General features: G+C 38.3%; 8 protein-coding genes across 19 annotated transcripts in view; 2 read left to right on the top strand and 6 right to left on the bottom strand.

Moving 5' to 3' along the window:
- Positions 1-1,059: 1,059 nt before the first annotated feature.
- On the bottom strand, positions 1,060-11,654 carry pank1a (pantothenate kinase 1a). 2 transcript variants are annotated; one of them, XM_079632984.1, is made up of 7 exons: positions 10,963-11,654; positions 6,785-7,137; positions 5,558-5,811; positions 4,017-4,193; positions 3,086-3,209; positions 2,328-2,453; positions 1,060-1,700 (listed from the first exon to the last, which is right to left on the bottom strand). In XM_079632984.1, the coding sequence occupies exons 1-7, from the start codon at positions 11,183-11,185 to the stop codon at positions 1,641-1,643; spliced, it is 1,317 nt and encodes a 438-aa protein (XP_079489110.1). In that variant the 5' UTR covers positions 11,186-11,654; the 3' UTR covers positions 1,060-1,640. The 2 variants fall into 2 exon arrangements, with proteins under 2 accessions (XP_079489110.1, XP_079489111.1); XM_079632985.1 differs by lacking the exon at positions 10,963-11,654 and adding an exon at positions 9,618-9,830 and having other exon boundaries at positions 1,502-1,700.
- Positions 11,655-12,964: 1,310 nt separating this feature from the next.
- Positions 12,965-17,805, bottom strand: LOC307009322 (C-signal). Its single transcript, XM_079633006.1, has 3 exons — positions 17,429-17,805; positions 17,143-17,320; positions 12,965-13,405 (listed from the first exon to the last, which is right to left on the bottom strand). Exons 1-3 carry the CDS (start codon positions 17,750-17,752, stop codon positions 13,119-13,121), a joined length of 789 nt encoding a protein of 262 aa, XP_079489132.1. The 5' UTR covers positions 17,753-17,805; the 3' UTR covers positions 12,965-13,118.
- Positions 17,806-19,457: 1,652 nt separating this feature from the next.
- On the top strand, positions 19,458-22,670 carry htr7a (5-hydroxytryptamine (serotonin) receptor 7a; the record flags this gene model as incomplete). Its single annotated transcript, XM_079633773.1, has 2 exons — positions 19,458-20,065; positions 20,446-22,670. The coding sequence occupies 2 exons, from the start codon at positions 19,458-19,460 to the stop codon at positions 21,275-21,277; spliced, it is 1,440 nt and encodes a 479-aa protein (XP_079489899.1). The 3' UTR covers positions 21,278-22,670.
- A 10,434-nt stretch (positions 22,671-33,104) lies between these two features.
- Positions 33,105-57,240, bottom strand: kif20ba (kinesin family member 20Ba). Of its 2 annotated transcripts, XM_079632053.1 has the most exons (35): positions 57,134-57,240; positions 56,677-56,790; positions 56,506-56,595; positions 56,285-56,404; positions 55,954-56,092; positions 54,714-54,898; positions 54,580-54,625; positions 54,263-54,475; positions 53,346-53,457; positions 53,182-53,253; positions 52,946-53,092; positions 52,715-52,871; positions 50,933-51,193; positions 50,617-50,756; positions 50,382-50,511; positions 50,065-50,272; positions 49,579-49,628; positions 49,276-49,395; positions 48,349-48,496; positions 46,629-47,586; positions 45,193-45,331; positions 44,939-45,061; positions 44,782-44,842; positions 44,527-44,652; positions 43,835-43,953; positions 43,581-43,736; positions 43,317-43,493; positions 42,166-42,300; positions 41,548-41,637; positions 39,546-39,758; positions 38,516-38,572; positions 35,943-36,017; positions 35,534-35,636; positions 35,295-35,422; positions 33,211-34,491 (listed from the first exon to the last, which is right to left on the bottom strand). In XM_079632053.1, exons 2-35 carry the CDS (start codon positions 56,782-56,784, stop codon positions 34,414-34,416), a joined length of 5,184 nt encoding a protein of 1,727 aa, XP_079488179.1. In that variant the 5' UTR covers positions 56,785-56,790; positions 57,134-57,240; the 3' UTR covers positions 33,211-34,413. The 2 variants fall into 2 exon arrangements, with proteins under 2 accessions (XP_079488180.1, XP_079488179.1); XM_079632054.1 differs by lacking the exon at positions 38,516-38,572 and having other exon boundaries at positions 33,105-34,491.
- A 537-nt stretch (positions 57,241-57,777) lies between these two features.
- ankrd1a (ankyrin repeat domain 1a (cardiac muscle)) lies at positions 57,778-63,890 on the bottom strand. 3 transcript variants are annotated; one of them, XM_079632234.1, is made up of 10 exons: positions 63,559-63,884; positions 63,237-63,455; positions 61,513-61,692; positions 61,293-61,418; positions 61,082-61,189; positions 60,278-60,376; positions 60,072-60,170; positions 59,766-59,864; positions 58,772-58,870; positions 57,778-58,475 (listed from the first exon to the last, which is right to left on the bottom strand). In XM_079632234.1, the coding sequence occupies exons 2-10, from the start codon at positions 63,261-63,263 to the stop codon at positions 58,362-58,364; spliced, it is 951 nt and encodes a 316-aa protein (XP_079488360.1). In that variant the 5' UTR covers positions 63,264-63,455; positions 63,559-63,884; the 3' UTR covers positions 57,778-58,361. The 3 variants fall into 3 exon arrangements, with proteins under 3 accessions (XP_079488360.1, XP_079488361.1, XP_079488359.1); XM_079632235.1 differs by having other exon boundaries at positions 57,787-58,475; positions 63,538-63,890; XM_079632233.1 differs by having other exon boundaries at positions 57,787-58,475; positions 63,237-63,886.
- An 18,268-nt stretch (positions 63,891-82,158) lies between these two features.
- pcgf5a (polycomb group ring finger 5a) lies at positions 82,159-92,287 on the top strand. Of its 7 annotated transcripts, none has more exons than XM_079632241.1 (9): positions 82,164-82,352; positions 84,818-85,075; positions 86,310-86,406; positions 86,505-86,560; positions 86,723-86,782; positions 86,900-87,045; positions 87,147-87,245; positions 87,564-87,653; positions 89,018-92,287. In XM_079632241.1, the coding sequence occupies exons 2-9, from the start codon at positions 84,964-84,966 to the stop codon at positions 89,063-89,065; spliced, it is 708 nt and encodes a 235-aa protein (XP_079488367.1). In that variant the 5' UTR covers positions 82,164-82,352; positions 84,818-84,963; the 3' UTR covers positions 89,066-92,287. The 7 variants fall into 7 exon arrangements, with proteins under 7 accessions (XP_079488366.1, XP_079488367.1, XP_079488365.1 ...); XM_079632239.1 differs by having other exon boundaries at positions 86,505-86,635; XM_079632238.1 differs by having other exon boundaries at positions 86,505-86,653.
- Positions 92,288-112,064: 19,777 nt separating this feature from the next.
- Positions 112,065-117,112, bottom strand: ppp1r3ca (protein phosphatase 1, regulatory subunit 3Ca). 2 transcript variants are annotated; one of them, XM_079632679.1, is made up of 3 exons: positions 117,018-117,112; positions 116,255-116,569; positions 112,065-114,229 (listed from the first exon to the last, which is right to left on the bottom strand). In XM_079632679.1, exons 2-3 carry the CDS (start codon positions 116,266-116,268, stop codon positions 113,284-113,286), a joined length of 960 nt encoding a protein of 319 aa, XP_079488805.1. In that variant the 5' UTR covers positions 116,269-116,569; positions 117,018-117,112; the 3' UTR covers positions 112,065-113,283. The 2 variants fall into 2 exon arrangements, with proteins under 2 accessions (XP_079488805.1, XP_079488806.1); XM_079632680.1 differs by having other exon boundaries at positions 116,877-117,111.
- Positions 117,113-121,189: 4,077 nt separating this feature from the next.
- Positions 121,190-121,896, bottom strand: part of fgfbp3 (fibroblast growth factor binding protein 3) — a 4,248-nt gene continuing 3,541 nt past the window's right edge. Inside the window, exon 2 of the mRNA XM_079632897.1 lies at positions 121,190-121,896. This exon is cut by the window's right edge and continues 638 nt beyond it. Within this exon, the coding sequence (XP_079489023.1) occupies positions 121,759-121,896 (138 nt within the window). The 3' untranslated portion in view covers positions 121,190-121,758.

Below are 121,896 nucleotides of genomic sequence, written 5' to 3'. Positions count from 1 at the left end.
TAACAGCATTACTGCCAACAGTGGCAAACAGGACATGAACAGCTAGTTTCTCAGAGACACATGGCTCCATCAACCAAGCAGCTTTCAGCAAAACAAACAAGCAAACAGAGCATCCAAATCTAGAATGAAAATAATTTAATGCCAAATATACAAGGCCAACCAAAGCAATAATTCAATATTATAAAGCAATACATTTTTAACTAGGCAATTATAACCCCAAAAAACTCACATAAAAAGTGGGGGGAAACCCCCCCACCTAGATAGGTATTTTCTGAAAAATAAAATATTGCAGTTGACATGAGGTCCCAGAAATCTAATTCAGATTTTTCTTAGAAACCAGTAAAAAGAAAAGCCACAAGTTAAAAGAAGAGAGCGATCACATAGAAGGCACGAGAGACAGCAAGGAGGACTGAAGAACAGAATATAACTAGTAAGAGAGTAGTGTTTTTATTTTTGATTACATATTGAATTTCATCTTAACATTATAATGCTATGTGACTTTTGGGAGAAGAAATGATGTGCATGGCCTGGTAAATCAGGAATGCTTGTATTGGCAGGCTGTCTGGTTTGACTCCTCCCCTTTCAGTTTGGCACTACAATGGAAACACAATGGGTGAGTCTTTAAACTGTCTAAACATGTTTGATATTTGAATAGTGAAGAAAGGGGGGTTGTGGGTAATTGCTGTCATACTGACTTAATCCTTCTGTTTTGTCATCTCTCGGCTACTTTGATTGTTGTTAGTGCTGGTTTTCAAACCATAGATGCGAGGAAGGCATATGACTGTGTGCATTCTGACAAAGATGAATGAAGTAGTTTTGGTTTGGATACGAAAAAGAATAGGAAAAGGCAGGATGGAAAAAGAAGAGGCAAAGCTGGGCAAAGAGGATGTTAGGGGAACTTATTATCTGAAGAGTCAAATTGGCCACTTGGTCCCACAGAATTCCCTCTCAGAATTAAAAGTGAGACACCCTGAGCTTTCTGTGAATCCTTTAAAAATTAAAGGCTTCATGTGAATCAGCGCCAATATATATATATATATATATATATAAAAAGTGAACAGAGAAATTATTCTAAACTGAATTGTTTGAAAATGACTGTTTTGCATAAACACATGGAAAACTGTTAACAGTAGCAAAAAGGAAGAGTGAAAGGAGATGCAACCGGAAAAGGCTGCAAGCTGTACAGAGAACAGTGTCAATGTCTTTTCTTTACTTAGAGGATCTGTATCCCAAACAGCCGGGACACATTCCTGACACAGCACCTGATGCTTAAATCTAAATTAAAATAGTGTGTTAAACATCATTTGCTGGTGGCTGGTCAAGAACAGCAAAACTTTATACTGATGGTTTTGGCCATCAGTAAACTCACCCTGTTCACTACACAATGATATTTACAAACAGTACAAAAGGAGAACAACAAAAGAACAAATTAACAATTAGATTCCGTTAGTCGTCAGTCTGAAGGAGACTCATAAAAATATTCTTTAAAATCTTATTTTAAGGGTTATTTACAGGTTAATTACTATAATGGCTTCTTTCAAAATGTCCAGTGTTCCCAGTATTCCAGTGTTCCTGTTGGAGCTTCTTTGTTGAAGTCTTAAAGCAGCTTCTGGATAATCAGAGATGAGGATTCCTTTCCTTTATGCGTCTTCAGAAGACTTCAGCAGTTCTAGAAAAGCACCAACGGCTCCAAAGTATCCCTGAAACGCACATACACACATATGAGTGTGCATATAAACAAACAATATATGAAAATAATTTCATTGAACTACTACCATATAAAATATGTGATTCTGAGAGACCTTCTCAGTTGGAAAATGGATTCATTTGTTTAAAAGTGACAGTAAAGATCAAATATAATTATATTTTGAAATATAATTTATATTCTTATAAAATATTTATATTTGAAATAAATGTTGTTATTTTGGCTTTGCTAATCTTAAAGAATCCAAAAGAAAAAAAAATATCAGTTTCCACACAAAATTATGAAACTGTTTTCAACATTGATAATAATAAGAATTGTTTCTTGAGCACCAAATCAACATATTAGAGTAATGGCTGCTATAAAAGTTGCCAGCAAAAGAATAAGTTACATTTTAAAATTGATTAAAAACTTATTTTAGATTGTAAAAAAATAATATTTCACAGTATTATGGTTTTAATGTATTTCTGATCAAATAAATGCAGACTTTGTGAGCATAAGAGATTTCTTTCAAAAACATTACAATAATCCCAAACATTTGAACTTAAATGTATTTCCCAAATTTGAGAAAATATAAACAATAGAATAAAAACAATTGATTAAAACTTAATGAAGACAAAATTACCTCATGTTCCAGGAAAAGAGCCCTCAGCTGGCCCTTAGACCAGAAGTCCATAGCATAGGAAAGAAGCTTTGTTGACACGGTGTTTATACGCAGAAAGTTCCCCACAAAAACAACCCGTTCGATTTTCTACAGGACAAAACACAATCACATCACTTAGTTATGACCATAGAATCTGTGGACGTTTTTCTCATTTTCTCCACTCATTTTGGAAGAAAATGTACAGAATTCCGTGAAGCAGATTTAATCATGGTAAAATTAGTTCAACTGAGTGGCACAAGTACTACATTCTTTCTGCGCGGGCCTGTTTATAACCGACTGAATTACCAGCAGGTTGATTCCGGCAGCATTTCTTCTTCACCAGCAGAGGGAGTCCTGACACAAGCAATTCCTTTATGGACTTTTTATAGTAGGTGCTTAAATCTGTGTTTTTGACAAATTCAAAGTTTTGACCATCATCAACTTGTCATAGATACTAGCTAATGTGATAAAAGTCCTGTATTCTCCAGGTATTGTTGGGAGTTACTGCTCTGATGGTGTTCTGTACACCCTGAAAGCCCTGTACAATGCTGCTTGATCACCAGGCTACAAGGCAACACTGTAGAGAAGCCCAGAGTGGCCAGACAGACGCTCACAGCTGCGCGCACACACACACACACACACACACACACACACACACACACACACACACACACACACGCACACACGCACACACGCACACACGCACACACGCACACACGCACACACGCACACACACACACCTCGTTGACTGCACACATGCGTGCGATGGAGCCAATGTTGTTGGTTATGGTGACGAGTGTTGCTCGGGCCAAATCCTCTTTAGAAATACTGTCCCTCTTCTCTTTGCTCATCATGTGACCAAAACTATAACAAAAACACAAGCACATATTTATGTACCTAACAGACACTCACAGAAAGCACTACAACAAAGTCTGTGTAGATTTTGGAGTTTATTGCTGAAGTAAATAAACAATTATATATAATTAAAATAATATATTAATAAATATAATGAAAAATATATAATGAACATGCATACACAAATTATTTTATTTTATATATACACATTACAGTTCAAAATACCGGTAGTACCGGTAATACCGGTCTCTTTCTTAAAGTCGCTTATGTTATTCAAGGCATTTATTTAATACAAAATACTGTAAAAAAACAGTATTATTGTGAAATATTAATAAAAGTTTTCTATTTGAATATATTTTAAAACGTAATTTATTCCTGTGATGGAAAAGCTGAATATTCAGCAGTTATTACTCTAGTCTTCAGTGTCACACGATCCTTCAGACATCATTGCTTAATATTTTTGTGTAAACCTTAACACATTCTTAACATTTTTCATCAGAATTCTTTGAGTTTAGAAAGTAAAAAAAAAAAACATTTATTTGAAATCTTTTGTAATATTATGAATGTCTTTACTGTTACTGTTGAGCAATGTAATGCATCCTTGCTAAATAAAAGCATACATTCTTTAAAAAATAAAATGTACTGATGGCAAATTTTTGAAAAGCAATGTGTATTAAAATAACCAAGGAATGGGGTCTCATACTGTACATTTGTGTCACATGAAACAGGCACGCCAACATCCAAGACCCCATAGCATCACATTTCACTTGTGGACCTTTGTCACCTGACACCACACACACAAAGTGTCTTCTGTACCTTGAAGCCACCGCAGACCCCTGTAGGCCGAAGCGCTGGTAGTCCCCTCCATAGATGTCCTTCACCAGTTTGTCCACGTTGGTGCTGTCCCCTTTGCTGGCCATTTCAAGGGCCTCTTCAAATGTCTCGCAACCCGTCAACAGGCAACACAACCCCAAAAACGTCCCTCCTCCAAGACTACAGGAGAAAAAGAGTGAGAAAGGAACACTGAGGGTCAAAACATGGTTACCGGGTACATCTGAAGAGCACACGTGTGAAATTTTTTACCTTTAAACTCAATTTAACCAATGTGCCTATGGCCAAGGACAGTATGTGGTTATTGCAAAACAAAGCAAGAACTAGTTTGCATATTATATTATAAATGTTAAAAGTTTGGAATAATTAAGATTTTTGTCTCATGTTCACCATGGCTGCATTTGATTAAAAACACAGCAAAACAGTAATGTTGTAAAATATTACCATTTTCTATTGTGATACATTTTAAAATGAATTTATAGCATCATTACTCATTAGTCACACGGTTCTTCAGAAATTATAAATGTTGAAAAACAGTTGTGTTGCTTAATTTGAGGAAACTGTGATATACTTTCATTCAAAGGTTTGGGGGTAAGATTTTTTTTAAACAAATTTATATTTTTATATGCAGCAAGGATGCATTACATTGATAAAAAGTGATCTTTACATAAGATTTATATTTCAATGAATGATTCTGAAGGATCATGTGACTCTGAAGACTAAAGCAATGGCTGCTCAAAATTCAGCTTTGCCATCATAGGAATAATTTACATTTTAAAATATAAAATATATATAAAGTTATTTTAAATGTGCTAAATGTTCAGAATTACTCAAGTGACAGGGACATACACAGGGATTTGTAAAATGTTGAAGAGTGTAAGTAATGGCTACATGATCCCCCTGCAAGTGTGACAGATTTGCACAAGAGCGTTTACTTCTACCTCCTGTCAGTCACTGCTGAAAGGCTGTTCCATTCTGGTACAACCACATTTAAAAATGAACTTGACTACCTACTCTGTTGTCAATCACAGATTTGTTATCTTCTGAAGATGACTCATGTCTCATGTTTCAAAAGGAAAAATGTACACAGCAGGAGCTCTTATGCTTTTAACAGGCTCTGATTCTGTGTCCATGAGAGATGAGGAAACAATCAGGTTCACGTGTTTAGAAAATAGCCAATGGTAAACTCATATTTCAAGCTGGAGGAAAACACTCCATGGCATGGATGCATCTAAGCAAAAGTTGCTCACAGAATAAGCAAAGAGCGTTTTTCAGAGAATATCTAATAAATTACAACCAGTAATGTAGTGTTTTTATTATTATTAGCTTGTTATTTGGTACTACAAGCTTTTTCAGCCATTATCAACAATTACTCTAAGTAAAACATCCCTGTGTGAATTTCTTTTGGAAACAAATGGAAAAAAAAACACACACACAAAATACTAGTTTTATCACATAGTTATTGAGAGTGTGTAACATTCGAAGGGGTTTGTGCTACATGGTGCACGTTGCTCAGCTGTGCTGACCTGGTGCCTGTCACACGTTTGTAGTTGTCCTTGGAGTACACTGCCAGAATACTGACGCCCGAGCCAATGTTGACCAGCAACATGGGGAAAGGGTTGTCAAGACAACAGGGTCTCTTGATGCAGTTCTGTGTGTCGGAGGGGTTCTCAAAGTAATAGCATTCAGGATGACCGTTAAAACCGACCGAGTCTATGTACAGCAGCCCCTGGATCAGACAGTCCAGCTCATCCAACTTCAGCAGCTCTAGGTCTGCCATCTACAAAGAAAAATTGTTATCATTTATGGCTACTCACTGCTCTGCATGCAATAGACATATCACTTAAATGTAATTCTTGATGATACATTGTTTATTAATTAAAAAACGATTTTCCATTGAGCAGTTTAGACCAAAATGAGATACTCAATGTGTTTATAGGTCAGCTTAAAAGTAACATGCCCTAAAGTGACATTAAAAAGTAGTTACAAAAGATTTATATAGAAATAAAGTAAAGTTATTTCAAATTGTAATAATATTTCTATTTATTACTGTTTTTACTGTATTTTTGATTAAATAACTGCAGCCTTGTTCGGCATAAGATATTTTCAAATCATACAGTACAGGTCAAAAGTTATGAAACATTACTATTTTTTTTATGTTTTTGAAAGTAGTCTCTTATGCTCATCAAGTCTGCATTTATTCTAACATTCTAATATGCTGATTTATTATCAATTTTGAAACCGTTGTGCTGCTTAATAATTCTTTATAACCTGTGATACTTTTTTCAGGATTTCTGATAAATAAAAAGAACAGCATTTATTTAAAAGCATTTATTGAAATCTTTTGTAAAAAAAAATACACTACCGTTCAATATTTTTTCTTTCTTTTTTAAAAAGAAATTATATTTTTATTCAGCAAGGATGTGTTAAATTAATAAAAAGTGATAGTAAAGATTTATATTCTTAGAAAATATTTATTTTTTGAAATCTATTTCTTACCCCATTGTTGAATTATTATGTTTTGTTTTAAATATAAATCTAACAAAATATTGTGTCTGATGGGGTAAAAAAAGTTAGGACCCAGGAGTTAGGAAATTTTGCTGATTGCTTGGTTTCTATTTTCTGTGGCATGACGCAGTAACCCCACTGTGAAATCTCATTGGTCCAAAAATCCTACCGCACATAGCTGCATATTAAACATTTGATTTTATTGTCAAAACCGATTGAAAGCACAACTGTGGCCATCTCCTTACCGTTCTGAAGTCATTCTCAAACTTGTACGCACCGCCTCCGGTGGCGCACAGTGTGGTATGCAGGCTGGAGAAGTGCTTATCTCTGCCCATCTGTATGAATCTATGCATGGCGGCGGTGGGGAAGCGGATGAAGTGCAGGTTCCCTGTGCGACCGCAGATGGTCAGGTTGCGCAGCTCCAGGTGCACATCACGGACGCCGGTTTTGCCGTAGGCTGTGTTGGAGGTGAGGTACCTGCGTATGCTCTTCAGATTCTCCACCTCCTCCTGCTCCTCCTCTGCGGTGATGTCTTTTGGCTCGAAGTAAACAAGCTTTACTAAAGTACCACCAATATCCATCCCAAACCATGGAAAGGCTAGAAAGAGACAATGAGACTGATTAATGTCATTGTGTAAATTGTGTTTCAAAGATTAAGAAAGTGGACAAACTGGATTGGCAACTAAAAAACAACAACAACTCCACAACATAACAAAGGTCAGTTAAAACATTTTAAGAACAATTCTACCATATATTTTTAGATTTTTTTTTTTTTTTAAAGTGACATTAATAATGTTACAAAATAACATTCAAATAAATGCTGTTTTGTTTTGAACTTTCAATTCATGATGGTTTCCGCACAAACGATTAGCAGTTCAACTGTTCAAACACAACAAATCACCATATTAGAATGATTTCTAAATGATCATGTGACACTGAAGACTAGAGTAATGAGGCTGCAAATTTAGCTTTGCCAACAGGAATAAAAAAAAATATATAAGTGATCAAATATATGCAGCCTTGGTGACCATGAGAGACGTTTGAAGAAAAAATAAGAAGCAAACTTTTGAATGCAAGTAAACTAATTCAAACATAACTAGCTGGCCAACTAAAGAGAGGCAGTGATGATGAGCAACACTGCAGCAGCAAATGAGGAGTCAAGGCAGTTACCATGGCAACAGCCATGAGGCTGCAAATGGCTGTTCTAGGATGCTTAGAAGCAGAACCAGTACAAACGTTCACAGACTGTTTCTATCATTTCAAAATAAATTTAAAAGATCAGCAGACAGAAATCTCAAACCCGACCTGAATTACCAATCAGTGTCTAACAAGAATAGAGAACAGTCTTATCTTATCACATAATAGGTACACTATTACTGATATGAGTCTTACATCAGACGTTCACTGGGCTGAACCCAGAGAAGTCAGGAAACATTTGGGCAGCTCAGGGACACACAGATCTGAACCTGAATAACCTGGTACATGCAGACCAGTCTGTGCTCCTCAGATCGGATTTGTTCGATCAGATTTATGACTGACCTGCCACATTGTCAGCTGGTGCTGCACAGATGACCGGTCTTTGAACAGAATGCTCTCTGCTACAACATCATCTCAAAAGACCCTCACGCTTCCTTTCCCCCTAATATAGATGAGGGCGTAATGCTGGGAGGTTCATTTTGGACATCACTCTTATTTCAAAGCATGCAAATCAAGTGGACGAGAGCCCTACTAAATAAATACATATCCACATTCTTTGCTTTCATAGTTTTAAAAACATAGTTGTACAAAGAAAAATGCATGCTAAATCGCGCTTAACTGACTCGGATTATTACGATTATGAAATCGCAAAGGCTGCGTTTATTTTTTTACGCAGCTTGTCAGTGACGTACGGCTCTGTGATCCGTAGTAAATGTTGCTCCATCTGAAAGCACTGCGAGTTTGAGTCGCTTATAAAGTGCATTTGAAAAAGCAACACGCGTCAAACATCTTTCCAAACATGAGAAGCATTTATGAACCTCTTGTCCAACAAAAAGACAACATTTAATAAATCAAATCATTTCAATCTTCTGTTTATTCAGCTACGGCGATAGTATGATGCCCATAGGGATTTCCTGCAATGACGTGTGTTGTCTACACTAACTGCGGAGGGGCATATTTGGGGTTTCTGCGTGAGAGCGCCCTCTGGCTTTCAGATGGAGCAGCATTTACTACCGATCAGCCACGCTGCAATGACAAGCTGCACATAAAATAATCGCAGCCTTTGCCAAATCGAGTGCGGTTTCATTTCGATTAATCGTGCAGCCCTACTAGCCAGGAATTAACAATGTTGCTTCTTCGTTGAACTGAATGACCTGAGCCAAAAGCAGCAGGTGAACGGGGTGTGACAGTCGTGTGACATAATGACATCAAACAACTCATGTGGGTGAGAGGTCTGTTTACATCCCCCAGTCAGCAGAGGCATGGAAAGGGAGAGAGACTAAGAGAGAGAAAATTGGCAGGCAAGTGTGTCCATGTGAGAAGCTGGGAAAGGCAGAAAAGTGGCGAGAGAGAGAGAGAGAGAATGTGACCGAGTGAATGAGAGGGACAGACATGGTAGGCGAGCCAATTGAGTGTCCATGTGAAAGAGGACCATGTGAAATACTGTTTATCTGATAAGAATACTTTTTACCACCATTAACATGGGTTGAGTATAAATAAAAGAACAATAAAAAAAACAACTACAACAACAAAGTTGCTACCACACACAAAAGTTGACTGGAGCTGAGGAATGTAGACAAGCTGGCCTGGCATGCAGTCTGACACAACTAAGACTTAGACTCGCTGAACTGCATAAGCATTGTTAAAAGCAGTCACTTTTCTGCTGCCGTTACCTTTGGCAACACAAACTAAACCTGACATGAATTCACTTTGTTCTACAACATTCTTGCACTTCAATATATAGCAAAGAAAAAAGAAATCAAATCCATTTGGTGTTGCAATCACCAGAATATGCTGCAAGTATAACTTTTCTAAAACTGTCAGAGCAATTCCAAGGAAGCAAGATATTTTACATTACACGAGGATGAGGTGATGTCTTACCTGGCTTCTTTGAACACTTTAACTTCATCCTGCTGGTAGCTAATACATTCAAGTGCAAACACAAAAGCCTAACCAGTAGAAAAGCCCACAAACAGACAGAAATCAGAAGTTCAGTTTGGCTTGTAATGGCATTATAACTACGCTCTCAAAGTTGAATTCTTGTCGTCGTTTAGCAAAAGTGAATAAATACAGAGAAATTCTTAATATTGAAGGATGGGGGCGTTTCTGTCTGTCCCTTTAACGCGGCCACGCGAAGACAAAAGTCAAGCGCTGATTGGTCGAAGAGCGTCGAGCCTTTACATCAGGAGCGATTTCAACACACCTCCTGACTTCACACCGACCAATCAGAGATCGAGAAGAACAGTGCCAAAGGTTTCATCAAAACAAAAGACACTCTTCGGTGTACAGGTCAGACACAGAAATAATGAGTTTGTTTAAAGGTTGGAAGCTGAGAATCAGTTTCTTTTTAAATAAATACCGCAACCGAATGATTTTCATGCACGTTCGAGAAGCGTTAAAGAACTTGAACGTCATCCGTTAGCTGATATGAACGGAACGTATTAAAATAATCTGACAGTGATTCTTGCATTACTTTTTATTACTGTTTTGCAAGTAACATCAAATAAAAATAAACCCATGAAAGTATTCTGACAATTGGCAATTCCTGCACTACTTTTCAATGCTACTGAATCCACAGCGACACCAGTGACTCGGTTCATTCGGTTCTTTTTATTGAAACACAACACTTATGAATCAGTCAGAGCGGTTACTGATTTATCTGACTTATTTAATGAACCGAAAATTATTACATTCCAATTGCCCCACCTCAAATGATACACAGTAGCCTACTGTTACTGTGTTATACTTAAAGGTCAACACATGAACAGTACATTTATTTGTAGTATGTAACTTATAGGCCTATATCTTACAATTTGGCAACGTACATTTGAGCGAAGTGAATGAAATAAGAATTGCACTTTCTCCCCCAAACAGTCCCTCAAATGTAAGGTAACGTTAAAGGCTATAAAGGAATAATCGATAGGCCTACATTTCTTAAGATTTTCATTTCCACTTTGGACCCATGATTCAGTTATCTGAGGTAAAATTGTGAGGGTTAACTGAAGTCGATGACATCTGTAAATATAAATGCCAGTAACTGGCTCAAAAATAGGGCAAAGTATATATTGTGCCATTACACTCTCGCAATAATGTGTTAAATATTGACTCGAACACGTCCTTACCAAGAGGTCTGTGTGTATCTTTAAGATATAACTCATCATACATTGAGGAAATCATGTACAGATATTATCTAAAAAAAACACTGAAGGTGTGTCTGTAAACTTACGCGGTCTGTTTTTCTTTGCCGACTCCAATCGCCTCCGCAGCCGACACCTTTTCGCCGGAGAGCCGTTGGTTTGAGGGTCGTGGTGAAGATGATGGTAATCGTCCGTCGGACTGTACGGGCTACAGCTCCCGTTGCTCAGCTGTCGCCGCATTGGCTTGTTGTGCATGTTTGTGTAGCAAGGACCAGCACATTTCTGATCCATCGCTGATTTAACCTTATCCATATTTCAATGCACAGCAAATGTCAACAGCGTACGACTTTTGTAAGCCTCAAAACACACACAGATATACGCGCTGATGAGTGTGCCGCGCTCTCGAGATAAGAAAAAGCGCGTGGCTTTAATGATCTACACCCTGTCACCCAATGCACGGATTTAATCTAAAAACGACTATTACAACAACTGCAGCAATAATAAAATCGCGTGTTTAGAAGAGTCGAATACAAAACGATAAGAGCAATACATCAACACGCGCTACGGTCGAGGTCATTGTCGGTCATATTTCCATAGTGCTGGCGCTGCGGCAGATACCCCGTCAAACAACCGGCTCATGACGTCACCAGGAATGGCTCGAGCCAGTTTACGGCTCAGTGCAAGCAGAGCATTGCGCCATACGCGCACGCACACACACAACCATCTTCTAATATTATCGCAAGCAAAAGATCAAAGTACAAAACGATCTTTCCTCACAAGTCAACTGACAAGGTCTTTAAATACCTCCTTTTCGGCGGTATTATCAAAGTGTACCTGCATCATTTCTGATGTGTTGATCATACGCCTGCCTATCTATCTATCTATCTATCTATCTATCTATCTATCTATCTATCTATCTATCTATCTATCTATCTATCTATCTATCTAAAGTTGAAAGCGATTTCTCTCAGCATGAATGCGTGTGGGGTGAATGAGGTCAAAGGGGAGTTTCAGTTGGGTGGTTCTCGGGTGTCTAGCAAGTATCGTGGTGGTAAGAAATTGGACATTGGAAATACAGAGAAGAGGGAGGTATAAGTGTTTAAAAAAAAAAAAAAAAATTAACACGTGCAGCTAATTTTTCCAGTTGTTTAAAATAAACTCCCGCTAGTTTTAAATATCTCTTATCTATTTTCTTGCTGAAGTTAACCAAATACAGACATGTGGTTGACTAGCATATGCTTTTAAAGTTTAAACAGATGAATTACCTTCTGCTAAATTCAGTATTGTATTTTAGTATCCACAGAAAGACAAATTTACACATCAATCAACACAGTTTCTGACTGATAGAAAAAATACTTTTCAGACCATTATCTAGGCTACTTATAAATGTAAAAATGTGTGTATTTTTTTCCTTTGTAGGCTAATTGCTCAATTGGCTCGGCCACCTAATGGAGAGAAGAGTAAAAGACCGTTGACTGAGTGGCAGAGACCAGTAAATAACACAATAATCAGAGACAAAATAAGTCAATTTTAAGTCTCCACACACCACAGTGTTAACTGACTTTGGTCAGTTCAGTTAGCTTTAGAATAGCACCATCAAATGTCAATTCACTCACTGTGAACATTTTCTGGAAAGTACAGTGTGTGGTACTTTTTACCTGCCAAAATAGTATACAGGACTGAGAAGAGCCAAATCATTTAGGAAACTGCTGTTAATGTGACACCAGTGACCTCAACCATTACTTGGAAAGATATTAAAGAACTGGACGTCTTTGTCAAAATGTAATGAGGACTGGATAAATTTATAAGGCAATAAAAAAATTAATGTTTTCTTGGATCCAAACAAAAGAATTCAGAAATGAAGAAAACACCAAACATGTTTAAAAATTTAATTTATTAAACATTTGATCTAAGCTTATAGACTTTAAAACGATAGAAATTGATACTATTATATCACAAACATAAAAATACAAGTGGATACTTATGTTTTTTTATTATTGTGAAATTTGTGATAAGCTCTTCTTATCTGCTGTGACATCCGTAAGTATTCTTGGAATGCATGTGTGCGTCTCTAAAAAAACAATAGGCTAGTCAATTTTAAACCCGTGTTTTATTAATATGCAAACATTTATTTTCTGTGCTAGATTTACAGTACATTGCCTGATTATTTGTTGCAGCATTATTTTGATATCCACCTTGTTTTAAAATGAGGTAGGCACAATGCTGTTGTTTTCGATGTGACTGTTTACCAAGGTATTTCATTACTGTCCCATGCATAGGCTTTCCCTGTTTTGTCTATGTTTAGATTGTCTATTATGTTCATAAGGCACTGGACAGAGTATTCTGTGCTGAACAGCTTGTCCTTGGGTACGTTTCGATGGTAGGGCCGAGACAAATCCGTATTCACGGTTCCAGGATGCAGGGATACACACACAATTTTAGATTGCCCTCGACCCAGCTCAATGGACAGGTTTCTGGTGGCCATGTTTAAGGCAGCTTTAGACATCCTATAGCTGTACCAGCCTCCAAGAACTGTAGACAGAAATATAAACCAACAGAGTGGTGAGCTTCAGGCTGTTAAGACAGAAATAGTCCAGATGTGGCTGTAAACAACTCTAGTTCATTTCATCTGAAGTCACTTTTAGCATGATGTAGCTATGTTAGTAGGAGCAAATAATTTGGAACTTGAAAATCATATTCAAGTTGTGTTTATTTTATTTTGAAAACAGACTTAAATTATGTTTTATTAACAAAGTTCGGGACGAGCACGTTCAGATCATTAACACAAGTGGAGAGTACTCAGCAATCAATGATAAGAGGGTATATATAGATTCAGCAGTCTCACCTCAAACCATTGACAGTTTAGCAGCATCCCTCCACCACCCCTTCTCCACACTTGGTCCAAACCACTTACTGTACATACGGGGGGGAGTACTCTGGGTTCGGGCCGAACTCCTCCCCCTCCCCCCGGACAGCACACCAAATACGCATTAAACTTTACCCCCTCTAGTATGTACAGTAAGTGTGAACTCGTGAAATGGGGATAGAAAACATTGTGGAAAATGTGTGCATGAGTTTCTTAGGCAAATGTAACATTTGTTTTATTATTGTCATATTTGAAGGGCCCTAATCAGGTAATTGGTAGCATAAACTTAAGCTCAAGTGCAGATAACTTTTCAAATCATCAGTTTTCCACACACAAGTTCATCTGATTTTAGACGATTTTAGCGTAATTTTTTCATAAAGTTATTGATCTGAAGCGCATGCAGTGGTGTTCTAAATTGAGGAGGCAAAGGAGGTAAATTAATGTAAATAAAAAAAAAACATTTTATTGTTGACACATTTTTTCAGATTTAATAAGCATTACTTATACTATAAAATAAACAAAAACAACCAGTACAATTCTATTTTGTATTTTTACATTAACAATGTAATTAATGTTATATTTATAAAAACGAAATATATTTCCTCATCAAGTTGCTTTTTAAGTTTCTCATCAAGTGCTTTTTAAGAATTTTAAAATTTACTCCAAAATAATAACTAACAAATTTCATATTTTATGTATATATTTGGTTAACTGATGTCTTTTCTTTTTAATAGTCAACTTATTTTCAGATCATCCATCAAAGCTCGGTAAACCAAAAGTCATGCACAGACACAGAGACCTTTATTTTCACCAAACTGATTGCCCACAAAAAAAACCCCTCACAGATAGAGTCTTCAAGCTTGAATTTGATGATAAGGCGGTGATATCCAATTGGGTGAGTCGTTTACTTTTTAATTAGTCATCCCATTAAAGCCATTATAAATTTAGACCGTTTTGCGAATGCTGAACACACACAAAAATGAGAGGCGGTATTATTTATCAGCGTAGACCACGGATATGACGTCACTTTGTAGGCCAACTGGCAGTTGGCATTACACTGGTTCCCTGGACAAAAATCTTTACCATAGGCTCTTGGATTATATATAAAACAAGCTCTGTGATCAACACAAGTGTATTATACTTACACATTTTGTCCATCAAGATCATTTTCACAGATCACTACACCACAGTCCCACAACTTCAATGTCACCATCACTAAGCTTCCGACAACTCTTTCAGTTTTTATCTAAAAAACGTTTTCTACGAAAGTTTGAGTTTACCTGTTTGGCATGATGACGTTTAATCTCCCCGACTGTCTCTGTAGTCCCATTTAGCCACATGTTAGCAACTGCCTTTTTCAAGACATGTAACATAAAAAAAAAAAAATCATGACTGGGTAATACTGATGTATTTTATTTCGTAAAATACGTGAAAGTATCTTGAGCTGGTGTTAACCACAGACCTTTTTTCAGCCATTTAACCAAAACCCATTCAAGAAACCCATTGAATTTGGGACGATGAAACCGGAAGTGCCAAAATGCCAAACCGCTAAAACTCATTTCTGCGTTTTGGCCTACAAATATACGTCACACCTGCACCACACTTTAGGCCAAGCATAACCCAATGGAGGCATTTTTGTAGCCGTTGTCTTGTAATTGCTGTGCAATTTGTGATTGAATGAGTGCACTCCATAACATCCACTATTGTTTCGGACACCACTACAAATGGCCGTCCCCTCAAGTAATGCTTTATTTTATGGGTATAAGGGGCGATTTCAGATTCACCCAAGGTCTTATGGGCTACTAGAAAGTTACAGGCAGGTGAGTTTGATCAAGGTTGGGGCTATACTTTGCAGTTAGTGGAGCTCAAGAGCCAGAGTTGAGAACCTCTGCTTTAAAGGTGCAGTAAGAGATTTCAGAGAAATGGCGTTGAAAGTTAGCCTGGTTAACACTAGACCCTTCTCAGTTGTAACTGACAGTGGATCTGGGGAAGGTTCATTCACAGCCCATTTCCAAAGGGGCGTCACCAACGGACGTCACTCAAATGCCTGTGGGCGCAATTGGATAGACATAAAACCCATCAGAGCGGTCATCATCGTGTAAAGCCCGCCTTAACGTTTGCGATTGGTGCCTCGATTTGGAAAAATTGGAAATGGGCTTGAATGGACTCTTGGCCAGACTGACTTGCAGAGCAAATCTCAAATTTGCCGGAAGTTCGCCAGGGTTTTCTCAAGCTAAATTGGAAACACAACACAACTGTAGCCAATCAGCAGTAGGGTGAAGGGGGAGGAGAGAGAGTGAGCAAGAGGGTGATTTGAAAAGGGAGACTAGAAAGAAAGACGGCAAAAGAGAAAAGGTCAAAGGAATATCACTGGGAAAAGAAGGGTTATGATCAGGAGCTTTAGGACCCACGTTAATATTAGAAAAGCTTTCCAGCACTGGAAAAACGAAGCAGGAAGGCCTGAAAACGGAGGCAGGAGTTGTGCTGTTTCTGCTCTATATATGAGTAACATTTGGTTTGCTTTGTTTTAGAGAACCAATAAATGCTGTTGTTGTTTTAATGTTCGCTGTACAAACAGGACAGTTTTGAGTGTAGCTATTTGAGTGTTTCCATCCAAAGTTGCGAATTTAACTGGAATATTGCATAAATATTTGAGAATAAAGCAGCATTTCCATCTTATGTGTTCAAAAGAACTACCGTAAATGGTCACTTCCTGTAAAATTAGTTCAAAATATCTGTAATAAAAATGGAAGTTGCTGCCAATGGGGAAGAAACTGTGGCTTTTTTTTTTCCTACATCATAAATGAGTTAAACCAAATCATTTTGATGACAGACCTCAGCTCGGGAATTTCAGTGTGATCAATCCAACATTTGAGATGCTGTGCAATGAAATGAATCACATAGTTATTGTTTGTCTGCATGGTGTGCTGCTGCAACTAACAATGAACTCTTGCTTGTACATACTCTTGTGTACTGGAAGTTTTTTATGTTGTTGTTCTTTGTCATTCATTCATCATCTTCCCTTTTTTCACAAAGCATTATTTTGCTTTGCTTCAGCTATGATTCTTGCATCATACATATGGAGGCAGAGCAATGAAGGTAGGGAGGGGAGTGTCTGTTTGGGTTGATTTCAAATATCAACAGTGTTTCTCAGAAATCACTTGTTGCACCAAGAGACTCCCGCTGCGCTAGTGTCGCTGTCGGACAATGTCACTTTAAAAAAATTAGTGATCTTTACCGTTTTTATTGTCATATGTCTTAATATACGTATTGTTTTATTTTTGTACTGTGGGTTATTTTCTCATCAAATTGTACATGCCTCCCTTACCTCCTCAAATAAAACACCCCTGTAAACCTAATGGAGAAAATTTGCTCTTGAACTGTTTTGCAAAGGGATACAAACCATTGTCTCCTATAGATCCCACTCTAGCAGTCATGTTCACGATGATGCCACTGTGCTGTTTCGCTTTCTCTGGGGGCTGCTGGCCAAACGCCCCTGTTCCCTTCTGAAGCAAGGGGACAAAATATTTGGCCATCACTAAAGGACCCACCGTATTAGTAACCAAAGTGGAAATGGTTCCCTGTAAAAAAAAAAGAAGATTAAAAAAAAAACATGTCTACAACATTTGAATATGACCCACAATGTAGCCTATTATTTCAATACTGATAAAAAAAGGTCCATTGGTCACCTGAGCGGACACGTCCCGTAAACTTGTTTCTCCTTTACCGGATGGATGAAGCATAGCTGAAGAATTAATGATCAAATCCACTTTCCCAAAGGCAGATTTGACACTTTCAGCTGCTCTCTTGATGTCATCTTCCTTGTTGACATCCATTTTCAGTACAGTCAACCTGCCCGCGTGCTGCGCGCTCAGCTCTGCCAGATGTTGTGCGGCGTCCGGATTTCTGCATGTCGCGATAACGGCTGCTGGAGATTTCTTTAAGAGTAGATATCTGCAGAAGTCTAAGCCCAGACCTCTGCTTGCTCCCTGCACAAGCGCCACAGCAGCCATGACTCCTCACGAAAATGAGACGCACGTGAATTTGTATTGACTGCCCTCTATGGGCGGCAGAAGGACGCTTACACAACAAACTAGTTTTGTAACTTATATTATCTTGCGTGTTTCCGTACTAGATTTCAATTCAGATGGCATTAAAAAAAAAGGTTTTTTTTTTTAGGTAGTAGGCTACAAATATTAGGCCTACATCTATAGTTGATCAATTATGATTGTAGGCCTATAAAAATCCCATTATATTTTATAGGCTATATTTAAAATGTACGACTAATAGCCTACTAAAGTGATCTAATAAGCCAGAAATAGCCTACATTCGCAAAGTTAGGCTTACTATATTATCAGTAGAAGCCAATGTAGCATAGGCATTGAAAAGCCCTAAAAAGCATCTAGACAAGGGACTCTTAAAATGCATAAATGTCATAGCATTAGACTCAAAAGTGGCACCTGTGAATAAAATATGTTAAAACATTTCTTAGAATTAACTTCACTACTATTCTTTTACATTTTGCAGTTACTTTTAAACAGCTGGTCCCAATGTCATTTTGGTCAATTTATGATTTCAGTTGCTCTCATGAGCACATGTGTCTTAGAAAGAAAAGAGAAAAAAAAACATTGTTCAAATGTGTCTCATGCGCGCAGCAGCTGTAATTGTGATATCAGTATGTGTTTGGGCACCTTTGCCGTTTGTATATAGATATAAATACATATATTTTGCCACTAGGAGGCGACAGCTTGTTTCTAAATAAAACTTCAGGACAGTACCACCGGCTACTTTACAAAACAAGAAGAGTAATGATATTCCGTCTGGTTTCTGTGGAATAATGTTCTTTTACTATTATTATTATTTGTAATGCTAAAAAAAAATTTCTTGGGGTTGTAGCACACTTTGCAGAATAGTTATATTAGACCCACAGATATTCCTGATAGTAATTAGAGACCTAATTAATTAATATAGAGACCTTCAGAGTGAATATTAACACATTGTCTTTATGATTTATAGCAATGTTTTTCTATTTTCATCACTATTTAATGTTTTTTTTTCTTAATTTGTTTTTCAGTTAAAGTGTTAAAAATTTCAGTTAAAAATGTTCTATATGGTTAGCATATCATTTTCTATTAAAACGGTAAAAATTAAATTAAGGCGTGGATGGTGATAATGACAAAATATTTATTTGATTAGGCCTACCTCAAATTTCACTGACAAAATCGTTTTTTTTTTTTTTTTACTAAAACTGTACAGGCGTAACACTATTTACACAGTTTAGGGACATATGTTGTTATATTGTAATTTGTAACAGACAGAGAAAATGTGAAATTTACATCAGACCCAAAATGTTGATATAGCCTATTCTGTTACTGTAATAGTAGCTATCAATTACAACAATTTATCACGATTATCTGCCATCGTGTATAAATAAGTAGGCATTTATCTTCCAAATTCTTATTTGTTGTTGTGAAGGATAAAAGACTGACGCCAGCTTGCTAGATCACTTGCATAAAAAACATGACAAACTTCTCTCAGTTTTTATCGGAACATGGTGTGCGAAAATGACGAACCACCAATGATCTCTAAAAATAGAGAAATTAGCCGCGCGTCAGTGACTGAACGCTAATCGGATGCGCATCAGTCTTTGCGCGCGCAGCTGTGATCTCGTGAAATCATCGGTTTCTCTGAAAAGTTCATGGATAAAAGGAGCACGGCATGGTGCTGGGCGATACCAACAGAACTAGCGTCGCGCAAAGCCACGGACAAACTATGAAGCCCTTCATGGCCGAGGAGCGCGCGAGAGAGACAGGTGCATGTGTTGAAATATCTAACGGTATAATGATCTCCGAGATCCTCGTCCCTCGACTATTCAAAATTGCTGACGAGTCTGGAGAAATGGCAGTGTCTACGGGCTCCGGTTCCTTGGACATGAAGCCCTCCAGCTCGCCGATCCTACTGGAGATGATGGAGGTGGCAAACGGCACGCGCTGCGCGGAGCAGATCCTCAGCTACGGAGAGGTCGAGAAGGTGCTGATCGGTGGGGTGCTGACTATGCTCACACTCATAACCATCTGCGGGAACCTGCTCGTGGTCATCTCCGTGTGTTTTGTGAAAAAGCTACGGCAGCCCTCCAACTATCTGATCGTGTCCCTCGCGCTCGCGGACCTCTCCGTTGCGCTCGCGGTGATGCCGTTCGTCAGCATCACGGACCTGATCGGTGGCCGGTGGATTTTTGGCAAGTTCTTCTGTAACGTGTTCATAGCCATGGATGTGATGTGCTGCACCGCGTCCATCATGACCCTTTGCGTTATCAGCATCGACCGGTGAGTTTTCTTAACAGTGGACTGATTATGTCCATCATAATGATGATCAGTTTATTGATACATACATAGGCTACATGATAAATTATTTGGCAACACTGTACAATACCGGTCAGGTTGTTATCATTAGTGAATCCATTAGGAATAATTAAATAATAATCAACCATAATTTTACAGTTTTTTATATATTAAGTTAACTAAAACTATAACAAAAAAAAAACATAAAATATTCGTCACTTTAAATAAAATAAAATAAAACATAGAAAACTTAATTGTATTTTATTTCAGCTATAGTTGCCAAGGCAACACTTATTTATTTAGTTTAAATTAATGTTAAAAAAAAAAAGTGTGTCCATTCCATCTGTATTTTCCCTCTATCACAGGTACCTGGGCATCACCAGACCCCTAACATACCCGGTGAGGCAGAATGGATGGTGTATGGCCAAAATGGTGCTTTCAGTGTGGCTGCTCTCTGCGTCAATCACCTTGCCACCGCTCTTTGGCTGGGCGCAGAACGTGAACGATGACCGCGTGTGTCTGATCAGCCAGGACTTTGGCTACACTATTTACTCTACAGCTGTTGCGTTTTACATCCCCATGACTGTCATGCTGGTCATGTATAACCGCATCTACCGTGCCGCCAAGCTCAGCGCTGCCAAACACACCATCACTGGCTTCCCTCGTGCAGGACAGGAGGAGGAAGAGGAGGATGAGGTGGAAGTGGAAGGGGCCGATGGGACGGTAGGTCCCATGGGTGTGGATTGCGTAACCGTTGCGATCAAGCTTCAGAGGGAAGTGGAAGAGTGTGCGTGTCTGCCTCGAATCCTGCGAGGAGTGGGCAGGAGGAGCCTGGACCGCAGGAGCATTTCCATATTCAAGCGGGAACAGAAGGCGGCAGCCACGCTCGGGGTGGTGCTAGGAGCGTTCACCGTCTGCTGGCTCCCGTTCTTTATCCTGTCCACGGCCCGGCCCTTCATCTGTGGCACAGAGTGTAGCTGTGTCCCGCTGTGGGTGGAGAGAACCCTGTTGTGGCTGGGGTACGCCAACTCACTCATCAACCCCTTTATCTATGCTTTCTTCAACCGCGACCTGCGCACCACCTACCGAAGCCTGCTCAGCTGCCGTTACCGTAATATTAACCGCAGACTGTCAGCCGCCGGCATGCATGAGGCCCTACGACTGGTGGAAAGACCAGAGGTGGTTGTCTCTGGGTGACCCGAAGTGTGCACATAACATACAAAGAGTTCAGAGGTGAACACTTGGAACTCACAAGCCTAAATGGTCATTATGCCATTTAGGACGTGTCATGTTTGGAAGACGTCACGTGTACTGACAGTACATACACAGTCAAAACAGTGGCCACTTCAGACAGAGGTGCATTATGGTCAATGCAGTTGCATTTTCTCCTCTTTGCTGACACAGGAACACACTATCACTGGCTTTTCTTTAGTAGAACTGCAGAGAAAATACATATAGCGGATGGATCAAAGAGTTCTTTTTCAAACCACAAAACAAGAAATGGACCAACCCATTTCACAATATTTTTTCATATTTTAAATATGTATATATATTTAAAACGGTATACTTTGTGTTATATTACCTTGACAGAACATTGCATAAAACGAATTCGTGGAAACAGTATCATGGATTTTTTTTTTAACACAAAAATTCGATAAATGCTGTTGTCTCCCGTTCACCACTAAAGAAGTTTACTGACTTCCGCTTCTGAGAACCCTGGAAATGTGAAAGGGGTCCATATATACATATATGAATTCAATTATTTTTTAAATTCATATACAGGACACGTGTAATATTGCATCAGTATCCTGATAACTTGATATTGTGAAATGTTGTCCCTCAAGGGCTTTGAGGGAATCGAGATATACAGATCAATCGAACTGTTGGGAGAAATCTGTTTAGATTGATCCATTCTTAAAAATAGAAAACCGCCCAGCTCCGTTTCAGCTTTAAAAACATTAATCGAGCTCAACGAGCTGTGAGAAACTGGTTTGTCAACTGTCAGCACCTGTTAGCTCACTAAGTGTGATTCATCTGTGTCTGATTCTTGCGACTTTATGCTAAACACAACTTTCTACTTTCAGTCTGCACATGCTCACTCCGTATAAAACCACTGATTTTATGCATTGATGGAAAGTGCGTTAAAGACACAGGTCTAATGTCAGCTAAGCTTCTTCCTGCAGCTGTGGTTAAGCCAGATGCAACAGGAGGTAATCTGATCACCAATCAGTAATTAAAGGGATTCTGATGAGATTGACTCGGCTCTTTTTCTTTTTGTTGGCAGCTATTTATAATTCGGTTCTGCATCTTATGCAATTAGCTTTTATGTCACGAGTATTTATTTAGTATACTTGTCATGGGAAAAATTCATCTCGCTGTGATCAGATTCACTCTTTTGAATCAGTGTGCATAAAAATAATATCATCAAATTTGTAATGACTTTTGTATGGTGCTGTCTAAAGTCTGCTTGTGTATATATATAAAAATGCAGCAAAATGTAGATACCTTCTTTATTGTTGTATACATGTTGTAATGTCACTTCTTGTGCATATTTTCCCATACGAGTTGGAATAAATTATGAGAAAATTGGGATTTTTGTGATGTACTTGTCTTGTTCGAATCAACTCCAGAACATTGACAGATCTATATAAAATTGAACTGCTGCCTAGTTACCCCACTAATAATTTTTTTCCCATTAGCATGCCATTTCTATGACTGCACCTTGAATATTGAATACACCTAGGCAGCGCTCAGGGTGAGCGAAGGATGGCGGGAGAAAGAAAAGAAAGAGAAGCGAAGTGCGGGGGAGCTATTCACTTAGAATCACTAAAGCACTTGTTATGACTCAAATCTAATTAGTTGCCCAGTCCTTGAGGCCCTGCTGGGAATTCTATTTTAAGGGTCCAGCGTGTCTACCTGTGACAGCTACCTGCCGCTGGTGAAAGATTCATTCACAGAGAGGCTGGACTGGTCCTGATTTCACACCAGTGTTTCACTCAACATGAATCTACTCTGGTCCATGAGTATTGTATGAGCTTCTGCTGACACAAAGAAATCATTTCTGCCTGCCGAGCTGAAGAAATAAAGTAACATAAAGGCTGATGCCGAAGTTGTAGATGGTCTGGAGGACTGTAAAATTATAGGTCATAATTCCCCTACTGAGAAAATCCTTTCAGTCATATAAGAGCGTGATTATTATAGCCCATTTTGAGTGGGATATAATCACCTGTGACACACTTCTTTGTGTATTTTTTATTACTTTCCTAATTTTCCTACATCTTTATTTCTTTTTTTCCCATCAGTGTTAAGGTGTTCTCTTCATTCATCGTGACAAATGATCAATTATCAATGATGTGATATATTCCAGATTATCGAATCACCTGAGTCTATTTCTCCCTATGAACACTAATTAATTATAGATTTTTTTTGCATAAATTAATTACATTTGGAACCTGGAGATTAATTCGGAAAATCATTAGGCCCTGCTAAATTATCCAGCTAAAACTCTGCTAATATTTTCCGTGAAGCTCATTTGCGTCCTTGGGATTAACACTTTGTCACCTTTAGAGTGCTCTGAGCACAATAAATCATAATAATACAATTTCCTCTTGCTTTTTCTCTCTCTCGTCTTGCTGTGTAGAAGCAGTCAGTCGATTGTTGAACTGATCTTTATGTGATTTGTGTGCTAGAAAAAGATATGCATCTGCATTCTTCATCAGTCTGCATGCCATTTACATATGAAGTGCCTCAGAAGGTGGTCACAGAAATCGCTCCGACTTCCTGCTGAAAGAAAGCGAGAGAGATGAGAGCATCGAGAACCAGAAAAATAACAAGAGGCTTGATCTTTGAGCATTCTGCGCACTTAAGACTGATTAGCTCCTACTTGTGTTTGACTATGCTTTAAAAAAGTAATAAATATATCCAAGCTGGCTTATTTCACTACAACAGTAATTACAGACACTGATCATGATTACATAATTTGCAATGCATTATATACAACATTATTTAACAATCAGTGGCATTCAGAAAACAAAAATCTGTTTGGTGTTCTGATTGGGCTGTTTGCTAAGAGGACTTGTTGCTTCTTATCTAAAATGTTGCCTGTTACTCATCGGTGCCCTGTGAGAATGACTTTTACTCACAAATCCACTCAGATCTGTCTCATTTTTTTCATCAGAGTGGAAAGCTGTTCAAACTACAGGGCTTTTTTCGCCGCACTGATTATGTGTTAACCTAAGGACTTGCTCAATTGTCAATGCAGGTAATTATTATAAAGGTTAATGTAATTATGTCTAAAATAGAGTGACTGTCTATATACATTTGGCTTCCTTCAGGTTATATTCCTCTAGAATAAGAACCAAAAGACAGTACAATGAAGTGTACAGCTTAAATTGACCATTTCTGAGGGGTCACTCAGTCCTAGTTCCCATCATTCTTAATTTTTAAATAAAACTGCATAAAATACTTTTAGCAAAGTTATAATCAAGATGCGTGATGTGTGACAAAAGTGATGTCTGGAGGGGGTATTTGCACAATATTTGCTTTTAATGACACTTCAGGTCCCAATAAACAATGAAAATATGAGGAGTGTGTTGTATTGGGAAGATCCACTAAACTTGGTTAAGGTATAACAATTATTTGTCAAGAAAGGCAAGTTCCAGCATATTATTAAATACGGGTTTTTACTGTATTTCACAAAAAGCATAGAAAAACTAAAAGCGCACAGGAAATAGGGCATTCATTGACTAAAATGTGATCAGTTATTCATATTTTGTTGGTTCTCCCAGATAACAGCAGACCATTTTTTTGGGCATTGACTCGCTAAAACTTGTGTATTGTCACTAAATGTGTATTACCCTCCTTAAAGGATAACTCTCGCCAAAATTTAACCTAGGCTCTTTTTGTTAATCTACCCGAGTCAAACATTCGTGTAAAAGCATAATTAGAATTGAAACTCCACTTTTAAGTTTGACAGTATTTTCGTTTTCGGTCAAAATGCCTTTTGAATGGGAGTGCTAGGGGCACTTGGTAGCATCAAAATCGCTATTTTTAAATCACTAAGGAGGCTCGACACAACATGAAACTATGCTTGAAGTACCACCAGGGGCTCCACGTGAACTCGAGCATTGAGAACATTGTTTGTTTACACAGAGTTTACCAAAAAGAAAAAGTTCAATTTTGGCGAGAGTTATCTTTAAGTTCTTCAAAGTTGAACTTCAGTAAAATACCTGCATGTTTTTTCATAATTCAGGTTTATAATTACCTGCAGGTTTTCAATGGCTTCAAGGCCAGGAGACTGAGGAGGCCACTTTAAGACTTCAAGATGCTGAGCATGAACACTTTGTACATTTGATGTCCAAACAGATCCTCCATACACACTACGTTGTGTTCAGCAGGACCAAATATTGGTTCATTTTCAAAGTGCCAGCAACTTTGTAGACATGCATCCCCAATACCATTATGTTTCCTCTGCTGTGCTCAATGGAGCCACGCATGCATTTGGTATCAAAACAATCCAGTCGTCTCCTGTGAACATACCTGACACCATCCAATGCTAAGTTATTAAATTTTGACTTTTCAGATTGCAGAACATGGCTCCAATCTTCCACACTCCAGTCCTTTTTTGTTGCTGTTGCTTTTTGGGAAAAACGCAAGGTAAACACTTCGCAGGAGACATCTCATAAAAATGGTTTCTTTACTGGTTGCCTACACAACCTCTCAATCCAGTCTCTATTCGCCAGTTCAAGATGAAATTTGAGGTTGGAAGTCTCATCAGGTCTTTAGATGCTGTTTTAAAGTCTTCCCACATTCAGGTGATTTTCATACCTCGATCAAAATGCTCACTATTGTTCCTTGACAAGCCACAGCACTTTACATTCCGCATAGTGGTCTCACTTTGCTTTGAAATAAAGACATTGTGACCATTCACATCATGTACATGAGCAATATCCAAAACTGCTTGATAGCTATTTCAACAATATTCTCCTTGGTCACAGAGGACAGCTTCTCCCATCTGTCCCTTTTCTCTAAAACCTACAAAATAACATCTAATAATATACCTAATATATCACGATTCCCCTGCCACCTGTGCACTACAGTTCCCAGAATCTTTCCTGTTTTCCACCAGCAGACATTGCACACATCGTTCAGCCTCATCATCTTTAAGCCTGCTCCACACACTCATCTTTGTCTGGTCTGCAACTATAGGACTCATCCAAGCTCTGTGTTGTTCTCCTCACCTCCACTCTAACCTGTGTCTCCTTCTCCAGCTCTCCATGTTCTCCCAGTCTCAGTAAGAAGAAACAAATTTCTTAATTCTGTTACCCTGCGACTCATTGGTGTGAAAGTGTTCGTGTGGTGCATCGTACATCACTTTTGGCCACTGCTGTGTACATATAGTTGTTGCTAGAGGGGTCAAAACTTTGTTTAGTACAGTAATCAGTGTATCAGTTTTATTGCTGTTACATCTTGTACCTTTGTCTTTTTGTCCGATTTTCAAATAATACTCTTTTGCTTCAAATCAAAGTTGGTAATGTGTTTTACCTCGTAGCTGGATGTTTAACACTTTAACTGTGCCTTTTTTCTTTTCTTTTTTTTCTAAGAGAAAAGTTACATTGGAAAAATACTTCCGGAACGGAAAAAAGTGGATGGCACCTTTGCACTCTATTACCATTTAATTCCCCCCCTTATAAACGCTGGAATGAAAAACATGTCATGTGAAAGTTTCTATGACTGTATAGTGTATGAATATTTAACCCTCAGGTTTGGTTTTGCGTCATTTTGACCCAGAGAGGATTTTCTTTTTTTTTCTTTTTAGAATTTTTGCTACACTCAACACTTGTGGTATTCTAGGTCGAAAATGACCGGCCTACAAATGCTTATAAATCTCTCATTATTCTATTATCACCAAAATATTGAATTCAATCTTTTTGTCAACTTTTTTTTTTCAATTACAAGTCTTGTATTTCTTTTTGAAACTGATTGATCGTATGCCTCATTGATCTAAGCTTATGCACCTCAGTTTTTGAGTGAAAAAAAAAACAATGTGGGTAAATTTGTCATTATTCAACAAAATACAGAAAATTAAACTATTTATCACAGTGTGCTTTAATGTTTAACCAAGAAGTTTGTTTTGAAATGCTTTTATTTTGTACAAAATGACACAAAGTCACAAAAAATAGCTTATAAATCTCTCGTTGTTCTATATTAATCACCAAATATTGGATTCAATATTTTTATCAACTTGTTTTCTTTCATTTAGGACAGGTGTTGTATTTATTTTTTAAATTGACTGATTGTAATTTTTCATGAAAGAGACGTGTTTGATGTGATCCCTGTACAAACTGCATATACCAAACTGTTTACCATCCTATTTTCTAGAGAACGTTTGTTTTGAAGAGCCTATTTGGAAATTTGAGGCTGCCCACTGCATGCCGGAACCTGCCAGATACACATGATATGTGCACTCAATAGGTAGGACAATGTAAAAAGGCATCTCAATCTCTGGAGTATTTAAGCCTCTATGGTCAGTTCCCCTCTGTGAGATGATTACAGAGGGCTGTGCTTCCTACAGCCATCCCATAATCTCACAGCATGGTCACAGGAAAACACATACACAAACAAACAAACACTGTCTCATTTGCTCCATGACATATCAGAAACATATAACCATATCGAATGTGTGTAAGATGGGAAAGAGTAAAACATTGAGGGACGTTTTAGTGGGTTATTCAATGTGTTACTTGCTGGGAATTTTACTTTTTTATACATTTTCTCATGGCAAGCACATGCAAAACTCACCACCACCATGATGCTAGAGCCCATCTCCAAGATATTCTTGTCCCAAGACATGGCTCAGTAGTCTCTGCTTCAGTTGAAGTCTATGGGATTTTTCAGGTCAAACTTTTTTTCAGGTCTGATTTTATATTGGACGTTTTGAGGTCCAATATGAAATCACGTCCACAGCACAAACACTGACCACCCAAAGTTTAAGTTTACTTTAATGCTTTTTTTCAAATCCATAACCCTTATTACATTGTTGTTTGCCTTAGCAAATACTAATGACATGTGAAGTGCTGAGTCTTATTATATATCATCTTCCTTTATATCTGGAATGTTGAAGAGATTATCGACATCAGGCAATAACAGTGTGTGTGGGATATCTGGTGGAATAGAGAGAAGGGGGGGGGGGGGGGGGAAGAAATAGAAACAGGAGGAGGCTATAAGAAGTGTATTTATATCTAATGCTTATATCGGATAATGGTTGGGTTATTTTTACAAAACAGGAAGACTCTTCTGGAAGATCATATATCATTTAGGGAATGCAGTCTAAAAAAACACACCCAGGTTCCCATGCATCTAATTGATGCATTATGCATATTAATTCCTGGCTAAATGTTGCAGATATGATTGTACACATAACATCTTTAAAAAATCACATTAGAGAAACAGTATACGAGAAACAGATACACAAACAGCTCTTCGGGAACTCTCTTTAAAATTGTCAGACCTTAGCCAGTAGTTCAACTTTCCAGTTGGTTTGGTGCATGTTTCTCAAAATGATTTACACACACACACGCACATGATTCACAAAATGATTTACACACACACACACACACACGCACGCACGCACACACATTCTTGTACATCTATCTTTATGAGGACATTCATTGACACAATGCAATCTCTAGCAGTTTACCCTAACCTTACCCATCACAACTAAGTGCCAAGCCCGAACCCTTACCCTAAACCTACCCTTAACCTCATTATAACCTTATCCCTAAAACCAAGTCTTGACCCTCAAACAGGCCAAGGGGTCTCAGAAAGTAAGGACCGGCCAAAATGTCCTCACTTTACTCTCTATGTCCTCACTCCAATGGTCTAAAACTCAAACTGGTCCTCACAAAGATAGTTGTACAAGGACAAGTACAAGTACAAGTACAAGTACAAGTACAAGTACAAGTACAAGTACAAGTACAAGTACAAGTACAAGTACAAGTACAAGTACACGCACACGCACACACACACACTTTTCCCATCTATCCCTAACCATCACAGTTTTCTGCATTTTTACATGTTCAAAAAACATAATTTTATGTGATTTACAAGTTGTTTTCCTCAGGACCACTTACCAGCACACTGTTAGAGTCCTTAAGAGGACTACAGGATACCAAAAAGTGAAAATTGATTTGCATGCAGGACGAATTAAGGGAATTCCCTGAGGGGCTGATAGTTTGAGAACCTTTTGACCTAGAAATCTTTACACCATTATAGACCAGCCCAATTTGGATGCTTAAATCTGGTAAGATACTTAAAAAAAAGTAATTTCATAGCTTTTATTGAGTGACCTTAAAAGGGGCAATATAAGACAGAAATAGTGCTTTTGAGCCTGCTGTGTCTTATTCACGCTCTGCAGAGCATGGCAAACAAGCACGTGAACGCAGCAATCAGACAAAATGCTCAACATTAACCGCAAAATGACAACAAAACATCTGAATAATAAAAAAGACCAAAAAAAAGAAGCTCTTTATTTAGTTGTAAAAATGAAAGTGGCGTCATGTTAACTTAAAGGTCAAAGCATCAGTGGTATAAGGGTGGCGACCTTTATTGCAGACGGTCAGATCTGAGCAGACAGCCTGATGTCCTGCACCACTGCTGCTCCAGGCATTTTTCTATCAAATGTCACTCGCCATTCACCTTTGGCCACATTTTCGGAAGAAACCATGCTGACAATCCCAATATTAAAGTTAAACAGTTAATTTACAAATTTCTATGAACATTTTTTATATTATGTCACTCCTTAAAGAGATAGTTCACCCAAAAAAATTAAATTCTGTCATCATTTTCTCACCCTCATGTTGTTCCAAACTTGTATTGATTTCTTTCATCTGTTGAACACAAAAGAAGATATTTAAAAAAATGTATGCACCCCTTATGAAAAAAAAAGCGCTATGGAAATCAACGGCTACCGCCTACCGGCAACTGTTTAGTGACTAACACTCTTCAAAATATCTTCTTTTATGTTCAACAGAAGAAAGAAACTCATACAGGGTTGGAACAATATGAAGTTGAGTAAATTATTAAATAAATTGTTATTTTTGGGTGAACTATCCCTTTAAAGCAATACAAGTCATATCCAACAGGTTGGTTTTTCCCTTTTTGCTATTTTTTATTATTATTATAAATTCAATTTGTGACAGTTTTATCTGGGTTTAACACTACTGGATATGTGCAACAGTAATTCTCATTTAGAAGGCTTTATTCCCTTGCAATAATGAGTAACACTGAATTTTTACAGTCAAACAAAAGCAATAAGACCACACCATTAAAGTCTCGTTTTAAGTGGCCAGACGGAAATCTGTGTTTTTTTTGTCTGACTGCCATTTAGTTTAACTGCCTTTTAAATCGTTTTAAACGTTAATTATTTCTTTGTGGTAAAAGAACAAAAGCAAAAACCATGGCCAAATGGCCAAGTACCACCGCGGAAAAAAAAGCTGAATTATTCTTTTATATAGGCTACTTTATTATTTTCCAGAAAGAACAAAGTTATTTGTTTGTTTCGTAGCAGAGGTGGTAAAATAAGATTGAAGGTATTGTTTTGACCTTCTCTGACCATTCACAGCTTCTTTGATTTGAGGTTTCTACTTTCACGTGAAAGATTCAACTAAAGCACATACAAATCATTAAAAAAAAAACTTTTTTCATTAAAAAAAATTGGGGTTTAACAGCGATGCCATATAAGAACCATTTATGGTTCCCTAAAGAACCTTTCTGTGAACAGTTAATAATTTTTTTTCCAAGTAATAAACATTTTAAAAATCTAAAGAACCTTCTCCACAACGAAGAAGCTTTTGTGCAATGGAAAGGTTCTGTAGATGTTCATGGAACCATCAATATAAATAAAGAAGCTCATTTATCAGTGCTTTTGAACTTTGTATTCAATAAGGAATCCTGCATGAATAAAATGTATTACAGTTTCCACAAAAACTTTTATCAGTGCTGAAAACTGTTCTACTGCTTATAAGAAAATGTTATTTGAGCAGCAAATAAGCATATTATGATTTCTGAAGAATCATGTGACACCGAAGACTGCTGAAAATTCAGCTTTGCCATCACAGGAGTAAATTACATTTCAAAATATTAATATAGAATGTGTTGATATTTCACAATATTACTGCGTTTTTATTCAAATAAATGCAGCCTTGGTGAGCATAAGAGATTTCTTGCAAAAACATTTCTCACAGGCTACAAACCTTTAAACAGTACAGTGCAAATTTTAACAGTAAAAAGTATCTTTAATTTGATTGACACAAAACCTATCGTATGAGCAACATTCAATGAGGACGGTTCTCCAGAATTTTGCTCTGGTCTGAACAGATTTTAAAATAGAGGTAGCAAATTAATTTACCTTAACTAGTGAACCGTACAAATCACGGCAGGGAAGGCATAAGAAAAGAGAGAAGAAAAAGGTGGAGGAGGGAGACTTATCGAACAATATCAGAATGAAGTGAGGAGGAAAATGAAAGGTGACAGAGTTTGTTGCCTCTCTGGGTTATCTTAGTTTGCACAGTGATGCACTGGTCTGTACATTCAGAGTTTGGAAATTTGTGTTAGAAAACGTTATTTAAACTGGAAAGATAGGCTATTAACACCATTGCAATTAGGAGCATCATGCAATTCTAAAATAGATTCATTTGGTGGGCTGCAGGTGTGATGTGATAAAAGGACCAGCATGTAAGCCTACATTGATCAAGGGTCATTACCCTCACAACATCCTACATGATAAATCCATTAGCCTATGTTTGTACAGTAAATAGTCCAGAATCACTTGCAACTGTAGGGTGCTGGAGGTGTGAAAAGTGTTTAACAGCAGGTGCTAAATGCTTTAAAAAAACAACAACAACACAAATGTGTTTCTGATGTGTGGAAAAAAATAAAAGCAACTTAAGCACTTCAATAGCTGCTGTGCCTATAGCTGAAAAAGGCTCATACTTTCATAGGCTAAAATAGAGTTCCACTTACCTAGCCTTCAATTTCACCACAGAAAATGTAGCACACAGCAGTATGAAAACCGGTTCACACACAGAATTCATTATTTTTCCATCGTGTAAACCTGAACAGGATGTCCTGTTGGGCCGCGTCTCGCGCATAGCTTGCTTTCGCCACGAAAAAAAAAAAAAAAAAAAAAAGTATGCCTAATTGTGATATCGAAAAGACGAGGGAAAATTTCAGAATTGTGAAATTAAAAAGTCGCAATTAGCTACTTTTTTTTATTCCGTGGTGGAAACAAGTTTAACAAGACAAAGGGTCAAGTTACGAAGTTTTAATAAAAACTCGTTGAGCTTTTATTTTTTTCTATGGAAACATGAGCTATGGTATTTTAATGTAGCGCCATCTTTTTAAATAGTGGTTAAGAAATGCATATTTTAAAAGAAATATAACTAAAGAAAAATAAAGTAAAAAAAAAAATGCACATGAGGTTCCTCTATCTTTTCCAACTCAAGTTTCCCTGATTCAATGCTGGTCATTTATTTTCTAAAAACCTTTTACATCTTATTTTGTGTAGGCTAACTAAGTTGTTGTAGGATATGAAACTTTATTTAAACAGTAGCCTACATAGTCCAGCTAAAGAAATAAAAATCCTCAACCAGGCACATTTAGGGCAAGATGGCGCATGGATTGCACGCCAATTTTCTCGCCGTCTGAACAAACTGTTTGGATTAAAGCAATCAGATACACTAAGTGGAAATCTTCACAGAGCATTCCTCTCGACGGTCTCACTACATTGTCTCAAACCTATTTAAAGCGCATCTCCTGATGAAGCCAAGCAATTAGACCCATTCCAGGCTCTCTAAATTCTTCGGTCTCCAGAGCTGCACTCTGCCTGTTTATCATTTCAAATCATGTGGTAATTTTCTGCTCTAAATTATAGGTGCAGCAGATGATTATTACGGCATTGTTTACCAGGCTTCGATGCCTTGGATCAGGCTGATGCTTTCATGCCTCCCTGCTGTTTTCTGCATAGAGGAACAAGACCAAAAGGAAATGGAACAAAAAATAAAAAGACTAGACTTTGTGTCATTGCGTCAATTAAGTGACGCAATCAAATGATAGGAACAATGACTTCCCTTGTGCCAATCAAAACTTATGATTACTGTCGGTCTCTTGACACTACAATAGGAAGCACATAACAATCCAAATGTAGTACATCATGCACTTGTGATGTGCGGAAGTGGACAGGAAGGAAATATATATAAGGGCATGTAAACAAAACAGACTCTGAATAAAGTTTTTCAGACCTCATTCCTAACGGTCACACAATTATAACATGAGAAGTAAATTGTGCAACAATGACCTGCACAAGCACAGCTTGGCTGCACGTGACTCATTCTGTATGTTTTTTCTTCATCTCTCTTTATTCCTCCTCACACAGTCGGTTTTCACTCCTCCATTTTGTCTTCACCACATGCTCCCACACTTCCGACACTCTCACAACCATGATTCATTGCAAGCAGCCACCCCGTTCACATCCTGTCATTCAGTGCCAACAAAGACATAGACCTGTTCCCAGTTCCTCACCCTTCCCCTCACCCCTTTCATGTCATCTTAGATAAGAGCACCGGGCCGCATACTGCGATCGGGAAATTCAATTACCCGTCTGTTACATAAACATTTGTTCAGTAATTCAAACGAATAGTCCTTTGGGTTTCATTAGGCATCTGGCACACGGCATTACTGACATGGTAATGGAGAGTCTTTATCAAGTGAGTGGCACATATTAAAGGTTTGTGACAGGGTGATTAACACAGAAAAAAAAAAGAATGTTGACAAGTGGGGAAAAACCCCACAATAACTTTGTGCTATATTTTGCGTGTGTGCATTTTTAACTCTTGAAAAAACAAAAAGTGGTTAGAGGGAAACAACCATTTTGCATTCATTTGCAGGGAGCATAAGCACAATGTAAACGAATAACCGTGGTTTAAATGTACAGCGAAAACTTGTGTCAGAAACGTGCAGTAGTGATTTCTGAACTTTCATTCTAACTCTAGCAGCAAAAAATTTGTTCATTCCACCATACATGAGCTTATGATAACTGTCCATCATTTCAACTTGCCATTAAAATCGGCACAAGTGTTAGTTACTTTCCAGGATAATATATTATTATGTGCCATACTTGATAAAAAGTAAAAAGAGAATTTGACTAATAAACAATAGATATGTATTAAAAGTGCATCAGATTGAAAGAAAAAGACTATAAAGACTAGTTTGATTTAAAATACAAAAAAGAAAAAAGACATACATTTACATTACAGTAAAATACATTTCCTTCCAGCTCATTTAGCAGTCCTAGTACGAAGACGTTTCTTGATAAGGTTTTCACTCTCTTTCTCCCCTGGATTTCGGCCAATGATCTATAAGAAAGGTCAAATGTCAGCTGTTACTGAGAATGTAATTTTACATTTAAAATAATTGAAAACATGGATATTTATGTATATAAAGTACATTATCACGTCATTAAGATTTTGGGTCAGTAAGATAAAAAAAAAAAAAGAAATTAACAAGTTTAATCAGCAAGGATATTAAATGGCATTAAAGACACATTTTTGCAAAATATTTCCATTTCAAATATGTGACCCTGGACCACAAAACCAGCCATAAGTCGCACGGGTTTATTTGTGGCAATAGCCACCAAAACATTGAATGGGTCAAAATTATCGATTTTTCTTTTATGCCAAAAATCATTAGGATATTAAGTAAAGATCATGACTTGAAGATATTTTGTAAATTTCCTACCTTAAAAATATCAGGTAGGAAATGCAGCACAATCGCCAACAGAAATGGACAACTTTAAAGGTGATTTGATCAATATGTAGATTTTTTTTTTGCACCATAAGATTCCAGATAGTTGATACAAATAGTTGTATCTCGGCCAAATATTGTCCTATCATAACAAACCATACATCAAAAAAACGTAAAACGTATTAATTCCGCTTTCAGATATATATCATCTCAATTTAAAAAACAATTACCCATTACCCATGGTTTTGTGGTCCAGGGTCACATATGGACCACATATTCAAAAGGTTCTTTTGAACCTTAATTTATCAAAGAATCCTGAAAAATAATTTTTTGAATAAAGAATCAAAAAAGCGCAAGAGACTTCTTTAAAAAAAAATCTTACAGACCCCAAACTTTTTTTTTACCATTACAGTACCTGATGGGCCGGTATGTCCATTGGGGAGGAGATTTCTGGTCTGTCATGTTTTCGTTTGGATTTAAACTTTAGAGACATCGTCCCGCTATCAGGGGACTTTCCGCTCATCAATCCCATGATCCTCTTTGCTGAGACAGAGAAAGATTTTGATTGTCAGATAAACAAATAGGATGCCAGAGTAAGACACAGTCTAGAAATTAACTAAAGGGTAATAATGATAGAATAAACCTAATCCTGACCTTTACTTCCAAGAAAGGTGGGAGAGCCCTGAAGAAAATCTCCAATCTTATGGATCGTTTTGTCTTTTTTCCCTCTTTGGTTTGACTCCTGGGAAGTTGAGGGCTATGAGGAGGGAGTTCATCAGTCACTGTAATCACTCAATACTGATAGGATCAGGAATCATGATTCTCCCAATCAAAGTCTTTGAGTGTGTGATGCAGTGACTCTGACTCTGCAGAGCCTTTTTCTCTCTGAACTCCTCTCCATACTTCAACCTTCTACCTGATTTCTACTTTAAAACCGAATTATTTACAGTGGTCTAGACAAGAATCTCAGTATCATATACTGTGAGAGTGATTTCACTGGTCATTATCATAGAATACATTTCTTAATACATTTACTTCAATGTTAAAATGTGTTGTAACTCACCTCTTCCTGATGAGGTGTTAGGCGAGGAGTCATTCTACTCCTTGTATTCCTAATGTTCTCCCTTTCCATCCCATCCTGAGGAATAGCAAAGTGCAAGAGTAAGCAAATATTTTGGAGTTGGGAAGGCTAACATAAATGCTTTGGTTTCTTTTAGGCCTGTTTCACACATTTTGTGTCTGCGAAGCGTGAGCAAAACAACAACAGCAGGCTTGTTTTGCGCTTCCACACTAACAGTGTTTCTGCTGTGTAACAGATCAATGACTCTACAGAAAAAGTGATTTCTGGCTTACAAGATTAAATATTTATTGTAGTAAACCCTATTATTTTGTAAAATGGTTATTGGAAGTGAGGATGAGGATGGACATCAGATTTAGAACTACTGATTTTTATACAATACCGTTCAAATATTTAGGGTCAGAAAGATTTTGTGTTTAATTCAGCAAGCATGCATTAATTGATCCAAAGCGACAGTCAAATATTTATTATATGGTTACCAGTCAATTCTCTTCAAATAAATGCTGTTCTTTTGAACTTTCTATTTTAAAGAATCCTGACAAAATTCATCACTGTTTCCACAAAAAAAGTGATATATATTATAACATAAATAATTAAGCTGAAATTGAAATATATATTAAAATAGAAAACAGTTATTTGAAATACTATTTCACAATTTTACAGTTTTAACAGTATTCTTAATCAAATAATTGCAGCCTTGAGCATAAAGACTACTAAAAAAAAAAAAAAAAAAAAAAATCTTACAAACATTTGAACAGTAGTTTACATACAAAATGGTCATACATCTACACTGGACCCAAACCCCAAAGTGTAGCTATAAATTGAATTCAGTCAAATATACGGAATAAAAGGGTTTGTTCCAATCATGTGAAAATGATTGCCTGCATAAATTGCAGAAAATGTGCTGTTAACCTCAAAATTAACATGTGCAGTAGCCTACACACACCACAGACAGTGAAACAGGCCTTAGTTGAATCTTAATATTTGGCTGTGATTGGTCATATAAGATGTGATGGATGTTATGATGATCACTGATGAGCTAGTTAAGGAAAAAACAATTACCCAGTCACCGTGGTTAATTAACCCTCTGCTGATGATCAGGTCAGCAGGCAATTTTACAATGCTAAATGCATCTGGAGAAACACACAGCACTGAGTATCTAAATAATCTGAATCTTTAATCCCTACTGACAAAACACAAATTGGTTTCAGGTCAGCTGGAAAGAGTGACGGTTTAATTCTTGACACTCAAAAGAGCACAAACCCCTGAGGATTAGTTGACAGATCTAGTGCCAAGAGTGCAGTGTATTAAAGCATCTTTAATAAGACAGCAGAGCATCTGTCCGATCCCTCTTTTATACACGCAAGAACAAATGCTACGTGAAAAATATTCAAATCTGTAGAATAAATAAATGATTCAGTCTGAAAGACTTCTAAGTCTCTCTCCAGTGACTCATCAGTTTCAGTCTCTTCCTTTCTCTCACTCCAACCATTCTGCATTCTCCCTCCATCACTCCCTTCCTGTCACTATCTCTCTCTCTCTAGACAACAAGATTGCATCTGTGACATTGCATGTGACAGCCAATGCCACGCTCGTAACACCCGCCAGCCTAAACGGGGCGGATCTCTGTCTGTCACACCTGTCACCTGCTCTCCGACTGGCAAGCTCGCATTAAAAGCAGACTAATGCCCTGACTCCCAGGAACCTGCCAAGTCATTCACCGTTCAATCGCATCGCAGGGAAACAAACTGACTGAAAATCAAGACTGATGGCTTGTTCTGAAGTCAGGTGCTGGTGTTTCCCTGCCGTGAAATGGGAAAGTGTAATTACAATAATTTAGAGGTGTCGAGGGTGAACGTATCACACGATTACAATGATTTCCCCCAATTATATGTGAAAAGTCATGACCTTGAGGATTTTATGGGTGAATGATGAATTATAGGTCTATTTTAAGTTCTACAGAGCATTATCTCCCAAAGCATTTGTCATTTATGCATCATGAAAAAAAAAAAAAAAAAAAAGCCCTGCCACCGAGGGCATGGACAGCTCTTACAGACAATATCACCATAATGGATCTGTAAAACCACATAGCAAAACCCACTCCATTTACACACCCACCTCGATAGGAATGTTATTATTTCTTTGATGCATCAAAGGCTTCAGGGATAATGACTCAAAAGCTGCATTTCTACCATCAGGAACTCTAACCAAATGGCCTGGATAAGATGGTCACAAAAACTTTATTAGGAACTTTAAAGGGTTAAGAAGGTAAAGAATTAAAGGATTAAAAAAACAAGCTCTGCCAGTATCTTATTTAATGGGACACTTGCATCACACAGACTTGCTCAAATTAATTTGGTGTGGAGGAAAATTTCAGAGGGCAAAAAAGAAATCACATAATTTATGGATTTATACTTCTAATCTCCAGCTCTGTGGGTTAACCTGACGAAATGAACATGACCCTTAGTGCCTTGGCTCTGTGAATGTCTGGTTCCAGACCATTAGGAGTCCCGAAGGTGGAACAGCTGTTGAAGTAGGATTAAACAGGAAGAGGGTACCTGAGGACTGGGTTCAGAGAAAGCTTTCTTTTTCACCACGCTGCTCCTGCCTCCTTTCTGCTTCAAGTGAATAGAAGCGCCATAAAATGGTTTGTGCCATTCAATTACAAAACTCTCCAACAATTAGCAGCTACAGAGCATGAGGGAGCGTGACTCTGTTGCCAGGGGCAACCGGCGTGAGAGCACAAGATTCTTTGACAATAAGAGGTCACTTATTTCGAGTGAAGAGCATTCTTTCAGAGTGCAACTACATCTTCACTGCAGTGTTTTGAGAGAATAGCACAACCTACCTAGACTACAGACTCTGTGCATGGCTAACTTTTTTAAGTGTTATAATAAAATGTTAACACCCTGTTTAGTCAGCATTTATGGTCGATTTGTATTTGTGCATTGGTAATCCCTCTGTCTGAACCACACAATTAAATTTCAATAAACAGGTTTTAAAAATCTATAAACCTATTGTGTATTCTATAATTATTGTTATAGCTCCCAGAGCAAGTATCCGCAAGTGTTTAAGTTGCCTGGAGAGAGTGTGAGGTTAGGCCAAGGCACACTCAACCACACACATAAATATATTCTCATGCTCAGAACTTTATGCTTAATAGGACTGCCTTTTTCTTGCCCACGCACAATGAACACTGATCGTTAAGTGTAAGTGAGCAAAATTAGAGCCTTGTTAATGAGTAATTAGGACAATTAAAGGGATACTACTGGCTGTGCAGATTAGGTCAGCAGCAGATGGTCAATGGATTTTATATTAAAAAAATAATAATTTAAAAACAATTAAGGTTTTAAAGTAAATTAAAGTAAAAAATCAACTAGAGAGAAAGAGGAGTTAACTTTGTGTGATAAATCTGAACTAACATTCTACAAAATTCCCCATGATTTTAAGGCTAGAAATCAAAAAGATTAGACATTTTCGCTCAAGCACAAGATGATTGCAGGTCATTCCAGTCACAGCACTTCATATCACTTTATGTGAACTAAGAACCATTTTCTAAACCCCCCCTCCATCGGATTCATTTCTCACCTTCTCAATCTCCCCGCTCTTCCTCTTGCGAGTAGGTCGGGAGATTTTAACAGTAACGGTGGAGTCCTCTCCCTGCCGCTTGAGAGCGAAACGATCCGGCTGCAGAGGGCTGAAGGAAATTTCCAGCTCAGGCCGTGGAAACCTGGAATGTCTGCCTGTTTCCGTGGAGATCACTGATGAATCTAGCACCAGCGGACAGCTAGCGGTCGAAGTCTGCGATATGAAGATTATTATCATCAACTTGATAATCAATGGACTGAGAAATATGTGCATTTATATATCTATCACTTTTAACCCTTTTTATAAAAAATTAGCAAACACAACAAATTAATCTAACGAGATGTAACACGAGAGGTGCCACAACAAGTAAACGAATGAAATCTCACTAAAATGTGTAAATAAAAGATCTAATGGCAAGGCTGTCCGAACTGACACGGGATGGCCATTATTGTTAAGTGGCCAATCAAGCACAACCATTGGCCAAATGCTGATAACCTAAAGAAGCCAAATATCAGCCTGGATGGATGATATAATGGTCTGTAGATTTGAGACAACATTTGTGAACACATTAATTATCATGAAATAACAGTGAACAATATTTTAACAGGTTCAAAAGTTTGGGGTCAGTTTTTTAAATTTTTGAAAGAAGTCTCTTATGCTCACCAAGGCTGCATGTATTTGATAAAAATACAGAAAAACTGTAATATTGTGAATTATTATTATACTTAAAAAAAAAAACTTTAAAATATATATATATATTTTAATTTATTTCTGTGATGCAAAGCTGAATTTTCAGCATAATTTCTCCAGTCTTCAGTGTCACATGATCCTTCAGAAATAATTCTAATATGCTGCTCAAGAAACATCTAAAATTATTATTATCAATTTTGAAAACAATTGAGCTGCTTAATATTTTTGTGGAAATTGAGAATTTTTTTCAGGTTTCTTTGATGAATAGAAAGATCAAAAGAACAGCATTTATTTAAATTAGAAATATGTTGCAACAAATTACTTTATTGCACTTTATTTAAAGGTAGGGTAGGTCAGAATTGTCTAAAAAAAACTTTTATTCAAATTTGTTTAAACTGTCTTTATATACCAATGCATAATTAAAATGTAAGTACTCTGATAAAAAGAGTATAAAAATCGAGTGACTCTAGACCGTTTAATCTTCATTAAACACAGCTCATTAATTCCATTCACTCCCACCTAAAAACGGGTGCGCGACTGCGCGCACGTGGGCAGAGCCAGTAATAACGGCGGTAGTCATGGCGACGGAGAGTGACAGTCGCACAAGCCAATCCTGTGATTCGTCCCGAATGGAAATAATGAGCTGTGTTTAATGAAGATTAAACGGTCTAGAGTCACTCGATTTTTATACTCTTTTTATCAGAGTACTTACATTTTAATTATGCATTGATATATATAGAAAGTTTAATCAAATTTGGTAAAAAGTTTTTATATAAATCCTACCTACCCTACCTTTAATTGTTAGTTCATAATACTATTCCTTGTTTTTGGTCACACTTTAAATTAGGATCCGGTTCTCACCATTAACTAGCTATTACCGGTAACTACGTTTGCCTCAAATAACACCTAATTACTGCTTATTAATTCTTAGTAAAGTAAGTTTGTTAAGTTTAGTTATTGGGTAGGATTAAGATATGTAGAATATGGTCATGCAGAATAAGACACTAATGTATTATGCATGCTAATAAGCAACAAGTTAATAGTGATAATTGGACCCTAAAATAAAGTGTTATCCAATTTTATCTTGTTACTGACAGATGAATCGTTTAAAACTAAGAGACATTAATATGCAGGTCTGTTTTAGAATTGTCAAAATAATTCAATCTGCTAAATGCATAAAACAGGTATCAACTAAATTAAAAGCTAAAATAACAAATAGAACAGAAGGTAATTGTGAGTGATTCACCATTTTCACAATGATAACACAATGATTTCATGAATGATAACCAGGTAGGGTGTATTTCTGTTTTACCTGACTGGTAACAGATCCTCTGTTTCTGCTCGTGTTTTTGAGTGTACTGGTGTCCAGAGGCTTCACATCAGACAATTCTTCTTCCATCGTCTAGCACAACAATTAAGAGACAGTCAATAAACATTCCTCACTCACTATATAATTACCCAACTCAATTTAATTACACAGCCATGTCTAATAAACAACAAATATTACCAGAGGTTGGTACAAATATAGATTGAAAGCTCCCTGAATGATTACAAGAGTTCAAATCAGTTTGGGCAGACGATTCTTTGGAAGGCATTGATGTACTGTACCAAGAAGTAGAAAGTAACAAAGGCCAGTTTCTATTCTGACTATAATTATACAATCCATATAAAAGCTCAATTCATACGAATTCATACGACAGTTCCTCCTAGCATACAGTGAACTCAGCTCATCTGAGGTGAATTATATAAAATAAAAACGATTGTTTGAAGGACAACACACTTTACTTAGCAGTGTGTTTTGTACAAATGCCAACATTCAGAATAAAGCCACTTCAGTCTTTTGACAGTGATTATATTTGTCATATGCAGACTTTAATGAATCATCAAAGTTAACGGGTGAATTGGCAGTAATAAAACACGTGTTTCTGACCTGGGTTGATGAGTTTCTGCGAAGTCTGCCGTCCATGACACTGACACTGAGCCGTTCCTTCAGTTTCTGGATCTCTGCGTCCTTTGCAGTCAGCTCTGCCTGCAGTGCCTCGGTCCTGCTGTCCTCAGTGACCTCCTAAGAGTGTTAAAATATCACTTTATGTAAGGAAAAATTTATGAAGGAATGAATTATACAACAATATAGCAAACAATCAATTGGTAAACCAGCTATTAGTTTAGCTTTTGCTGTTTATCTTTTTTCAGAAACTACTTTTTACTATTGTTGACAATTATAAGGTTCTGCGTGTATACATCACATCCAGATGATAGACACATAGGCTACATTATTAAGCCTCCATATTATTAAAAAATTCTGACGGGACAGAGATCCCATTCAGCTTTAGTCCAGCTAAAAATAACTTCTGAATTGTGTCATTTTTATTAGATTTGCTTGGCTTCAAAAGAGCTGTATGGCTCTTTGAAGTTCTGCTGATGTGAGTGATATGACACTGTAATGCTGTAAACAAATCTGGACTGCCTCATAGTCGAACAGTTAATAGGAAATTAATATTGTCATTCAGTGTAACAGATATATTTAAAACAAAAATAACGACTTCATTCAACTATTAATTTTCTTCCGTGTGGGCCTCTGAGTGAGTTCACGTAGTGTAACAGCGCAGCGCTTCTGTGTTGTACGTCACACGCATCACGCATGACCAGCATCGACCAATAGTGAGCCTACGTTCTAGTAAAGTCGTTATATTTGTTTGTTTTTTCGCACAAAAAGTATTCTCGTCGCTTGATAAACTTATGGTTGAGCCACTGTAGTCACATGGACTATTTTAAACATTTTCTTTATTAACTTTCTGGGCCGGCAAGTTTCGATCCCATAGAAGCCTATGGAGGAGTGATCCAGCTCTCAGATTTAATCAAAAATATTCATTTGTGTTCCGAAGATGAACGCAAGTCTTACAGGTTTGGAACAACATGAGGGTGAGTAATTAATGACAGAATTTTCATTTTTGGGTGAACTAACCCTTTAATGCATTCTAGCTGTAATAAATATGTATTTATTTCAAAAGAAAAATTCTTACTGATCCAATTTTTTTTAAAGAGTTTGTGTAGATGGTGAGATCTGTAACTGACACTGACCTCTGGTGTTTGGGGAGTGTTACTGGACTGTAGGATCTTGATCTGTTGGTCTTTCTCTGCATTGGACATGATAAGTTTCTTCAGCTGAACTTCCAGAGCAGAGACAAGTGTGTCTCTCTCTTTTCTCCAGCTTTCCATCTCTTCATCACGAGCAGCAAGACATGCAGCCAGAGACTCCTAATTGACATGTATCAAGAGAGTCATTCTCTCTTTAACTAAAATACTTGTCTGATATTGTCTCTGGAAACTCACACTGCTCTTTACCATTTCAGCCTGTTGGCGGGCATGCCGTTCTCGATCATCAGCGAATCGTCTCATGTCCTGGTTTCTCCTCTCCTCAGCCTCTTTAGCCTGACCAATCAGAGCCAACTTCTCCTCCATCCACTTCCTGCGCTCTGCCTGGTGCTTCTCATTGGCCAGCTACAAACATGAATACCGAACAACCACACTATAAGACCATAAGCACACATTTTTTCTTACAGTTGAAGAGAAATTGAGAAAACTTTTGGACACCAGACCTGCAAGCTCTCCTGGGCCTGAGTGGTCTGTTGTTTGGCTTGTAAAACGTCATCAGAGATCGGTCTAGAATCACTCCTGTTCCTCTGTTCAGGGAGCGTTGCTCTCAACCTCACCAATTCTGAAAATAAATACAGTGATGTCAAAAATCTGAGACCATACTGAAAAAACGGGGATTCAATATCTACCATGAATTCATAAATATAAAGGTTTTTAATTTAAACCATATTTTTGTATGATGAACAAGTATAAGAAATATTTAAGATTGTGCACTTATTCTAGGTCACAATCAAATCTCATTTTTGACATTGGTCATGTGAACTCTCGTACAGATGCTCTTGTTTCCATAGAACAAGATGATCTTTCAACCACATCAAACCATTATTGAGAACATAATTAAATGTTACGGTCAATAAAGCTAAATGAGGACACACCAAATACTAGTATAGTTCAGAAATTGTTGAAATGTTAATTTTTCTATTAAACTTTAACTTGATTTAAATTGTTACCTAAAATGTGAACTTTCTTATTTATTTATTTTTTATAATTATTACATTAGAACAAGCAACGCTGAAATACATTTTTCATATACACATTCAACTATTTTTCTGTGTATAATCCTTTTTTAATTGTATTATGTATTATTACAGTACATAAATGTATCATGAATGCAATATTGTCCATGTAATCATACCCTGAGTGAGCTCATTTATCTGAGTCTCTCTGTTGTCCAGCTCCAGGTCCAGCTGTGTCTGTGTTTCCTCCTGTTCTGTCAGAGCTAAACGCATGTTTTCAATAACATGCTCACGCTCTTGCAAATCTGCAGAGACCATCAACAAAAATTTACATTCATTACTGTGTTGCCACACATTTAATTAAGCACTTAAAAATAAATTACATCCATTATTGCTCACACTCACACAGATACATGGAAGTAAACAAACAATACCTTTACATGCTTTCTGATAGAGCAGCAGATTCGCATTTGACTTAGATTCAGAGGATCGTTCCTGTTTTAGAAGAAAGAGAAAATATTCAAGTCAATCAATTTCAGTAAATGTTTCCCTCTTTGTGGTTTTAGGTATTCATCGCTGGCTGGGGCTTACAGCTTTCAGCTGGTTGATGATGCGGTCCCTGTTGGCGATCTCATTCTGAAGCTGCGCTTTAATCTTTTCTAGATCACTGAGCTTCAGTCGTAGAGATTTCTCAGAATCTCGCATGGAGGAGATCTATATCAAACAACATATGGAGTTTTAGCACAGGTCAGCAACAGTTAGATTCGATTCAATTCAATCTCTGCTCTGACACGTTTCAGCCCGGGCAGTAAAGACGCTTGAATGAGTGAAGAGTGAGTTCTCACCTCCTTCTGGACCTGTTGAATCTGTTTCTTCGAGTCACCAAGTTTTTCCCGAAGATCAGATGAATCATCTTCCCTTCTGCGTAGATCAACAGCCAGACTGCTCATTTTACACTCGATAGTTTTAATCTCCTCCTTTAACCTGAGAGATGAAAAACCACATACACACAAAATGAATAACAATAAAAAATAAAAAATCTGAGACAAAGTTATTGATAAATTGTTGTCTGATTAATTGGCCAGGTTTTGGCCAGTATTCTTGGACAATTAAGAGATTTCTTTTTGCCTTATCTTTCCATTTTGGTTAGTTCCAGATTCTCATTTTCAACTAATGGATTGTATTATATATGGGTATTTTATTACCCACCCTGCTCTCTAGATATTGGCATCAGCTAATGAAAAATCTATGTTGTTCAACTAGTTAAAAACTTAAAAAATAGACCATCAATCTGACAGAATAGTCTACACATAATCCCCGTTACGAATATACTTGTCTTTTCATGCTTATTCAGAAAGAACAAACAAACAAACAACAAAAAGGCTTTCAACTGGGATGATAATTAATCTAACAAAAGCAGCAATCTTGAGCACAAAACTTTCTCAAACCATTTAATGCTTTCCTGATCACTTAGTAATCAAACAAATCATCACTGTTTATACAAAAGCTGCTAATGCCTAACAACACCATTAAAGTCAGTTCCAAAGACATAAATCTTTGTTTTACAAGGAATCAACATTAAAAGCAATTTATTTAAATTCTAAGAAACATTTACAGGTGAACTGTCTGATTTCTGCACCACTAGTGGTAGCAGTCCTAATATAATAATAATTTATTTGTATTTTACATATTTTTTTAAATCTACCATTCTAAAGTTTGTAAGAAGTCTCTTATGCTTACCCAAGGGTGCATTTATTTGATGAAAACTAATATATATATATATATATATAAAAACAGTAAAACTGTGAAACATTAAAACAACTGTTTTCTATTTTAATGTGTAAATGTTTTATTTCTATGATGGCAAAGCTGATTAACAGTTATTATTCCAGTCTTCCGTATCAACTGATCATCCAGAAATAATTGTAATATTATTGGAAAATAGTTGCGCTACTTGACATTTTTGTGGAAACCATGACACTTTTTTTGTCAGGATTCTTTGAAGAATGAAAAGTTCAAAAACAGCATTAATTTAAAATGTAACAATGTAAAGGTCTTTACTGTCATTTTTGACTAATTTAATGCATCATTGCTGAATGGCAAGTATTCATTTCTTTTAACTTTTGAATGGTATTGGATATAAATAAAAAATGTGCAAAATACAAAAATAATGAATTATATGTTTGGAAACAGTAATGAAATTGGACTTATTTTGTATGGTGGTTTAATGTTACTTGTGTTTTAGGAAACTGTATTATAGTTCAAGAGGAAAATAACTGACCGGTTAATCTCTTCTTGTTTCTTCTGTAGATCTGCATCTTTCTGAGCGATGGCCTCCTCTGCCACAGCCAGCAGCTCTCTCCTTCTCTCCACCTCCCTCCTGCGCGCCTCTTGCACCGCTTGTGTCTCCTCCTCCTCCAGACGATCCTGTGCTTCCTTCAGTCTCTTCTGCAAAACTGAAAGCTGAGCCTCCTTTGATGCTAGGGATTTCTCCCTCTGTGCAAGTTCAGCCTCCTTTTCAGACAGCATGTTTATTTCACTATCGATCTCCCTGCTTTTAGATCCAAGAGTGTTAGGGTTTGTCAGCCCCACCTCCCCATCTTTAGACAAAAGAGCCGTATCTTTCTCTGCCTTTTTCTGAAGGGATCCGATCTTCTTCTCTAGTTCAGCTTTGACACCACGAAGGGTGGCAACCTCGGCCTGCAGGTCAGAGTTGACTTTTTTTAGGTCATCACAGTCAGCTGATATATTTTTAGACTGAAGCAAAGCAAAGGATTCAGCCTCCTGTTTTAGTAGTGTAATTTCCTGTTCAAGAGTCAAGATGTGTTTGCTCTTTTCTCCCAGTTCCTGATCTTGCGTAGCCATTTGTGAATTGGCAGCTGAAAGTTCTTGAAACACACCTTTCAAAAGTTCTGTAGTGTTGGTATAACTAGACACAACTTCTTCCTTCAAATTCCTGCAATCCATTGCCGTTGTCATACGTTTGGTTTCCAAAGATGTCTGACAAAGCTTCTCTGATGGACTATGTTCCTGTGAATTTCTCTCTTCCAGTTTAGACTTCAGATCTTGTATGCACACTTCTAATGTGTGGCATTCCTGCTCCAGTTCTGTGATCTGCTTGTCTTTTTGTTTGGAGTCAGCAAGGCAACACTCCAGCTGACCTTTGACCTCAAGAAGGGCGGAGTCTTGAGACTCATTATCTGCAACATCATCTTGGACTTTAAAGTCCTCCAGGGGACCTATGAAGAATGAAGAGCTTTGAAAATACTTAAAAGGCATATATAAAATGTGTAAATCTTGTGAAGTGTCTGTGACATGCAATAATACAATATTTATGTGTGCTTAATATAAATAGTTTTAATTTAAATATTGCTTCAGCATTAAAAAATAGTTTGGTACAACCAGGTATTTAAAATGTATTGCTACTGGCGTAGCACCAAAGCCAGTAATTATTTAATCTAAATTGCACTAGTCTCTACTTACACATGGGGCGTAAAATTAATTTTCATTTTGATTTCATTCTGAAGATGAAAGAGGGGCATTTAAATGTGAAATCACTCAGTCTTGAGAGCCTCCCATTTATGCACAGGAAACACCTCATGAGTCTGGGATGCTTTCATACTATAATTACATTTCTTTTACTCTCATTCTTATTTATATTAAAGTGAAGCATCCTTTGCCCCCCTTATATGGCTTACAGTGCTTTTAATTTTGTGCAATGCTCTCCATGTGTAAAATGAATACGCTTCTTTATTCAGTTGAGCTCATAAAAACAATACACTTCACAGAAGTACTTTGAGATACAGGGCTTATCATGCACTGTGGTAACTTTTTCTAAAAAAAAAAACAAAAAAACATTTATAATGATTATTTCTTTATGCTTGAGAGCCTTTTTCGACTGTGGAGGTATCGTCGTCCTTTGACCCGATTCTCTCGGCCGGCCCCTCTGGTTGTGACAAAAGCTGGGAGGCACTTTTCAGCACCTGGGACGGAGTCTATACCTTTCTTGAGTGGGGGCTGTCCATCAAGCCCCTCCCCTTCCTGGCGCCGCTTTCTGGTTTCAGTCCGGGCGCTGGGCCGCTGCTCTGAGCAGGTACAATTGTTTTTAAGTTGGATGATCTCCTTTTTGATGGAGTCAATTTGAGTTTTCTAGATATCCACAACAAAAGAGAAGAAAAGAAAAAGCTACAATTTGAATCAGGTAGGAACTATATTAAAGGAACAGTTCACCCAAAATTCTGTCATCGCTTTCTCATCCGTATGTCGTTCTAAACCAATATTTTACTTGTTTTGAGGAAAAATTATTTTAGATTGCATATAGATATTTTCTACACAACGGTTTATTGTGACAATGGGCTGTCAAGCTCCAAATAGGATCAACACCATAAAAGGATGAGTTAATAATGACAGAATTTTTCTTTGGGACAAAATATAGTTTTAACCATTACCAAAAGACACACTACTGTTCAAAAGTTTGTCTTTTTTATATTTTGTATTAATACTTTTAATTTATTCACCTTTATGCATTTATAACATTATAAAATATTTCCATTTCACATAAAGGTTGTTCTTTTGAACTTTATATTCAAAGAATCCTGGGGGCAAATCAGCATATTACCAAATCAGCATATTAGAATGGTTTCTGAAGGATAGTGTGACACTGAACTTTAGAATAATGGTTGCTGAAAATTCACTTTTGCTTTCACAGGAATAAATTACATTTTAAAATATATTAAACTAGAAAACAGTTAACTGCTCAAATTAAGCAATATTTCACAATTTTCCTTTTTTTTTTTTATCAAATAAATGCAGGCTTGGTGAGCATAAGAGACTACTTTCAAAATCATACCGACCCCAAACTTTTGAAAGGTAGTGTACATCCAATTCATTTGAACATTGGAAAACAATGCCTAGATGTTCACACTCACATCCTGATCCATGTTTTCTACATGTTGGTCAAGAGCTGTCTGGAGTTTAGAAACCATCTCATCCTTCTGTCTGCACATTTCACTCAGATCCCATTCCCTTTGCCTATGGCTCTCCAGAGCCTAAAAGCAACAGAACAAGCCAGAGCTTCACTATAATTTTTTTTTTTTTTTTTTTACAATTTCTGAAGAAAAAAAATGCTGCTTGCTTATGCAAAACCCGCAGTGATGCATAGCATAACCTCACAGTCTAGACTTCATATTGCGTGTTAAAAAGGCAGAGGCATTTTACAATGTCAGTTTTACCTTCTTAACCTCCTTCAGTTCATCTGACATTTGGCTCTGGGTTTCCAGCTCTGTGAGGGAGTATGGGGCTTGATGTTAGATCAAGTGATTAGGAAGCCTGGTAAGTTGGAGTATGAACACTAAGCAAGTGTATTGTGGTTACAGTTTTACAATAAAAGCATCTGCGTCTCATAATACAGGGTTCCCACACTTTCTGGCCAATGAATTTCCATGACTTTTCCAATTACTTTTTTTCTTTTTTGTCTCACAAAAAGCATTTTCTTGCTGAAGAATGTTATAAAAATGTAAACCTTTTAAGACTTAAACTTTTGGAAGGGAATTTTTTTTTTTTAATTCCCTGAAATTTTCAGATTCTCCAGAACAGTGGGAACCCTAAATTGAGAAAAGTATTTATCAAACAAGGGGTAGGGGATGCACAGCATATTTCTGTGGAAGTTTGCAGGTGGAGATTTGGTGTATGTCAGCTCATCTGCAATGTTTTCTCACCCTTTGATTTGAGTGACAGCTGATTCTCAGTTTCACTGAGCAGTTCTGAAAGTTCTTTGACCTTTTTCTCAAGGTCATGCAGCTTTGTAGAGACTCTAGGGTCAGAGGTCACCAAGCAAGACTGGGCAACCTGGGCATCCTGTCTGATTTCTGCCAAGTCACTGCTCATAGAGTCAAGCATGCCGTCTAGAGAGACATGGTTCTCCTCCTACACACAAATTCACAACTACAATTACTATTCCCAAATTAAATATGATCATCTTTCAAATAAAGTATTTATATAAACTTGAATATAGATTCTGAAAGCATATCAGAACCTCTGATTTTGTCACAGCTGAAACCATGCTGTCGTCCTCCACAGCTGTTTTTCCCACCAAGTTTTTGAGAATCTCCAGTCTCCTTTCACACCGTTCCTCAATCAGCTCCCTCTCTCTGGATATGCGCTCACTAAAATAGAAAAAGACACAGAAAGCCGTCAGGGTCATCATAAAGCAGGACCTGTAATTTGTTATAATTACACATAATTGAACACGGAAGCCTGTGATCTCTGACCTGTAATCTTCATGCATCTGGGAAATCAGCTCAGAGAACTCTTTTGTAACCTCATCTCGAACATGTGCCTCGAGAGCTAAGTGTTCTGCTTTCTCCTTCCTCAACTGCTGCTGAATCCCCTCTATAAACTGCAGCTGGGCCTTTACATACGAACACAAAACATATTAATGCAGAAACCTCATTGTTAAACAAACATAAAAACATGCAGCAAAAATAATTCTTAAAAACATCTTGTGTGATGCTTGTTGAAGTTGATTTTGACAAAACCTAAAAATTACCATAGATGTGACTTACTGTGTAAGGTGCCAAAACTCACCTCATAAACCTCTTTATCAAGCAGCACAGTCTCTTTCCCTTCTTCCTCAGCGTCCAGTATGGTGTCCTCCATTTCACTCCCCTCTTCATCCTCCCCCTCCTCAGTGTCAGAATCTTCCTGGACATCCTCGAGGCTGGTGTCCCATCGTACCAGCGAGCTGCGTCGCATTTCCCGTCGATCAACGTTGTTGATGATGAAGGACACCTCTCTGGCACTCCTTTTCACCACTACTGGAACGCTCTTAGTGGTGATGACCACCACCTGAAAAACAAGACAGAACTGACCATAACACAACTACAAGTACACTTTCAGCAGAGAAATAAATAAAAATTCAGCAGTTTGAGTAATGTCAAGAAACTTGACAAACAAACATGATGGGAAACCAATAAAATGGTCCAAACGTGTACACTGTGTAGAATACAGCCCTTTTAAAGGGATATTTCAACCCAAAATGAAAATTGATTACTCATGTCATTTCAAACCCATGAGCCCGTTCATCTTCACAACAAATACAACCAAGATAGTTTTAATGAAACCTAGGGGTGGGAATCTTTTACCATCTCACGATTCAATTCGATTCCGAGGCCACGATTCGATTCAAAATCGATTTTCGATTCAAAAAGATTTTCGATTCAAAACGATTCGATTCGATTATCATGTAGAACACAACCGGTGAAGACAAAAAAAACATCTATATTTCTCAGTCAGACACAGTAACTTAAAGAATAACAAGTTATGAAAATAAAGTGCTTCTTTCTAAATGAATAATAGTCCTTCCCCTAAGCTACATGGCGATGAAGCAGCGATAGACCGAGTTTTTTTCTTTTTTTCTTTTTTGCCCTCTCGGAGTTGGCAGGGAGTTTCGTGAAGCACTGCAGTGTGTGTTGGTCTGCAGCTGGCGGCTGACTGTACGTTCACACCGCCACCGACTTGATCTGCAAAAAAGCTATAGCCGCCCTGTCAAGGACGCTTGTCAAAAAGTACGGGGAATCTTGTTGACCCTTTGGCCGCTCTGACGTAGCAGCATTCACAATGAAATGTAAACAGAAAAAACAAGCAATGCATTCGGCAGTTTAGGATATCGCACAAGATTTGTCAACACAGAAAACGTTTCATCACTGGAGAGTTTTTTTCCGACACCATCGTATTAATTGATTTTGATTAATATGCGCGGCCGGAGAGAGAGAGAGCAGACAGCGCTCGGGTGAGTGCGCGCGCGCGGCCGGCTCTCTCTCTCTGCTCGTTCTTATGCCCTGTCAAGCGTGCCCTGTTAAACTGACAGGACTTAAAACACATGCAAATGGTAGGAACGAAAGATCTCCCTCTCATCCATTTGCTTCCTTTTTGTTTTAGTGATTTGCCGCTCACGTCCCGTATAGGCTAGTTACAAAAATGGAGGCGAACAGCCAGCTGATTTTATTTATTTATTAAATCGATTCTTGGACATTTCAGATCGATTCTGAATCGTTGCAAATGAGAATCTAGATTCTTCTGTGAATCGATTTTTTTGGCACACCCCTAATGAAACCTGAGATTTCTGTCCCTCCATTAAAAGTCTACTCTACATCACACTTTGACGCTCTTCATTAACTTTTTGAAGCATTAAAGTTTTGGAATGGACTTTCAATCGAGGGACTGAAATCACAATAACATTAAAAATTCGAAGATGAATGAAAGTCGCGGGTGGAATGACACGAGGGTGAGTAATTAATGACATAATTTTCATTTATGGAAGAATTCATGCTTTAATGAGTGAGAAAGACATATTAGGACATTACATACCTTTTGAGCTACGGCGGAGAACTTGAGCACATTGAGTGTCTCATCATACATGGAGGCGCACTGGTTGATGTTTACGATCATACAGGCTTTGCCCCGGCCCGTAAAGTAACCCTGCAGATAGTGAGTGAGTTTGCTCTCTCTGAATGGAACGTGCTGTCTAAAAGGACAAAATAAGTGATTAAAAGACAAAGAAAAGGGAGAATAAAAGAAAAGAAAAAGGCACAAGCATACTTGGTCTGCTGGTTATTTCTGAGTGCATTGATGCATTTTCCCAGGCTGAGCAGAGATGTGTTGATGTTTCCCGCCTCTTTCAGCCGTTCACCTTTATTTTGTGTTTTAGCACATCGCTCCGATCCAGCCAGATCACACAGTGCCAGCCTGGAACCAGAGAACAGACTTTTACAAAACATTCTGAAACACAACACAAACAGCCTGCAGAGAACTCAGATCAGAACACACAGACTCACTCGCTGACTGACTCCACTCTGGGTATTCCCACATCCTCCACCTTTAGGATCCGGACAGAGAAAATACTGTGGCTAAAAATCAAACAAAGAGGGACATGGTCAGAAAAACAGATCCATACAGAATCCACCACATTTAAACATAAGCACCAGGAAGGAATGTGTACCTCCTGCTAGAGAGCAGGTTGAGTTTAGTGCTGGAGATGCTCTGATTCCTTTTCCCCAGTTTCATCACTTTTAAGGCTTCTTCAGCACTGCTCACCTGAACCCATTTCTGATCTGGAAAAATAAATAAAAAAAAGTTATGAGCAACAACGCAATCTGCATAGGCTACATACAGTTTTCTTAATCAACCAACTGAATCACCCATGGAAATGCTTAATTTTTTCTTGTTGCTCTAGCACCAGCAGCTGGCCAGTTTTAGCTATTACACATTATTTCCAAAAAAAAAAGAAAAAAAAAGAAAAAGAAAAGTCAGTCCACTACATTCAAATGAATTTGGAATGATTTAATGAAGAAATGTTGCAACGTAATACTGCAGTGTCTCACTCCTGTAGCTCAAACAGTACATGGCAATAGAAAGGCCAATGTCATGAGTTAGATTCCTAGGGAGTGCATGAACTGATAAAATGGATTACAAAATAATAAAGGTGAAATGTAAATGAAGACGCACATTATTGGATTCCCATCCCAGCCTTACAAGCTGGATTAATTTTGTTGTTACATGCAAAACTTTATTATATCAGATTATCAGGGTTCATCTTTAACTTGGATGTGTAGTGTGGTTAAAAAGATCAATATGATTTATGCAATACTAAACAATATGGTATGTGAGTTTATTGTTGTTTTGTTGGTAAACTGGAGAAAAATGAAGTGCAATTCAAGAAATGTCCACTAGGGGGGAATCAAAGGCTGCAGGCAGCAGCTGACACAAACTATGTTGTGCGTCACAGCCAATACAGCTTGACGCACAGACAACAACGAGTCTGTGTCTTCTCATTTATTAATGTCAATTTCCCCCTTTTCCAGGGGTGCAACAGATGCACCATGATCTCCATCTTAACAGAAGCAGGTGCTCCTTTACCTTTGATGAATGAGTTTCCTTTGACGTCTTGACAAAGGCGGAGGTTGGTTCTCCGTGAAGAATTGCTCGCATGCTGTTCTAGCAAGTCGTGGATGTTCTCATTGTAGATCTCGCAGAACGAGACCCATATAGAAAACTTAGTGTGCATGTCCATATCCACAGCCAAACTCCTCTCATTCGTTGATGAGCTTATATCAAAGAGAGTGGAACCATCTAACAGGCAACCAGAAAATTGTTTCAGCCAGACAAACAATATAAACAGACTGCCAAGCACAACCTTAGAGATGTGCACACTAGCTGAAAAATTCTCTCTTTACCTTCAAGATCAGACTGAGAGCTATGGCAAGACTTCTGCGCATCAGTCTAAAGAGAAGATTAAATCTAAAGATTCAGTCAAATGAACACTCCTGTAAAAACTAAGGGTGTTTAACTTATTATGACATTACTGTACCTCTTTGAAAAGCTTGAGCAGGTTGCGTTTTCCAGCTGCTTCCTCATTTTGCTGCTCTTTGGTGAGTCTGATGAAATCCTGGCACCTTTGGGGTTTCAAGCACATCTGAGTGAAGATGCGTCCATCCAGACTACTGAAGATCATGTTGAGGGAACGAGGCAAGATCCCTGGATCTGTATCTGGACCTAATACATAAACACGATCAGGACATTATGCTTAAATTTGAATATTTTACAAAAGCAAAGCACTGTTAAATTTAGAATGAAAAGGAAAGTCACCCCATCTATTTTCTAAAGGCATCTTAATGATCTTATTGCTAATAATCCATGAGTATGTTTCTTTTTTACAAACTCATAATTTTTCATCAAAATGTCATAGCCCATTCAGTGAAACGACAGAATTCTCACTGATGGAGTAGTATACCCGACTTAAAGGGTTGTTAGTTCACCCAAAAATGAAAATTGTGTCATTAAACTCACCCTCATGTTGTTCCACACCCATAAGACACGTGTTCTTATGAAATCCGAGAGCTTTCAGTCCCTCAATTGGGAGCAATGCAATATACATATTCAAGGTCCAGAACGATAGGAAAGACATCAAGAAGTTGTTCCGTGAACGCGCTTTTGATAATATTTCTATGTAAATATAGAGGTAAATTTAGGTTTTTTTGCGCCAACAAAGCACTTGCGTCGCTTCATAAAATTGAGGTTAAACCAATCGAGTCACATGGATTACTTTAATGATGTCTTTCCTATCGTTCTGGACCTTGAATGTGTAAATTGCATTGATCCCAATGGAGGGACTGAAAGCTCTTGGATTTCATAAAAAATATCTTAATTTAATTTTACATGAACGAAGGTCTACTTATCTTACAGTAGACCACAAGCTTGCATTCAGATCTGTCTATATTCAACCAACAACCAGATATAACCAAGTCCTCGCCTCGCTTTTTTATTTTCAATACGGACAAAATTATCTGTCGCCACTTCAGTTTCATTGTGCTTTTAAATCACCAAGGTCATCAATACAGACCCTACTTTACAAGGTTGTTCTGATCAAAACAGATCTTCATTTATTGACCCAAATACACATTCCTGGCCTTTTTGCGAAACATTCATTAGGTGCACGGTGCTTCAATGAAAATAAAATCTTTGTAATCTTTTTATTAAAATGTAGTAAATTTTACCTCTTTTTAGAAAATAATTAAGTCTGTCAATGCAATAACATAAAATATACAAACCTAAAAATGTGAAGGTCTTCCCAGCATTGGTGACACCGTATGTAAAGACCAGAGAATTGTGTCCCTCTATAACATCCTTTACAAGACCCTTCACTGTGCCATCAAACATATCCTTCTGTGTAGTGTCTGGACCATAAACCTAAAAATACCACACAATAATATAAACATTGCATGTCATGCATTAACAAGTTATAACCCTGACTCAAGACAGAGCAGTATTTCCAAACAGAAGAGAATTTTATTTACAAAGATAAATTTGTTTGTCAAAAAAACACTGGCTCACACAATCAGTCACGATCTAGAGACTGTGTGTGCTGATGGATCAGCTTGCCTGAGAGAACTGGAAACGATGAGCAGTAACTGGCACTGATTTATCACTGAGCCTGGCAGAGAGAGATGATCGTGGAGCTTTGAGAAGCACAGTCTCTGGAGGCTGAATGGCCACACATTCCTTCAAAAACACAGGGAGAAGGCACACTATATCAAAACACTTCTACATGAGGGTTTGCATTTTAGGGGTCCTTGAAATATCCCTGAAACATTAATTTTCACCTGTGATTCTCCATGCACCATCTCAGCTGCTGAAAATGGTCTTATTCTAAGATACACCTTCAAATGTTCCTTCTCCAGGTCAGACGGGTCCTACAAAAGAAACATCAAGGCTCCAACCATTTCAGTTGACCATCATACATTTATGAACAGAAAGGCCGTCTGTCATCTTACCCGGAAATCCGAACACTCGCTGAACTCGGAGGACAGATTTCTCCTTAGATCTTCCACAACCATCATCTGCGGTCTTGCCGGGTCATCCTTTAGCCCTGACTCCATCATTCTGCTCTAATTAAGAAACATTTAAGAAGACATAAAATAGGAAAATGAAATAACAGCCTCTGATATGTCCACCCTTTTATCACATCTGATGGTAATAAGACCCTTTGACATTTTAAAGATCCTACTTATTTGTATATTTTCTCAGTTATCTTACGTACATTTTAACAGACAATTTAACGTTACACAACTTTTACAGATATTGTATAAGTACGTTAAGTTAAATCTGTGGAAAAAATGACACCAGGACCCTCCCAAACTCACAACCTCAGACGTTCACTGAATAAAAACAGCAAATAAGAACAGGTCAGCAAAGCATGCGCATTAAAACAAGTTAATTTAGTTGACTTACAGGGCTGTCAAAGGATAAAGTGTGTGCTATATTGTGTTTGACTTCGTTACTGTGTTTTATTTGTGTTGTCTCATCTCCCAAACTGTCGCGCGTACTTATTTTCAAATTCCACCAATCGGATAAGCAAGAGGAGCAGCAAAGGCTGCTGGGAGCGCGTGCTCGTGCACGTCATTGTGGCGTTATAAATGCGCAGACTTTGTGTGCGCATTTCTCATTATAAAATTGTTGCTGCTTGATTTTACACAATTGTTTGGTTTGGTTTTTAGAGTGGTTATTTCATTTCCTATGTTGTATTTTCACGTTTAAAGTGTAATTCGTAAGTCAGAACTGAGGGTACCTACCCCCAAACGTTGATGAAAACATTATGAATGTCAAATATGGTAGGCCTACACTATTATGCTAGATGTTTTGATCACTTTCTTATTGTTAGTAGATCTTGAGACTGTGCCATAAAAACTGTGCGTATTAATTCCTGCTTGAGGATATTAAAATGGCCTTTTTCAGTTTGTGTATTTGAATGTATTCATGTAAAACTTCCCAATAAATAAAACTAAGTTTAGGCCTATGCCAAAATTATCTAGGCTATAGGCTACTTTTGTAATATAATGTATAATGTTTGTTTTTAAAAAAAGAAGAAGAAGAAGGTGGAAACACATGGTGACACATACCAAAACACTTTATTCACATATGATTAAAATTATTCACAATTACATTAAGTGCAAGAAATACTAAACACATTTATCAATGCACATTTCATAATGGAGACCCATGAACCCGGTAACAAGTCATTCACAAATCCAGTCCAAAATCACAAATCAATTACAATAATAATATCCATCATAATAAACATTCTCAGACCAGCATTCACATTCTGTTCCTTTTCTGAAAACTTATAGTTCGGTCTCTAGTCTGTCTAGACATTTCCCCAGTAGATCAAACGGTCATGGACATTTTTGAAATGCTGTCACAAGTATAGAAAATAAATTTAAATAATATTAAATAAAAACACTGAACGAGCAAACAAACATCCAACCACTCACACATGTTCATCTTGTGCCACTCCCTCAAGATTCTTTTTCTCTCAAAATCAAGTGAGAAAACAATATTTACAAATAACCTCATCAATATTTCAGACGCTCTATTGCCAGCAATTAGCGTCGTGATCATTACGTAAATTGAAAAGTACTGTTCAGAAAGAAAGAAAGAAAGAAAGAAAGAAAGAAAGCATTCAAAACAAAAGTTGTTCATCTGGCTTTGGTGCTTCCTCTTCATTAAAGTTATTCAGTATGTTTTTCACACCTTTTTGCCATGAAAGCAGAGTCTCCATTGGTGTCTTTCCATCCTGTAAATGACAGATCATTTTAAGGATATATCCATTAAAAATATACCAATTCAAACATATCTATTTGTACAACTAAGACTTCCAAGGAATACAGTATGAGAACATTCTTTCATTGTTCTTTTATCATTTGCGCTGTCATCTTTTTTTGCATAATCTTGCTTCTTAAATGTGATATTGTGAAGACTCAGCAAGAGTTTATGCATTAAACATAATCCTGTAGTGACTCAATCTGTCTCTAGAGGGCACCATGTAACCTTCAACTCATACAGTAAAGATTGTACCCTGATTGAACTTACGTTGTTTTTGGCATTTAGACTGGCTCCGTACATCATCAGCAATTTTATCATTTTAAATCTATTTATCCTCACTGCGTCGTGCATTGGTGTGTCTCCATCCTACACAAGCACAAAACATTGGCATTAGAGAAGAAAGCAACATGTGGGACAATGCATTACTATAATGTTATAAATGTGCTATTTAATTTTTTTTTTTTTTTAAGTAACTTTTCCTCAAGACCATAGTGTCATGTTAACATTATATATTAAAAATACCATATTAAAGTGTCCCTATTATGCTATTTTAAAGGTTCCTAATTTTGTTTTGTAGGTCTCATACAATAGGGTTACATGCATCCTCATAATATACGTTGCATTTTATATGCATCGTAAATGCATTCTGTCTCTTTCCGCGAGCCTACTCTGTTCTGATTGGTCAGACAGTCAAGTCTGTTGTGATTGGTCTACCACTTACAGTGCGTGTTGGAAACCAAACGCCTATTAGCTCCGGATCTGCCTCAGCACTTGTACACACCGTGATAAAAACAGTAACAATGGAGTTGGTTTTACCATATCAATTTGAGCCTGAGTCTTCAACCTTTCGAAGTACATGCAAAGTGGATTTGCAGAGCTAAAAAAACAGCGTCTATTGATATGTCGACAACACAAACCAAACTCTTCCAGGCCTCAGCTACAACTACAGTGTTTGAGGGTGGGTCAAAGTAAGCATGATTCGCAGGTAGCCAATGATGACCATATGCAAATATATGCAAATGTATTACATTGTTACTTAGGTTTGTAACTGGAAGGCTTGTTTCGGCTGTTCAGAATCGATTCTTTCTTTTAGGAGACATTAACTTCATTGTGCACTTTGATCTTTAAAACTTTGCAGGCCTTTTACACTCACAAACAGCTATATTACACACTGCATGAAAGGTAATGTGTGAAAAAGCCTAATAGTGGCACTTTAAAGCTTCTGAATGTTATGGAAATAATGTGCAAAAATAATTCTTACCCTGTCTTTAGCATTGACATCCGCTCCACAGTGAATGAGATGCTCAGCACAGTCGTAATGTCCCGTCCGAACTGCAACATGGAGGGGAGTGCTGCATAGCTGAAGATACACAAGAAGAGTTTTAGTTAGTGTAAAAACTACAGTGCAGAGGCGCAAATTGAAAACTTTAAGCACAAGAAGGATACAAAATGCTTTATCATTGCTTGCTACAGAAACATTAGCATGTAAAGCGAATGATTTGTGAATGTTATTATCACTGTCCAAAGACCATCTGGTGTCATATGCTCACAGAAGCTTTATAACTACCTTGTCTCTAGTGTTGAATTTGGCTCCTTTATTTAGAAGCAGCTCCAGAGCATGCAGGCTTCCACCTCTACAGGCCCAGTGCACAGCTGAGGCATCCAGCTATGATTATGATAAAAATAATGCATCTCAGAATGATAATATAAAATAAATGTGAGGAAATAATCTCGTAGCACTGGTGTAGAAGTCACATCAGCCATCTGTGCTACCTTGTCTTTTTGATCCATGGATGCTCCACTCTCCAGGAGCTTCTGCATGATCTCTGTGTGACCTTGTGCACTGGCTTTATGCAGAGCTGAGCGTTTAAACTGAGAGAGAACAAGTGAGAGTCAGTGTTGTTACTGTTAATTACAAATACTACACATACAACTAATTGAAATAAAGAGGGAAAATATAAAATATAAATATCAGGTAAAAATTACTAAAACTGAAATAAATTTTTAATTAAAAAATTTAAAATTTAAAATAAATTAAATCTGAATAGAAATACAGTCTACCCCAAAAAATATTCACACACCAGATATCATTTATTTATATATTTTTTTACTAGTGGGTGCAGGACACTATAGTTAATTTATGTAAGTGTGGATAGCAAAATAAAGTAAACTGTGACATATTATACCCAAAAAGTCTTCATACAGACCATGCAGTAAAATGTATAAAGACACTTAGACCCGACCATGTTTTGTGACACCTTTGTACACCACAGACTGAACAAAGTTAAGCATTGCTTGGTAATTGGTTGACCTAAATTATTATTATTTAATTGTGTACTTAAATTTAACAGCTGAAAGCTGACAGCTATTCAACCTAATTCCTTTGTGAGACATTAACAGAAGGATGGCCAAAACCAGTGAAATATCAACTGATTTGATAACTCTGAGTTTTTGTCATATTACTATAGATATATGTACTAAAATAACACTGGTAAGGGTTTAATGTGTATGAACACGCAGCACAACTGAAGGAAAGTGTGAGATGTGTGTGTGAGAGTTTTTGTGTTACACACTCACATGATCACAGGCATTAGGGTCTCCACCATCTGATAAATATTTCTCAACAACAAGTATTTTTTTCTCTGTGACAGCCTTTAGGAACAAAGCCTGGTCCACTGTCTCAGGCTGAAAAAATGTTAGCCAATAATTACACCTCAAATCTGTACATATTTGGGGTTTTAAAATGATATAGCAGTATTTGTAGTATATTGTGGAAAGAGTTCCTTACCAAGATGTCAGGCTCTGGCTGTTTCTTTAGCACTTGAATCTTCCTTTCCTTTCTCCTCTTCCTCAACTCCAAAATGTTAAAGAGGTCTTCTACAGTTTCTAGTTTTAACTGTCCTGACCGGTCAACCTAGAAAAAGAAAAAGACGGATGGTTTTTCATTATGCTACTGTCCGAAAATGTAAAGCCATGTTTTATGAAGTTGTAGGCCTATTCATTCTCACATTGAGTTTGAGCTTCTCTTCGCTCAGTTTGATGTCTTTCTGGGAGGTGTCATTCAGGTCCTGTTGTGTCTGAAGACCATCCTGTTTCTCCTGAATGATGCTGGTCTCATATTCCCCTGCAGCGAACGCCTCTGCACAGGCACCTCCTGCCACCTTTCCCTCACCTCTCTTCCCAGTGACCTGTGATTAGATGTGACACCCATAAGTCTTGGATTTTGTATGCGTATGAATGGAAGTCAATGGAGCACAAGCATCTGTGTCTAGAGTGACCACAGCTTTTTAGCAAGGATTGAACAGCTTCCAGAGAAAGAACAAGTGTGTAGTTTAAAGTAGATGTAATTTGATTTAGTGATTGGGTGGGGTGAAGAGAGAGTTCAGCTGTTTTGAGAACCTAAACAAAATTACACACATTTCTGTTGTTTAAAATAGGAAGGCAGGGCAATGCAGTTGGCTTATTCTAGACATCCTGGAACCTTCTTAATCGCTAACAGATATTTAATAACACCACATCACTCCCTCCCCCATTCTTTCTTTTTTTTTCATTTCTGACTTTCTCTTCTCTTATTTTCTTAAATGTATGTTCTGTTTCTTATATATTCTTTATTTCTTCCCTTTTTCTGAGAATATGTAAGCTCAAACGTTTACTTTTCTCTGTCTCTCTTATTTTTTTAATTCATTTTCTTTTTATTCATATTAATTTTCTACTTTCTTCCTCTTGTGTACTTTCTTTAATTTAATTAATTTGTCTTCATTAATTATAATTTCTTCCTTTCTTTCAACAATACAATTGTAGCAATTGTGAGCAGTGTTATAATATTTATTAATACTACATATTACATTTTTAATTCGCTTTTATTTTTAGTATTCATTTTAGTTTAAGTTTGAATAATTTTGTTATCTTTTTGTTTAATATAAATGTATCTTTATATTTATTTCCATTTGCAGTTTCTTTTGTCTTTCCTACAAGAATATGTAAGCATACACACACACACACATATACACACACACACACACACATATATATACATTACACACACAAACACAAATTATTGTGTGGGCGTGCTTTCTATCTATTTTTTTCTCTTTAAAAAATATGACACGTATTTTCATTGGATATTTGCATTTCTTTAGCAAAATAATTTCTATCCATATAAATTTTGTTCGTTAAATTGAAGTTAGTTCATAACATGCACAAGTAGGCCTAATTCAGGGAACCTGTTACCACAACTTAAACAAATGCAAGGCTGCAATTTAAAAACGTATTCATTTAATTAAACATTTAAAGTTGCAAACATTATTTTGTTGAGTTCTGTTGACAAAATGTATATCATTAACATAATATTGTAATTTAAATGAAACATTTTGCATTAAATTATTTTTTAAATTAAGCTACTTAAATTAAGTAACTTAATAATGAAATTGTCTTGATAACTTTGAAAATTGGGTATAGTGGAGTTCTAGTTCCCAGCATGCTTTGCAAAGGACTGGATAAGGAGAATCATTTAAAAAAGGGGAAAGACCAGTTGGTGTTTAATGCTGTCATTTGTTTAATTGGAAATTATTAAGTTATTCTAACGAACTCAATATAGTTTGTTGGTTTAACTTAATTTAATTCATAACTCAAAAAAAGAAAGAAAAGGAGATGCAAACTGTTGAGCCAACACTTTTAGAGTGTCAACAACATAAGGACGAGAACGCGCTGCATGCATCACCACAAAACTTACCAGCTCTTCAACGCGCAGCAGTCCCATGTCTGTGATCTGGAGTTTGTGTCTTCAGCTCTCGGTTGTGAGTTTTGCTGTAAGGCTGCCTTAGTGGTGGGCGATAGTTCTCTTTTGTGGTAGCCTAAATTAGAGTCCCAAAGCAATCGGTGTTGCCTGCTCAGCTCTCTGATGGTATGTGTATCTCCTCTCCATCACCACCTATATATATGGTTCCAGACTCTGGAGCGGACCATAAAAAAGTTTGATCATATCCCTTACTTTCTCTCCTGCTCTTTCACCGCCCACAAAATTCCAATGACACCTTCATTCATCCTTCCCGAACCTCTGATGAATCTCGCGCGCACGATGACTGCACGAGCCAGGAACGCGCGGCTTCCGTTCTGGTATGGATGGCGCGCACGCCGGGTAACAGCTCTAGACCTGACCTGCGACCTGACACGTGTGCAACAGGAGCACAACGGCATGACTGCATAGTCTATTCCGCTCGTGAGAAAAGCAATAAAGCAGTGTGTGACGTGGCCTTTTTGTCAATCAATAGTAAGGGAGACTTGTTGAACCTGCTGCTCCAATTAATATTTCTCAGGGTAGGTCTATTTTTTAATTCAGCTTCTGTAAGGCGCATATGGTAACGTCTTGCCGGATATTTCCGGCGTTGCCCCGGATAAAAAGACAGAAAATGGTGTCACACTACATGGGGTAAGTTGTCACAAATGGTAACCATTAGGCTGCTACACTGTCTATTGAAGGCGTTTCAGTTCAATTTAAAGATTAATTATAGCCTAATTACAAATTACAAAATTATTTTCATTTAAAAATGATAACACAAATATATCATCTTTTTGGTCAAGATAATATACAGTATGACAAAGATGCAATAACTTCTAGCCCCAGTCACCCCCATAGTATACCTATAATAGTATAGTATAGTATAATTAGTACAGTACAGTATACAATTTCTTTGTATGTTTTGTTTGTGATGATTACATTTATATTCAAGGACATTTATTTATTGTTGTGCTCTCTGTTTTCACATGCATGGGCTCATTTTTAGTGTTCATGTCACCATGCGTTCTTTTGCAATCAAGAGCTGTTAACACTCACTATATTTAATGGCCGTTATAATTCAAGACTCCATTGTAACAAATGTTCAAAAATAACGTGCCAGTCTGTGAAGTTGTGCAAGTCTGGCGTGAGCATGACAGGTATGGAATGATGTCTGTGAACTTCCTTTCACGTGGCAATACTGTCTGATGACAGTCAGTAACATAGGCTTTTAATAGCCTTATGGTAATGACAGAGTGACATGTTTGAGACACCTTTTCACCTCTTATGGAGAGAGCAATACATACAGATAAATCTGAGCTGATGTCATCCATCAACAGCCGTGTTTTTGTAGGTGCATGCATCTGCAAGGCGCTCATGTCCTTCAGCCACAGGCTGAGCAGGTGCAGAATTGCACACAAGTGTGATCACTCAGTAAAATGAAGTTTACTGTAAAGAGTGAGGAGCTCAACCAGTCCATCAGCCATAAATCAAAATCAATCGCAACATTATTTGCAATGGAGTTTTCCTTAAAAGGAGACTCTTAGGCCAGGTCACTTTATCTGAGAGATACCAAAGGTCATGACTCAAGATGAAGAAAGAATGAGTAATGACTAATGAGAGTGTCTTGTTCAAGGGCACAAGGCTGGATTGCCATTTGTGAGGTTCAAACCTTCTTCTCACCAATCTAAAAAATCTTTAAAAAAACTAAACATACAGCCACTCCCAGATGTTCTGATGTCATTAAACTGAATAAATACCATCATTTATACAGTTATTGACATTATTACACAACCATAATAAATTATCTTACACTTTTTATTTTATTTTTACAAAATTAATTAAGTAATAAGAGCGAAAGTTAAGAGCGAAGAAAAAGTTAAGAGTAGCCTACATAAAAAAGCATTTTGGTTACTTTTACTTACCCCAATGGTAAGCCTTATAGTATATATACACTGCCTGCATGGAGAAAAAAATTGATGTTTGGGTTTAAATAATATGATATAATATGCTAAGAGTCCATGATCGGATCATTATCACATTGTTATATGTTTGGCAATCGTTCTTCTAACCATAATTGATGGAGTGTGTAGCATTTCATTTCTTAAACAACCATATAGGAAGACATGGCCATATTACAGTATGACAATGTCAAGATTAATCAGGCCTAAATTGTGAAAGAATGGTTGGGATGGAGCATGAAGAATCATTTTAACACATGAATTGGCATCTCTGAGTCCAGACCTTAAATTAATTGAAAGTCTTTGGGATGTGCATGGAAAAGACTTAGAGTGCTTGACTCTTGCATCGCCATTACAAGATTTTGACCAAAAATTCCATTCTTCCTCCAAGCCCTGAATTCGATTCATCCCCGTGTGAACTCCTGAATTCCCTGATCCAAGCCCACATTCAAGCCTTGTCTCTGCCACTTATCGCCCCCAACCCCAGGTCTCATTGGTCGTCCGGCTCCAAGTCTCCCTTGTAACTAAATACCTTAAAATATTTTATCCACAAATAACACATGACTTTGGTATTTAAACAGAACATAAAGAGAACATAAACTAATGGTCTAGCTTTCTATTAGTACTAAACTGAATAATATACATACTTTTCTATCAATTTGAATGCTATAGGAAATTGTTTTTTTGCATATATTACATTTATAATCAAATTTAAAGAAGCTTTTCCTTTAAAAATTCCTTTGTAATGGCAGTGGCTAATATATTATTTAATATATTAGCAACAAACGATTAAGTAACATAGGCTATAGTTGGTTAATGGCCTGAAACATGGTCTGAACAGCAGAGAGGAAGTCACTTGTGGGCCTGAGATCAGATTTAGCTCTCTGTAGGGTGTGGGAGAGGAGTGCCGCCACATCACTTGAGACAGCAGCCCCTGAAATAGGACTCTTATATTATAAATTGAGTGGTGGTGTTAAACTCTTTTATGGAACAGCCGTTCATGTAAAAAAGAAAAAAGAAAAAAAAAGTAATGGAATAAAATGGAACACTGTAAAAAAAAGCTGCATATTTTCTCTGATATTGAAAATGAAATCCAGACTTAATTTTCAAATTGACTCCAGCCCTCACAATGCTTTCTATGCTGAACTGCTCGTTTAATGATAGCTGTTGATCTGTAAAACTACACTAAATGGACTGTAACTTACTGTAAAATAAACACAGTAATTAACTGGCAGCAAGTGACAAGTAACTTACTGTAAAATCTGTAAAATAAAAACAGTCATTAACTGGCAGCAAGTGTCAAGTAACTTACTGTAAAATAAAAACAGTTATTAAATGCCAGCTATTGACAAGTAACTTACTGTAAAATAAAAACAGTTATTAACTGGCAGCTATAGTTACTATAAAATATTCATAGAAATTAACTAGCAACTTACTGTCGAGCAAGTTACTGTAGAAGAAATAACCGTATTTTGCTGTTTTCATTTACAATAGCAACCATGTTACTGTAAAGTACTGCTTTTTTTAATGTTAGTGTTTTCACTGTAAAATAAAATACAGTATGTCCAAATAATGTATTTTTGATTACAATAGTAGTGTTTTAACTTTAAAATAAAAGTAATTTCAGATTTTTACTGAATAGAAAGTTTAATACTGTATTTTTAAGGCATGTTTACACAACAATGATATGCTTAAAACTGAAAAGTTTTTTCCTTTGAGTTTGACGACACCATTGTCGAAATGATCGCTTCACACACAGATCCGCGAAAAACGACAAAAAATGCTGCATTCTCAAAACGCCCTTGTCGTGTAAATGAATGGCCAAAACGCATAAGTTTTTAATTTTTTGTTGAAAAGGGTGTCGTGCAAACAGTCCCTAAGTTACAGTGCCAGTAATGTAACTTACACCAAACAGATTTTCTTAAACAGTATTAGGGTTCAACAATAACTGTAGAAAGCCACCAAACAATATTTAATCTTAATTGTTGAACAGTAACAAGCATAAACATTTTTATTCTCCTTAATTGGTGAGCATATGTTACCACACACAGTATGGGGATGTGATAACAAAAATTTGAACACGCCTTACAGGCAAAGAGAGGTTATGCTGCCTCAAAACAAGACCACTAGAGATGGCAGAATATGGTTAACAAAAATCTTTAATTTAGACAAAAAAAAACGTGAGAAGTACATTTTGAACTGAGGTTCTTGCCGGTCTGGGGTAGGCTATCCATGGCAGCTTCTTCCACATGCCTGAACCAAAACTATGCCACCTTCAAAAGCAAAGATAAGACAGGAAAATGCGATACTTGACAGAGGCGTTAGCAGGGATTATACAGGCTTCACACTCTTCAGCCAGTAACACCATCCTCATCTTCAGCACCTCATCGGCAATCTGTAGCCATGCAGAACAAACCAACCTTGCAAGAGGGTTCCTGGTTTTATAGTGATCTCCATATGCTGTCATTGGCCACAGCTGAGGGTGGTTCCACATTTGGAGGGTGAGCAGGTGGAAGTACTCATGATTGATATTTTCTCCCAGCCAAGACATATGCTGCGTTTCGATTCGCCTACTTATACTACGCCCTAAAAGTATACTCTTTTTGTGAAGAAAAGGTGCATACTTTCGAGTGTGTAGCAGAAGAGTAGACAATTTGGGACATAGGCCTATATAACGTCATACAATTGCGTCCTTAACGGTTGCTCTCTGTCGCTTAGTTACACGCATCCTGTCATGCAAACTGACCTGTCAATCATCTTGTCAAAGATAAATTCCTCCACATTTAATTTCCTACCGTATCAGAGAGAAATGCAGTATCACTTTGTTTGATCTGCAGTCGCGGGTCTTTTATGCAGAGAACTCTCCTCATATTAATGCATAATGATGCATTAAAAGTTAACGGATCTTTATAAATATCCACATTGTTATTGCAGATGAAAAACAGATAACATTAAATAAATATTTTTCTATCAGTTTAAACTTTGATTAGTCACTCAAATCTTTATATAAACCTTTCACCGTCGCGCATACCCGCAGTTTTTTAACACTTTTTACTCGTGTTTGTAGTTCCTTCTCCAAAGCGCAATGTGGGCAATATAGCCTTTAGAGTGTGCACAGATCCACACTTCGAAAATCCACCGGAAATAATAGACCACCCAGGGACTTCTGGCATACTATTTTCAACATACTATGCTTTGGACACACTTATGTTAATCTCATACTGTTTATGGTGGATAGTATGGACATTGAGACACAGGGCTACTCCAATAAGCTGGTTGCCAACCGCCATAAAACAACAGTTGAATAATAAGAAGAGACCTACTCCTATGAAGACTATGGAAGTTGAATGAGCACAGAAGAACCATTGTTTCTCATTTTGCTGCTGACATTGTTAAGAAATGGGCACAGGCGTAACATTTGTGATCACTTGTTTATTTAAACTACAAACTCTAATATCATAGCACCACAATCCAAAGTTTAATCTGTCAGCTTGGATTTGAAACTTTAGTTCAGCCTGTCACGAGTGGGAGACGAGAGACGTGGATTCAATAGCAGAGTGATTTAATAGGAAGACAACACGGGTAAGGTACAAACTCCAACACTGGGAAACAAACGGGAAGGTACACACGGAACACGTAACATGTACAACGAACCAGCACAGGACAGCAAACACAGGAAGACTAAATAGGGAGGCAAACAAGGAGGGTAACGAGCAGGACAGGTGGGACAACTAAACCAATAATCAGATAACAAGGGGGAGGGACCAGACAATGACAAGAGCACATGGCCCCAAAATAACAAAACACCCATGTGCATCACCAGACAGGACAGACATGTGACACTAGCCCCTCCCTACGGAGCGGCTACCAGACGCTCCATAAGACCAGGGCGGGACGGGAGGGACAGACCAGGGCGGGACGGGAGGGACAGACCAGGGCGGGACGGGAGGGACAGACCAGGGCGGGACGGGAGGGACAGACCAGGGCGGGACGGAAGGGACAGGAGAAGCGGACAGTTCATCAGGCGGCCAGGGCGAAGCGGACAGTTCATCGGGCGGCCAGGGCGGTGAAGACCCCTCGGGCGGCCAGGGCGTTGAAGACCCCTCGGGCGGCCAGGGCGGTGAAGACCCCTCGGGCGGCCAGGGCGGTGAAGACCCCTCGGGCGGCCAGGGCGTTGAAGACCCCTCGGGCGGCCAGGGCGGTGAAGACCCCTCGGGCGGTGAAGACCCCTCGGGCGGCCAGGGCGGTGAAGACCCCTCGGGCGGCCAGGGCGGTGAAGACCCCTCGGGCGGCCAGGGCGAAGACGACGGTCCATCTGGCGGCCAGGGCGGAGATGACAGTCCATCTGGCGGCCAGGGCGGAGACGAACAGGGTGAAGACGACCACTCGGGCAGCCATGGCGGTGAAGACCCAAGCGGAACAGGAATAGACCCTTGCTCAGGAACAGTCTCAGACACCACCGGCTCAGGAACTGCAACAGCAACAGACACCACCGGCTCAGGAACAACAACAGCAACCGGCTCAGGAACAGCAAAAGACACCGGCTCAGGAACAGCAACAGACACCACCGGCTCAGGAACTGCAACAGACACCACCGGCTCAGGAACTGCAACAGACACCACCGGCTCAGGAACTGCAACAGACACCACCGGCTCAGGAACTGCAACAGACACCACCGGCTCAGGAACAGCAAAAGACACCGGCTCAGGAACAGCAACAGGCACCACCGGCTCAGGAACTGCAACAGGCACCACCGGCTCAGGAACTGCAACAGGCACCACCGGCTCAGGAACTGCAACAGGCACCACCGGCTCAGGAACTGCAACAGGCACCACCGGCTCAGGAACTGCAACAGGCACCACCGGCTCAGGAACTGCAACAGGCACCACCGGCTCAGGAACTGCAACAGGCACCACCGGCTCAGGAACTGCAACAGGCACCACCGGCTCAGGAACTGCAACAGGCACCACCGGCTCAGGAACTGCAACAGGCACCACCGGCTCAGGAACTGCAACAGGCACCACCGGCTCAGGAACAGCAACAGGCACCACCGGCTCAGACACCGGCTCAGGAACCAGGGCGAGCAACTGGGACGGTCCCGGCAGGGCGAGCAGCTCGGGCGGGGCCGGCAGGGCGAGCAGCTCGGGCGGCGCGGCAGGGATGGCAGTTACCTCCGGGCTGGTCTCTGGGTTAGAACCCACCAGACGACCCGATGAAGAGGTTACTCTCCTTCTCCTCCTCCGTCTCCGGACCACCGAAATCGGAACAGCAGACACTGGCTCCGACTCAGGAACAGCAGACACTGGCTCCGACTCAGGAACAGCAGACACTGGCTCCGACTCAGGAACAGCAGACACTGGCTCCGACTCAGGAACAGCAGACACTGGCTCCGACTCAGGAACAGCAGACACTGGCTCCGACTCAGGAACAGCAGACACTGGCTCCGACTCAGGAACAGCAGACACTGGCTCCGACTCAGGAACAGCAGACACTGGCTCCGACTCAGGAACAGCAGACACTGGCTCCGACTCAGGAACAGCAGACACTGGCTCCGACTCAGGAACAGCAGACACTGGCTCCGACTCAGGAACAGCAGACACTGGCTCCGACTCAGGAACAGCAGACACTGGCTCCGACTCAGGAACAGCAGACACTGGCTCCGACTCAGGAACAGCAGACACTGGCTCCGACTCAGGAACAGCAGACACTGGCTCCGACTCAGGAACAGCAGACACTGGCTCCGACTCAGGAACAGCAGACACTGGCTCCGACTCAGGAACAGCAGACACTGGCTCCGACTCAGGAACAGCAGACACTGGCTCCGACTCAGGAACAGCAGACACTGGCTCCGACTCAGGAACAGCAGACACTGGCTCCGACTCAGGAACAGCAGACACTGAAGGACTGAAGGGCGTCTCCAGGATCCGAGCTAAACGCTCTAAATAACCGATCAGTGCCCCCCCGGCCATGAGAATGGGCATCTCCCGATCTGTCTCCGACAGGGCAGACGTGGGTTGAACCCTCTCTGGCTGGGCAGACGTGACCTGAACAGTCTCTGACTGGGCAGACGTGACGCGAACAGTCTCTGACTGGGCAGACGGGACGTGAACGGTCTCTGACTGGGCAGACGGAACGTGCACGGTCTCTGACTGGGCAGACGGGACGCAAATGACCTCTGACTGGGCAGACGGGACATGAACGGTCTCTGACTGGGCAGACGGGACGTGCACGGTCTCTGACTGGGCCGGCGCAGATCTCCTCCTCCTCCTCCGTCCTCCCCGACGGATGCCTGAAGACTCGAGGCTGGCCGAAACCACCGATGACGTCCCAACGCTGGACGGATCCAGTGACGAGGAATTAACCTCCAAATTCCTTTGGGCGCACATAAAAAAATACTTCGCCAAGGAAATCCCATTCTCCCTCTCAGCAGGAGAAAGTTCACTCCGCTGAATCCACATTTAGGCTGGTTCGTTCTGTCACGAGTGGGAGACGAGAGACGTGGATTCAATAGCAGAGTGATTTAATAGGAAGACAACACGGGTAAGGTACAAACTCCAACACTGGGAAACAAACGGGAAGGTACACACGGAACACGTAACATGTACAACGAACCAGCACAGGACAGCAAACACAGGAAGACTAAATAGGGAGGCAAACAAGGAAGGTAACGAGCAGGACAGGTGGGACAACTAAACCAATAATCAGATAACAAGGGGGAGGGACCAGACAATGACAAGAGCACATGGCCCCAAAATAACAAAACACCCATGTGCATCACCAGACAGGACAGACATGTGACACAGCCAAATTCCCTAATCCTCCCTATTGTGATGTTGTAGTCAAGACTCAGAGGTATATTTCATATTAGCTAACAGGCCAAATAAATATCAGAGCACTGGCTAACTAGCATCAGCTCATCCTTCTCACACAGAGATGCTGGTAGCATAAACAGCAAGACAAGCTACTGGCTCCCCCTCAGACACATAAAACTCAGTCATGAGTTGGTTTTTACAGGACATTGCTGATTACTGTGACTATCACACTTCTTTCATTACTGCAATTTTTGACTGAATACACAGTATTCTACTGTGAACTTGTATACAGTAATTTCCTGTGCAGAAACTGCATAGAAACTATATACTGTTTCTACTTGCAAAAACAGTAAATTACTGTAGATTTCACATGTATTTTTTTTTTACAGTGTAGGGTTTTAAGACATAACTCCACATGTTTTCAAACACAATTGGGAATATGTGTCTGTATATTGACAGTTGTGAGGTTTAGTTAAATTTAGCCATTGGCTTTGTGGGTGTCTCTAATTAGGGTTATTTACGGAGTGTTACCGCAAGAGTATATGTTTCAGTATCACTAAAGGCTTGTAGGGATTGAGCTCTAACCCACTAACCTTGGCAAATGGCTTCTCTGGCAAGTGATTGCATAGGTACAGCACATGCAACAGCTGCCTTAGTTTATTATTGATATAGTGATGATTTTTATTTTTGTGGATCCAAACAGGCACTGCACCAGAATAACTGCCCATCCTCAGAGTTTAGATTAGCAGGATGTACACAAACATCCCACTCTTCCCTGCCCACATGCATGCATGCAAACATACTCAGAGACACGTGTATGATTTAATAATCATTAAGAAACATGCATGCATGGATTAAATGAGCACAATAAGAAAATAACACATAATGTTCTGCAAAACAAAAAAAAAAGATCAGTTCCCAATACAAATGGCTATTTGGAATTCTTATTTAATCCCAGAACAGAAAAAAAACAGACTGGGGGGCACAGCCCAGCCCATGCCGTACTGGGACAGGGACAGTAGAACACCAACAAATCAAACAAGAATGTTGGAATCATGTTCTCACAATGGCAGGGGCTTGGAATGCTTCAAGGATTCGGAAGTGCTATGAAGTTTTGGGAATGGTGCGGGGATTTAGGATTATATGTCCTCAGCTGTGGCCATATGTGTTGTTTTAAGATAATTGATCTCCCCTCTTGGTTCACATGACAGCTTGCATGCGAATCACTTGATCCCTCAATGTGTCCAAAATAAATATATTTTCTCAACACCTGACCATTCCAAGAGCACCCGACAAGGTTCTATGACAACATTTCTCTATTGATTTACAACACATCTATTAGATGTTTACACATTTAGGTCTTAGTGATGAATGGGCACAGTCTGTTCAAACTATAAATAAAAAAAACAATATCACTCAATTCATGGATTATGGGTTCTATTGTTAATAAGAGGTTCTATTGGCATGAATTAGTTAATTTACATATTTATTTTATTGTACCCTTCATTGTAAAAAAGTAACTACATTTTCGAGTTAACGAAACATTTTGTAAATACAAAGAAATACAATTTTCTTGAAACTACATAAAACCGATGACAACATAATTCCCCCAAATGTTGTCCCAAACACAGTTGTCTGAACAAAGAACTTCATATTGCTGAAATATTAAGAGTTTGTGCATCCCTATTGCAGCATGAATAAATTATGTTTACTGTTATATGATTATTGATTATCTTCATTTAAAAAACTTATTTCCTATAAGACTATATATACTGCTAGCAAAACAATGAATTAATTTGTTGTGTTACTAAATGAAAATTTGCAGAACAAGACAACTCTTATTGTTTTGTTTTTTTGCATTTAGTGAACAAACAAATTCAAACTGACAAAACAAAGTGTTACTTAGTACGATTAGTAAGACAACAGTGGAGAGAACTTAAAGGGGTCATGACATGGTTTTTTTTATTTTATTATTATGTTCCCTTAGGTGCAATTATAGTATTACTATAGTTTTTTTTACAAAAAAACTTTTAAAATGTAGTGATTTATGACCTTTTCCCACCCTGTTTCTCATCCTCTGATTCAAACAGTCTGTTTTGGGGGTGTTTCCCCTTTAAGAGTTCAGTGTTAACGCCCACTGTTATGATTGGCTAACGTCAGTGCCTATGCATCAATTATTAACGCCCCCAGCCAGAACATTTGCGGATTCAGCGGATTTAAAAAGTAGTTTAAAGTTTTAAATACATTACTTACAGTTTGCGTCGTCATTGTTGAGCCCAGAATAGTCGGCACGGACTTATCTTTGAGCAACAGTTTTCTGGCAAAGCCAGCATCATTTTGGGATTTGTTCTCAAAACAGTCATCCTTAAATGTATAGAACACACGCTTAAACTAACACTGCCGTGACTGAGACGTCCGCAAAAAATAAAGTGCATCCATTTTTCCCTGACGTCTGGATCTTTCGGCAGCGTATTCAAAGATGTTGTTTGTCCACAGCCAGGAACAGCACATCTGCGGCATCGTAATTTCCCTGTACACAGACCCACTCGCTGTCCGTCGACTGAACACTTGTGAGGCGCGCGGGCGCGACAATGATACGAAATGAGCGTAGTTGCCTTGCGCTTTATATAACATATTATAAACATAGATCAAACAACATCATAACGTGCTTTTGTAGGAATTGTATGGGTGCTAAAGAGCAGCCATTAAAATTTCTTTGAGCCAATGGAATCAATTGTGGTCCTAATGGAGACCTAATTTTAAGGGTGGACCCAATTTCCTGTTTTAACACTGAGAATGCAGCATGGACTTGTGTTGATTCATGAATTAATACATTTTATGACAAAAATATCATGGTTCTGCAAGAGAGAGGATCCAGATGCAGAATGAGCAGTGATGTTTTATTGACAAGATTGTAGACAGGGAACAACAAGGAGAGTGAGGCGTGAAAACATTCAAACTGTAGGGCAGGGCTTGATGATCTCTTCACCAGTCTTGCTGCCAGGCAGAGGCTCACAGAACCAGAGGCTTGACACTTGAGAATCAGACTGCTACCACCGTCTAACTGCCAGGCAGTGAGGGTCAGTGGCCAGCAAATCTCAGGATGCGGGGCAGGGACAAACACGATGAACAAGACAAGACACAAGATAAAGCAAGACAAGAGAGAAGATAATAAATTAAAGGGTAATAAATTAATAAGTTAAAACTAAAACCTGATGCAAATAACTGGCTAGATAAAAACAAAAGAAAAAGAAAACTAGAAATAAATAACTGGAACTTGGAAACAAAAGAACAAACTTGCAGGGAACTATACTGCATTAGTACTGGAAACCAAGCTTGGTTTGTCCAGAACGGAGCCACAAGTAGCACTGAGCATCCGCTTTTCCTGATTCGCTCTAATACCTGAGGTAGAAGCGAGACGTGGCGGGCCAGACGTGGGCCAGCGCGTCCTTGCTCTTGGAGAAAAATTTCAGACAATGAGCGTTTTCCTGAGATGCAAACAGGTCTATTTTCGCTCTGCCGAATGTCTTCCACAGCAGTTGCACTGTCTGTGGGTGTAGAGACCACTCTCCTGTAGGAACATTGTTCCTGAGAGTCTGTCTGGGCCGACATTCAGGCGCCCTGGCACGTGTGCTGCTCTCAGCAAGCGCAGATTGTGCTGGGCCCAAACCAGGAGGCGTTCCGTTAACCTGTAAAGGTTTCGGGATCTGACACCGCCCTGGCGATTTATGTAGGCCACCACTGACATGTTGTCCGAACGGACCAGGATGTGATGTCCTTTTATCCGGGGACAAAAGCGCCTCAACGCGTAGTCCACTGCCAACATCTCCAGGCAGTTTATGTGTGGGAGCCTTTCCCGTTCTGACCACTGGCTGAAGAACGGTCTGCCCTCGAGCAACGCTCCCCAGCCTGAGGTGGATGCGTCCGTAGACACAACCTTCACGCTCGAGGAAGTCCCCAGGCTTACACCTGACTGGTACCAGTCTGTCACACTCCATGGTTTCAGAGCTGACAAGCATTCCTGATCGACCTTGAGGCGACAAAGACCGGAGACCCATGCTCGGCGCGGCACTCGCGCTTTTAGCCAGAACTGCAGCGGGCGCATGCGGAGCAGGCCATGTAAACGTACGAGGCTCTAGAGACAGGTCGAACGGGAGGACTGTATACTGATAAGCCTGGCCCTTTGAAGCGAATCTCAAGTATCGCCTGTGACGTGACGCAATTTGTATTTGGAAATGCGCGTCTTTCAGATCTATTGACATAAACCAGTCCCCTCGGCGAATCTGCGAGAGGATTTTTCTGGTCGTGAGCATTCTGAACTTGCGCAGCACGGCACGCCACTCGGCGCGGCACACGCGCTTTTATCCAGAACTGCAGCGGGCGCATGCGAAGCAGGCCATGCACACTGTAAACATACGAGGTGCTAGAGACAGGTCGAATGGGAGGACTGTATACTGATAAGCCTGGCCCTTTGAAGGCGAATCTCAAGTATCGCCTGTGACGTGACGCAATTTGTATTTGGAAATACGCGTCTTTCAGATCTATTGACATAAACCAGTCCCCTCGGCGAATCTGAGAGAGGATTTTTCTGGTCGTGAGCATTCTGAACTTGCGCTTCACAAGCACCTTGTTCAGCTGCCTTAGATCTAAAATGGGTCTGAGACCCCCGTCTTTCTTTGGCACCAGGAAATATCTGCTGTATAAACCCCCTTCGCTCTGAGCTTGAGATAAAGGCTCTGCTCAATAGCTTCGCTATTTCGGCTCGAAGTAGATGTGCTACTTCTGTTTTTACCGTAGTTTCGACCCACGGCGTGTAACATGGATGCTGTGTTTGCAGCGTTTGAGGCGGGGGGCGCGCTTAATCGAGCGGGCAGCCCGCGCGCACTCAGCTCTCACTCAACCCGTAGGGCTCGGCATGTCTGGGAATAAATGTGGGTGCGTGACAGCGGGCACATTTATAGCACTGGGAGTACTGTCTATTAAAACTGACTGACCGTGCATTGGTTTAGTTTTTACAGAAAACCGTGGGACATGCAGTGTGTAGTGTTTGTGGGCACCGAATAGCGGGCACATTCACATGTGATGCACAATCGACATGAGTCGATTTTATGTGTGCCCTGTATTGTGTAGGTACGAATGGGTACGAAAGTGCTTGTGTGTACGAATGGGCACTGAGTTGTGGGCATTACAGTTACACACATTACACCATCGGCCGTGGCCGGGACACCAGAAAATACACTCTTTTTTAGATTTATCTGGGTCGCCGTAAAAACGGCGTTTGTGTGCAGGCAAACAGGCCGTGATGCCGGTTTGTTGACTGCAGAATACACTGGCACGGTCGCGTGTTGTGCGAGCGAAAAGTTTTGGTGGAAATCCGGCCGCAGCGGGACTTGAACACCGTCGCTTTCCTAGGCGGGCTAGGAAGGCGTGGAGGCCCCTTGATCACGATCTTTGGCCGAGGCCCACGCGGTCTCGGGTCTCGGGCCTGTCGCTGCTTCCTCTCAGGATCCAGCGATGCGGGAGCTTCGCTGAAGAGATGAAAATCAGAGAATGACAGCCATGCTCGGACATTTATAAGCCTAGGTGACGCCCATTCTGACGGGACGTGACGCAAAGGTCGCGAAGCACCCTCATTGGGTCAAGCCAAGCGTTATGAGAGGCCTTGCATAGGCTGCTGCTTTTGCTGCAGAGCAGCCAATACGCGCGCAAGCTGTTCCGCCTGAGGTTGTATGCTGCTGCAAAGCGTTTTACATTATTACAAAATTAAGGATTCATTTTTTGGCTTCAATATCTCGAGAAAGAATCTTTCCCGTAGCGTCTTCGACGCAGTACGAGAGAACTCTCGTAAGAGAACTATCAAATACACAACTAAAGCATAAACTGCAGACACATGCAAGCAAACATGAACACACCATGACACAAACCAAACCAAAAGGGAGGCGGGACAAGAGGAGCACATGGCCAACACAAACAAAGACAGAGCCATGTGCTCAGGTACATGACAATCAAGGAAACATTAAACAGTGACAGGACAGACGGACAGGACGGATGGAGCTCACCTCAAACTAAATGGGCAAAAATTAAATCTAGTCAATGCTGGAGGTGAATTTAGTCAGAAAACATATGGGGCTGCGTTTCCCAAAAGCATTGTAAACCAGATCGTAGAACCATTATTGTTGCCACCAGTGGCATTTTAAAATTTTAGAATGTGTTTGGTTTTTGCGTAAGGTTTCTGAGACTCCTCATGGATTGTCTGATGCTTTGTGTCTCTAAACACTAAACAGCCACAAACACTATAGGGAAAAGGGATTGTGTGTTCGCCTATACTGCAGACATTTGAGAATGCAGTCACGCACTGGTATGAACATTTGCTTTTGAGATTTAAGATTGCATTTTTATGGCCTTTCTTGCAGCTGTTGAAGTGTTATAAATTACATGGACATACACACATAATTCTTTATGGGCCTGTATTCTGTTTCCCATCTTTGAGCCAAATTTGATCACTCTTTCACATACAGTCAGAATGTGATCACCTGGTACGCAGGTTCTTCCCACAGCTGTTCACTTTTAGCCAAAATGATTCAATTCAAATGTGTCTCTTATGAGTCTGTGTGTTATGATTTAAGAATGTGTTTTGCCTATGTTAGTGTTATTAACAGGCAATGCAAGCAGTATTTCTCTCTCTTACTTTCTCCCCTTCTTATCTATTTTAAGGCAGCACCATCAGTAGAAGGCAAAGAGTTCATTGTTCCCTTCTTTTAGTCAAAGCAACAGAATCTTATCTGCTTCTGCAGTCATTGTGTGAGGGGATAAGAGTGAGAGGATGAGAAAAAAGATGTCAGAGAGCAGGACAGAGAAGAGAAGCGCAAGAGAGGGTACATACAAATAACTTAAGTTAAATGTCATCAATAGGTATAAGTGTGCAAAATATTCATGCTAATGATTCCGTTAATCTCTCTCTAGCTTTTTTTTATTTAATTTTTTTACATTTCTATCTCAGATTTTTCCATTGCTTCATCATTATGGCATGACAAAAAGTTGGCTGGGGACAGTAGCTTTAAAAAAGTATAAGAAAAAAAATCAGGTTTAATGTAATGTAGTTTCATTTGTCAGTATATTACTCAGTTCCTGGTATTTCACTCCTTTTTATAATCTTTAACTTAATAAAATTCATAAAGAAAGAAAATGTATTGAATAAATAATTAAAATTAAATATTTGGCCCTGCATTTTTCTTTCTTCTTTCTTTCTTTTGGTCTGCATATGAGTTTTGCATATATCAATATATTCTGTCAATACTAAAAAATGTTCAAGAAGAGCTTTAATTAAAGTTTAAGTTAAGTAATTTCTCTCAGTGACCATGTGCAACATTTTTATAGCTTATAGCTTATTATGTGAGGGTGATCCAAATGTATTTTTTATTGCCAGTATATTCCTCCTCATGACAGGTTATTAGACAAGCAAACGGCTATAGCAACCCAGCTGTCAGAGAGACTCAATAGACACAGCAACCTCAAGCTTTATGCACTGTTGGTGAGACTCTTCTCTGATGTTATAATGTATCTGTGCAATGCTTTGAACATCTAGCTGGTCTTGAAGATGTTATTTGCGCGTTAACAACTCCGGCTCTTTGAGTTGTACACATTCAAATCCTTTGAAATGACAGGTGATCACTTCCTCACATCTCACTGTTTTTATTTATTTAATTTTCTATAAATAGTGGTGTCTAATGGCAAGTGAAATCATAATTTGAAAGACAGCCAGCGATATAAAAAGAAAATCTCACTAAATAACTTTTACTCTAAAATGCATTTTCCAATGTGTTTGCAGTTACACGCACATAAATAAAATTACGTATTGTTCTGTATGTCTATTGGCGCTCACGCATAGTTTTATAGCATCCATGTAAACAATGCATAAATATGTACACATCTGAATAAAGACATCAAAATGCATGAGGGAGCACTAGCAGAGATGTCAGAAGATCTTTCATTGAGGAGCTGGATATTCAGTTCAAAGGGCACTGCACTGATGTTCTGTTGCTAGGGTAACATACGGATGGAGAGTGTTTTTATTCAAAGCTATAACACACAGATGTGTATCTCATTAAGAAATGTACATGTATCACCATTCACCCATCAGAGCCTGCGGTATCACCCACACAAGGACTCACCCACACACTTAGGAGGGGTAGAGCAAGGTCCTTTTAGTAGGTTACAAAATACTATCCTGAATGGGTTTCCAGCATCTTAAAGAGAATGCATGGGCTGAAAACGGAGGCTTAAGTAAAGTAGACAAGGTCTAGTTGTCACACTGGGGAAGTCTCATATCAGTATGGTTTTGATAATTGGTCCTCTTTAGCAAATTTGTCTGTTGGTTTAAAATGCCTCTAGCTCAATACTGAATATAATACTGAAATTGTTTACATTAAACTACTTTTTTATACTTTTTTTTTGTAATAGTGCAAGCAGGTGAACATAAATTCACAGTAAAATACATTAATGAGTCAACAAGGTAGATTTCAACCAAAAGTTTGAACTTTGTTCTCATACAGGACAAAGGTAGCCTGTTTTAAAATGTTATTTAATACAATTTTAATATTCAAAATGCAAATATTTAATCAAATTGTTACCAAATTATTTTATATAATGTAATACTATGTAAGTATTTAATACTTATAAAAATAAAATGCATAAATCTAAATTATATTATGTGTTATTATGTGTCATTGTTTTTTGGTTTTATTTTATATATTAATATCGGAAAGGTCACAAAGGTCAATGTGTGTATTTTGAAATGTACTTTACTTTTTGAAAAGTAAAGGAATTAAGTGAAAAAATACATTGTCTAAATTTTTTTCCTGGGTTAGGGTTTTGAACAATCCAGTTCCTAATTCTTTTAGTCTCTACCCTCCTTTTTAATATTAAACATATATAACAAGTATTCTTAAATCAGGCATAATATCATGTAGTTCAGTAACACAATAAATGGAAAAAAGAAAGAAATATCATCTGATGGTGTTAAATATACTAGGAAGTTGAATAAACTGTTGAGTCAACTCAGTTGACGAAGTGATTGATAAGACAACAAATTAAGCAACTATATGGTGAATTGCCCTAATGTGGGATATTTTTTACATTTCAGACTTCTGTAAACTATTGCAATGTGTAGCCAAAACATTAAATCCACACTCAATTCAGATAACACAGAAAAAAAACATTCATAAAATAAAATTCAGTTAAAAAACATTCATAAGAGAAATTATAGACATATTAGTGTCTGAGACCAGCTTCCTAATGTGGGACAGTTGTGTCCCTAATGTGGGACACTGAAAAATCTATGATAAAAGACCAAAAATCACATTGATTGATGTAGAATATTAAAATATTAGTAATATTAAAATATTAATAATTAGTCATTTTTAAATATTTAATTTAATACAACAATCATTCCAGTGGTTTGTTTTTCTAATTTTAGCGGTATACAGTAGCCTATGTCTCATTCTGGGTCTCAAGAAGCTCACAGAATAAAAAGCATACGGTGTGTTAGATTGATTTATTCAGAATGATAAATAAAAAAATCATGAGTTGAACTTGATGCAAAGTGAGGATGCAACTTTGATAGGCATATTTTTAATGAAAAATATAATTCAAGATTGTTTTGTATTGATTGATATATTACAGATCTCTGCCTTTCAATTTAAATGTATATTTTAAACACTTTGTTAGGCCGTTTTACATTGTGACCACTTTCTGAGGACAGGTTAAATTACATGTATTTTCCAAGTACATGCATGTATTTAAAATAATGCTCAAGAAATTATTTAGAAATAAAAGCATGGAATATACTGACTGAGTATCCACATTTCCTTTAGAATATATATATATATATATATATATATATATATATATATATATATATATATATATATATATATATATATATATATATATATATAATTATTATTTTCAATTCAGTCTGTCTTTTGGCCTAATGCCTTTTCTCTTAATAATGTTACAAATGCTGGGAAACTGTTCTAAACTGTTCTCTCCCTCCGCTGGTATCAACCTACAGAACCGCGTAAACAAGCGCGTGAGTCCCCCGCCCCTTCTCTGCGCGAGCGCTCCTCTCTCTGCGCGTGCTGCTGCCAGTTCCGTGTCGGCCGCGAGTTTACCAGCCACGCACTGCCTGCACGCGCTCAATCCACCGCCGGGCTGTAACGATGTGACTCTCTCTGGCTTCCAGAACCCCCCCTTTTCAGTCTCCATTAACGGCCCAGCACAGAGCGAGGCGATTCGTAACGGTGAGTGTATTTCGGATGGCCACGGAATGTGGGAATCTGCGCTACGTTATCGGTTTGGGGACACCGAATGTGTGTAAAGTTTGGGGAGGGGAGAAATTGTGTCATGTGGTAAGACAGAGGCTATGTGCCCGCCAGTCCGCTCTAGTGGAGCAGACAGATACACAATTATAGAATGTAAAAACGACGTCGCGCGAGACGAGCTCAACTTACCATGTGTTATAATTTCCATGGGGATGACGTCACGCAGTCCTTGACGCCGTGCGCGCAGCTTGCGCTGATGAGATAACGGGACTGTCTGTGACACACTGCGCGTTTCTGATGCACAGCTTCACAGGAACAGGTTATTGGTTTATAATGCGTTTAAAAGGGACGATAACAATCCATTCGTGTTAGTTATTATTCACATAGCAGCCTGTGAGTTGCTGTTTTTCTCTTATACAAATATGTATTACATAAAAGGCAGAGAGCATCGTAAGGAGTACGTCATCGTTAGAAATGATTGACCGATGGCGTTGTTTCTGAAACACAGTAACAGTAAATGTAAATGTGTAAATCTGTTAAAAAGTTTAACCCTCAGAGACCCAAGTAGCCTATTTACAATTGTATGCTCTCGTTTCCGTGTTGAAAGTGCTTTAGGAAGCTGCTAGTTAACCCTTTAAGTGTCACGCCCCTTTTTTTGAATATACATGAAAATGCACTTTCCGAACTTAAATGTTTGTAACTCAAGAATGCTTTGGAATATGGATGTAAGATTGGTCTTGTTTTTAAGAAGAAAATTGGCAGATTTTTGTAGAAGTTAAATAAATTAAGAAAGTGTAACAGAAAAAAAGTTATAGAAGTTTGAGTTTATGAAAATATAAAATAAAATAAAAAAATTATTCATATTTTATATAAAATATATTTTTTCAAAACCTGGGTAACTCTAAAACTGCACAAAAATCAAAGCCAAAAATCTGAACAAGTTGTGTTTTAAATTTTAGGTTGATATCTCAAAAAATGAGCTTTCAGTAAGATTGTGTTTGGGCGCAGTACCACACTTTTTCACTAGTTGACATTACTGCCCATATAAGGGCGCCTCCATTTCCATATATGATTTTTCTTTATTTCTAAAACATTTTCAGACCTTTTTTTCTAAAATAATTGAACAAATGCTATCTTTTGAACTCTTGGCATGAAAACAAACTGAGGTTTCTACCATTTTTTTCATGATTTTTCATGTTCATCACTATTTCAAAATAAAGGACTGAACACCTTAGGAGTATGAAAATATTATTGTTGCAAATTGATAAATTACAGCTCCTCTGTAATTTATTTTGAAAATCAGTCACCAAATATGAAAACTAGAGATTGTAAGCTTTCAAATGATATATAGTTTGTCAATATTACTTAAGGTTTTTACTAAGATATTATTGTTTTAAAAATATACTGGCAAACGTCCCACCTGTGGGACGGTGACAGTCAAAGGGTTAAAAAAAATATTTTAAAGCATATTTTGTGTTTGATGTGAATTTTGACATTGCGAAAATGCTGGACTTTCACAACTGTTTACGATCATAGGCAGGCTCCTTATACTGTGAGGACTTCATATAGTGCCATGCTGTTGGGGCATGTTGTCACAATGGGGTCAATGTGTGCAATGACATATTGCTGCGTTTAATGTCATGTTTAGAGGCCTATACTGATCATTTGTTGTAGTTAATCTTTGATTTACTGATTTTCAGTCTATTTTCATTTGCTTAACAATCATAAGTAAGAAAGAACAGTTCAAATGATTACTTGAAAAATTAATATGCTATTTGTTACAAAAAAGTTAACAATTGTGTGACTAGAAAGCTGTATGATATTTTTGTTTTTCCCCACCAAAACATTTGCTGTGATAGTTCAGAGTGTTACTCTAAACTAAAATAAATAAGTGTAAATAAATTGTTTAATCAAGCATTGCATTAGGCTGCATGCCTTGGTGCGACATTTCTAATAATCTCTAAGTGATTGATATGATATGATGCTAATGTACAACACTTAGTAATGAGTCTGACCCACTAAAATATCGATTCATATTCTTCTTTTTGGGAGACTTTGCTCAGTACTGACATTAGTTTTAAATGGGCAAGACTTTGTTGTGTGTGCATTTGATGCAAAAGAAAGAGGGCCTCAATATCCTGCTGGATCCGGTGGTTATATTGTGGCCAAGCCAATGAAAACTCAAAAGAAGTCTTGAAATGACGCACCCTCCGCTTTTCTTCTCGTCTCTCCTGACAGGGACTTTCCTAAAAGTTTTCAGACTGAGAGGAGGCTCAGCTCAAGTCTGGTTTGAGTTGGACTGGTTTCAAAACAGAATGTGTGGTGTAATCATTTTTGATACGTTGCTTGTCATGTGATAATATCTAACTGAAAAAAAATCACACTAAAAGTTGGTAATTGATATTCTTACAATAACCCTTTATATATGTTTTTTTTAATTCTAGGATCACTCTCTCACCAATAATGTCTTCAGATCAGAGTTACAACTGCCTCAAAACGGAGGCAATGATGAAATCACCGTGGCAACCCTGTGTGGGAGCACAGGCAGCACTGTGACTAGCTTGTGATCTCCTGACCTCTGTGAGTCGAGATGGCAACCCACCGAAAGCACCTGGTCCGAGATTTTAACCGACACATTACCTGCTCAATTTGCCATGGATACCTGATCAAGCCCACCGCTGTCACAGAATGCCTGCACACTTGTAAGTCATTCTTGTCTCGCTAATCCGCATTATGTTCTCTATGACCATCTCTCTTTTCTGATAATAAAAGCAAACCGAATATTTTGGTCCTTCTTCTCCCCAAATATTTTTTTCTTTCTTTGGTGTTGTAGTAATCTTCATTATCAGAAATAAGAACAAACTGGCCTTTTTCTAGAATTGTTTTGTTTCATCATGTGGTGAGTTTATTTATTAGCAAGATTTGTAAAAAAAAAAAAAAAAAAAATTATGGTTCAGCTATAGCACCAAAAATAGTTGCTATTATTGTCAATAATATGTAATGGAAAAATTGCAACTGTCTGGATCTCTCTTAGACCTACCCATACCTGTTCGCCTGACCTGTCTCATATCTCATATCAAAACCAATTTGTTTCACACTCTGCTTAACATTTAAATTTCCATCTTTGTCTGACCCACCTGAATGATTTTTTTGGCAGAGCTATATAGTGTCTGGGTGTCTAAATAGGACTCGATAGTCTTAAGAAAACTGTATTGTACACTACTGTTTAAAAGTTAGGGGTGAAAAAATGCTCACCAAATCTGTATTTATTTGAATAAAAATACAGTAAAAACGTATAACTTAATAAGTTAAAAACTTAAAAATTGTAAAACAACAACAACAACAAATGATTACAGTTTAAAATATATGTTTTGAATATATTTTAAAATGAAATTTATTTCTGTGATGCAAAACTCTTCAGTGTCACATGATCCTACAGAAATCATTCTAATATGCTGATTTGGTGCTCAAGATTTTTTTTCACTTTTCACTTGTCACTGTTTAATATTTGTGTGGAAACAGTGATACTTTTTTCAATATTTAGTAGAAAGTTAAAAATAACAGCATTTATTTGAAATTTGAACATTATGTCTTAACTGTTACATCAATTTAATGCATTCTTGCTGAATAAAAATATGAATTTCTTAAAATCATACTGACCCCAAACTTTTCAACGGTATGTATGTTGAACATATTGAAATGCAGTGACATTTTGTTAATTAATATCACTCAGTACTTAAATATGTAATTACACTGTAACAATCACACCTTAAAATAGCGTGTAACCAAAAAATATAATCTGATATTAAATTGTTTTTTAACAATGATAATTTTAACACCAAACTTTTTTATGGTTTTAGATTACTTTGCCCTGACTCTTTCATTCTCTTGTCCCTCTTCTGTTCTTCCTTTTTTTCTTATTCCATTCTCCTCTAGTTTGTAAGAGTTGTATCGTTCAGCACTTTGAGGAGAGTAATGAGTGTCCAGAATGTGGGATACAGGTCCATGAAACCAACCCTTTAGAGATGCTGAGGTAACCAAACTCACCCACACTAATTTCTCACATGCACAGATTAAGTACACACACGTCCTCTGTGTTTTATATGGTATCTTGGCTTCACTTTTTTGCAGGCTAGATAAAACCCTGGAGGAAATCATCTTCAAGCTGGTGCCTGGACTAAGAGAGAGTGAGATATATAAATATATGTATGAAGAGAGAGAGACAGACATACATACTTTATCCTTTGTAATGCACTTCAGAGGTAGTTGTGCTTTAGTTGGTAAGTGTTTCTATATCTGTAAATTGTTTCTTAATGTACTTTCTTTGAATTATTGTGTTTATTTACTAGAGGAGGAACAAGAGGAAAGTGAGTTTTGGAGAAAAAATAAAATCAAAGCAAATGGAGAAGGTATTAACCATTCCATACACAACCCCTTTACACACACAGTCACATGTACTACACGTACAGATAGTGAATATACAGATATATTTTAAGATTGAAGGTCAGGTTTCCTTTGTCTTCTAGATGGCCCTAGGGCTAAGAAAGCTCGCCTGAGTGATGAAGAGGATGATGATGAGAAAGGTGGAGACTACCACAGGAGTGATCCTCAGATCGCTATTTGTCTGGACTGTCTACGTAACAATGGCCAATCAGGAGAAAGCACAGTTAAGGTGCACAGAGACAGTATAGTTTAATATATTGTGTGTATATGTTGAGATGTATGTTTGTGTGTGTGTGTTTATAATTTGCACTCCATGTCTCTATGAAACAGGGTTTAATGAAGAAATTCATCCGTTGCTCCACCCGTGTTACGGTGGGAACCATTAAGAAGTTCCTCGGTGTAAAATTGAAGCTGCCAAGCTCTTATGAGGTAAAATACTGTTTTATTACAGTATCACTGGGCTGTCAATGCAGGCAAACTGCATTTGTGTGAGTGTACTGAGAATGAATAGGTTTCTTTCACAGTTCAATACAGATATTAATAAATAAGCTCTTGATGGGTTTACCCGTCAGTTGTGCAACTTAATATTCATTGAAAATTGTTTCCGAGGTTGTTTTTCTTAGTCTCTGCTGTTCTCTACGATGTTTGACTAAGTGTATGTGTAACACACAACATGCCATAGTCTTAACGTGCCTATTATTTGATTTCATAAAGCTCATAAAACATGCTTGTCCGTATTTCTTACAGCTCGACGTTTTGTGTAACGGGGAGATCATGGGCAAAGACCACACCCTTGAATTCATCTACCGCACTCGCTGGAGACTTCAGGGTGACAGCGTAAGTCAGTATGTGTGTGGGTCAAATTCTACCAACATTGTTTGGACTGAATGTCCCCCAAGGATAGTAAAACCAGAATGACTTGCATTATATGGACCAGCCTATCATCCCCAGAAGGAAAAGGGCTTTATAAACATGTTTAATATTCTCTTCAGGGTTTAGGGATGAAAAATATCATCACCTCAGTGTAAAAACAATCAAAGATATTGGAAAGTCACCACTATTATTGAAAAGCAAATGTATGTGTGTGTATATGTTTATGTGTGTGTTTGCAACATTACCTGCTTTTATTTATTATTTTCTGGGGTGTCAAAGTTACTGTGCACTTAAGATACAGATTTTTACATTTACAGTCACATTCACAAAGTCTGATAATATTACTGTCTAAAGACTGCTAATAAATCATGAGATTAATTGTGATTATTTTATTCTGGTATTCTAGTTTTTTACCAGTAAAAACAAAAACACGTACTAAAAAGTATATTTTCCCCCCAGATAACATTTTAAAGCCAGTATTACATGGAAATGGAAAATCTATTGGACATCTAAATTGGTGTTATTGATCTAATTATAAATTATTCATCCATGCATGTTTAATTTTTTTTGTAACTTGTAATTTTTAATCTTCTCTCATTTAATCTACTTAAACCCAGCATCTTTCTTACAATCGACTGCAAGCTCACATTTAGATTTGCCTCCATCCAATCAACAACGGATAGATAGAATCAAGACCCACCATACATTTTTTGCTTTTTCAATTATCTGTTTCACTTGGATATATATACACATCACGATATGGAATACAATATATAGTTATATAGTATATTATATATATATATATATATATATATATATATATAGTATAATGCATAATAGTATATATATTTTAGGATCATCATTATATTCAAAATCTCTGGCATTAAAAAGTTTGAAAAACTTTACTAGAAACATTGACAGGTAAATTATTGAAAAGTTAGTTTGACCCTGAAAATGTGGGTGTGTGCTCATGAGAAGTGTGAACAGCTGTCTCTGAGTCGGTGGTGATTGTGGGGGGGGGGGGGCAGAGGCAAAAGAAGAAAAAAAACCCAGCTACTACTGACAGATCTATGAGTCATATTTCTCCAGTTACACACACACACACACACACACACACACACACACACACACACACACACACACACACACACACACACACACTAGAGGTTGATACAAAATCAGATTAGAGGACACATTGATGCCCCTGTTTGTGTCCTTGCTTTTTACATCACAAGAAAATAGGAGAGAACTATGACAATATAATGGATATGATATGGTGCTTACATCAGAAAATGTGAAGTCATTCTTTACTTTCGTTTTCACCCCAGGCTTATCCCATGGTTCTCGAATACCGTCCGAGGATTGACTTTGGTTAAACAGCACTTACAGCTTTTGTGGAAATCTCATGCAGACTGATGTCAAGAGATGGACAAAAAGCAGAAAAACTGAATGATTGTGCCTCTGTTGAAAGTCAACAACACAAAGCTCCATGACTGACAGGACTGCTCTCCTTCCTGTGCACTGCTTCAGCCTCTACTCCTCCATTCCTCCCCCCTTCATGTTCCTGTTTGACAGTTGTGGCTCCGCCCACTGGCACTGTATCAAGTTTGATGATTATATTCCTCCAAAGCTTTCTCTGCATGTTGTCTCTATGACAACGCCTTAGCGTTCAGTGGCCGTTGGGATTATCTGATAGCAATCTAGCAATCACAGAAAGTAAGCTAAAACTCGTCGCAAAGCTGCGTCTTGGCCAGGTGACAGGAGAGAGAGAAAATGGAGACGTTTTTAAAATGAAGTCTCGCTAGAAGTTAGATTTTAGAATGTTTTATTAGGTGTTTTTATCCAAGATTTTGCACTAGAGGCAAATCCAAATGTCTCGCTGTAGTGTTCCTGTTCTGTCTTACCTTTTACACTCTCTCTCTCTCTTTACTTTTAGTTACTTTTCTTTCCTGCTCTAACCGCCCACATTGTCCCTCATAAATTCAGTGACTCTTTTTCATGTCATCATTCTCTCTCTCTCTTTATTTCGCTCACGCACACTCACTCTCTCTTTCTCAGCCAATTTCCATCTTCTCTCATACTCTCATTTTTCTCCAATGGTGTTTTTGGCTCTAGTCTGAAGTATTGATGGATCTCATTCAGATGGAATTGAATGAAAGCGCTGTAGATGTCCCAAAATAACAGCACTGAAAGGCACTCTGGGTAAGCATTTTTCCTTCACATTGTGAAGGCCAAGTCTTACATTTACTCAAACCAGATCGTTTTCTTAATAGAAATTATATAAGATTAACTGATGCCAGATATGCTTAATGCATTAATTAATTGAAAATTCTCATCTTTAAAAACAGCTGAATGGGGAATGACTGAAGGGTTCCAGCTGCATCTCTCTAAGAGCTGCTTTGGCTCCCAGTCTGTTAGTTGTAAACATTCTGTTGTTTCTTGTTTAATCAGAAATATATTTGAGACATTCCAATCAAATCCCCAGAATGTCAATAATGCACTTTTTACAGTGTATTTTGAGTGTAATGCAGCAAAATAATGCAATGTTTGGTTAAACAAAATGAAGTGCAAAACACTTCATTTTATGCACTTTCTAAAAATGTCTGATGTCTGGAAAAACAACTTCGTAAGGGACATGCAATAATGCATTTGTTTACTTTCACAAAGTGGAAGAAAAGTTAAAATCCAATATTTCTCAATGTGGTCCTCTTCTACGCTATATCAAGTCATGGACATGATTCTGAGAAGAGTTTAAAATTCAGTCATCACGTTTTAAATATTTTAAATATTAAGGGTGTTTTTTGGAGCATTAGTTCAGATAAGGTGATAGGTTAGCTTTCTAAGTTTGTTTACAAGACAGTGTAACTCTTTACTGTATGTGTAGTGGCCTAGGAATCATTTAAAATCCTAATTACAAGTAAATTAATGAAAAAGTTGCCAAACCGATTTCATGCACATTCTCAGAATGCTTTTTGAGAATTAAGGGTTCAATACATGGAGCTTTGCCAATACAGATTATATTCCACAAAAATTTGATGTGATGGTACTCAAAGTAGAAAAGGATTACATGAATCATTACGTGAAATTGATTTGGATCATCTCAGGGGGTGACAACGGGTGAAATGAGGGTTTGTTCTGTGTTCTCCAGTTCAGTTTTGGAATCAAGGAATCTTAACAATGGGTTTTGAAATTAGAGTCACTTCAGTGCTGCTGTCATTACAGTTAATAAAAAGATGAATATAGAATGAGTCTGAATTGCTCAGCAACACTGTTTTAAGTGGATTGTACCTATGTCTACCAATAGTAAAAATATATTTGTCCAAATGTTTCTTATGACAAGCTAAAACTTCATGTTATACCAACATGATCTATTGTACTGAATCTTAAAAATCATTTGCACTGTCTGTCAGTTCAGTGGAATTCTTGACGTTGTTGTTTAGGACAAAGGCCACTGGCTGCTCTCCCAAATCCTCCCCACTAAGAAAACATGCAAATCAAATATGAAGTGTCTTTGAGCTCTGATTATAAATACAATGTATTTTTGTATGTTGACGCACTTATGTATATTTGAACCTATAATCAAAAGATTTTGTCAATGCTTGTCTTTTTCCTAATAGATGATGCTGCTTGGGGTAATTTATTCTTTTTTTTATACGTCCCACCGCCTGCTATATGTGTTTCCCTTGTAAATGTTCGCACTGTACATGAAAAGCTACCTAATGCTGTTCATTACATATTGTTATTTAATTAAGGAACATTAAAATATTACAAAAAAAATAGTGGCTTTTCTTCAACTGTATTACAGAAACATTAGATGTTTTTCTGTAAACATTCTGAAGGCTGCCTATTATACTTGCATGACAGTATATTTTGCCGTTAGATCTATTAGACTTCTTATATTGAAGAATTTTAGAAGTCTTTGCATTGAATACTCATATTAAAATAGACTTGAGGGCAGCAGACCTTAAAACAGAGAAGCTAAACCTTTGAAGTTGTTGAAAGCCATTCTTTGAAACCACCATTTCATGATATTAGTGTGTGAGAGTTTAAATCTGACAATGAAAAACAAAGACAAGAATGTGCCTTCTTTTAGACTGTTTCTATGCACAGCTCCCTGCTTCTCTCTCCCTTTCTCGCTCACTTTCTTTCTCCCCCACTCATGCAAAAGGATGTGGAATGTGACATGCATTCTTCTTTTAGTCTGTTCATCACTTGTTCAGCTGTCTGTTCGCCCTGCCGTTCATCTTGCAAAAGAGAAGGTCAAAAATACTTAATGTAGGGCAAAGGCAACACACACTTAATCACAAATATGTCCATGCCCATGCAGCAACACTTATTTTATTGTAGTTATGAGCTGAAGTTGTTCAAATGTTTGCTGTAGGATTTTGGAAGAGCTGTCAGCAATAAGTTTGTTTGGATGTTTACAGTACATTGCAAGTGTTTGCAGATTTTTTAAAACTGTGAAATAAATCAGTGACCCAAAATTCTTTAAATGTGAAATCTACATAATGAGATGTTAATGTCAACATAGACAAGAATATAATATGTTCAAAACACACGTTCATCCCACAAATGTAAATAAACTAAGAAAGTCTGCCACTGTCTCTCTTTTTTGTCTTCCCTTTCATCATGGAATGTTACAAACAACTCTATTTTTAGTCAGGATGAGTTGGAGAATTCACCGCTCATTTGTTAAACAGAAAGTGAGTCTGAATCCCTCCGCCCCTGCTAATACCACAACATTAAACCATTACAGAAAAAAAGAAGGGAAGCAGATTGTAGTTTTCATTCAATTTACATGGTTTAAAACAGGACTCCCATTTCATCCACAAGCATATCTGGTGTTTAAAGGAATAGTTCACCCAAAAATGAAAATTCTGTAATTAATTACTTGCCCTCATGCCTTTCCAAACCTGTAAGACTTTTGTTCATTTTCGGAACACAAATGAAGATCTTTTTAACAAAATCTGAGCCAGTTCTGTACTCTCCATTGACAGCTACGCAACCCCCACTTTGAAGCTTCAAAACGTCCATAAAGAGGTCGTAAAACTAATCTATATGAATTAAGTGGTTTAGTCCAAATTTTCTGAAGAGAGAAGATTGCTCTATTTGATGAACAGACTGAATTTAGGCTTTTATTCACATATAATTGCTAAGTGAACATAAACAGAAGCTCAACAGAACCTGCTCAAAAACAAACCTTATTGGTTCTTGCACACTAATATGCTGGAGCTTCCATTTACCAGATCTGATGTGTGTTGATGAATGTTTATGTCAATAAAAGCTTAAATTAAATCTGTTAATTGTGTCTCTCCAGAAAATTTGGACTAAACCACTCAATACATTGATTTGATTTACAATCTCTTTATGAATGTTTTGAAGCATCAATGGAGGGACAGAAAGCTCTCCTATTTGATTGAAAATATTTTAATTTGTGTTCCGAAGATAGGCCTAAACAAAAGTCTGACGGCCGGGTTTGGAACAACATGAGGGTGACTGAGTAATTAATGACAACATTTTCAGTTTTGAGTGAACTATTCCTTTAAAGCTTTTGCATGTGATTTATGTGACATTAGGCTTGTTTGAGATGAGCAAAAATCTGCGCAGAACCGATCACCGGTGATCAGCGGTCCACCTTGCTCTGATGTCATGCTGATGACAGTAACGTTAAATACACAGCGACTATAGGGGTCAGTTTGACAAAAATGGAAATCTTGCATAGTGTGCCTTTAACGGAACCAAATGGGTGGGGCTATCTCTTTATCCAACCAATAAAAGACGTAGGGGATGTTCTGGGAAAACTCATCGAGAGGTGTGTTCGACTTGATGCGGCGCTGCGCAGACCAATGTATGACGTCAAAGTACCGCATTCGCAATAGTAATTAGAGAGCACTCTCGTGGTACTTTGATGTCATACACTGATCAGTCCGCGCTTCGCCCCTTCAAGTCGAACACACCTATTATTTTGATTCCATTTGGCACAGACATCAGGAACTTTAAAACTTTTTTTTTGTTTTGAATAATGCTTATGCATTTGCTTCATAAGTTCAGGCTCGAATACAACACTGTTCTTGATTCAATTCACTGTCACTTTTCTTTCTTGGGACAGAATTTCCTTTACAACAACTATCATTTCAGTACCCATATTGCACAAGGTGCTCTTAGTTCCATATACAAGTACTTTATTTCATATACCTATTTTTATTCTTTGATCGTCACTTAGCCAGTGAATCAAAAAAGCCTTCTAAAAGGAAATATTTAAAAACAGGATATGGAGAGGGCAGGGAGACACAAAATAGTGTTTGATTTGTTATCCTCTCCACTGCTGTTTTGTTGCATCATTCTGCTGCCATGTGTATTAGCCTGTTAGTTTCTATCGGCTTGCATTATTCATGAGAGTCACAGTCATAGTCCCTCCTGTGCTGTCCAATGACTCAATAACACAGCTGTTCTCTTTTAGACCTGTCACTGGCCAGATAACGGAGCCGACCACTGGGTGTATTCTGGTAGCACTGTGTTCATTTGAATCTTGTTAGCATGGATGATCTAATTTGAACTTCTATCCAAGAGGTTGCTGTCAGTCACCTTCTTTCTCTATTTCTCTCACCTTTTCTTCCCATGAAGTCATAAGTTTATTGTTAGTGGGATCTTGACCTTCCAAATTTAGACCTCAAGAACAAGCCACATGGCACCAATAGGATCATATATAGGAGTGACTTCACTACAGTTTATTTTTTGGGAAGGACACCCAGTGTGTTACATTTTACTGATGACATCACAACTGTGCCAAAGGTCAGATTATTATAACTTCCTATTCAAAGAATCCTAAAAAAAATTCCCAGTTTCTAAAAAAATATTAAGCAGCACAACTGTTTTTAACTTAGGTTATAATGAGCATATTAGAATGCTTTCTGAAGGATCATTTCACTGAAGACTGGAAAAGTGTCCTGTGAAAATTCAGCTTTGCCATGAGAGGAATAAAATTACATTTTAAAATATATTAAAATAGAAAACAGTTAAAAATTTTTTTTATAATATTTCACAATATTACTGTGCTTTCTTAAAAAAAAATACATGAAATGTATTCAGTGAAACTGCGGACAAACGGCCTTGGAGTTCAAAAAAGTCTTATTTTTAACAAATTAGAATGGCGGATAAGTTTGCATTTCTATGGTTCAGGCTTAAAGCTATGGATTCAGAAGAAACAAGAATTTTGATTCTGTTACACACGGTTATGGAGTTAGCCAAATTTAAAATAGCTTATTATAGCGCCACCATGTGGGTGATTTTCACAATAATAGTGGCCTAGCCTACATATTAGATGTTGGCTACAAATATTTACATTTTTATAACAGTAGGCTATTCAGATTTGATATTATTAGCCACTAAAATTGTATTGGCCGCTGGTAGCCATATTTTTTTAAAGTGTGCAAAGGATATGTTAGAACCATAGCCTATACATACAGGTGAAACTCGAAAAATGTGAATATCGTGCAAAAGTTCATTTATTTCAGTAATTCAACTTAAGATTTACTTTTTCCACTTAAGAATTCAACTTTTTGGAATAGACATAAAAATGCACATTCCGAACTTAAATGTTTGTAATTCAAGAATGCTTTGGAATATAGACATAAGATTAGTCTTGTTTTAAAGAAGACATTTGTCAGATTTTTGTAGAAGTGAAATAAATTAAGAAAGTGAAAGTTATAGAAGTTTGAGTTTTGTTATAATTTTGATGATTATGGCTTACAGCTTATGAAAACCCAAAATTCAAAATCTCAGAAAATTTTAATATTAGGCTACATGAAATCAATAAAAAAAATGGATTTTAAATACAGAAATGTTGGCCCTCTGAAAAGTATAATCATGCATATGTAGTCAGTACTTGGTTTGGGCCCCTTTTGCATGAATTACTGCCTCAATGCGGCGTGGCATGGATGCTATCAGCCTGTGGCACTGCTGAGGTGTTATGGAAGACCAGGATGCTTCAATAGCGGCCTTCAGTTCTTCTGCATTGTTCGGTCTCATGTCTCTCATCTTTCTCTTGGCAATGCCCCAAAGATTCTCTATGGGGTTCAGGTCAGGCGAGTTTGCTGGCCAATCAAGCACAGTAATCCCATGGTCATTGAACCAGGTTTTGGTTCTTTTGGCAGTGTGGGCAGGTGCCAAGTCCTGCTGGAAAAGGAAGTCAGCATCTCCTTATAGCATGTCTGCTGAAGGAAGCATGAAGTGCTCTGAAATGTCCTGGTAGACGGCTGCGTTGACTCTGGACTTAATAAAGCACAGTGGACCAAAGTCCTCTTTTCTGATGAGAGCAAATTTTGCATCTCATTTGGAAACCAAGGTCCCAGAGTCTGGAGGAAGAATGGAGAGGCACACAATCCAAGATGCAATCCAAGATGCAAGATGCTTGAAGTGTGAAGTTTCCAGTCTGTGTTGGTTTTGGGAGCCATGTCATCGGCTGGTGGTTGTCCACTGTGCTTTGTTAAGCACATTAAGCAATTTATCGACATTAGGCAGGAATTTAGGGTCATTTCTATGAAAGTAGTGGTCTGTGATGGAATCAGACGGCTGTTTTTCTCGTTCACAGAAAACCCCATCTTCTGCACGTCTTAACAGCAGTCTGGAGTCTTGTACAGCCTGCCACTCTGTGGGGGCACAGAGTAGCCAGTCGTCCAAATAAGGAAGAATACGCATACTTCACATTCAAAGAGGAGACAGAGCTGCCCTCACACACCTTGTGAAGACGCGAGGAGCAAGGGAAAGGCCGAAGGGTAGCACTTTGAACTGGTAAGCTTGATTCAGGAAACTGAAACGCAGACATTTTCTGTGATGTACAGCAATTGGGACGTGAAAGTATGCATCTTTCAGGTCGACACTTACAAACCAATCGTCTGCTGTCACAGACCGAAGAACATCGGCTATGTGTGCGATTTTTAGTGTTCGTGGGGGGACACTGACGAGGTCCTCCTGGAAACTGTCGATGAGGTTGGCGAAAAACTCTCGCATCTTCAGGAACACAAGGTCTTTGAGGGGGCTGTGACTGAGGTGTAGCATGCCGGTGGAAACGTTGCTCCGATGTGGCATAGTGATGTCGGGTCTGAACCGCTGGCATCCTAAAGGTAGGGTTGCGCTGCACCTGTGTCAGTTGACGAGTGGCTTCAGACAGCTTTACCCTCTTTTCCAACAGTTCCGGAATATTTGGACCAAAAAGATGCCCGGGAACAAATGGAAGATCTCTCAAGGTTTTCTTACAGTCCTCCAGCAGTCGTGCTTGGGCAAGCCACACTTGGCGGCGGGCTGCCAGAAGCGTGGCTGTAAGACTACCCAGCTCGCGGGTCACATGGCCTGTTGCCAACAGAGCAGTTTGCAGAAATTGTGAAACAGAGGGATCCGCATTTGCAGGTTCTAGCGTACTTATAGACAGCGAGAAGTAACTGGCAGATTGTGTTTTCTGCTCAAGTAATGTAGGCAACAGACTCATATGCCTTTTTTAGCAAGGAATCCGTACGACCGCATTGCGCACTGGGACATCGCACAATTCCCTCGTAGAGCCTCACCAGGAGACACCACCAAAGCTGCCACAGGCTTCTCTATTTCCAGAGCACGACCCACCCCGATAGAATCTGCTTTAGCGATAGATGCTAGCGTTCGAGCAATCTTTGGACCAGAACCAGTGAGAGCATTTGAGAATTCAGCCACAAAATACTTACATGGTGGCATGGCAAAAGAAGTTGCAGCTGCGGTCTGTCTGAAAAACACATTTGTTTGGGCAGATTGGACAGGTGACTCATCAAGTCCTAGACGAGCAACTGCCATTCGAAGCACAGCCAAAGTATCATCGGAGGAGGACTGGGCTTGTCCAGACGACTGAACTGACCCCCCACTAGACCCCTCCGCTGCTGGGTAACCAGTGAAAACAGCCGGTGATGGTTGTGCAGCAACATCCATAGTATCCCCATGATTGTAAAAAAAGGAATCTGAAGCACTTGTAGAAAGCACATCAAACTCTGAATGATGAGAAAAACAAGGGGAATCAAGAGACTCCCCAGAGACTCTTCCCCAGCTCCCTGATTCTGAACATTCTCATCCTCCTGTGTCATCTTCACAGGTGTAGCAGATGTGACAGGCTGAAGCGAATGAAGCAGGCTTTTCAGCTCTGCCATCTCTGAAGAAAGCACCGACACCGTCATAGAAAGTGAACTTTTCTCAACATTTAAATGTTCATCACCTCGCGATTTGGCCTTCTTAGATGGGAGGGGAGCACCAGCTGCTGCCAACGCCCTGCGCTTCCGAGTGCACGAAGGGGCTACATTTAACTGCCCAAGTTTCACTGTTGAATTAGGGTCTAACTCGGCAAGACGGAGCCGTCGTTCCGACATAGGCAAAAGGCTGCAGTGCATGCACGGGTCCGTGAGAGCCTCTCGCAGATGTTGAACACCCAAACATGACGGGCAGATGTCATGACCATCGTCATTGAGAAGATTATTAGGGCACAGCTTACAAGTCAGTGGAAAACCAGTGGCGATCGAGCTGTGAGCCGTAGTTACTCGCTAGTAACACCCTCAGATAGCACCGTAAGTTAAGCGGGATGAAAAATAAATCAATAATAATAATAATTACCTCGCGTGAACCGACAGGTAATACCAACAAATATCTCATGAAAAGAGAAAAAGTGTCTAAAATGGCCGGCGGATTGAACCGAGGGACAAAAAATGTAACATGGATTTGGGGAAAATTTTTTATATGTAGATATGTCAACAGGAGACCGTTAACTCATAGGCGCGGAAAAACACAAGCCACCGGATTGCACCGAGAGGCCCAGAGTGTTACCAAGGAAGCAATATAACTCAAACAAAAAAACAAAACTCACCAAGCGCTGTTAATTGTGAGTGCTGTCACAGCTTGTGAGGACGAATCTCGCTGCTCTTGTAAGCTGCACTTAGAGTGCTGAGCTACTGTAGCCTATAACCCTCCAGGGCTCCGCATACGTCACGCCACGTGACTTTGTTGGTATATTCTCTCGACCTATCTACCTGGCGCTGCGATAATCCATAGTGTTTACACTGCCTCTGGCGGTCAGTAAGAATGAAACAGAACACAAACCAACACATTCTCACCGGTAAATATCCCATTTCTTTGGGAATTTAAATGTTGTGTGTGACCTCTCAGATGTCCTGTTTCGTTAAACTTGGACATTGCATTCAGCAGCTATCAACTTGTAAAAATGAAATTGGAGTGGTGACCATCCTGCTGAGTTTGGGTTCTCTGCGATTTACAACCTCAGGCGACCATATACTTTAGGGGAGAAAAATAAGGAAGAAGAAGAAATTCAGTACAAACACAACAGGGTTCCAGAACCTTTAGTGCTTGGGCCCCTACAAATCTTAACAATCTTAATTAGGAGAGACAGATAGAGTGGAGTCTGTGTGGTGATGTGTGGCGCTCCCTGCTGTTTAAAATAAGTCTACGTTCACACAGCAGCAGAATACGGTTGTCAGTCCTGTATTTGAGTCCTTAAAAGAGTAGTTCACTTTAAAATTTAAATTAGCCCATGATTTACTTTAACCCCCCGGAGCCATGTGGAGTTCTTTTATGATCGATGCACTTTTTTGAGGTTCAAACTGGTTGCAATTCACTGCCATTATGAAACAGCGTCAGGGTGTTGATACTGTAATATATTCCTGATTGTATTCATCTGAAAGAAGAAAGTCATATACACCTAGGATGGCTTGAGGGTGAGTAAATCATGGGCTAATTTTCATTTTAAATTGAATTACTCCTTTAAACGGTTACGTTCACACACAGTTGTAATGAAGTAATGAAGATTTGATCGATGAACTCTGTCGTGTCAAAAGTGATAAGAATTTTCAGTTTTATGGACGTCAACATCTTCGATATCACTTTGGTTACTGTCGCCTTGGTTACTGAGAAAATGGGCTTGACTCCTGTTGCACGTTCATACAGACAGTATTCGAGACGCTATATAAACTGCTGTGTGAATGGGACATTTCGAGACTCACACCTGTAAATCTAAATGCGGTTGTCAATCTCAAAGATTTACAATGTGAATTTAGCCAGATTAAATAAACCCATTAATGACAATACAGAACATTTCACTCAGAAATGTGAATCTTCTCTTGTTATGTTATAGTCAACAAATATACAGATAATTTAAATTCAGCACGAAACGAAAGCAGTGATAGTCTTTTCTTGTGATGTGAGTGAAACGGCTTCTAATACAAGAAAAAAAAGTAGGGTGGGACTATGATTTGTCCATGATCTTTGTGGTTTGCTATTCAAACCAGTCAATCTCATGTGAGTAACAGGTTGTCCCGCCCTCACGCCAGTAAATGCGTCATTAGAGAAGAGATGTCTTTACAAGAGGGAGGGGAAGTTATTTTGATTAGAGATTATGAGGGCAAATAAATAAATAAATAAAAATGTGTGTATTAATAAATCATTTATAATAAAAAATAAAAACAATAATGATGTGTAGGCTACTGATAAATCATTTATAATAGGCTAATAAAAAAATAAAAACAAGATTCCATAAAATATAATTCTATGGTGACTTTAACAGAGTTGTTTCAATGAAATAAAGTGTCTTGTCAGCTTGACTTGACAAGCTTTACTTGTTATTTGTTCTTTCATAAACTATGAAGGATGTTTATTTGCGCACAGTCACACCATAGTCCAAGAACGTGTAAAAGACGGTAATGTTGGCGTTTATGAGTCTGCATGGAAGGTGCTGCTTTTTTCACCACAGCCGTTTCTTTTTCATGGCTAAAAAGTGCCCGTAGATTTCGCCTGCACACTCACTAAGCACCTCATTTGAGCCTGGTCAGAAAGGGAAAGCTATTGTTGGTGCTGGAAGAGCCCTTGGCCAGCAGGGGGTGCTCGTCCTGCAGTCTGTGAGATGTTAGGCTACTGTAAAAAGGCACCTTCTGTATAAACCAAAGGTATGGGTGTAACCCTGGTGTAAAATAGTATACACTGACCACAATACTAATAATAGCCCCCTTCACCTTCTGTTATATCCCAGGAGGGGGAGACAAAAAGCTTTTAGTGTGAGTGAGTGCGTGCGTGCGTGCGTGCGTGTGTGTGTGTGTGTGTGTGTGTGTCCTCTTGTGAGTAAACTTTTTACAGCCAAAGTCGTAGTTTTTAGTAATTGGCATTTGTATGTGTGAGTTTGTTGCTCTGAGGTTATTCAAGCATAGAACCCGTTGAGTCTGTGAATGGTGAATAATGAATTGTTCAAGCCTCAGTGAACGTCCCTGACCCCACGCTTAATGACCTGCTCAGTCCATGTAGCTCTATAAATAATGACCAAATCCATCCAATTAATTGATTATAATTGGCACATCACAGAATGTGTCTTTATTTTCATAAGTTCCAGCACTCTTTGTTTCTAACAGGTTTCTAATGAAAAGAGATGCAAAGAACTGAAAAAAGGAAAGACCGCATATGTGTTAAATGGGGGGAAGCCAGAGCGAGCAGTTTGATGTTTTGGAGCTGGTTTGTTATGAGAGCAAAGTCCATGTTAGCATAGGACCCTTGTAGGTACATATGTACGGGGCAAGTGGTTATATGCCAAATTGGATGTGGGTCATTTTCTTGAGGGAAGAAGCCAAATGTGGTGGACGCACATGAAGGACTACGAGGTGGATGCCTCGTAGTCGTACAACACACCACTGACCTCTGCCCCTATACTGCCTCTATCACACACACACACACACACACAAACACACACACACACACACACACACACACACACACACACACACACACACACACACACACACACACACACACACACACACACACACACACACACACACACACACACACACACACACACACACTTTCTCTCTCTCTCTCACTCTGTATAACATATTTAATGTTTTATCTTTCACCCTTCCCGTCACTTGAACACATTGGCACTCACACAAACACAAATACAAGCAAACAACACAACCTTGACTCATATGGGACAGCACTTTCTGTCAATCTTACGTAAGAGATGAGTGCTCTGATGGGTCTGTGTCAGGATTGGACTTTTTGAAACTGAGAGTAAGACCTAAGGTTTCCATTACAGACTTTTAGTCAGACCAGGGTCGTGTCCTGATCCTGCACCTTCTGTCATTTCTACATTTAACTCAACTTTCAACTTAATAAAATGGTAAATTACATTGTGCAAATTTATTTATGTTTTATTTTTTAGCATTTTTTCCTTCATTGGGACAGAACAACAAAGTGCAAATTAGCATCTGTTTTAAGACATGCTTTTTTGGGGGCGGTAAATAATGCTGCAAACACCAGTAAATTGACTAGCGCAAACTTTAGTAAATCACCTTGCGTAATTCATTTAAATAATCTCATCCCATAAATTTTGCGTCTAAAAGTGAAACTCCAACAAATACAAATGTAATAAGGGGAACCGCAAAAATAACCCTGTCCCCGCCTTTTCACTGCATGTCTTTAGTAAATCTTGACAGTAGTTTTTTAACGGCAAAAGAGGGTTTGCGCTCTTTAAAATTAAGCAAGCTGTTGGTAAATCTGCCCTCAAAGGGGTGGTAAAGTATGATTTCACTTTTCTAACTTTAGTTAGTGTGTAATGTTGCTGTTTGAGCAGAAACAACATCTGCAAAGTTAGAACGCTCAAAGTTCAAAGCAAAGGAAGATATTTGCTTTTAAAGAAAAAGACTACAACAAACGGCTGGTAGGGACTACACGACATTCCTCCTGGGTTAGTGACATCAGCAACCCTAAAATGTATAAACCCGCCCCCGGGAACACGCAGTCCATGTTAAGAGGAAGAGTTGTTGTATAAGATTAAGAGTACATTTGTGAGTCAGCTCAAATTTTAGCATCCATCTTTTCACATGCAATAGAAAGTCACTCTGTGTGCATCTCACAATGAGCGATTTATAGATTACCATGACAGAATATGCTAATTGAAGATAGTTAACTCCACATCAGCAACATAAATTCATCAACTGACCATTCAGAGACATCCTGTTGCATTCTACATGTTGTCACTTCTTCTTGAGTCTCTCCATCTTTGTCTGACTCCGTTTTAACATTAAAGGCAGAAAAGTTTCTGTCATTTTAGTGTCTGCGTGAGGTAATCGCAGCTGCTAACTGTGCGTTCACACCGCCGGCGGCGAGAGCGTCAAAGTGGCCGGAAGCCATTAATTTTCAATGAGAGCCAGCGGCGAGCTCCGGCGAGGGCGGCGCGGCGCGTCTTGGACAGCGAGAAGAGTTGAAATCAAGTCAACTTTATGGTAATAAGCTATGACGCGGTTCGGCGGCAACCAATCGGAATGTAGAAGTCCTCCGCCTGAGAGGATACCAGAGAACACAATCCTGTAAACTTTGGTTCCGACCACATTAGTTCCTAAGCAAAATGGAGGAAAAGTTAATTATTTCTTTTGCGGGTTTCCCGTTATTGTACGACTTGTTCCTGTTTACATACAGGGACATTAATAAAAAGAACGACGCATGGAAAAAGGTGTCTGAAATTGTTGGTGTTTTGTTACTTTTACATTTGAAAGATTTCGTTAACTTATACCCTACGTGTGGCCAGTCTGCACAAAATAGGATACTGATTTATGTTCAGTTCTTATTTGCTTTGCGGCTCCTTACGCATTCTAAATCTACGTCAGAGCGCCAGACAGTCCCCAAATCTCACGGCGTCGGTGGCAGGGCGGCGAGAGCGAATTTTGCTGCTCTCGCCGGCGGCGGTGTGAACCACAGTAACACACAGGAGCTCTTGAAACCCCGCCCTCTGCAGCAGCTCATTTGCATTTAAAGGGCCAGGCACAAAACGGTGCGTTTTTGCAAACCCCTAAAAAAGTGACAACTTCAACATGCTATATAAAAATATCTGTGGGGTATTTTGTGCTAAAACTTCACACACACTCTCTGGGGACATTAGAGATTTATTTTACATCTTGTGAAAATGGCATTTTACCACCCCTTTAAAGTGCAAAAAAACAACACTAGGCCAAATAGCCAAAATCTCAAAATACTTTTTTACTTAAAACTTAAACTTACTTTTCTTACTTTATTTCTAATTTAGTTTACTTGATATAGGCTACTAAAATAAAAACTATATATATATATATAAAATAATAAAAACTATATATAGGTTATATATTATTTATATATATATATATATATATATATATATATATATATATATATATATATTCACTCTCAAAACTAATACTCAACTAAATTATTAAAACTGTAATTAAAATCAAAATGGAAATAAAAAATAAAAATAATTCAAAGTAATAAAAAATATAATTGTATCTCAGTGGTGTATAACACTGACTTCAACTTGGGTTGAAATTGTGATACGAGTGTAATGTGTGAGCCTTTCTAATCTGGCTGGAGAAATTGTAATTGCTGATTTTTTTTTTTTTTTTGTTAAAGTAAAATAATAAATGTTTAAAGGTGCAAAATGAAACTTTTGGACCTCTAGCAGTTAAAAAACAAAAATGGATACATTTTGCAGAAGATCATTGGTTTGGTTGTGCTTCAGCTCTGCATGCCTGTATGGATGAATATATGGTTCTTTCTCATGAAAACATGCTCATAAAACATTCACTACTAGGCCAGTAGTCTCTCCTCTGTTCTGCGTTTTAAAAAAAAGGTGATTCTCCAGAGGTTCATGTCAACTTTTCTAATTTTTTGTATCCTCCCACACCATACACACGTCAAAGTAACCTGAACTTTTCTCTATTTACTAATATGACAAGAAATGGGCGACTGACGTATGTATGCAATTTCCCGCAATTCCCCTGCTAAGTCTAAATTATTAAAATGTATATCAAGCTAACTATAGTGAATTAGGATAATACAAAACCAAGTTATGGAAGAAGCATTGATGATGTATTCACTTCATTATTTCAATTGTGTTAATTCTGAACAAAAAAGGTATAGTGTGACTTTAAATGCATTTTAACATCTTTTTAAAATAAAGTACAATTTCATTTAATTCAATATATAATTGCATTTAAAGTCTAGGGTATATGGTTGCTTTAAGGTTAGATTAATAATCATTATTATCGTAAATTTTAAGACTTTCGTATTTTGGCTATGGCACGTCTTTACATAGAAAGCTAAAAAAAACTATTTAAAAAGTTGCTTATACAGCAATACAGTTGAAGAGAAGAACATTAATCTTTAGATTTATAATTACTAAACTGAAAATCAATCAGCAGATTAGCGGACTGCAACTATTGAGTGAAAACTTGTACACAAACATTATGCGTACGTGACATTAGTTTGCCATGGGGTCATGACTGGAAAGTGGACAAAAACAGAAGCCTGTGTTCACTTCTGTGTTCTAAAATATGTTCTCCATCCACATAAAACCCCTGGACATGAGATCACCGGTTCCTCTTTGGTGTGCATATCATTAGGGGTGTGTCACTGAAAGTAAGATCGGGGCCTTCTTATAAAATATGTATTCGGCACATATGCACACTGACACATCTGATGGGTTTGCTGATCATATGGTGTAGTTTGATGTAGTACCATGAAAGTTTTGCACAAAAATTGTTGACTTCGTGTGCTTCGTACTCAATGTGCCACTGCAGGAGAGTGCAGTGTTCTGCCAAAGTATGGTTAAATCTATCCCATGTTGGCCAACCAGTCTCTATCAATAGTCTGTCATTCATATGATTTTGTATGTGTGTTTTGAGGGGGTGGAAATGTTTTCTTTTGTAACTGGACAAGTCTTCTGTAACTTTTGTTTTTGGACAATCAAAAATGTAACAAAAATGTGGCATAAGTCAAATTTGATATGCCTTTATACTTGAGTCAACAGATCGACTCGGACAATATTGCCTTATTGCAAAAAAGAAAAAAACCTATTGAATCAAATTTTTGCATGCAGTACAAACTGACTTGTCTCAAAAAAATTTGAACATTGCTTTTAGTATCTGAATAATTGTACAAGCTACACAAAGAACACTGTACTTGTAGCTCTCTTTACAAAGAAAGCTACATAAATATACAGACAGAAAACCTGAGATTATATAAACACAAACATAGCTTTTCATTTTAGGTTTTTGTTTGTTGTTCATGTTCATGTTTGAGTTGGTGTCTTATCAGCAGTGAATGTGTGAAGCACATTCCGCTCTCCGGCTATTCATCCTGTTCCGACTCTAAACTGGTTGTTCCAACAATCGCTCAGAACATAACTTATCTACAAATCACTAATGCCTACTTACTTTATATAAATCACTGAGAAATAGATTTGCTTTTTTCTGAAGGAAACTATTTCTAAGTACGCTTGGTTTTTATGCTTTGTTTCGGTGAAAATTAAATGGCATCAGACCTGTTGTCTGTCATGTAAAAATTACAATATATTTTTAAATAGCAATATGGAAGAATAACAATAACAGCAACGTATGTAAAAACTGCAGAGAGGCTGATGCCCAGGGAACTTACAAGACCCTAATCTATCCTTCCACTCATACACAACACAAGCTCTGCCAATCCCTGCACCTCTAGCTGTACTTTATCCCTGAAAGTCATTGTGAACTAAAGTCCTATGAATAACAGAGAACACCATCTGCTCTATCAGTATCCATGTGGATTGTGTCCAGTTTCATAGTCCATAGTTGCTGTGGAACAATCATTTTCTTTACACTGACTCCCAGTTCAGATGTGTCTATTTTCTTTCCATAAGCTCATATACATACATGCATGAATGAATGGTGTCTGCTATGATATTTCATGTATGATGATATGTGCATTTCTCTGCCAGATTTTAAAGGTGATACCGCTCAGAGTCAGGAATAGAAGAAGCTCAGGCATTCATATCTTGTATCACAGGCACATTGCTAGTGTGAAATGCCCTTCCTTGGCGCTGAAAACACACTTTTACTCTATTAAAGCCACATATATTATAAAGAAAAGACATAGTACTTGAGAAATTTTGTAAAACAGTTAAATAAAAGCTACTTTGTTTTGTTTTTTACATGAAGCCTCATGGGAGCCACCATGTGGAGATCACATGACCAGCCAAATACTTACTTTACCTCTGCAACACCCCATTATTGGACACGTACGCTTGTAGAATTAATAAATCATGACTGACTGTGAATAGAGCATTTCTATAACATGGGTTTTTTGCACGATACTATTCATGCTGTCATAAGTTCAAGATGACTCGTCACGTATAAGCCAAGAGCAACCAACATAATGAAAAACACATACATTTTTCAATGTACAATAAAACATTATAATGTTCAGTTGTTACTTAAATCCAATACAAGTTACAATATCAAATATCTTATTTAGACATCTCATAGGGAGCACAGACACACAGCCAACACACATCTGTCACAACACTACAGCTATTTCTGTCTCCATGTGTGCAAGTCTTCCTGTAGGTAACGCAATATTTGGTCACATGATCGTGGCAGCCAGTGAACTATCACAGTGTTTAGTCATGAAGGTAGAGTGGACAGATACATGTCCTGGATACTGAGAGGATGATCCTGATTGGTCAGCTTGTTTGTTTACTTCTCAAGCAGCTTTACAAAAATAAATTAAAAAGTCATCATGGTGAGATTTATATATAAAACAGTCAAAGCTTTGCTATAGAATAATTTCTTAATTTTCCTAATAAATTAACAATAAGTTATGAATGTTTGACTCCCTATTATTGTAATATTGACTCATGACCCTTGCATGAAAATTAAGTATTGATTATTATAATAATAATATATATATATTTTTTATATTTAATAACATTTTGCAAATATATATGTTTATGTGCATATAAATGTAATACAGGCCTGGTTTTAAAACAAAAACATCACACATATACAAATTATAGTCATTCATAAAAAACATTAAAATGAAGGTGTACTATATTTGGCAGTCATGTTGAGTTTAATCATGTGATTTAAAGGGCTGTATGTGTAAGTCTGGGGCTCATTGCATCATGATGCTTTGCAATCACTGCTTATCTTCTGCAAGAGTGAAATTGTGTGTGTAAGTGTGGGTGGGAAGGTTTCAAATACTGAAAATGCCCTCAGAGGAATAGCTCACACTGAGTCAAACCAGCCTGTAGGTCGGTTAAATATATCATCTGCATGTCAAGTTCACTGGGTTCGTATGGCTCTATGCATTGCAGTGAAAGATTGTAGACCCTAAAGGATATGTGAGAGTGGAAAGAAACCCATTACCCCCTGTGTATATGACTGTAACTCTGAGATTGCACAGCTCTGAGGTGCCTGATAAGATTTGTTTCCATTTCTTAGCTTCACTTTAGTCCCTTAAACAAAAAACAATTCTTAAGTGCTCAATCAGAAAAACTCTTTCAACTAATGTTAAGTATAATTTTGACATTTTATGTCTATCTTTTGTTTCTGAAATATGCTTAGCTATATAGTCAATTCTGATTCAAACACAAAAGTTCACTTTAATTTAAACAAAACAATTATTCATTTATACGAAGAAAATATATACTTTAAATTTGCCTACCGACTTTCAAATACTTAACTGACAAAAATAGGGTTAGAGCAACTATCAAGAGTTGCAACAAAAGAGCAACTCTTTTGATATGTCTTAAGGCCTGTTATAATAATGGTAATGATAACTAGTTATGGTCCACACCAACCACCAATAACCACTTATTTTAAGCATGCCTCCATTTGTCATTTGCTGTCTTAAGAGCTCTAGCTCTTAAAAGCAGGATGGATTCTGACTAACTCTCAATGTTTTTATCAGTCATCAGCTGGAAAAAATGGTTCGGAAAGTGATACCAATGATATTGTTCCTGTGTCATTATCGTTCCAGGTGTGGTGTTTAAAGAACACAAGATCCAGTTGCAAATGCAATGTGCCGTTTATTAATAATAAACAGGAGAAACAGGCAAGACATGATGGTCAGATGCAATAGCGCAGTGCAGGGATGGTAGCAGGCCAGCAAGGGGACTGCAATGGGCTGAGATATCTCCCGATCAACAAACAGGTGATAATCCAGAACAATGACAATCAACACAGCAAACACAAGACTACATATAGGGAACGATGATGACCAGGTGCGGCTGATCTGATTAGCTGGTCAGCGCAGTTGGTAGCTAGGCAACGCTGATCGGCAATCAGACCAATGACAGCACACAACAAACAATCAGAATGAACAGACAAACCTACGAACCTTGACAAGTAATCGTTCTTGGTGTGAACGGCCCTTCAACCCAGCATTCTTCTGGCTAAATATCTAATATGTTGTCAAATGTAATTTATGAAACATCAAATCAAATAAATGTTTATAACTAGGCCTATAGTCCAAACTATAACATTTTCAACACTTAAAGTCCCCATAACATTTTCTTATTTTCTTGTTCATATGTAATTCAACGTGTCACTTGCCATTTATTTGAAATTGTTTGTGAAATTTACTTCTGAGTAAAACATTTTTATAATTTTTTTTTTCTTGTATTGATATCTCTTCTCTGATTACATGGGCGGGGCAACCTGTCACTCACATGAGATCACAGCATTAGCAAACAATAATGATCCAGGCAATTTCCGATGGACACAATCCTATACATTTTTTCTTGCTCGAGAAGCTGTTTCACTCGGATGTACATTACGGGAAGAAAAGTCTATCGCAACATCCCTTTCATGCCGACTTTAAACAAAACACTATTCTCCTTCTTTTTCAACAGTAAACATGACGGTTACGAAAAACACAAGACAGCAAGTTAGGATGATTCACCACTAAAATTGTGACTCGTGCTTATTTTCTTCATGAAAGCAAAGTTCTGAGCAGTTTTATACATGTGTGCACACTGTTATTGGGAGTTTCAGCAATAATGACTTCTTTCAGCTAAATGGAACAAAATAAATAATATTTTCCAGTACCGGCACCTTATAAAATGAGATGTAAATTGCCAGAGACCAAAATCACAGTCTTCAAGCCATTCCTGTTACTAGATGACTTCATACCAAACTCAAACAATGGCTCATTGACCAAGTACTGGCAAAAGCAAACTATAAACTGAACTAGAATTAATGAAAGCTTTGAGCTAATGCAGATACAGAATCCATTTTTTGAAGGAGAGTAGTCTAAGATCTGTGCCATATGTATGGACTGCTGGCTCTGGTGTCCTGTGCTGTATGGGTACTGTATACACATTAGGTAAACTGTCAGAATAGCAGGATGAAGAAATGTATGTTTGCCTAGAATCTGAATCCTGTGCATGCATCCTAAACCACGTGTTTGCAATTTGTGTACAGGAAATAAAAAAGCAAATGAAACCTTTGAGTTTGTAATGCCAATACCCGGGGGGAAACATATGCTTTGCAGAGCAGGAAATCACAGCTGTATTAACAAATCCATTCCATACTCCGCTCCAGTTCCCCTTGCACTCAGTAAGAGAGCCCTTGTTCTTGACTGACTGTGAATGCTGCACTGTTCTCCTGCCATCTCTTAGGCCTGTTTATGGCTCCTGCCCCAGACCAGTTCTCTATCTGCCCTCGAATGTTTGCATAACTTCAATTTTAGAATCATAAAAAAATGGAGACCAAGGCAAATGTCCTGCTTTGGCTTAAGGGTGGGAGACTAAAAAAAGGATTGCCGAGGCAGTATAAGTCAAGTCGTGAACATTTTTGCTCCAAGACACTCTTTGTAAGCAACTGCAAGCCTGGTATAGGAAAGAGCGGAGTCATTTAACCTATTTCACACATATTTCACAAAGATGAAATATCATCAGTGTGAGCAAAGCCTATTTATGGTTATTCTGTCCCTTTGACAGATAGACAAATACATACATACAGATAGACAAATTGACACATCTGACAGATACATAAAAAATCTTTGTGTTTTCCATTAGGAATTGACCGTTTGCAAAGACCCGCCCCCCTTAGTTACTGTCGCTATGTCCGACAAGCTACTCCTCCGCTCTTACAACACACCATGTTCTCACGCAGTGAAAAATACATCGCGGACCAGAGAGGAGACTGACAACACGCTGACAGACAGGACAGACCAGGTTACTTTTCGGTTACTTTTGTAATTAAAGATATTAAACAAAGTCTCACCTTTCAAATATGGTAATTTAAAAAAAAAAAGAAATTTAAACAATAAATACCGTTTTGTGGCTCTTTAATGTGTCGTGACAGATCGCTGTAGAGCCTCAGTTAAAGCTGCTCGTGAACCGATCATCTCTTCCTTCTAGTTCATTTATAGCATCAAATAAACATTAATGAACATAAGAAGGAATGTTGTTTTAACCGCGGAAAGGCGTCAGTACACTCAGTTTTTCAAGTTCAAATCCTCCCATGTTAATCTACTGGGCCTAACTCTCCTGACTGCTTTGTCGGACAAAATGGCAGATGACGAAGTATGATTGGTCAGATCACCTGTCAATCAAGCTCCCTGCGAATGGTCAATTGGCACACAAGAATGAGATAAGAGTTGCAAAATACTTGGCAGCCACTTGATATGCAGTTTGAGTGGATGTGTGATTGCGCCTGTGTGACCTTTTAGCATTACTTTTTAATAGGATTAAAATTCAGTTGCATTGCCCAACAGAGGCATGACATGTTCTCCATCTTTTTCTCACATTGCATAAAGGTTTGTTATATATTTAACTTGTTATTTAAGGTTTTCACAGCCTGTACACTGACATAATGGCTATCAATATCAACATGGTGTTCCTCTTCATTGATTTAATAAATGGTGACCAGCTGAAATAAGATTGGCATGACTGTGTATTTTTGAACTGTGTGTTCAGTACATGATCTGGCAGAGGGTGTTGATATCCAGGGTTATCAGAGGTCTTCAGTCTAAACCAGCCATCCTTTCTCTGTGTTAAAGAGAGGTTTTATATATGAATGCTTAAAAAAAAAAAAAACTAAGTAGGAAAATAGAAATCTCTCAACATTCTCTGCATTCCTCATTGAGTGGAGAAAACCCTGAGCTAACATTGAACCTTTGGCTGCTTCAAATACTCGTATTATTTTAAAGAGAGCTTTATATGCAGGTTAAAGCATTTTATAAGCCCTTGATTCACAGATCCACAAAACCCAGGTGTCAGGCTACTCTAACTTATCTTCTCTCGAAGTCCTCGGAAATCTGCATTATTATTCACATTTTTGCTGGTGCTTGAGAGTTTAACTTGAATACTTGACTCAACATTGCACTCAACTACAGCTACAAGAATAAAGGAACTCAGGTCTCACTGTCACTTGTGTTTGCTTTTTCATGCAACATTATCTGGTAAATTGTCCCCAGACCGAAACAATATTTTAGTCACTTTGGCAAGAAAGTATGAAGTCTATACATTGAGCAGATCAGACGTATTCTCACTGAGTCAAGTTATTTAGAAACAGAATCTGACAGTGTGAATTTTTATTAATTTAATTTTTAGAAAAATCACATCAAATACATACTCATTAAGGCATCCATTCTTTCTTTAATAAAATACAGCCATTCTTATCTTCACATTTGATTTATACATATCACAACCTCATATTCACGGAATTGCACTTAAAACATTACAAAAAAAAGAAAAATAAATCCCAACACTACCTACTTTACACTGACATTTCCTCAGCAGATCCTAAGGCACAGAAACCATTTATTTAGCATGTTGCATTCAATTGCATAAAATTCAGCACATTACATATTTCTAACATCCCTCCCAAAAAACACCCAAACATATGCACATCTTGCAAATAAAAAGCTTGATAAACCAAATTATCTAAACCAAATTAATTGTAAGGACAATTTATTCAAGGAGTACATATTTAACATGATAAATATTAATATTTCTTTCTTTTACCTAAAAAAAAAAAAAATTGTAACCAGATAAAGTTTACCCCTTCAGTATGAACGGATAACCTCACTGGTTGCACACCAACTGTTCATATCTTCCATAATAAAATCTTCAACTGAAATCAGAGCCCCTATAGGGACATAGTGATGAAAAAAAAAAGATGAAAAATTACATGTCAATGCGTTTGCGTTCTCTCGCTAAATGTTAGGGAGCGCAAAGGTTTGACAGGATTTTCCACCCATCTCCTGTTTTTTCCATCACCATGTCCCTTTAGGAGCTCTGTAAAAAAATAGACCATTGAGACACAGGCTTTAGATACATCCGCTTCATAATCCGACTTGATTTGTCTTCGGTTTCATTTTTTATAGTGCACAGTCAGCATATGTGGCACAAAATGGCAGCAGTTTAACAAAAGTTCTCTTAGCACAGACAAAGGCACATTTTATACAATAAACTGACCAAGCAGTTATATAGTGTTTACTCTAGACCCCCAGTGGTCTTGTTTACAGATGTGTCTGGCTTTTCAGGAAAAGGGGTCATCACATGTTTTACTTTAACAAAAGAATAAAACAGGCTGTATTGCACAGTAGCAACATGTATTTCAACCAGCCTCTGTTCCCTCTTCAATCTGGTAAAGTTCTTATAATCAGCAGGTAAATCATATTAAAAGCTTTTAAGAGAACGTGAATCTTCTTCTGTTGTCATGCGGAGAGAAATGTTGTTGCTAAAAGCTTTCAACACTTTTGGTAGTTAGCTAGTTAATTACGTCAGCTCAAGTCACCAGTAGGGGCTGCAGGTTGCAATGTTTCCCCAACTCTGCCACTGCGGGAAAATGCTATTGGATTGGAGAGGACTTTTACATTTAGAAACATCCTTGTCTTGTGTTTTCCTGCCTAACTTCCTGGGTTCATTTGGTTTCTTACTCTGGGTCCATTTGTTTGGTTGCCAAGATGTGGAAACCAGTCCATAATTTCTGCCATCGTTATTGTCCCAGTAAGTCTGCTCTCCAGTTCTGTAGCTAATGCAGAATTCTACCTTATTCTGAGGTGCCACATACCCAGGTAATTCAATGGCAAATGAGAATGTGTCTGTATCCTGGCAACCATAGACATTATTCATAAATGTGCATTCCACATCCTGGAAGCTCTTCCAGGTGTCGAAAGTGATCCGCACATGAACCGACTTATCGTAGACCAGGTTACGCACTTTGATCGTGCCGGTGAGGGCCCGCTCCTGTAGGGTACAGTTCTCCAAGCAAACCAAATTCTTCAGCAACCGACTACGGAAATCCAGATAGTCTGCCGCTGGCTGTGGAAAGTCTAGAATTCTGCTCTGGACAGAATTTATATGGAGAGTGGCTGTGATGTTCTCTAGGTCTTCCAGGTCAAACTGAGGTTCGGATGTGACGGTTTCTCTATTATCGAAAGTAGAGAAGACATGCACCGCTGTTAACGACATACCCTTTGAGTCTGCAAACACAACCTTCTTCTTGGTCTTAGATTTTGAATTCTGCCAGCCCAGACAGGGGGGCTCCAGGTGGGCTCTGGAGCTCAAGCAGGGCCGCAGGGGTTTGTAGCGGTTTTTGACCAGGTTGCGTGCCCTGTAGTCTTCATAAGAGCTCAGGAAGCTGCGCAGTGGGGGAGAATGAGTAATGTACAGCTGCACAGCCACATCCGCGGGCATAACTGGACCCGGTATTGGAGGACTGAGGATATGAAGGACTCTAAACAAAGACACACAAAAGACAACCCAGGTGTGTGAGTAAAGCCTTAAAACGTATCTTAAGATATTGTGCTTTTAATTTTTTCCAAAATATTCTAAGAAGAAACAGTGTGCTTTTATGAAACAATAAAAATTAGACATGAGTGGAAAGGATCAAAACTATTATGACAGTGGCCCTTGAACCTCCCAAAGGTTGTAGGGCTTTTAAAGGTTCCTTAATTACTCACCCTCATGTCGTTCCAAACCCGTAAAACCGTCACTCATCTTCAGAACACAAATTAAGATATTTTTTATGAAATCCGAGAGGTTTCTGACCCTACATGGGCAGCAACGGCATTGCCACTTTCAAGGCCCAGAAAGGTAGTAAAAACGTCGTTAAAATAGTCGATATGACTACAGTGGTTCAACATTAATGTTATGAAGCGACAAGAATCGCTGTAGTCACATGGACTATAATGTCTTTACTACCTTTCTGGGCCTTGAAAGTTGCATTGACGTTGCTGCCTATGTGAGGTCAGAAAAAGCTCTGAGTTCTCTTTGGTTTGGAACGACATGAGGGCGAGTAATTAATGACAAATTTCATTTTTGGGTGAACTTACGGTGGCCGAGAGAGCTCAAAACATATATATACATTGGTCAGTTTTTGGAAGAGAGACGCTGAAACGGTCGTCATGACATTCTTTTCTTGTAGCCTATGGATATTAAATAGTTCTTTTAAAAAATGGATTTCATTTTGCAAAAGCTAGGCCTAAGCCAATGATTTTCGTTCATTTATATTTTGCTTTTTTTTTCTTCTCCGTGACATTTTTTTCTACGGTCTTGACAGTAAAATGTTAAAATAATTTTGTACCTTGACAAGACGAATAAAAATAACAAATATGCCTATAGCTACCACTTTTGTATAGCTAGCCAACATTCTATATTTGTTATACTAAATCGCTCTCTTTCAGTAGGGGGGATTTAAATGTGATATTCTGGAAACGAGATAGGCCTATACATTTAGTGGGATCGGTCGGGTCGGGAAGAAAATCATTGTAAGCGGATAGCGGGTAAACACGGAGTGAATTTTAAGCGGGGACGGGTGCGTGCGGAATAGAATCTAAGCGGGGACGGGTGCGTGCGGAATAGAATTTAGCAGGAGCGGGACGATAAAAACAATCCCGTGCAGACAGAAATGTGTTATTGCGGTTAACAACTGTTGCAAATAAACATACTTTTTTTACAAAAAAAGTTTTTTTAAATATGTGTTAGGCTATATATCTGTGTGTGATGTCTCAACTTTAAAACTTGCTTTTTCATCTTTGGACCCTGCATTACCAAACATTTCTTATGAAACTTATTTAAATATAACATGACCAAATTTGTAAAATGCAACTAATGTATAGATTAATATCTTACCCTCATGTTCTTTTTTATATCTTTATATATTATTTTTTTCAGCTCATTGTTAACTTCTTTTCTCATTTGTATTCTGATAACATTAAATATATTGTTAATACAAATATTGTATACAAAGTTACATGTCATAACATGTCATCTCCGTATGTTTTGCAAAAATTAAATAAAAAAAGTGGACTGAGCTATAAGCATGTCCCAGCCTGGTTCGTCACTTATTGGGGTCCCCTAACATTTCTATTGTGGTCTGAGTGACTCTGTGCTGTTTGCAGTGCGTTGATGTATGGTTGTGTTGTGAGTATTTGGAGCACACATGTGTTGTAAAACTGATGAATGTTTGCGGGTGTTTTTTCTATTTGCATGCGTTTTCTTCAGTTGCAGCGCGTTGAGCTCTCTCGGCCACCATATGAACTGAGTAAATTTTGATTTAAAATGTAAACGCGCTTCACTTAGGGTTTGAAACATTACAGTAACCACAGAAGTTGTCATCATTGACAAAACATAAACATTGTCATTATTCATCACTTATCTAGATTTTTGACATCACAACAGATTACAAATATATCACAAAAAGTTGGTTTAACTGCACTAGAGGCACCAGAATGCATTTTTAAAACAAAAACGTCCTTACCTTGTGGAACTCATAGAGAAAGTGCTTCAGTTTAAAGTGGTCTCTTGAGCAAAGCACATTACAGCAGGCACACGACTTGTAAACGATTCCAGAGCGCTGATTTTAATGTCAAATTGGATATTTCAAGACTACACATCCAGGTTTGCTGCCTGACTGTCTGCAGACACACCCACTCCACGCGGCACACAGTGCGAGTCCTTTAATAAAGCCTCGTCCTGACTATTTGCATATTCCACACCTCAGCCAGTAACTGAGCCGCAGATTTTTGTCTCAACCAATCATCACTGGAATAGACTTAGTAGCTGTGGTGGACCCCTGTCGGTGCAAATTGTATCCCACACGTGTTAAATTGACACCCTCTCTGGCTACAGACTACAGTTGATTTGATCTTTTATTCAAAGACTTGTAAATGCTATAATCTACATTCAGATGGAGGTGACATATCGCGGTCATTTTAAGTAAGTGTGGTGGTTTGCCCTGTGTGAATGTAGTCCATGATGTGTAACGTTAATCTTTATCTTATGAAGGTTGTAATGAACCTTGAATCTAAACTTAACACTGACACTAACAATATATACAAATGTATATAACACCACCATAAAGACCCTACAATGGTGTTTACCATGGTCCAAAGGTCCAGATGGTCCCTTTTTTGCCCCATCCCATGACTCCAAAATCAGGTCATCTATACATGCCAAAGTTCTTCACACAAGCTATATCATTACACCTCTGTAAATATTGACTAAACCCCAGCAAGTATTACCTCAGTCAGTCAGTCTTCCCTATTTCTTTCAGATTTGCAAAGCTAGCATGCTAGCCTGTTAATTCTGCGTTATTTTATCACCATTTTTACTGATCATCATTCCTCTTTGATTAACGATTAAGTAATGAAACACGCTGATTGATTGATGTGCATGGCTAAATGCCTATATCTGAGTGATTAATACCTTAGCACCTTCCTTATTGATTTGCAAATGTGAAGCTGTTGTTTTTGGTGATTAGGTTATCAGCCCAATCAATGGGGCACCTAACCAGCCATAGGTCCAAACACGTGCAAATATAACACTTGAAGACCTCTCTTTCTCTCTCATCTCATATTTTCTCCTCCGAGAAAGGGAAATTATTAAACTCCCACGTGAATGCGTTTGCTCCCAAAACTTTTGCGTTCCACAGAGAAACTTAGCTAATTTTGCGTTCGCTAGCAAAACTTTTAATTAGTTCGGAACACTTTTGCATTCTTTGCGAGTCACATAGCCTACATTAATAGGATAGGCTACTACTTGAAAAATGCATTTAGACATTTGAGTAATTTTTGTTGGAGAACATCTGCAAGGATTTAGACTGACCTCATCCAGATCAGTCATTGTTGCTTCTGTGGCATAAGGATATGATTAGTCTATAGACTTACAATTGCATAATAAGCCCCGTCACGCTGCCAAACCCCACACAAGCCTGGAATAAAATATGTGCTTGGCTATGTTACAAAACTTCAATGTCTTATTCAGTGTAATTTACCAATTGGAATATGCTGTGGTGGAGAGGGACATCTAGTGGACACCTGAAATAAATTATTAATTTTAAATGTAATCTTATACCTGATCGACACCTGCCTTGTGTTTGCTTGGCTGCCATGTCCCATACAATACTGTTAAAATACACACTTGTCTTTTAGATAGGTAGATAGATAAAACAGTGTGGCACAAGTCACATTGCAGTTTCATGTGTATTTCAACACTCCTCAAGCACAGACAGACTATTTCATGGGACCGTCTTGTGTCATGGCCAGATTTCCATACACATTACCTAATTCAGCCAATCAGTGAGCCAAAATCTGTCCTGACTACCTAGGTTTGTTTGGGGTCAATGCACCACGCCAACCAGCTGTCTAAAAAAAGCCTGGCATACAGGATTGTTTGGCATGTTACAGCTATACAAACAGAAAAAGACAAATTCAAAGGATTTTCATGACTGTACTAAAATTGTGATCACCATTTACCCTAAGTTTAGCAGTGATTATATTGTATAGAAATGTATGTAATTTTTGGTTTTGAGTCAAATATTTCTACAGAACAGAACAGTTTGATCTGAACCTGTTCAAAAAGAACAGCTGTGAAGAGTGATGACCCCTGGGACTACAAAATAGCTGAGGATGCTGGCCCATCAAAACCCACAGCAGATAATGCCCTATTATCTTTTTCACTAATTAATTTGAGACTATTGAGAAGACTCACACAATGATTTGCCGTATCCCAGATAAATATAATTTATTTTTCAATAAACACATTTTTTTCCTTTCATTTTATTTCCTTTTTGTTTACTTGTTTGCAAGAGCTAGCTCACAGGTGGACCATGCAGGAAAAGTACTGCTTTTATAGGCCTCGGGTTTGGAGATCTGCATTAATATATCTCATCCAGCAGGGGCTGCTGTTGTTCTAATCAGAGTTTACAGGCATTGAATCAGACTTAATGACTAGCCCTACTGTACAAATGTGTTGTACAGTTAGTTAGTGTGTACAGATTTTCATAGGGCTGGCTGCTTAATCTGTTGCCATAAATCATCTTTAAAATTAAGCTTGTTGCCTCCTCTAATGGAGCAAATTGGTGACGTGTGCCTAGATGCCGAGATGCAGAGCATGCAAAAAACTTGCGCGTTTTAATCTTTGTAAAGTTTTTTCCCACTGCGTTTTAAAGCTGAACTCCATGAGGCAGCAGAAATTCTGATGCGGTGAACAAATTAACTCTTCGTCAACAGTCACTGTCTTGTTATTTTCTTATTGACCAAATTACCCATAACCCCCGTGTTTCCACATGGCACAGCTTCCAACCTCTGCTATGTCAGTACTAATTCTGTGTGTCTTGTGTCATTCTTTGCCGTTTTCCATTGGATCGGTGTAAGGCTTAAGAGGGTGAATGTGGCGTAAGGCCAGGTTGTAGAATAGAACATTGCAAGGGTGTCTGAATGGGTCACTTCTCCACTTTGTACAAAACTGTTCTGATGTGGGAAGCGCCTTGAGCCCCTTTGTGTGATTCTCAGGAGTCCCAGTTGGGTTTTGGGGAGGCTGGAAGTGTTGTTTCCCTGTAGATCAGGATGGGAAAGGGGGCCTTAAAAGGGGCATCTGGCTGAATGCCTGTTTTAAACACTTGATTTATGTGCACTAACTTAGAGCCAGTCTGTTTAGTAAGTGATGTGTCTGTGTAAGAGAGTGTGTGTTTGAGTGTGTATTTGTTTGATAGACCGGGCTGAAGCAACTCATTGAGATTCTGTCTCCAAACACAGTCTGTAATGAACAACAGTACACTGTCTATAAAATACTCAAATATTCAAAAACATTGTCATTTCCACACCTCTGAAATGTAAGGAGTGAACTGAACAAGTATGCTGACAAGCATATTTATGTAATTTGCTTATTAATATAAAGTAACTCAAAGAACAAAAAGTTGGTTCCCTGTTGGCATCATCATTTCATGTCTCATGTTCCTCCCATCTCCTTGAACAGATAAAATAGAGCAAAACTCGAAATCAGTGTATATTTAATATGTTCATGTTTATTAACTGCCCGAATGAACCCAGAATTAATCGAACTTTCCAAAGCTACATAGAGGGGATCATTAAGGAAGAACCGAACCACTAAAAGTGTGAAAAGTAGCTATCTGCTACTTTTTAGTTAGTTATTGGCTACCCCAACACTGCTTTCCTCTCCTCTCATGTCCCTGGAGAGATTCTGATGGCCACTTTAACCCAAAGTACATGTATTCTCTGCGTGCTGCAAATTAACAAATCAAACACAGCTTAATACAGGGTTTAATTCAAAATCAAAGCTCTCTGGGATTATACACAAGATTAAAGCTCTTGCCTTAGGCCTCACTCTCACTTAATGTTTGTTGAGAACGCAGAGCTGATTATTATTGTGGAATTTAGCGGTATTCACATATGATATCAGACAAATTGATGTGTGCTGCATGGCTGTTGACCAATACTCGTCCATCTCCCACTCATTTAACCCCCACGAAAGCGCACACCTACCCAACTACATCATCTGTATATTTAGCGCTAAAGTATTTAGGGCCGATTAAAACGGTGATTAGTTAGTTCCTTTAAATAAATATTACTTTTTCTTTTTCTTAAAAAGATAGCAGTTTGTAGTGAGAATAAAATATAGCTGAAAACTCTTTCTCTGGTCATGTCTTTCATGATGGCCTTGACAGTAAATGCATGTTCTCTGATCCTTCAAAAGTTCAAAATATCAATATCATTTCAAATATGTGACTATTCACGTTGGAAATCCTACATTATAATCCAATTAGTGTTGTTAGGATGTCCAACGTGAATAGTGACATGATATTTGATATGATATGTTTTGTACTTTTGGGGGATCTGGGATCAGATCATATTACATACATTCTTTATGCCTGATTCAAATTTGAGACACAGTAAAGTCACTTTTACAGGTGAGTTGAATTTAGCAGAGCAAACACAGGGAAGTCTTTCACTAGTCTTTAGATATTATAATATAGTTTATGTATCATGATATCATAATTTACTTTCTCACAACATGAGGTGAAAAGATGAATCTGCTGTATTTAACCCTGACACTGAGTCACTGCCAGACATGTGCAACTCAGAATGTTAGGCAGTGAGTGAATCCTTCAACAGAAGTATCTGAATCTAACCTGTCACTGTAGGCGGTAAACTCCTGAACAAAAGAGCAATTTATTGCACAATATTTTCCCCTTCTTATAGTTTTGGGTCATCAGGGGGAAAGTGAATGCCACTTAAATGGCACATTTTATCGATTTGAATGTGCTGTTATATTATCTGTCTGTCATTTACTGTCACACCACTGATATGGCAAGCTGACTATTGATGCAAAACTGAGAAAGCTATGCTGTCATATCTACCTATACACATCTACATACACATAAATACACAATATAAATAGTTATATAAGGTTCTTTTATTTATCTTGTGTGAGCTCTGAAGGACTTTTAATCTTATCATCCTGTGTTGAGCATGAATGATAAAAAATATTTTCTGCCATATATCTAGGCTAACATTTTGGTTAAAACATATATGCATACGTAATTAATTAAATTTGTTTTTAATTGATTCGAGTATTATTTGCAAAAATCATATACAACAATTTTCATAATGAATAAAAATTCAAAGATCATGTGTGGAATACAAATCACAATTAGTCATTATCTACAAAAAGGGAAGTCAGGTTTAGTTGCATATACACAAGTAATACATTTTGTTTAAGCAATGTGATTAGTGTGTTTGTTAAATATTACACAAACTACTTTTTTCTGTGTCTATTTGTCTTCCTCTTCACAACAGGACTATTTTTATCCATGATGTTTTTAGGGTGCTGCAGACTAGCTAGCCTCTTCTAAGTCGTTTTTTGACACCTGACAGCGTTGTCTTTCCGTCTTTTTTTTCGTGCATCAACATTCGTATCCTCTACTGGGTCCGCAAAAGCGCTGATAGCAGATGTCTCTCCTTTTTAACCATCAAAAAACTTGACAAAAAAGCTGCAGACAGAATGCCATCCCTCTCCGCAGTAGCTCGCATCAGGGCCCATGTCTGAGACCCCATCATTCAGTACTTCTCCGAACCCCTCATCCTCTTCTTTCTTCACCTC

The sequence above is a fragment of the Phoxinus phoxinus genome (genome assembly GCF_949152265.1).
Source record: "Phoxinus phoxinus genome assembly, chromosome: 13".
NCBI classification, from domain to species: domain Eukaryota; kingdom Metazoa; phylum Chordata; class Actinopteri; order Cypriniformes; family Leuciscidae; genus Phoxinus; species Phoxinus phoxinus.
This window is presented reverse-complemented; position numbering and strand designations above follow the sequence as displayed.

Excerpts from the sequence above, each read along its gene's own strand:
- ankrd1a (XM_079632235.1), bottom strand. The coding sequence starts at position 63,263 with ATGGGACTGCTGCGCGTTGAAGAGCTG. Across the intron at positions 60,377-61,081 it reads ACCCTAATGCCTGTGATCAT|TTTAAACGCTCAGCTCTGCA; the intron begins GTGAGTGTGTAA and ends GTTCTCTCTCAG. Across the intron at positions 59,865-60,071 it reads AATTCAACACTAGAGACAAG|CTATGCAGCACTCCCCTCCA; the intron begins GTAGTTATAAAG and ends GTGTATCTTCAG.
- LOC307009322 (XM_079633006.1), bottom strand. The coding sequence starts at position 17,752 with ATGGCTGCTGTGGCGCTTGTGCAGGGAGCAAGCAGAGGTCTGGGCTTA. Across the intron at positions 17,321-17,428 it reads TACGGGACGTGTCCGCTCAG|GGAACCATTTCCACTTTGGT; the intron begins GTGACCAATGGA and ends TTTTTTTTACAG. Across the intron at positions 13,406-17,142 it reads GGGATCTATAGGAGACAATG|TTCTTGGAGGCTGGTACAGC; the intron begins GTTTGTATCCCT and ends TTCTGTCTACAG.
- pank1a (XM_079632984.1), bottom strand. The coding sequence starts at position 11,185 with ATGGATAAGGTTAAATCAGCGATGGATCAGAAATGTGCTGGTCCTTGC. Across the intron at positions 3,210-4,016 it reads GGGTCTGCGGTGGCTTCAAG|TTTTGGTCACATGATGAGCA; the intron begins GTACAGAAGACA and ends TTTTTGTTATAG. Across the intron at positions 1,701-2,327 it reads CTCTTTTCCTGGAACATGAG|GGATACTTTGGAGCCGTTGG; the intron begins GTAATTTTGTCT and ends TGTGCGTTTCAG.
- pcgf5a (XM_079632236.1), top strand. The coding sequence starts at position 84,964 with ATGGCAACCCACCGAAAGCACCTGGTCCGAGATTTTAACCGACACATT. Across the intron at positions 85,076-86,309 it reads CACAGAATGCCTGCACACTT|TTTGTAAGAGTTGTATCGTT; the intron begins GTAAGTCATTCT and ends ATTCTCCTCTAG. Across the intron at positions 86,783-86,899 it reads AATCAAAGCAAATGGAGAAG|ATGGCCCTAGGGCTAAGAAA; the intron begins GTATTAACCATT and ends TTTGTCTTCTAG.
- kif20ba (XM_079632053.1), bottom strand. The coding sequence starts at position 56,784 with ATGATGGAGTCAGGGCTAAAGGATGACCCGGCAAGACCGCAGATGATG. Across the intron at positions 56,093-56,284 it reads ATCGTTTCCAGTTCTCTCAG|GTTTATGGTCCAGACACTAC; the intron begins GCAAGCTGATCC and ends TGGTATTTTTAG. Across the intron at positions 48,497-49,275 it reads TAGAAAACATGGATCAGGAT|AAAACTCAAATTGACTCCAT; the intron begins GTGAGTGTGAAC and ends GTGGATATCTAG.